This window comes from Fundulus heteroclitus, chromosome 13 (genome assembly GCF_011125445.2).
Source record: "Fundulus heteroclitus isolate FHET01 chromosome 13, MU-UCD_Fhet_4.1, whole genome shotgun sequence".
NCBI lineage: Eukaryota > Metazoa > Chordata > Actinopteri > Cyprinodontiformes > Fundulidae > Fundulus > Fundulus heteroclitus.
This window is the reverse complement of record NC_046373.1, coordinates 1909649-2053827: the sequence shown is the minus strand read 5'-3', so window position 1 is coordinate 2053827 and position 144179 is coordinate 1909649. Positions and strand designations below refer to the sequence as shown.

The window sequence follows — 144179 nt, the reverse complement described above, 5'->3', positions numbered from 1 at the left end:
ATTAGGCAGGTTCTGGTACTCACAGGCAGACAGGGTCGGGAATATGGGCAGGCAGCACAGGTTGGCAGGTCCAAGGACAGATCATGTTTCCAGGTGGTCAGGCAGAATCAATGCAGGGTCAGGCAGGCTCGGTAACGATAAGGCAGAACAGGTTGGGTAACAGGTAACACCAGTGCCGAGGTCATCACATTAGGAAATAATGCAAAAAAGAATTGCAATTGATTTTTTTCTGTAAAAAGCCTTTCTTAAATCCTGACTGGTTTTGTTAATAAGTTCAAAAGATTAAATTGGAAATATGAAGGTTTTTCATATGAGTTCTTAACAGGAAGTTTCTATAAATTTTTTTTGCTTGTGAATAACAAAAGAAATTAAAAATCAAAACATTTGGGTCACTAACTGAAAGGTTATTTTGAACTTTTAGAACATAAGTGGATTCTACATCAAGGACTATTATACGTCTTGGCTGTAGCCAGTGAATTAATTTAATGCATCTTCTCCCTGTGCACGCATGATTGAATTACGAGATTTTGTTCCACCTGGATTGTATAGTATATTCACCAATTAAATTGTATATATTCACCAATTACATTGAATGCCATTCCAGCTGTCTCCCACAGTCCAAAGACATGACAGTGCGTATGGTTGTCTATGGTTTTGTGTCTCTATGCAGCCCTGTAGTAGGTTGGTCTTGCACATGCGCCATTATTCAAAAAGGGACTTGACCGTGTCTTACCTACATTTCTGGAAATATCTTCCACTATACCTTTTAGATAAATTAAAGAGCTCCTCTTCCCCTAAGTGGCTAAGAGGGAACAGGCTTCTTCTTTCCAACGGGACAAAGGGACAATCAAAAGCCTGGAAGTCGACAATGGAGTGGAGTTTCCACGTAGCTGTTTGTGCTCAACCTATCAGCTATGATCAGTCGAGCTATCACTACAGAGACATAGGAAATAGTAAGGACCTTCCTCAAGAAGGATTAGAGAATATCTCAGGTAAGTGATCAAAACATGTATAACGGTAAATATTTCCTTGCATTCGAGGAAAAGAACATGGTAGCGCCTCCCAACGCCCATCAGACCAGTCTATCCACACTTTGCACTTTCCACAAGTTTCCTTTTTGATCCTCAAATCACATTCAGTCTGAACGCAGCATAACATAAAGGCTCAATTGCACAGCAAAGGTAAGCACATCACAATGATTGGCATGTGGGACAACCAATAGACAAAGTGATCACCCCTGAACTCAAAGCTGAAAAACAAATGTCCACTATACCTTTAAGTTATAAGAATTAGATCGAGTTACATATACATTTTTGTTTTAAGTCTATATATAACTACTGTGAATTTTAATTCAGGCTTTTCACACTATAGGAATCTCATTCTGGCCAGGTCATTCTCAGTATTGAGTTACTTATGTGTAGGGCCTGGCCAGAATGAGAGCCTTTTTAAGGTGATTAGGCTCATGATATTAGTTCATGTTCCTGCAAAGGATCCATGGGAGTGAACCCTCCTCACCCCCGGCTTTTAATGAGAACCAAATTATGTCAGTAAATCATTTTGCTCCTGTTAATTGTTCCAGCAGGACACTATCAGAGGCTGTTTATGTGAACGAAATCCATAGTTGCCATTATAGATGTCGTAACCGTAAACACCTGAATGCAGAGACAAGCAAAAACCCCACAGAGATGTCTGTACTGTATCAGGCATGAGAAGGGTAAGCTTTAGGGGTAGCAATGTGATTCAGGGCTGAAAAGGTCGACCTTTTCACCAACACCTGAGTGTGTCTGAAGACCAAACGTCGCCTCCACAGGGCTCGTCGGCACAAATCTCTTGGTAGTAATCTTTGGAAAGTGTTAGCTCCAAGCATTGGTAAAGATTATAGCTCAAACTCTCCTTCATTCAGCCACTCACCATTTCTCTCCATCTTTTTTCTCTGTCTTAAGCTCATGTACTCTCGCACATACTACCCCTGCCCCTCCTTCACCCACTGCCCCGCTGTGTATGACGTTGAGAGTCCCTGACAGCCGTATAAATAATCAATAAGTCCAGACTCCCACTGATGTGCAATTTCCAATGAAGACTCCTTTAAACAACCTTAAGAGTGTCAAGCTCAAGCATGTTTACGTCACACCTGGACACATGTGTGCAGTCCCTCAGCTTGCAGATGACTTCTGATGAACATGAGGGAAAGTGAGGAAATCATGTCAGTGATGGAGGAGGAATAGATGTTTTTTTTTTTTTTTTTGGGGGGGGGGGTTCAGTGTACGTGGATACAACTAACTTCAATAGAAACACCTGAAAGCACTGTGGGGTTAGAAAGATTTGATTAAATTATGTAAATCAGAAATAGGTAAACCTTTATCTATCGGTTCTTTATTTGTCTGTCTTCTTTATTGTAATGGTTTTCGCATTTAGCAGCAACGAAACAAGGTTACAGTTTCTGCTATCGATCACTGCATGGCAGATCGATCCTCCTGTCAGTGCAAATGCTGTTTGCTGCTTACAGCAGTTTAGGTTTGTGCTAAGGAATGGGCTCTGAATCATTCTAGTCTCACTCATTCTCAAAATTTCTTTAAATTCTAGTGTTCCATCAGTGTTTACAGGGTATTCACAAAAAGGCCTTTCGTTGCCCCAGAATAATAAAATACATCAATAAATATGTTTTATGTAAATTAGTATAAGAGTTCTATGTGAAAGACCTGTGTTGTGTAAAAAAGTCAGCCAAGGTGTGTGTGGGGGGTGCGGGGTGGTGAGCTTTTCCGGTCAATGGCCATTTTCTCAAGTTGTTCAGTGTATTCTAGCTCGTCTGACACGGGGATACAAAACATTTCTGGGTTATTGTGTTTTGTTTTTTTAGGGCTGTTTAAATGAAAATGTTTTTCGTAGATTTGTTAGACATTTGTTAGACTTTAACAACAAGAAAGGATTTACTCATTAGGCTCAGGATCTTCTGGTGCTGAAATAAATCTTTCGACCAAGCCGCCTCTTTTTATGATGAGCAATATTTGTTTTTTTGGTTGGCATAGAGGACTAATTCGTCCCATCAAACTGAGTTGTGTTCATTTATTCCCAGCGCTTGTCTTCAGTTGTCTTTTGTGTTGGTGGGGCGTTTGTATTTGGCTTCAGGTATTGTGTAGAGAAGGTCACTGTTAATTGCAGAATGCTTCATTGTCAGGTTTGTAGTGTTTGGATTAGGACCGGGGAGCCACATAGTGTGAATGATGTTTTATTGAGCCCAGCTTAACAAACTTAAAGGTGATGCAGGTGAAGACAAGGGCTCCATCCAAATGCCTTTAATAATAGCTCCTAGCTCCTGTTCTATAAGCCTTCACAGGGTCAACAGTAACAACTCTATCGTGGGTAGGAAAGGAGCTTCGGACTGTTGTGCCGATTTCGCACAGCCTTTAACTCCGACGTCATGACGGATGATGTGAGTCAAATCCGGGCCTACAGCCTTCCAAAAAATTAACATTTTTGTTGATTTCCATGAGGGGGCTGTGCTTATGTCATGTAACGCAAAGAATTGTGGGACTGACTTCTTGTCAGTCCCTGAAATCTGAGGTGGATGGGTTCCGGGGTGATGCTTGTATTTTTCACAACATAATCAGTCTTCAATCCTGTTGTCACCCATAATGCTGTACGTCTATTTGTGAATATGTTCCTTTGCTGTTTTAAAACATAAAATTAAGATAATTTTTGGATCAACTTGGACTGTACTTATGATAGTAGTTAGCACCAAAACAAACATCACTGTTTTCCTGTTAGGTTTAATATACTCTTTTCTTCTTTCCTTCTGACAGTTTTACAAATGTAACATCCTGTTTAACAAACAGAACAAGTAGCTACTTATCTGAAACTCCCGATTGTTTATTTCTTTAGAAACTCTGAAAGTTACCCACTCCAATTAGTTAGCTACATTTTCCTTTATTAAAATCTAGGGATGTCCTCATGCTTCTGATAAAGCCGTTTTCCATGGACTAAGCTTTTGTAACTTGTTGTTGGTGTGCTTTTTATTTGTTAGCTGCACTCATAGTGCTAGCCATCATACTTCATGGACAACTTTTAAATAATTTCCCGTCCTTGGCATGACCAAAAAATCTGTTGAATATGCAGGTGAATTTATTTTACTGACCTATTGAGTCAAATTTGTTGTCACTACCCGATCTGTACCGGAAGCACGATCCTTACCGTTGGCTCTTTTGCACATGTGCAAACAGGATTACTTTTTTTTTACTTTTTTCTTCTTTTATCTTATTTTCGGTGGGATGCTTCTTGTTATATTTCACTGTAATTGGGTTAATATTGTGTGATTTAAAGGGAATAAAAAAATACTGAAAAAAATTGTTAAATCGCATTTCAATGGACGCTTTGACTGCCCTGAGCATGCGCAATGATTGCATCACACAGAGCAAAAATTTTATTTATTTGAATATTTTATTTTCTCTGAACTCAACTGTGCACTTAACACTGTTGATCAGAGAATGGATCTGTTTGCAGTCCTTCATCACCTGCAGTTATGTTTTTGCTAGAAATAAATGATGTGGCTGCTACATAGTTTATTTCACATCGTTATTAAATTGAAACGTGTTAAACTTAAAAGCCTGAGAAAAGAAAGCCTGTAGCTTTGAATCTTGGGGCTTGCAATGGAAAAGGGGCTATAGACAGATTGATGGATGGATGCAGTTATTGTAAAAAGTGACAAAGAGAGAGGTTGAAGACTTCTGAAAGTCAACAAACCCTGTTCTGTAAAATTCCAAAGTATTTTACCTTCCTGCGCCAACATAGTTACATGATATTGAAGTACTAAGCTGCTGGTTTGAAAGACATTAAAAGTAATTACATTTGGATCTGCAGGGTTGGATAAACCACTGCATTAAAGCCACAACATTCCAGTTTCCATCAAATCAACAACAATCAAAATCATCTTCCTTATCCTAATTAAAATTGTATACGTCTATTTATTGTAATAGAAAAATGTTTCTTATCATGTTAAAATTAGCTATTTGATGAAATTAATTCGCATATATTATTGCACAGCACCTAATTAAGGGGATACTTTTTTTTTTTACTTCGCATCCCACCACTATTATTTATTTATCTATCCACTCTCTTGCTTCAAAAAAGGATATACCATTTATATATCACTCTGGACTTTATAAATACCCATAAGAGAACTCCTAATAAAGTCAGAAAGTCATAAACCTCTGCTAAATTGGAAAGTTAATCCCCCAAAATCCCAACCCATTTAGATACTAAAGGTCTTTCCTTAAAAACTTTTTTCCCCGAATCTAACCTTTGCTGGCACCTTTACATTGGACAAGTGGATTAATTGAGAGAGCGTAATTGAGCTTCCTTATTCAATTCTAATGTTTTCCTCTTCTGAGATACTCTGATTGTACAAGAAGCTATTTGCGGAGTGAGAATCTGGCCTGCGCTGTTGGAAAGGGGCTGCTATGTGACCCTTTTAATTTCAGCAGCTTGAAAAGGCAGCACCATACTTGTGCTTTTTGGTGTGTAAAATACGTGATCAGGCTAAGACAAGAAACCAACTTCCACAGATGAAGACAAAGATGGGATGAAAAAAACCCATGAATGACAGGTCGAATAAAAGTAGACTGCTCTGATTTCAATAAAAGACAGAAAAGATGGAGAGTTGAGACACTTGGAAGACAGAAGTGGAGAAGGGGGCCCAGCGAGATAGAGTGGCTCTCCACTCAAGCAAGCGATCCATCGTTGCTATGGCAGCACCGTCTCTCCCGTCTCCGTGGGAACGACTGAATCCTGTTGCAGCTTGACTATGCCTCTAGGCAAAGGGGGAGAGAGAGAATGAGAGGAAGGGAAAAAAAGGGAAGTAGAAAACAGTAACAGCACGGCAAATTTTAGCCTGTGGCGTTTAATCTGACCTGGAAAAATGTTGGACTTGTGCTTATTCTCGCTCTGTCCTGCTCCAGCACAGTTTTTATCCCCCCCTGTACGCCTTTCTCCGTTCACCTTTTTTTCAGTAAATCCTCAGCAATTTTATAAAATATTTTTAAGGTTATGTGCTTTTTATTGTGCCATTGCATGTCCAAGAACATGCATACTATCCTGCAGCGCATGACCATAGCAGCGCACTTGTTTGCCTGCTTGTGTGTTTATTAGTCCATTTGTTTGTGACCTGGCTCTGGCCCATTCACGCAGCATAAGTAGCCCTATTAGTGGGCCAACTAGCCAAGAAAACAGATGATCCCCTCCGACAGAGGTCCTATTGTTATGATCAGCTGCGAACAATGCGGCCCTGTCTCCTCACCACAGTGGTCGATTCACCCCAGCATTCAGCCGCTGGTCACTACTCCATCATCCACAGGCACGGGTGAGCCGGAGGACGCTCAGAAGCTTTATTGTAGGATATGTGGGACTCAGTTTATTTATGAGAATGTTATTGCGTTGAGTTATGACATGTTCAAAGGCTGGCTTTCCTGGTAATTTATTTGTATATTTATTTTAATTGCGATAGTCTAATTGCTTTATCACAATGAGTGCTCTTTGTTCAGTAATCTAAGGACTACAAAATTAAAAAGAGACACGTATTTGTTTTTTTTTCTAATAAATTTTAATGGATGTTTATTCAGTTCTAACCAGAAGAAAGAAGCAGGCAGTTGTGACAGTACTTTCCTGAAAATGTGCCTAATTTAAATGCACCAAAATGCACTGCATGTGTTGCTTCAGTACGTTTTTTAGAAAGGAGAGAAAAACTGGTCAGAGTCACTAGAACAATGCATGGCAAACCTTAAAAGTGCATAACCACGTTATTTGATTTTTTTGTAATTATTAATTATATATCAATAGCTCAATACGGTTGCATACAAAGTTCTTATGAAAGATTAGATGGGACCGCAGAGTTGACTGATGTGAGTAAATGTTCTGATATGAGGCTGTAATAGTTTATGTAGAATGGTTTATTTAATTAACAACGAGTGGTCTTCAATTATGCCAGGCTGCCGCTTTATTGCGAGGCATTGCAGAGGGTCAGGCTCGGTCCGGCATCATTTAAAAGTGATTTATAAATTAGGCAAACCGGCATTATGATAGTTGTGCGATACCGCTACTAGATGTCAGCATGTCTGTTTATAGTTGTTAATTGCGCCAGAGAGCGAATTATTTTTCGGCTCAAAAAGTACTATCAAAACACTATCAAGTTGGAGGATTGGTGTATATAACCTTATTTATCATGATCAAACAGTTTTTGGTCTTTTTTTTTAATAAGTGTATTACATGGTTATGTACCATCCATCCATCCATTTTTTTAACACGTCTATCCCTTGTGGGGTCACGAAGGGTGCTGGTGCCTATCTCCAGCTGTAAATGGGTGAGAGGCGGGGTGCACCCTGGACAGGGCGCCAGTCCATCACAGGGCTGGCTATGGCTAAGTCTGCAATTAACTGGAGACTAGAGCAAAGGTTCACCTTCTTCAGTGTTTTGTCATGTTTCTGGGATTTATGCATTTGTTGCATTCTCTGCTGCTCCTCTCTCTTCATGCTGTTGCTTTCCCACTAAGGCCGCAGTTTATCTGCTGTGCCAGTGGCCAACCTAACTTCAATAATCTCATCAAGGCTTGAGCTTAAAGGGATGTGTGAGATGGTATTTCCTTGCCTGATTGTCGATGACATAATGACAGCAGTGGTAATCATGCTCTATCTCTGTTATTCCTGCTTGTCCCTGCATTTCCGGAATACATAAGTGAGCCTGACCTCAAGCCCTTCATGAAGAAATGCTTAAACATAAAGCAGTACTATCCCAGAAAAGCTTCTCTTCTTCTATCACAAACAGAAGCCAAAGTTTCTCTGCTTTGGTCAGTCACCACAAAGCTCACTTGCCTTGTCTGCCTTTGTCTTCGGACTCGGCATGGATAACTGACTTCTGCTACCAAAGTAAAAAATTATTTCGTAGAACAAAGTTTAAACTCAAAATATACACATTACATTATACTTTATAGGAAGAGCCAAAAACTGCCTGATTAGTTTAAACTGCTTGCTAGGAAAAACTTCAGTTTATTGTCTTATTCTGTACTGAATATGATATACTATGCTATAGCATACAACAAACAAACACTTGACTGGGATCCATAACAGTGCTAATATCATTAAATAGGTGATAAGGGAAAAAATATATTAAAAACACAAAACAGATGATTCATAAAACAAATGCAATACCTTGAAGTACATAATGTTAACAGCTTACGGAAGAAAGTTGGTTCTGGTTTTTGATGTTGTGCTGTTTTGCCTGATGACAGCAGCTCAAAATGTTTATGGAGAACCTGGGAGGAGTCCTTGTCAGAATCTTGTTCCTGCAACAGTTCTGAAAAATATCATAAGGTGAAAGTAAGGGCATCCCAATGATCTAAGCTCCCTTCACTTTCCTCTGCAGGTTCCCTTTGTCTGCATAGATTTACTTATACACGTGTCAGAAGTTGTCTGTTTATACAAAAAGAAAACTTACAGCTTGGCAAAGACATGGATGTGGACAGGCTAACATAGCTAACAAATGTGGACCTGGTAGTTGTGGCTTGGCAACAGTATAAACCTACAGACGATAGAGAGCTTTGTAGACTGCTGCCAACGGAGCCACCTTATGCTCAACGCAGGGGGAAAAGGAGCTGGTGTTGGGCTTTCAGAGGCACAGACACACCTCACTGACCCAGGCGAACATCTAGGGAACTGATGTTGAGATAATAGACTCCTATAGGTACCTGGGTGTTCATTTTAGTAATAAAATCGATTGGAGTCACAACGCTGATGCTCTTTACAGGAAGGTCAGAGCAAACTCTACCTGCTTAGGACACTGAGTGCAAGGGGCGTTCCTGAAGACCTTTGACTTCGTGGTGGCATCAGCCATCTTAAGCGGTGTGGTCTGTTTGAGCAGCAGATTATCTGTAGCTGAGAGGAAATGGCTAGATAAGCTCTTTAGGAGGGCTAACTCTGTCCTGGGATGTCCCCTGGACCCACCCAATAACAATTGATGAACAATGTCTCTCTCCTCATGGATGGAGCTGTTGCAGAGCTGAAGAGGTTTTTTTTTTAGTGATAGACTACTGCAACCCAGATGCTCTAAAGAGCGCTTCCACAGGTCATTCCTCCCAGATGCTGTCAGACTATAATCTCTGCTGTTCTCAACAGACTCAATAAGTGTTTACAAAATGCTACTGGTTGCACAGGATCTGATCATGAATTGTTTGCAGTCTTTCAGATCCTAAGGTACAAGTCTTAGCTACCTCGACATGCTGCTGTACTATCATGCATATTGCATAATAATTCATTGGATATTCAATTGTTCTATAAATAGGCTGGTGTTTCTTCCACTGTTAGCTTCAATATTTAGGCTTTTTTTAGCTGACTATATCATCTTATCAATAACTGTGCATTATTTACTCTGGCATTTATTTTTATTTTCGCCATTTCTGATTAAGCTCACCCTCTGCAGCTTTAAAATTGACTTTAGATTAGATTAATTTGGAGTTAGCTAAACTTAACCCCTTTTTCAAACTGACTAGTTTGTCCATGACTTATAGGCTTGAGATTTTATTTGTTGCAAATCAGTAAAAGTTAATTTAAAGTTTAAGAAATAAACATAATCCCAAATGAACTGAATATATAAAAACTCAGGACAAATCTTGTAGAAATGCTAAAACAATCATGTATGAAAGCCTACATGTTAATGCAACCAATCAACGTAAATTAACAAATCAATAAATATGCATGTGTCCATTCTAGAGAATTAAACAGCAGCAAACCTCATTGGTAATGGTTTGACTTGTGATATGCTCTGCAGCCTCAGCAGATTAGGAAAAAAAAATATTGGGCCTCATCTTCAAGAGCATTTGCCCAAAAGGACATTTATAAACCTTTATGATAAAATTCGGAATACAATCCCACCTGAATGCCAGGAGAAGACAATTGTAAACAGTGGGAGAACATGCAAACCCCACATAAAAAAGCCCCATAATTAAAAGGCAATTTTCATCTTAATTGTGCTAATTCCAGCTGGAACCGTTGATGCACAGCTCTACTTGTAAACCAATCAATATGACAGAACCATTCTATACTCCTTTAATTAATGAGTTTAATTATCACTGAAGTACTTGCAGCCAGTAGCTTGTATCCGGCCACAATAACAACACCAAAACTTTCTTGGCCAAGCTCAGCCGGCCCACTCCACATTAATCAGGAACTAATAATACCAACTTTGGGCATCTTAAAGCATTTCTTGTTTGTAAAAAAGTACTGCATAAAAAAAAGAGTGCCCATTTCTTCAGGCACAAACTTCTCATGGAGTGATGCTTCCTTTGTCAGTTGATCAAAACAGCACATTGATTTGGAGAGTTATTTTTTAGCTTCAGATTCATGTCGGTTCCCATTAGTAAAATGTTCAAGTCCAATAAATCAAGGGCCCAGATTTCACAAGTGCGATTCAACATGTTATTCATTAATTAATCTTTACAGAAGATATTGTTCAATGTGGTTAGATGGGCAGAGGTTAGAGCGAGGCAAAATTCTGACTTTGACAAAAAAATAATTGCAATTGAACTTTTGGTTTTACACTCAGATCATTACCAAACATGAGATATTACGACAAAACATTTACTAAATGTATAAAAATACAAAAGCTACAGAGTTATGCAAACGTTTAAAAATAAAATCTACCACAGACCAGCTATGTTCTGGTCTTGACTCGGTCTTGGTAAAGGGGGTCCAGACCATTGGATAGTTTTACAACATCACATCAATCAGATATTGAAAACGTGAAGGATACGGTAAAAAAAAATCCATCCATCAGTTCTTTGTCTTCTCCTTGTCTTGAATTGGTTGCAGTGGTAACCCATTGAATGAAAGAGCTCTTCAGCTTATATCTCACCAAATGGAGAAATGCCATTTCACTTTCCAATGGCTGGTACACACTGTGCAATTTTGGGAGAAATCTTGGGTCATGGCTCTAAGTCTGAAGTTCTATGTTGTGAGACAGGTTGAAGGATGGCCACTGTTAGCGTCTTGCGACTAAAGATTACCTGAGCAAAATTATTTGGGAGTGTCAGATGTTTAAAATGACTATCTCACAATGTGACAGCTGGTACGACCCAAGTCTAATCAGATCCGTCACAATACAGGAGGCTCCACGGGTTCTGAATGGAGCCGCCCCCATGGGGGACAATAAAGTAATTCAATTCAGTTTGATTCAATACAGGGGGGGAAAGGAATTACTTTTGGATCTCTGAATCAATTCTTCTCAGGTCTGTCCGGTTTGCTCCGATCGGACAAACTTGTGCAGTCGAAGCAAACAAACCGCCACATGGAGCATTGACCAAGACTGCGGATAGGTGCATCTTTATCAGCTCTGTGCACGCCAGTCACAAACCTGTGTGAGCTCTTTAATTTATTACTGGACTATTTTTAATAAACTTATTACCTTGTGTTACTTATTGCCTTACATACTAACCGATTTAGTAGCAAAACAAGATCGTACAATGTGTACACATCAAACTTGATCTCTACTAAAGTTTAAATTAGACCTAGGTTCAATAGTGTGTAATGGAGTAGTCCGAAAAGACTGCTAAAATTGCTCAGTGTATACCGGCCATAACATATATTTGTGATACTAGGCTTTCATCCATAATATTTGCGAAAATGACAACCTAATGAGAGATTTTAATTACTTTGCCTTCTTTGCTATTTGTAGAATGTTGGGATCAAGATCTGAGTCCAAACTAAACTCCCAGTAGTATGGACCCAGCAAGCCATGCAGCTGTAGTTTCTGCTGTCATCTAAAAGAAATTGTAATAAACATGAGGAAAAACTGTTTTGTAGAAAACAAAAGTCCTTTACAATGATGTGGACACTGAAAGAAAGCTTGGGTATGGCACTCAACCCAAGTTGGCAGTGCATTGCTTTATGAGTGCATTTCCAAGTGTAGCTGGGTGAATGTGGCTTTAGTGTAGTGTTAGTGTGTGTAAGAGACAGAGTTCTAAAAGAACCAAGAAGTTTCTCAACCTCAGCCAAGTTCTATGTTGGTAAGAATACCAGATCCAGATTACAAAAAACACCCACATAACCACCCTCTGTTTTACAGTCCACTTTTGCCTTGACTATAGCTTTTGACTGAAGTGTTTATTTGTATGGTTGCGGTTATGTATGACAGCATGTGTAATGTGTACACATAATCATGGTAATGTGTGTGCTGTTCTGGTTTATGCACATATATCGTCTGTGCTCTCACTGGGAAGTCACATGCAGGAGTTCAGTCTGTTGTTGGATGGCCTGAGATCGTCTTTTCCTGATGCCTCTCTGTGCAACTACACATCACATCAACTATTCATCCCCTATTTTACACCTGTCTGATACGAATATTGAGGTCGATCTTCAGTCCCAGGAATCCAAGGCTATTTTCTGGATCAAGGGATGTCACAGTATAGCATTCTGTCAGTAGCCAAACAGCATTAGCCTGCTTATAGATTACTGAGTTCCCCTACAGCACTGTTTTTCCCTTGGAGATGTCTCTTGTGTTTTGCTTTTTTATTGTCAAATGTGAATGTTTCAGTTTGTTAAACTAATTCTTATTTCAGGCATGAAATACGCGGATGTTTTAGGAGCAATTGTGATTTCACCCTTTCAAGCCCCATTGCAGTAGAAAAGGTTAATAAAGGTTGATGGATATGGACAAATTCGAATTAACTCAGTTTTGCAAAAAAAAAAAAAAAAAAAAAAAAAAAAAAAGCTTTTTACACTTGATTAAGATGGTTTTTGACTTTTTCCAAAAAAAAAATAAAAATAAAAAAGAGTAAATGTGTTACAGACGAGATGGAAACACATTTGTCAAATAGGCTATGACGTAGCAAACATTTACCTCACGTGACTCATCTGCTGTTTCTGCTGACGCTGTCTTCCCAGATGTTCCCAAAATGCTCAAAAACATGGCTGGAAGCAACAACAGGTACATGTGGACTGATGAAGAGAAGCAAGCATTTGTTGATCTCATCCATAGAAGAAGAAAAAATCAACATTGATAGCTGTTGAATTTATTTCTCATTTTGTCACATTGCAACTCCAAACTTCAACATGTTTGTCACATGCTTGTCAAACTGCAGTCAAAAGAACAAAGCAATGTGACATCTTTGGAAGCTTCTTCTTTTTTTTTGTAGCCAGCAGTGTAATCAAACAGAACCACGAACACCCAACAATGAACAACAAATAACAAACAGCTTAAATACAAATGAACCTAAATTGGGAAAAACTATTATTAGGGTTGCACTATTTACACAAAACAAAGCGCAAACAAAACAATACATTTATACACTAATACGCTCTGGCCGCTCTTTAATCTGCGCCTTAGTTGGAGCCATACCCAGAACCAATAAATTGTGCGCCAATCCCTGGGGACTGTTTTGTCTGCGCACCTGAGAGTGAAATGTCAGGATGAGGTCCTGCCCATAGATATCCATAATAAAGGCTAGATGTCTTACGGCGGAGTCTCAAACGTCATCACCGGCGGCCATCTTGCCTCAGGCAAGCTTTCTGGCGTGCTCTGTGGTACCTAATGTAAGGTGAGTGATCAGCACGAACACAAATGCTCTTATCTCATTGAATTCTTGACGGATTTACAAACAGTTTGGTTTCTTATAAACGTTATGAACGTGGCTATAATTCTTGATGCATGAACATGTCAAAATTGCAGATTTTCTTGTTGAAAAATTACTTAATCATGCAGCATAGTTGTGCATCACGGCTACTTGCGCAAGTTATCAAGGCTGAGACCACTGGTCAATTATATAGGTTTTACTGACACCAATAACGATTGTATGACAATTAATCTTTGGCGTAAATTTGAGGGAAATCAATCTCACAATGGTCCAAAAAGATAAATGTTCCCCTAATTTCCCCATGGTTATTATAAATTATTTTAATATACCAACTCTTATTTCAGGATTTGTTGAGCGACGGGCTCTGAAGAAGCTGTCCTGTGATGTCTGCCGTGCCAGCTTGGTAACAGATGCTGCATCTGCCATCAAGGACCAGAGCTACCACCTGCTGAAGTTAAAAAACAATGGAGGTCTGGTGATTCCATCAGAAGGCACAGTGATGGTAGTCAGGACAGCAGAGTGGGTCATTCGTCAGACCTCATGTACCAGACGATCACAGCCCATCAAAGTGCTAGAGGTCGTGTACATTGTACAGAAGAGGATGGGGTCAGAGAATGTGTTTGTGCTCAGAGAGCACATCGGAGAAACACAGTATGGCATAGACAGCCACCACCATACGCTGTTAACGTTGGTTGTGTCCTTGTTTTCTAAGTTAAGGCTGCACCACATTGCCAAAATAACTAACCTTAGCTTACAGAGCAACAACATGCAACAGAAGCTCAATAAAACCGTTCTTTTCAAAGGGCATTAGCCAAGCTATGTTTTTTGGGTCATTTTTTAAATCTCTGTCTTCCATGTGTATACCATCACAGTAGTGTAGGTGGGGATTTCAACATGCTACATCTATATATACTTGTGAATGGGACTATTGTACCAATTTTAATAGCATATAAATGTCACTTTTATAATGGTTTAAAAATAGGAACTTTTGTGTAATTACTCCTGATATATAATCCGAATAGTCTACATGAAACTTCAAAGTGTTACCTTTAATTTGAAACCTGGATTATGCTTCTACACCAAGAGGTTGCCACACAATAAGCCTTTTTGTCAGTATTTCATATTTTATTATAACAGTAATATTCATATTATAAAAGTATGTATGTAAATATAAATAAATTAGAACTGTGAAATAATTAATCACACCCAAATAAAAGTGTTTATATAAAAGTGTTTATATATATATATATATATATATATATATATATATATATATATATATATATATATATATATATATATATATATATATATATGTGTGTATATATATATATATATGTGTGTATATATATGTGTATATATATATATATATATATATATATATATATATATATATATATATACACATCATGTTGCCATTGAGTTTTAATAGCATATATTGGTTTAACATAAATACCTAGTGCATGTGTATATTTATTGCACCTGCATGTTCTATTCAATGTTCTTTTCATATGAAATTCCATGGTTATAATTATTCATAAGTGTGCAGTGTCATAACTACATGTCTGACTTTTGTTTAACAAATCAAACACTTTGAGAATCGTTAGACAATTGAGGAAGTTATGGTTATTTAAGTACATGCGCCATTGAAACACAATGTTACGAATGAGCGAGCTGCCTGTGGCAAGATGGCCGCCACGTGCGGACGTCGACCCCCATTGGCCAGCAGCGCGGACGAGACATCTAGCCTTTATTATGGATATCTATGGTCCTGCCACTGCAGGTGTAGTAGACACGCCCAGAAAGCAAACACGAATTCCAACCACACAAAATAAACAAAAAGGAAAAAACAATTGATGTTGTTTAACTGTTTTCAATTAATGCATTTTTAAAACAATAATATGCAACCTGAAATCTAACGTTGGCTCATTGTTACAATGTTTTATTGGGATTTTGTATCATAAACCAACAAAAAATAGTGCATAATTGGGAAATAGAAGTAAAGGATTGACAGTGTTCATAACATTTTACAAATAAAAATCTAAAAAGTGCAGCATAGATTTGTATTCATCCCTACTAGGCCATACCTAAACATGGATATTCTGTAATCTGAATCATTCTGCTGCATTTCTAGCTGTATGCTTAGGGTTGTAGTTCTGCCCCAGTCTGAAGTCTTTTGCAGCCTCCTACAGGATTTCTGCAAGGATTGCCTCATATTTAGCGCCAATGAATCTACTTAACTCTAAAAAATGTCCCTGCATCACCATAGCATGATGCTGCCAACACAAAATTGGCATGGTAAGAAGCCCTGCCATCACCTGACCAGGGCACATTCTTACACATTTTACTTTGTTCTCTACATGGATTGGGACACACTGCCATCAAGTCTACTTATGACTTTAAATCAAGATGTTTGCTCCTCACCATACTGTAAAGGCCAGAGATATGGAGAGGTCTGGTCTTATCTCCCAGCCCAGTCTAACATTTCAGGTGAGCGGTCATGCCTCGGTAGGTCTGCAGTTGCTTCATAGTCTTTCAGTGTTCAGATGATGGATTGAACGGTGCTCTGTGAGATGTTCTAAACTTGGAATATTGTTCTATAACCTAACTCTAATTAATTAAAAAAATTCAACAACTTCATTTCTGACTGGTGGAATTCAAATCAATTCAAAATCAAAAATACTTTATGAATCCCAAAAGGAGGTTACATTTTCTTTTTACTCAAAGTTTCTTCAAGAGTTGTTGTAGCTGCTGATAACAACGGGCAGTGAGGATCTCCTGTCTGTCTGACAGCGGATTTGAAAAAGCCACTGACTAAAAACACTTTGTTATTGTATGTGCATCTCATGAAGAGGATGCTCTGAGTTGTCTGTGATGTTCTTAATTTTGTGAAACACTCTTGCACAATTACCCCCAGAGGATCCACAACAGCTCCTTGAACAACGCCAGCCTTCCTTATCAGCTTGTTAATGTTTTTAAGTCACTGTCTTTGATGCTGGTACCCCAACAGATTATGGCAAAAGAGGTCACACTCTCCACAACAGGCTTACAGAATATGTGTAGCATCTTGCTGTAAATACTAAAGGACCTAAGCTTCCTCAAGACGTCCAGTTTGCTCTGGTTGGTTAAAACAAACTGAATTCCATTAAACACTTGTCCACTGTCAGGAAACATGGATAATAGTATGCCAGAGAATTCCTTAACAATAAAGTGCTATCATTAAATAGCACTATTTATTCTGCACTGGCACATCCAAAAATAAAGCAATTTATCTGAGTATTTCACCCATTAAGAAAATTATTTAGGTTACCTTTTCTTGAAAATGAACCATCCCTGCAAATAAATGCCAATGACAAATGTTTACGTTCTATTGAATCCTTCCACCAGTGTATGTGCAGATAAAATAGAAAATCATAAGGCAAGTACATAGGCTACCATTTTTTATTACTGACAGCATCAAAATATAAGCTATTTACAGTAAGCAAAATAGAGCAGCCTGTCCTACATCCGAGAGCAATTAATTCAAAGTAAATACATTTATGCTCCTTAAATAAAAACGCTGAATATGACGGAAAAGGGCCAACAGAGTCTGTTAGGATGGTTAGGCAAATAAAAGAAAAACTGTAAATACGGGAACAAAGTCAAGAAATTACAGGCACAAAGCTTAACACTCCTCTCCTCCTCTGTGTTAATGTGGAAATTTTAACTCCCTCCCAATCTTGTAGCTCCTCTGGTGACAATTCCAGTGTCTCACTCTTCTGCACTCACGCATACTTTCTTATAACAGACGTCATCTAGAGAAAAAAAAAGCAAAGATGTTCCCTTCAAAAAGAAAAAATACTTGTCTCGATCACATGTGAAAAGACATAAAAGAGACCAAGTCCTCAGTTTGCCATCCAGACTAACAAAAACAAAAAAACGCGAAGCTTAGTGTATATTCAAGAGACCACTTCAGCTTCCATTTTCAGGGTTGAAAACTGAATGTTTAATCATTTCAAGCCCTATGCTGTGAACACACATGAATTTTTCACATCGTGCATACGGGAGGGTGATGGGATGCCTGAGCAAAACATTTTCTGTCCACATGCTATAAGCATGACATGAGGAAAATCAAAGAAATGGACTATGCTTATTGCTTTCATAGTCGATTTCTACTGAGAAAATTTTGATGTGTGCAAAAAGTGTACAGCTTTTATGATCTATCTAATTTTGCAATAAATATGGATTCACCGTCTGTTGCGATGTTGCTCTAACTAAAGATCTTATGGTTTCAGTAAAAGGTCTTGTTTTACTATCAATATTGAAATACTTTGAATAAGAAAAATGATGGCATACATGAAAAATGCATCTGACTGAGACATTGCTGTCTCATAGTCACAGAATCAACTTTATTGGCCACGTCTGTGCACACAGTTTCACTTAAGTTCTAGTTTGCTCTTAATGCACACACATTTTAGATATAAATATATTAAACTTTAGTGGGGACGATGTTTATTAGAATATGTATATATACAGTGCTTTTACAAATGAAGAGGACAAAGTTGAATCAGTGCAAATATCCATGTTATCGACCTGTTAAAACTGTCTCTGTGTGTTGTTTTTGCAAATGGGAAACAGTTTATGTCCAGGATGTTTGTGGCCCATTTCCTAAACTTACCCCTGTACAAAGACTGGATATGAGAAAAAGTCAACCCTGATAATCCTCTCTGCAGACTTCCTTTGGAAGGTTGTACTTGACGAATTGTTACAGGAAGTACAGTCTCTGCTGGACCTTCCTCCGAACAGCGTATATGTGTGAGAAACACCTCAGGTCCTGAGACTGTGGAGTTTCTAGGAACTGAAAGTGATCCTCGGTAGATACCATGTTGTTGAGGATGGTGGGGGCAGAGGGTGTCTTGGATGTTCTCTGGAAGTCCACCATCATCTCCACTGTATTGAGCAGGTTAAGCTCTATGTGGCTCTTATCGTACCAGTAGAGCTGATTACCCTGTTGTCTGTATGCAGACCCATCATTGTCAACTCCCATAAAATCATCCCAAGCATACAATAATACCTATTTATTTTGATGTTATACATGCACTTTGCCTCTGTCCTAGGTACTGGCTTGCAGGAGATTCTCATGGTGGATAACTTAGAGTATATTACTACTTAATGGTATATGAACAAAATATTACCAATTGCTTATAATTAAAACCAAAAAGCAGTAATAATTCCTACTGACACAATATATAACCTAGCAATTGATGCAGTTACATTAATGTTCTGTGCAATACTTATTTGTGATTGTTTACAGAAATGTAAAATGTGGTTGTAGTTTATGTACATATGAAGGAAAATATCTGTTTTTCTTCTAATAAGCTAACATTAACTGGTTAAATTGTCATGCTATCTGCTCAGGAGCAGCTTGACAGACATGCTGTCTTGAACTTGCTAATTGTAGCTTAAAACATCTTCACCCTAATAGGAATGGTGGGTGGACCTTTTTTTATTGTATCTCGGATCAGAATCAGAAATACTTTAATAATACCAGAGGGAATAGACACAGACAAGCATCAATATATCCGCTCTCGCATACGCATTGGCAGTTTCCATACTTTCAAACTGTTGTCCTATGAGAGATAATAGGCCTTATTGATAAACATTGCACTTGGATATTAGCCAAGAACAAATACACAAAGCCCTCCTATAAGCACATACAGATTTTGAGTGACCTTTGTACTAAACAACTCATTCATCTTTCCACTCTCCATTCAGTTGGCTACTTTCTTTCTGTCAAAATTTTTTGGATCACTCTTTGTTAAAAAATGCACCTAACTTCCAACAGTTTTGAGCTTGCTGCTACTAAAGGTAGCAACAAACTTCTAAAAGTAAGATGCTTTTATAACAAAATGTGTTTCCTTGGCTAATTGAAGATAAAGTTATCAAGCTTGACAGACTTAATTCTTGATTGACAGACTTATTTCCTGATTCATGTAGTACCCTAGTCCCTGGATGTCAACAAGGGCCGATACATAGCATGTATGCTTAGGCAAATTTAAGGCAGATGCATAGTGTTTTTTTTCCAATCTAAAGCATATTTTAGATTCTAATAAAGGGAACTGTGATAAGAGGCATACTAAATTTTAGGTTGACGTTTCAACAACTGGAGGATGTCATTATCCATTGATATAACAAGGTGAAATAAAGAACAACAATGTATAAACAACTGGGATGTCAAAGTATTTTTTTTTGTTTCGATCTTGATTCATGACATTTTAAAAAAGGTGGTTGCCCTTACCAAATCCCTGTGCCATGCTTTATCAAAATTAACGGCATGTATATTCCTGTAGACTTATGAGCTTTTAGCTGCAGTAAAAAACACATTTAATCAGTCTAAATGGCCTTCATTTGTACGGTGATTGTTTCCAACTTAACACACTGAACAACAATGCTGCAGCATCTGCTTAATTTTGATTTTTATTTTATTTATTTTTTACCTGTAAGGAGGACATACAGGTCAGCCTTTTATTAAAGCTATGCGCTGCAGTGAAAAAGCATTGCCCCTCACCGCCTATAGTTCTTTTCTTTTTCTTGATATTGCCTTTTTTATTACATGTACATTTTGAAGATGTCCCAACAGATGACTAAATTTACAAGCAAGTAAACAAATTGAAATCAGACAAAGATAACATGAGTTAAATTTGTCACATTGAGTAAGGATTCTTTCCTTTATTTCCTTTATTAGTGGGAAAAAAAGAACTTGGGCCTATGTGTAAAAGTAATTGATACCTTGTTTGAGCTGATATTATTTGTTCACCTTCACCAGCCGTATAACTGTGTGACCTTAATGATCAAGGTAAGAGCCATTTCTAAAGCTTTGTGATATCAGGAAACCACAGTGACAGCCACTATCCACAGAGAGAAAAGACACGTAACTTCTAATGTCTGGTAGAGAGAAACAGATAGAGAGAGAGAGATAGAGACACTAATGTTGGTCAGTGTTCATGATTCAACGATCAAAAAGAGAGCAAGGATGGCCCAGCAAGAGATTCAAAGTCAAAACCACTTCTGACTAGATAAGAAAAAACAGATTTCTCAAAGACACCTTGATGTTTACCATGTCGTGACCTAAAAGTTTGTGACTGGACAGAAGTACAAATAAGCAGGCAAGCAACTTGGTGAATAGAATTATTTAATAAAAAAAGATAGCAAAACTACAATGAGAACCAAGTGGAGCATGGGGCATTGAGCAAGGTCAGGCACATAAACTTGTTCAGGCAAGGCATGAACAGAAACAGACAAACAAGGACTAACCCCTCATTCACACATGGGCCTTCATCCGTGCGTTCTCTGTTATGTCACACATAAAAGCCATTCAAGTCAATGGGGGCAGTTCCTAGCAGCACGGTGGTCCTACGGTATGACAGAGAACCCTCCTCCGTTGTCCATCAAGAAATACGGATCGAGTCGGCAGTTTTTAAAAAGAGGATAAGCCAGACAGGAAGTCAGACGCAAGAAGTGTAAAGCAGATCCGGTAATATTTTGAAATGAAGGAGGGAGGGGGGGTCGGGGCTGTCTGGATGCATGAACGAATCCGGTTTGGATTGTTGCGCGACACGTTTTGCAATGAACGGACAAAGTGCACAAAGAATGCAGTCAGTGTGAAGCAGGAGCTTAAATAAAGGGGATAACAGGTGAGTGTTATAGGGCTAAATGAAGAGATGCAGGTGAGCAGGATCTGCCTAATTATCTGTTGGCTCTGGCTGAAGGAGAATAATGAACTGGGCAGACGGGGAGGAAACACAGGGAACAAATTTAACCGAATATATGAGCTAAGAATAAAGCACACAAAGGAAGTAACTAATGAGGCAACAACTAACAAATAGGAAAATAAGGAAACACAGAAAGGAAATGAGACACCTATAACACCCAAAGATCACGACACCCCAAGTCTTTCGGGGAAACATTTTATGTACTGATGAGGCAAACACAGATCTTTATTAAGGTCTGTATGCCAACACGTAGCATGAAAGTGACACATTATTTCAGACAGGAAACATCATACCGACAGTAATGTGATGGTGTGGTGCTGCTGTGCTGATTAAGGAACTGAAAAACGTGTAATGATTGATTGGACCATGAATTCTGCTCTCCACTGGAGAATCCTGATGGAAAATGTCTGGCCATCAGTTCTTTGCCTAAATGTCAGGCACATGTTGGTTATGCTGTAGATTAATGATCTGAAGTACACCAGCAAGTCCACCCCTAAATGGCCCAGGAAATTCAAACTAGAGGCTTTGGAGTGCCCAGTCAAAGATTGACTGCCCATTTTTGCAAATGTTTGATGGTTTTTGCACAATTCCTGCCAAGGGTTGCAATTACTTTTTCACACAGATAGATGTGTGTGGATTGGTGTTTTTCTCTTTGTGAATAAAATCATCAGTAAAATAATTTGTCTGATTTGTTTACTATTGTTTAACACAGAAACATTTAATTGTAACAACAAAATAACAGAAACAGAAGAACCTTCTCATGGGGCAAATACATTTTTTCACAGCACCGCACATGACTCAAGACATACAGCAACTATATGTGTAGCCTTGAGTTCTATTATCCCAAAATGCTGTATTTGCTAAATATGCTGTTCCAACACAGGGCTAGGTTGAGTAAGGCATACGTTAACATGTTCAACCTATTCTGTTCTTTTTAGGTCAATGTGGTTGCAGTTAATCGAGTTTAGTGAACCCTTACAGAATAGGTTCTACATAAACTTAGCTTGGTAAACACAAAGATGCAATTCTAAAGAAATGCCTCAATTGGGACCCCCAGCTGAACAGATCATACATGATGTTCAGACACAAACGGTTGAAGCCATGAGGTGCAGCATCAACGAGGGGACACATCCACCCAAGTCCTTAAAACATGTTTCCTTTTCCAGTGTCAAAAACTTATTTAGAAACTCCAAGTTTGACCTTTTGGTTAATTCCTTTTTGAATTACTCTTTTGAACTATTTTAAAACATAGATCAGATTCTTATAGGTCCAGTGTAATTCACAAATGTCAAAATATGGATGATAGAAACATAGACTTTTGTTGCCCCATCAAAAGTAAAAAGACAAAAGAACTTTGCTGAGTTAACTATGAGTTATACACACTGATGCCTGAGCCACAGTTTCCTCTTAGATTTGGATGTTAATTAGTGACAAGCGCAAGTATCACTGCAATCACACTCCTGCTGAGTGAGAACTCCATTACTGAAAATTGTGAAACATCTGCAATGTAATAACACCAGGTAGTCATGAGAGGGAAAGAAAAAGTGTCTATTTGTAACTTTTAATGTGTCAGACAACATTTTAACAAGGAAGCCTACAGAGATCTTTTTGTTTATGTTTCACCTCCTGATTTAACATGTTAAATGAGATGTTAAGTAAAGTGAAATGTATCATCAGCTAGCATTTGGGTGCCATTAGGTGGTGTGTTTTGATAAAATCATCAGCTTTGTGAAACCTTGACACCTAAGCATCTTAAGGCATCTGACCTAATCTGTTGGACTCCTTGGTCAATGGTGCCACTCCAAAATATTCCGTCAAATCTCTAAGTGGTGACCAACCGCTATACTGGAAAAAACAATTGTGGAAATCCCCAACACTTTCATTACCACATGGGGTTTTAGCTTTATGGATCTGCCATGAACCACATGATCTATGTTACACTTATGTTGTTCAGAATTAAATAGGTCCTTTCCCATACTTGTACTGTTGCACCGTCATTGTTCGCTTTCAGAACATAACAACCAGAAAATATATCAGTTGACAGGAGTCTGAGACATATTTGTCATGAAAGCCCTAAAATAGGATGCCAGAATTACATATTGCTTACCTTTTAGACTAACAAGTGCAAATATTTTATTCATATTGAGCACAGAATCTTGAACAATATGGACTCCCACATCTTGAAGTAGTACTTTGAATTGTCTTGTTACTGAAATGTGCAACACAAAAATGTGCCTTGCCTTTTAATTCAAGAATTAGACTAAACTTCCTGTGAGTAAAATTGTATCCCATGTATACAGTCATTTCCAATAAATTAGTATATGAGTTCCAATAAGGCTCATTTGTCAGATTAAAAGTACCTTTTGAAAATAACGTTTAAACAAGTATTAAACATACTATTCATTAAGCCCACATTTCTGTTTTAAAAAGTTATTTTGTATCGGTTTGATGTAATATTCCAAGCATAAAAGTTGTGTTGTCATTATATGTAAACAAAAAAATCATTAACATAAATAAGAGCTTTAAATTTCAGTCTGAGTAATTGATCTATACAATGTGTTTACCTTAGTTAATTAGGTTACTAAAAACAAATTGACTTTTTGATATAATTCAAATTTGTTGAATAGACTGTATTTGTCACTAATTAATTATTTAGGTAACTAGCAAAACTCCATCTTATCTATATGTAGTAAATTGATATATACCACCCATTCACACACACACACATTCACACCCTGACGGTGGTGAGCTATGTTAGTAGCCACAGCTGCCCTGGGGCAGACTGACAGAGGCGAAGCTGCCATGCACCGGCGCCACCGGGCCCTCTGATCACCATCAGCAGGCAATGCGGGTGAAGTGTCTTGCCCAAGGACACAACAACAGAGACAGTCAGTGCAGGGGATCGAACCGGCAACCCGCCAATTGCAAGACAAACTCCCTAACCTCTGTGCCACGTCGCCCAGTAGTTGTTATTAAACCTTTACTTAAAAAACCATCTCTTGACCAAGGTGACTTAAATTTCAGACCTATAGCTAATCTTCATTTCTTATTTATAATTCTTGAGAAAATAGTTGCTAATCAAGTCTATGAGCATTTACACAATCACCTGTTTGAAGAGTTTCAGTCAGGCTTCAGGGCTCATCATAGATCTGAAACAGCTCTGGTGAAGGTCACTAATGATATTACCATGGCCTCAGACAATGGACTTGTGTCTGTACTTTTCCTGTTAGATCTCAGTGCTGCTTTGATATAGTTGATTACAATATTCTCTGAGAAAGACTTGAACGTGCTGTAAGTCAAGTCAAGTTTATTTGCATAGCACATTTCAGCAGCAAGGTGGTTCAAAGTACTTTACATCATGAAAACATAAAAAACATTATAAACACTTGTGGAGTACTGCAGTGCTTGGGCCAATTAATTTTACTATATATATATATATGCTTCCAATTGGAAAAATTATCAGACGACATGGGATTATTTTTCCACTGTTATGCTGCTGATACTTGGCAATATTTATCCATAAATCCTGATGAATCCAATCATTTACCTAGACAACAGGTATGTGTTGACATGAAAACCTGGATGACTTTAAATTTTCTGATTTTATATTCAGACGAGACAGAAGTATTAATCTTTGGGCCTGATTATTTAAAAAAATAAACTTCTTAGTCAATCACTTAATATGGATAGCATCAAATTGGCCTCTGATAATGAAGTAACATTTTCTTTTACCATGACATGTAATTTTAATCCCAATTTAAACAGGTTTAAATGGTTTTCTTTTTTCACCTCTGGAATATTGCCAAAACTAGAAATATAGTGTCCAGGACTGACACTGAAAAACAAGTCCATGCATTTATTACTTCAAGGCTGGACTACTGTAATTTTTTACTATCAGAAAGTTCATAAAATGTAGTTCTAAGACTTCAGTGGATCAAAACACTGCAGCAAGAGTTCTGATTAAAATTAAAAAGAGAGATCATGTTTCTCATATTTTAGCTTCTCTTCACTGGCTTCTTGTTAAATTAAGAATCAAATTTAAAATTTTACTTCTCATTTATAAAGTCCTTAATAATCATGCTCCATTATATATGAGAGATCTGATTGATCCACATGTTCCTAACAGAGCACTTTGCCCTTATACGGTTGTTCCCGTATTCACAAAGAATCCTAACACTAAAAGCAGCTCTTTGTGAGGAAAAATCTTAGAATTTCCAGAATTCTAAAATTTTTCTAAGAATTTTACCTTGGTAAGATAAAGGTTATTCACAAAGCATCTTAAGCCTTAAGGGATCTCCTAAAGTTGAAAAGGATTTTGGAGTACTGAAGAGGACTTTTAGTGAGCCTAAGAGTGCCTTAAACAGAGAAGATGGTGCAAACAGAGAGAGCTGATTGGCTGATCCACCCCCTAAACAGTGGAGGAAATGAGCACATAAACTTCTTGAACAATTATTGATTTGTAGATAAACATTTTCAACCCCATAGAGGGAAATTAATTAGTTTCAGCGGCCTGATAGGTTAAAGTAACATGATTTTTTTTTAGGATAAATAAATAATACACTGTGAAAACTATTTGCTGACCGAACTTGACGCAGACAAGTTTACCTGTTAACTGAGTTAAATTAATTATACCTGTGAAGTTCATAACAATTGATATTTGATAGGTATAGTTGATTTAACTCAACTCAGTCAAAGCAACAGTTAAACTTGACTAAGTGAAGTTCAGTCAGCAAATAGTTTTCACAGTGTGGAAAAGTACTGAATAATCATGAATAAAAATGGGGTAAAGTTACAAACAACATAATGCAGTGAGAAAGTATTTTCTCTATTGCATGATAATGTCAGTAGACTAAACGGTCATCTAGAAGCACGCTTGTGTGATGCCATCTCCTCACTTTTGATTGCTGCACAGATTGATTGCATTAGCTCTAGTTTGATTGCATTTAGTTTCTTCAGGTGCAGCTTTACAAACCTGAATCATGCCACCATATTATTTTTACATTAGCAGCATACATTTTCAGTGTTTGTCTAACTGACCTGTTGTGAACTTACATTTTTAACATACTGTCTAAGGTTTGCAGTGCTTAGGATAAAGCTCTTGGGTGTTGCACACAGTCTGACCTAGAATATTAACTTGCTGGGACATCCCCCTTTTATTCTATACACTACTTTTAAAGAGCTTCACAATTCCTCTTATATTGATGGAAAGGAAAAACCACTTAACACAGAGAAGGAATTTCCAAAAACATTTTATAAAAATAGGTAACTGAGCCATAGGCATTGCAGTTGAAGTTCTACAGGCAACTTTTTGCAAGTGAATTTTTGCAGGAATATTTCTGCAGCTGAATTTATATATATAATATATTAGAAATTCAATGTCTAAAAAATGTATAATTCTAATATTTCTTCCATATAAAAGCAGCCTGTCTGCAATGAGAAACTATTCCATAAAGTGCACTATGCACTGTTTTTGAGCTAATCTAAAATTATCAACAAGTTTGGAGACCTGTTGCAGAAAACTTGTGCCTCAGCATCTGCTGACACCATTTAATTGTTTTTGATTCTAATAATTTCTGTGTTGTCATGATAGCACTCAGTGTTGACGTTGGAATTTTTAATAGCGCTAAACTTTATCAACTGGACACGCATAGGCTTCCACCTATGTGCGTGGAATTCACCAATCCTTCTGGTAGCAACCCATTTTTTCACTGTTCAATATTTGTAGAAGCTGTCTGCAAATCTTGGTGTTTCATTTTACACCCCTTTTGCCATGGTGAGAGTGAATACTTTTGACAGTATGATTGATGCCTATAAAATACAATTTGCTTGAATAATTAGCTTTTTCAAACTAGCACGTAGTAGTGTGTTTCTGTTTTACCTTTGTAATGCTCTCCAGAGCTCCCAACTTCCTCCCCAATTCATACAGCATCTACACAACCATTTATGCTTTATCTAACACTTCAGTAAACAATGTCAGAGAGAGAAAATTGGTACTGCAAATTAATTTGGTCGCATCTTGTTGACTTCTGCCCTTTACCCTGGCCTCCTTCCTCCCTCTGTCTCTGTCACTCCGTACTTTCCTTTTCTAATCTTGGTGGGAAGCCCTGGAATTAACCGCCACATTCAATCAAGTCCAGCTAGATTCTCACTCTGCTGTGGCCAGTGACCTGTATATCACACACACACACACACACACACACACACACACACACACACACACACACACACACACACACACACACACACACACACACACATCCTTGTTTTAAATACATAGTGAGGAGAGTGCCTTGACTTCCATTCATTTTCAACCCTTTCCATGGCCTTACCTGAACACTAACCCTGACCTTATTCTAACCGAGACCTTAGTCCTAAACCAACCCCAAATCCAGAAAAACGTGAGGACCAATAAAAGATCCTCACTTTACTAGTAAAATGTGCAATAAATGTTCTTACTCAGCTGCAAGTACAAGCATACACACACACAGCAGTCCTCACTGTTGCTTAGTCAGAGAAGTGGACATCACTGTGTGACATTACCCATATCACACAGTCCTCTGCAACTAATGATGGGAGCAATTAGATTTTAATCCAGCATCTGTACATCTGCATGCACTCGTGTGCGTGCTAGCACACATAAAATGTGTGTTTGTTTGCTTACTGTGTTGGACATGTAGCGAAATCCATGACTATCTTTTTCGCCTGGAGATCAATTAAATGATAGACATGTTTGCCTTCAATCTTTTTTCAGCAGACAGAGAGATTTATATCCCAAACAGCTAAAAGGCAGATCAGATATATAATCTTAGCCCTTCTGATTATTATATATCATAAATCTTTATATTAACATTTTCTCAATTATTTCTCAGAAATTGCTTTTAGACGTTTGACTCACCACTTTTTTCCCCAGGAAAAGTCAAATGGATTCCAGACATAAATGTTTGACCATGCCTGCTGGTATGTTGTCCTGCAAGAGCATTGATTTAAAAAAAAAAAAAAAAAAGCAGAACTGTCAAGATTGATTCTACAGAAACTCTAATACTCTGCCTTTCAGAGTCCCATGTTTGATTAGCTTCAAATCCCACAAGCTATGCAGACAGTCTAGGGAAAATCAGCAGTTTCATTTGTCAATATATTCATGACAAAATTAAGCATAATCCATGATTGGGTAGCTTGTGGAGCTGTTTTATAAGCATTTACTTAAGCAGTAATTTATTAATAACTTTAGGCCTCTCCTATATTGTTATTTGGGATTTTGGCCCTCTCCTCATTCCAAAAGCACATTATTTTATTGAATTTGTCTACATTAAATGCTGTATTTGGGATCATTGACCTGTTGCTTGACCCAATTTCAGTTGCCTAACAGATGGCCTCACATTTGACCCCTGAATATTGAGGTATACAGAGGAGGTCATGGTCGTCTCGAAGGCTGTGTAGTACCCAGTTCTACACAACCCCAAATCATCACCATTCTACTTTGCTTGCTTGGTAGAATATGTCTCTGATGATACCTTACATTTGTTTTTTGCCTAACATGATGCTGTACATTTTGATCAAACAGCTCTAGTTTGATTGCATTTAGTTTCTTCAGGGGCTACACAGTGGCGCAGTGGGTAGCGCTGTTGCCTTGCAGCAAGAAGGTCCTGGGTTCGAGTACACCCCTGGGTCTTTCTGCATGGAGTTTGCATGTTCTCCCTGTGCATGCGTGGGTTCTCTCCGGGTACTCCGGCTTCCTCCCACAGACCAAAAACATGACTGTCACACCTAAATTGTCCTTAGGTGTGAGTGTGTGCGTGAATGGTTGTTTGTCTCTGTGTTGCCCTGCGACAGACTGGCGACCTGTCCAGGGTGTACCCCGCCTCTCGCCCAGTGAACGCTGGAGATAGGCACCAGCAACCCCCGTGACCCCATGAGGGATAAAGCGGTTCGGAAAATGGATGGATGGATAGTTTCTTCAGGTGCAGCTTTACAAACCTGAATCGTGCCACTATATTCTTTTTACATTAGCAGCATACATTTTCAGTGTTTGTCTAACTGACCTGTTGTGAACTTACATTTTTAACATACTGTCTAAGGTTTGCAGTGCTTAAAGGTATACTATGCAACCGGGGTTGATTTTCCAGCGAGGCTCCCCCAAGAGGGCGAAAGTAAAAGTGCACTGTCATAAAGATGCTCAGCTGTTCTGGTTTCTCCATCAAGCCAGGCGCGGTTGTTTTGAGCTTAGCAGACAGGCGAACGCAACGAAAAGTCGAAAAAACGGCAGTACAAACAATGACTAACACAGTGAAGGTATGAACATCAAGCTTCCCGCAGCGCTATCTTATAATAATAATAAATAATAAAACTAATAATAATAAAACTGGCGAGGCGGCCGCCGCCGCCTCGCCAGTTTTATTATTATTATTTTTTATTTATTTTTTATGTTGGCAAGACGCTACCGCCACCGCCTCGCCAAGCCGCCGCCTCGCCAGTTTTATTATTATTATTATTATTATTATTTATTTTTTATTTTTTTATGTTGGCGAGACGCTACCGCCACCGCCTCACCAAGCCGCAGCCGCCGCCTCGCCGCGGCCGCCGCGGTACCGTCTCGCCAACATAAAAAAAACAAATAATATTAATAATAATAATAATAAAACTCGATATGCTTGCATGTTTATTTGACGTTAACACGCGGTTCTTTGTTGTTGCTTTCGCGCGTGCATATAGTGAATGGCAGGGCAAAAACACATGGAGTTCTCGCCGTAAAGCGAGACTTCTGTGGGTGCGGGCCGAGAGCTCTTGCAATTGCAAGTGCGGTATTTCCCCCACAGACCCCCAGGGCGGCCGAGAAAACCTTTGTTCGACCTGAAATGACTCATTTAATCATCCAAAACGGTATGGAACACATTAATTAACTGAAAAATGTTGCATAGTATGCCTTTAAGATAAAGCTCTTGGGTGTTGCACACAGTCTGACCTAGAGTATTAATTTGCTGGGACATCCCCCTTTTATTCTGTACACTACTTTTTAAAGAGCTTCACAATTCGTCTTATATTGATGGAAAGGAAAAACCACTTAACACAGAGAAGCAATCTCCAAAAACATTTTATAAAAAGAGGTAACTGAGCGATAGACAGGACATGCCCTGAACATTTTGCCATTCCATTACAGGGCAACAGAGACAGATGACCATGTTTGCATACACTTTGACATTAAGGCAACTTAGGGAGCCCAGTTGACCTAACAGTGATGTTTCTGGACTTTCAGAGGAAGCCGGAGTGCCTGGAGAGAAACCCAAACATGCCCAAGAAGAACATACAACCTCCATGCAGAACGACCACTGGCTGGAGTTTGAACCCAGGAACTTCTTGCAGCAAGGCAGCAGCAATAACATCTGCAACACCATACAGCCTGTTTACTTGTACTAATGTCAATGTGCTGACATAAATACAGTCCTATTCAATTTACTTCTGCCCTACCTTATGTCCCCCCTTCCCTCCATGTTTCCTTCTTATTTAATTTCTTGTGTCCTCAGTTTCTTCAGTGTGTCCTCCTTCGTTCCTTGTTTCTCACGTCCTTTCCTTTGTTCCTTCCTTCCTTTGACTTGTTGTTTTCTCCTTGGTTTTTCTGGTGTTTTTTTTTTTCTTTTTGTTTTGCAGATTTGTGATTCCAAGGTCACCGGTTCAAAACTTGGTTTGTCACTCTGGGTCCCTGAGCAAGAACCTTGAACACAAATTGTTCCCTGGGTGCCACTCAGTGTTGGCAGCATACTGGTCCCTAATGGATGGGTTAAACACAGAGACAACTTTCCCCTCTATGTGATTATAAAGGGATCTTTCCTTTCCATATTTCAAGGTTGCCCACTGTAGAAGTATTTTACAAATTACCATAAATGAGGGAGCATTGAAAAGTATGGAAACATTTTATGAAAAAGGTGTTGGAATCCTGAATTCTGGATCACATTTGATAATTTCTGTATGTCTTAAATGCAGTATTTCTATCTAATTCTCTGTATATATCTATATACTGTATATAGTTAACCTATTTAGTATCTATGGCAAACCAATTAATTTTTGTTCTTAATATTGTTGACAAGCAACTTGAAAAAACACAGTTCCACTTCCAATGAATATAACCATTCTTTTATTAAAAACAGTGTTTCTGTTATGAACCCATAAACAGAGTTAATGCATGACCACATCTAACTCAAGCTTGTCACACACATTTAATTGTAGATTAGATAACCATAATTATGCCCTCAGGTTTTTTCTTTTATGACTTCACCTGTATTCACTATTGTACAGTGCACTTCCATGGCAGAAAAAGGCCTTAAAATGATCCAAAATGTTTTGGTCAAGATATATTTACCATGGCTGTTATAAAAAAAAGGAGGCATGCCTGTGACATCCTGGATCAAAGCTTATTTCATTATTCCCTGCTATGTGAATTGATCTAAAGTCCTAAAAGCAAACAATAAACGTTCCACGTTGGCAATAACAATGTATTTTGTCATCCACCCAGGACACTACATAATGTTTCTTGCTTATCCTGATGATTATGCTGAGATGAGGAGGTGATAGCTCTGTCAACATGATGGTTACCATGGAGATGGTAGGGTTTCCATAGCCATGCTTTCTATCCCAGTGACCCACTTTCATCATTGTGGCATTGAAGCCCTCCACACGCACTTAAATTGTCTGCTTTTTTAAAACTCAGCCACTGAATCAGGTTGATTAATGTATGACTTAAATAAGAACCCTGAGCAAACAATGAAGCCAAGGAGCTTTGCAAAGAAAACAAAGATGTTCTGACAACCTTGTGTGATTGGGTGCATTTGTGCTCTTTCCTCTTAACTGGGAAACTGTGATTCAAGGCACTAACTGATAGTGGAGTCAATAATCACAATAGTAATCAGTGCATAAATAACTCTAAAAACATGGGTGTAAACATATTCTGAGCTACCATCACCATTGAAGAAAACTCCCTTATTTGAAATATTTCTCAGATTTAACAACAGTTTCCCTGTTAATGAAATGTGTCCTGATGGTGATGTTCAAGCTTTAGCGATGCTTAACTTTAATGATTCCTGCCTGTTCCTGCCTGAAAAGCTGACATGTGCAGTCCCATGACATCCTTCCCTGCTCTCCATGCTGCTCCGGCAATCGTGTCTGAGCAGTTACACCTGAAGGGGCTCCAATTACTGGGAGTTGCTGCACCTTTGAGGAGCACTATATATCCCTGGCTCTCCCAGTGGGTAACCGCCAGATTCTTGAAAGCCATCGTGTGAGAAGACCACCCAGCACTCCTTGTTTTGATGTTCTGATCTCGTTACTGTGTTTTCTCCTGTCTGCCTTGTCCTTATGGGATTCCCCAGTCTCGTTCGGCTGCGTCAGCACGATCCCACCGTGTGGATCAGTGCGGTCAGGTTGGCACGGGCAGTGGAATAAGCAGTGTTGGTACCGACAAATAAAAGGTCAAGCAGCTTTTAGGTCCTCAGTTTCCATGTCGTTTATTTTCAACTGAAAAATCCAAAATGTGCAAGTGCAGTCAAAAAGTGCATGGAGGTTAAGCAGTCAAGGTTTTACCTAGTAGCAGAACAGAGCAGCAGGTGATACTCCAAGCTCAACTCCAACTTCTATTCAATTCAATCCTCGTAAAATTGTTCTCTCCCCTCTGAATGAACAAGTCGGCTTTTTAAAGGGGTCACACCCAACTAGGTAAAACTATTTTAAAACTACTAGGTGTTATGATATTTGTCTAGGATGAACCCGGACACAGCACGCACACACAGAGCTAGTTCTTAGGAGTGAGTTTTATTGAATGGTGTGGAAGATGAATGATGATGGAACCAGAGTCTTTCAACAGACGGAGGTGCAGGGTGCAGAAGCTGGCCAGCAGGAGGCGTGTGGAGAGACTGACCGGGAGGAACTCTGGAGCCGAAGACTCGAGACCAGAACGGAGCATCTGAGCTGAGGACTTGGAGACCAGAAGATCAGAGCCGTGGACTGGAGACCAGAAGATCAGAGCTGTGGACTGGAGACCAGAACTTCTGAGCCAAGGACTGGAGACCGGAACAGCTCACCAGGAGATGAGAACAGGAGTGGGAACAGGAGTGGGAACAGAGCTGAGCTGGATCTAGGCAGAGACTGGAACAAAACAAAGCTGAAGAAAAGTCTATTGGCTGACTGGAACAAAAAACAAAGTCGAAGGAAGTCTTCTGGCTGACTGAAACAAAAAACTGAGCTGACAAGGATTCTGGCAGAGACTGAGCGGGAGTGAACGCTATGGACCGGCGACAAGAACAGAATGAGGTGAGTCTTATAAAGAGGTGAACACAGGTGGCAACAGATCAGGGGTAATTGCAGCCTGACAGGTGACGGGAATGAAAACTAATTAGTGTCCAGAGGAGTGACTAAAGCTGAGCAAGGGAGAGCTAAGTGAACTACAAAATAACAAAGAAGCCAGACAAAACTTAAACCATGACACTAGGGGTGTACCAAACATTAGCTCTTTAAAACCAATATGAAATTCCTCCATAAAAAAACCCACCGATAAACTCTGTTAATATAACCCATCAATTAAAGAGCAAAATTCTAAACAAACACAATTACAATAAATAATTCTCCAAACTATTCTAAAACCATTAACCATTACTAAAAATCACATGTATAATTCTTATATCTACAGGCTGGAGCCCCGATAATGTGCAAATTAGTAATTACTTAGTAGTGCCGTGTGCTGTCAAAGTGCTATGTGCATGTTCCAGCGTTTTAGGTAAGGTCTTATGTCTACTTATCCGGTAACGAACCGGGTCTTCGTTACAGGCTGAATTATTGGGTCTCCAGATTCTGTCAGGGCATTACACTTAACTATTCGGCGTGTGATGTCAGTCCCACTCCCCCAATAAAGCCAATTCTGCAAAACCACTTTCTTCATGTAACTTATGACAAATTAAAAACATTTGACAAATACTGATGTCAAAATAATTAATTTAGTGTGACAAGTAGTTTCATAGTACAGTGCCAAAACCCCATTAAAAATGTGTGTTTTATTTGTGTTTCTGTGCATTAGAAAGTAAAACAAATGTCATGAGCTCTTACACTGCGTTTGACATGACCTCTGTTCTGTGGAGAAGATTCCTACTGATGTCTGACCGGTCTAAATATGTACGATTTTAAAGTAGATGATGGGAACACCTGGTTACAAAGGAAAGGGAATGCAAGCTGCCTAGAGGACAGATATGGCTGACCACAAGGTCACAGTGATTTTTTTTAGTTGTGAGTCAGAAAAACAACCGCTTTTTTTTATGCATTCATATGTTCTACCAACCTTTTCACAAAGGTTCTAACAGTACTACGTGTCTGATGGAAATAATAAAAGAAATGCAAATAAACCTGGTATTATTGCAGTTACCATATGGCTGCCTTGTTTTGAGAATGGAGCTTCAGAGAAAACAGTTTACGTCACCCTTAATGATTCAAACTTGGAACAGGTAAATGGACCCCAGCATACACTATGTAGTAAAAATGTGTCTCTTCAGTCTAATGCTGGGAATTCAGGTGTGTTAACAGCTTCTATGCCACCCCCTCATAGAACAAAAAAAAAAAGTTATATGGATTTCATCACTACCACAAAAGAACAAGCTACTGCCAACACAATTCTTTACTGAATTGCAAACTAATATAAAGCACCTGGCTCCACATGCTTGACTCATCCCACATCTTAAGTTGAAATACACATTTCAGTCACGCAGAGTCAAAGGTCCAAGTCCTTGGTGACTTCTCCATCACAGGAAAGCCGTTTGCCTTGATATGTTTGTTTAACACCGGGTCAGCTCAGGTAGCTGAGATTTTGTTCGAAATAAGCTCTGCTCCATAAAATTCATGATAGCTTTCCTCACCACTTTCTCTTTTCAATGTTTATTCGTGTCAAGGATCATCTCACCCTCTTCCCCTCATTGAATATTAGCCAAGTTAATCATGTTTTTACCAGAATTACTACTTTATACCTAATTACACAGCAAGTGAAGAGATTTCATTTTTAACTCACCTATTTGCTTAACCTCCTTTTAAAAGCAATGGGGAAAGATCTCGTGCTGAAGCCACATTATATTTCCTCATATTTTTGTTGCTTAATGCTGTTGATTCACAGAGGAGCTTCCAGACATCTTAGTGTCTTCCAAAAGTGTTCATACCCCTTAAACTTTTTAACATTCTATCACACTAGAAACATCAACCTTTGCAGTGTGATGTAAAAGGAGAAAGACACATGGGGAAATTGTGACCAGCTTCTGTGTCCCTGTAAGTCTCCCCATAGCACGATACTGTCTGCACCTTGTTTCACCGTGAGGATGGCATGTTCAGGTGAAGTGCAGTGTTCTCCATACATGTTTCACATATTGGCCAAAAAGTTAATCTATGGTCTAATCTAATCTGATCAGACCTTCTTCCACATACCAATAACAAACAGAAAACTTGTCATGGCTTTCTTTCAGCAATAGTTTTCTTCTTATCGTTTTTCTATAAAGACTGGATTTTTTTGAGTGCATCACTAACAGATAATAAATCTACAGAGTCTCTTACCTGAGTTGTGGATCCTTGCAGCTTCCCCGAGAAACCATGTGGTATAGGAGGCAGTGTCCCAGACAGCTAAAACCTACAGTTTACGTACACAATATAAAAAGAGAAGATTATTTTTCTCACCACACTGTCAAAGATGAAATCTGAATAAACTTTTTCTGTCTTAGGTCCGTTCAGATTATCAAAATAGTTTCTATTTTCTAAATGCCAGAATAATGATAGCGATCATCTTTTAGACATTGCTTTTTTTTTCGGTCTTGAAGGTTAGAAGTCTACATGGATTTTTGTTCAAATTTGGTACCCTTGCTTTTAAACTGTACGACTTTGGTCATTTCGTCTTTCCACAAACTTCTCACAAAAATGTACAGCAACTTTGGTCTATTGTTCCTGACAGAACTGGTGTAACTGAGCCGGGTTTGTATGCTGTCTTGCTCGGACACACCTTTTCAGCTCAGGCCATGCGTTTTAAAAAGGATTGAGATCAGGGCTTTGTGATGGCCTCTCCAAAACATTGACTTTGTTATCCTTAAGCCACTTTGTAACTAGTTTGGCTGTATGCTTTGGGTCATTGTCCATTTGGAAGACCCAATAGAACCCAAGCTTCAACTTTCTAGCTGATGTCTGAGTTATTGCTTCAGAATTTCCACATAATGTTCTTCACTCATGATGCCATCTATTTTGTGAAGTGCACCAGTTCCTCCGCAGCAAAACAACCCAACAGCATGATGCTGCCACCCCTTTATTTCACAGTTAGGATGGTGTTCTCAGGATTGAAAGATTCCCTCTTCTTCCTCCAAATTTAATGATGGTCATTATTAACCTGACTCTAGCCATATGGATTTCGCTCCGTCTAGCTCCACTCACATCCATCTGGGACCTCTCCATAGGAATTGCCTTTTTTGAAGGCTGGGCCTTATCAAAAATCCTTGCATATGATTGGATAAGCCACTTGTCTGTCATCTTTATCGACGTGCTATTTCAACCACTCACACCAAAGCTAACCCGTGACGCTGTGAGAGCGACGCAGGAAAAAAAACTTTTTTTAATGTGTTTTTGGCTCTAGTGGCACGAGTTTTATTGACAGTGAGCTGACAGGAAGAGGGGGAAGACAGGCGGCAAAGCGCCGCGGGTCGAAATTGATCCCGGGCCGACCGCGTTGAGGACTAAAGGCCTCCTAATATGGTTTGCGCTAACCTCTCCGGGGCGCGTCCGCAGCGGACGCGGATGCGCCCCGGAAAACAAAACTTGCCAAATCCGGTCGGGAGAAGGGCGGAAACATTGTTTCCACCAACAAAAGCCTTCAGAGTCGTTCTCTGATGTCCTTTTAATGAAACAACATGGAAGAATTAGCATCATCAGTGTTAACGCTTGCTTCCCCGATGCGAGCCGCCATTGCTATCAAAACAGTCTCACGTCACGGTTGCTTCTCCACTACGTCACATCTATGTAACTCCAGCCCTGCGTCCTGATTGGCTAGACAATAAAATTGGTTGGAGAAATCACTCTTATGGGAGAGGTCCCAGATGTATGTGAGTGAAGCTAGGAGGAGCGACATGCATCTGGCGAGAGTCAGGTTAGGTCATTATGGCCAGACCATAGGAAATATGTCCAAAAATATATTTCCTTGTCACTGTGTGCGTGTGCAAACAGTAATCTGGCTTTTATGCGTTCTTTTGGAGTAATAGAGTAACTCTTCCTGGCAGAGTAGCCTTTCAGCCTAAGTCAGTTCAGTCCGTGTTTCACTGTGGATAGTAACATACTCTTATCTGCTTCAGCCAGCATCTTCACAAGGTTATTTGCTTTTGACCTACCCACATTCATCTCTGGGACACAAAACCCGTCTCCTTCCTGAGCAGTATGATGGCTGGACAGTCCACTGCTGTTTGTAAGCTACTTGCCTATGATTATTTGAACAGATCAACATGGCACCATCAGGAATTTAGAAATTGCACCCAAGGATGAACCAGACTTGTGGTGCACACCTTTTAGACTTTTATTTGCAAAGAATTTTTGGAAATGTTTTTTTTTTTTTCACTTCTCAAATACTCACTGTTGGTCTATCAGACAAAATCCCAATACAATATGAGGTTTGGGGTTGTAACGTGACAAAATGTGTCTCTCTTTCATAAAGACGTTACATTGCAGGTGTTCTTTTGGCAAATAAACGATGCAGTAGCATTTTCTTTGTCCAAACAATGTAACAATTCATTCTTTCACCGAGCTATTATCAGTGAATAACAACCCTCTGTGATCTGACATGTCATGCTTCTTTTTCTTCTGGTGTTTAAGGAGAATTCTTGACATTTTTCTCTAATGGTCAGCTTCACCCAACAGCGGACAGTGGTTGCTATAAAAATGCAGAGTTACCAAAATCGCATTCTTCCCCGTATCTTGTCTGGCCCTCCCTGGAACCTTGACACACACACACACACACACACACACAGATCGCTGTCTGGGCTGCAGCAGTAGCGCTGTGGCTGCAGGTTTTGGCAGCACAAACCACTGGACAGACTCTGTTTTTGTTTGTTTTTATACAACATCCCTACGGTGCATGTGTGCATGTGCACGTGCGCTCGTGTGTGTGTGTGTGTGTGTGTGTGTGTGTGCGTGTGTGTGTGTGTGTGTGTGTGTGTGTGTGTGTGTGTGTGTGTGTGTGTGTGTGTGTGTGTGTGTGTGTGTGTGGCCTTCTCCTGAAAGGAAGTGGTGGGCGTAGGACGAAAAAAAAAAAAAAACAGCATAATTGAGATTCTTGCTCACTGGAAATCTTCATAGTAGGGAGCATATTGGGTTTTTGTGTAGCTGTGATCTGCATGGGAATGGGATCACAGTCGGATACTGAATGAGGACACTCAGCTGCCACTCAGCTTCTCACGTCTGCGTAGAAATACTATTACTGCTGTAATTGCGGCTTGCTTTTGCTAGTTGTGACATTTACACATACTCACTGCTGTCCTTTTACTGCTATTTGCATCACTGTGACTGTCAGCACAATATTAGGAGAGCTGTGAGTATGCAAATAGGTAACACGCAGATCTATCCTTTTAGAGTTAAACCTGGTCTTGGGGAAAAAAGGGAAATTTTCACTTTAAACATCTTTGACAAAGACAAAAGACCAACATTTTGATAGAATCACAAAACTGACGCAAACTCCTCAGGCATCTTTCCTTTCACAGATGGTGCACACAACCGGCAGCTATTATTTGCTTCAGGGGCTTTCCACTGTCATCTGCCCTCTTCCTCCTCATTCCTACTCTGAAGGCATTTTAAAATAACTTCTGATCACAATAAATGTGACTGTGATTCAAATATGAACTCCGCTCACCAGTGCAGGCTCGACAGGCCTTTTTTTTTTAGCATCCGTCCGTGCAAATAGTTGGGACTCTGCCAAGACACAGAACCTTGTATTAAAGTTTGGTTAAAATTGATGATGTAATGTTAAAACAATATATAAATTGTCTAAAACAATCACTATACGTGCAGAGAGAGAAATGGATGAAACATTGAGTTAATGGAATTGCAGTCTGCAGAGCTTTTACATACATATATCAACTATCATTACCAGGGAATTCAAGCCAAAGCAATATGGAGCCATGCAGATTTGTCCATATTTACTATTCCTAGCAACTTATAGAAACATCTTCCTATTTTTAAATTACATAAAAAAATTCTTGGTTATTTTGAGGAGGATGCAATGATATATAAATTTTTCTCACTTCTGTCTCAAAGTGAAGTCCTCAAATCTGTCCAGCTTGACTAAGAAAAAAGGGACCTGATCAAAAAAATTCCTCAGTTTTCATTCTTTGATAAATAATGAGAGTCAGTTGAAAGTCTCCCTTCCTCACTTTTGTTCTGGCTGCACATCTTCAAGACCTTTCCACTGATATTATCAGCCGCGTCACAAACGTGAGGAGAAAAACAGCTTGATCACTGAAGCACATCCAAAAATTAGGATAAGAACTTGGGGCAATTAGTTTTTTGTTTTTTAAGTCTGGAAGTCAGGTGTTCTTATCATATTGTGGATAAATTACCACTTTTTTTAATGAAAGCTGAGAAACAAATTTTATCTGTCCTCTTACCAGCAAGCGCTTTTTAAAAAAATAATTTCCGTCGAGATATGAGTATAGAAAGAAAGGGGAAGACCAAAGGTCCAAACGTCAGGGACAGGAACCCTGCCCAAATGTGCTGAGGGAGCAGCTTCCATATATTGGACGCCCAATCTACCGCTATGCCACACACTGTCCCTGCAAGCTCACTTTTTAACTCAACTTTGACATTACGTTGGCGGGGTAACAATCGGCCGCTTTGTGTTCAGTTTTAGTTGTAGTCAACATTTTGCTCTTACCTGAAATCTTTTTGATCACACAGCATGCAAAGGCAGAAAAGAGCTGGGCCTTCCTGTGCCTGTGTTTATGTGTCACGGTGAAAAGTCTTTGATGGAACATGCAACAATGCTTTCAGCTCAGACTCAAAAACCCTAGCAGTATATTTATAAGGCAAACCTTAATAGAAAATGGAGGGAACTACAAGAAAAAAAGGACAATCTGAATAAAGGCCTGGTAGAAACAAACACACACAAGGCAACAGCGTGTAGTCTGTGGTTTGTGACCATCACAGTGAAAAAACTTTCATGGAATTTATTTATTTTTTTATCCTGGATTTAGTTGGTTTTATTTGATTTTATTTGGTTATTCAATTTTTCTCAGTCAAAGATGTGAAGAAATGGTCAAAATTAGGGATGCAATGTAATGAAAATTTCAGCTGTATCCTATATTAACGCCGCTGTTAGGGGTGGTTCACAGATTACTGAAAAGGGACAGTTTTCATTGTTTTTCACTTGACCAATATGCAAGTACTTAAACAGACTGGTGCGATGCGCTGAATATGACAGCCTTTCTTTTGTGTGACACCGTTCCCAGCCTGCTGCTGTCTGGGTGGTTCTTCTCTTCTTTATAGAAGGAGCAGGAGGGCAGCGCTGGTACCGCTGCGGCTGCTGTTTACAACCAGTCCCAGATGTAAAGCTCAAGTGTAGCTGTAATAAGGAACAGCAAAATAAATTTCCTTCATTACATCCCAGGCGGGATAAATGGGGCGGCGCAATGCACTGTGGGCAATGCTGACATATGTGTTTCTGTGTATGGCAAAGGTGCCATAGATCTTGTTGGTCACATGGACAATGTGGCCAAAAGAAACGTATAAAAAGGCTGTGTGAGTTGACTGAGCTTGCTGTTACACTGGAAAAAGGGTTAGGGGGCCCCAGAAGTGGACCAGAAGGAGTGGAATATTTTAAAGGGGCCATGGCGTCACTGTATAAACTATTTCATGTAGTTGATATTGCTTCAAATGTAAATTCTCCAAAGGATTTAATTTAAAAAAAACATCACCTTTTTGTTGGGGGCTGTTTTGGCAGGGCTGATTTCCCAGTAATAGGGTTGGACACGGTTATATGTGGCTCTACCAAGTTGACTTAACGCTAATTGGCTACAAGCATATTTGGAAAACTGGTCAAACACGCCCCCTCAGGCCCCCGCCCCCTCCATCCACACCTCTCTGCTCAGTGCAACACTCCATCACAAATCCATACTATGGTATTATGACAGGCAAGGCCAAGCTGACCAAAGGCTTTAACCTGGCGGAGCGATTCATTATTATCCACGGTCCAGGGCAGCTCTATGCTGCAACCGCAGTGGCTGCTTCAGACAGTGCTCATGCGTTTATCAGATGAGACAGCATTTAGAACTTAAACTTACAGATAATGACAGCGTTGCATTCACCAGCCCCAGTGTTAGTAAAGAGGTTTTGTTTTTCTGTTTTTTTTTTCTAAATAAGCTTGAAAAAGCTTCAGGAAGCTTCAGGAAACAGCTTCAGTAAAATGTGCTGAACATATGAACATAACATATTCTCGTCTTGGACAAGACGGTTAAGTTGTTTTTACATAGAAAAGACATGAATATAATACTTGTTTTCTCAGATTATTAATTCTGATTTTTTTATATTTGTCCACAATGATTCAAAAAGGGAGCTATTATTGTTACAGGTTAATTTAATACAGAAGAGTCCTTATTAAATCATTATTTCATTTGATCATCATTAAATTCTAGAGATTTTTTAAAGCCGCTTTTGAACTTGTTGACTTCTGAAAGCTGATCTGAAGTTTACGATTTAATTACTCTTTCTAACAACACAGAGAAGGCATACTTTATATATGTTTAAAACCATAAGCCTTGTTTAAGTAAACATCCATAAAGTGTTTCACGACTGGGTCAAGTTCCTCTTTTTTGCAAACTAAAATATGGTCACCCTGTGTCAGCATCACCTTTACTGTCCTATTGGACGAGCTAAAAAAATGTATCCATTGTTTTTGGTGAAAGCAGGTTGGAAAGGAGCAACAGATTTAGTCAGTGCGGAAACAATTACCATAATCCAAATTTCATGGCAAATACACAAAGCTAAGATTATCCCAATTTTACCCAACTAATCAGATGATAATTTTGCAGATCCAATGCTATGGCTTTATTTTTTCCTCTGAAAGGTTGTTTTTGTCCCCTCAAAATAAAATGCCATCCCAGTATTCATTTATAGATTTTGCTCTATTTATTTTGTAAATCTAAGGAATGTGTATCCAGCCTGTGGCACCAGAGAAAAAGTGCCAATCCCCCTATTCACTGATCCCTGATCCTTGTTCTGACTCTCACCAGGCTCACTAAGACCAACTGCATAGAAAGCACAAACAATAGAGGCTTTTTGTGCTGTGCAGACCTTACTTGGCAGGAAGTGGCAAAAACAAGTAAAGAATGCCATAAACACATAGATATGCTACTGGCCTGCTGGTTTATCTGTGCCTCGCTGGCCACATGTGAATATTTACAGGTGCAAAGGTAAATCACATGAATTATGCATGACTATCTCCTTCCTACGTTCCTAAACAAGAACCATGTGCTTGCATTTAAAACTAATTTCATTATCTCATTGAGCTTTCTGACAGGCTGTCCTTCAGATTTGTAGATAGAGTGACTGTTTTAAATTAGATTTTTTTTTTCCTGTAGACTTTCATGGAACATTCTTAAAGTTTTTGTTTCCTTCCGTTTCTCCTACGTGAGCCTTGTGCGGACAGATTCCACGAATTCCACCTTCGCTGCCTTGAAAACCAAATAATTGTCTGTTTCCCGATGAGGTTTGTTGTCTTCTGCCCATGAATAGTAACACACTGGGCAGTCCATAAGAAGGAACAGGCGGGAAAAACACCAGTCAGCAAAACAACAGAAACACGAAAACAGTCCTGGTATAAATAAATGGTTCATGGCAAAAGGATAACAAGCCCTAGATTTTCCCATATTTTCTTACAACCACAAGCTTTGATGTATTTTGTTGGGATTTTAATGTGATAGATCACCACAAAATAGTGCTTAAGTCTGAGGTGGAATGAAAATGATGGAACGTTTGTTTTTCGTTTTTTAAACCCTATTGCAAATAATTTAAAAAATGGGGTTTGCGTCGGTAGTCAGTCCCATTTGATCCTTCAAAGGTAATCCAGAGAGATGAAGTTGCCTTATTAAAAAAATTCAATTTACCTGTATGGTTTGTAATCTCGGGTACACAAATTAAGGTGCGCTGGTCGGATGAGACCAAAACTGAACTTTCTGACCTTAATGTCAAATGCAGTGTGGGAAGGGAAACTAACAGCGCTGGACAAGAAAGCTGGTCAGAGTTGATGGGAAGGTGAAGAAAATATTTCAGAGGCTGCAACAGATGGAGGTGGAGGCTTGCCTTCCAGCAGAAAAGTGACTGTAAACGTCTAGCTAGTGCTACAATGGTTTGGTTAAGATCAAACCTTATTCATGTGTAAAATGACCTAGTCAAAGTCCAGACCAAAATCTAATTTGAAATATATGGCAGAACATAAATATTTCTCTTCAGAGATGCTTGTCATCCAGTCTGACTGAGCTGGGTCCATATAGAAAAAAAAAGAAGTGGGAAAATATTTCAGTGCAACGCTTTCAGAGGCAGTCCAACTTGGCTCGGCAATGGGCCGGTTCATTGTTCCTGAATTCACTTCAAACCCCGCTTTACACATTTTTACTGGGAAAAGGTGTTATTTTTAAAACATGTAATTGTTGTTGTATTATTGTATTGCATTATTGACAGACTGAGACTGCTTTGTCTCAGTCTGTCCTTTACAAATCTTAATAATACGCCTGTTTTTGTGTTGCAACAAAATATAAAACACACACAATAAAAAGAAAACAAGTAAATACACATGAAATGCAAAACACTACCTTGAGTCAAGCAAGGAATCCATGGTGTTTCTAGGCTCATGCTGGAAGAATACCTGACACAGGGGTGGAGGTTCCACTCTCAGCTGGACAAACTCAAAACATACAGCCAGAGCCTCAATAGGAAAGATTTTTATCAAAGCATATTTAAGTGATTAGGTTTAACCCACACTGACCGATTGAAACACATTAAAATATGTAATTTTTTATACTTTATTTGATCTGTTCTTTTGTGTGACACAGCTTTCTCATTACTGTGGCGTGACTCAGTATAAAGGGCACTGAGATGCTTGCTCTAAACACATTTTCATTTTCTACTGTAGCTCAGCGGGGAGCAGGGCTGTTCGCTACCAACGGAGAAAAGCAAGCAAGAAAAAAAGTCTCAGCTAAAAAAAAAAATCTATGGACCTGTGTGCATATAACACAGAGTTTTATCAGGTAGGTGAGAACAAGGAGTGCACTGATGAGCAGAGGTTCTTAGTACATGAAGCAGGGCCTTTATGTGTGTCTACATCAACAGCGTCTGTGCAACACGTCCAGTGAGAATTAATCAGTTATATCTGTTATATGAAAAAAAAAAAAAAACACCAACAAACCAACTCTAAACCTAGTATACTGTCACTGAGATAATAACCCCCACCATCGTTTATTCTTTTCAGAGACTGCTTTTGCTTCTCTTGCCCCATTATTGACTGTCAATATGGGCAGAATAAGGACAAAGCATTGACGGAGAGCACTATGTCTGAAATAACCATCAGTCGTCACCTTTATGCCATCCGTTTGCAAAACAGATAGGGGAGTACAGATTGAATAAGTATTGTGATCTTCCTGCTTGAAACAGTTTGGACGATTGTTGTTTACACTATTAATCTTACCACTGGATGGTTGCACTCCACAGTCAAGCCAGAAAAGCAGCTTACCCTTCAATAAGTTTGTTGATACAGCCCTGTCACTACCTTGCTTAGAGGGACAAAGGAGTTGATTTTACAGATACATGGCAAGAAGACAGTTCAGATCTTTACCAATACGACTGGTTGACCAGAATACGTTTTGCCCTTGGTGACTGAATGTGCTCGCTTCTCAACGAGGTGATGGCAGGCTTTTTTTAAACATTGGTTTCTTAATGTTTCTGTTTTCTCCTGTTTATATTCTCTGGTTGCTGCCATTTTAGTTGATACGTTTGTGGATCAGTTTCTTAATTCGTTCTTTGTACGTTTTCTGGATTTTTTTCTTAGATTCCTTTCATGGGTTTTTTCCTGCAGTTCTTGTTCTGTACACTCCAGACCTCAATTCTTCTGTCCTCATGAGTTTTAGCTGCTCCTCATTCCCACCTTGTAGCTCACACCTGTAGCCCATGTTATTCACTACATCTCCTCTCAATACCGTATTTTTCGGACTATAAATCCCTCTGGAATATAAATTGCATCAGTCAAAAAATGTGTCATAAAGAGGAAAAAAAACATAAGTCGCACCAGACTACAAGTCGCACTGGGCATTTATTTAAAAATGTATTTCCCTCAATACTAGACTAAAAACTGAAATTTAATTTAGTAAGTTGACGTGCTCAGTTACACTGCTGCACCGTCAACCGCTTGAATAATACGAAACATACCTAGGAGGTTGAATGGGGTAAATTGGCACAACAAGCCAGCAACTCCAACCGACAAGGTTCTTGCCAGTTCATTTTAGCGTAAGCTGGTGAAGATTCTGTCATCCAGGTCATGGTCATTCCAAAAAAAAAAGTAAAAAACAAAGCAACTGGACTTGTTTTCCGTAGTTGAAGACGTTTCGCTTCCTCTCCAGGAAGCTTTCTCAATTCAAAATGTCTAGAGTAATGATGAGTACCAGCTTTAACCGCCCATTACTAAGGGGTGGACCTGTTTCGGTTGAATTTGCATGTTGTCTATGTCATGAATCAGAAACAGAGGACCCTGAATACAGCCAGACAAGCAAAAGGTTGTAATAAAAAGGTGATTTATTAACAGAGCAAAAACAGGCAGAAAACCAAAAAGGGCACCAAGCCAAAAAGCTAGGAGGCAGTGACCAAAAAACTCAAACAGTCCACAGCCAACAACCTAAAATAAACTGGTCAGAAGTCAGGCTGGTCTAATAAAACAAAGTGAGCAGAACAGGTCAAATAATTAAGGCAAAAACTAACAGGATCAGGTTGGGTAAAGGCAAACAGGCAAAACAGGATCAGACTTACCCCTGGCAGGAAAAAACACACACAATGATCGGGCAGAGTGCAAGGGACAGAGGCAGGATTAAGTCGGGGAGTGAGCAGGTGAAAGGAATGAAACTAATTAGACTAGGAGGAGCTGATCAGGGAAGTGGCTGGAGGTGGAACTGAACTACTGACATGTGAAAACAGGTTAAACTAAAAAACAGTTCAAGAACCAATCTAGAACACACAATAAATGATAAGGCCCAACCTAAGATGGAACCAAGACTGAAACAGGACACAAACTAAAATAGAAAAGAACCCAAAAACAGAAACTAAACTAAGGCAGGAACTCAAACTATGACAGTCTAAGCCATTACAAGGCCTTTGTTTTGGGTCTGCATAATCATGGCAGCTTAGAAGAATGCACAAGCAGCTGCTGTTGTACTCCTGGAAAGGAAAAAATTAAATACAATTTTAAAAAACGGTCTCATAATTTTTTTGTTTTTCATTTTGACCTATGTGGCAAAAGGTTTGGACAACACTGGCCTAAACACACCATCTGCACAGTGAAACTCAATGGTGTCAACATCATGCTGGGTAGATGTTTTTCTTCAGCTCGGGACGCTGGTCAGATCCTGATGGAATGATGGATGGAGCTAAATAAAGGGAAATCCTGAGGGGGAAAAAAGTTGTTAGAGGCTGCAAAGACTTGAGAGACAGGGGGCCAGATGTTAACCTTAAACATACAGCCACAGCAAGCAATGAGTAGTTTAGATCAAAGCATAGTCATGTGTGGGGATGGCCGAGTCAAAGCCCAGACCTAAATGTAATTGAGAATTGAAAATTGCTGTCTACAGACACTCTCCATCTGATCTAAGCTTGAGCTAATTTGCAAAAATGCATGGCCAAAGATTTCAGTCTCTAGATGTGCAAAGCTGGTGAAGACCCAAATAGACTTTTAGCTGTGAATGCTGTGAAAGATGATCCTGGAGAGCGGAAAACAGTTCCACGCTATTTTTTTTTTTTTTTGTGTGTTTTTTTTTTTTTTTTTTTTCCATCAAGGGGTATGAATACTTTTGCAAGGTACTGTAAGCACAGAGAATTAAATATCTTGTGTTGCTGGATGTAACAACTCAAAGTCAAACAAGATAATTTGGGAACCTGGCTCAAAATCTTTCAAAATAATAATTTCCTGTTTTTTTTCCTGCCAAATCAATTTTACGGTTTCCTAATGGCTTACATAACAATGGTGAGAACAGAGAAGTATATATTTAGAATGCAGGGCCTCCAACCTTCAAACTGTATCCCTTAATTCCTTGAGCACCCGATGTTGCTAAACAGCGTGTGAATTTGTGTGGGCGGGTGTTTGTGTACAACTCTGAGGGAGCCTGTGAAAACAGCCATGTATGACTCTCTTGAATGTGGATGGAAGGATCTTGAATGTATATAAGAGAAAGAGATACTGTGTGCATGTTTGTTTGAGTTATTGTATGCTAATCATCCTCGGCTCTATGCGTCGACCTTTCTGGTAAGAGCGTGTTTACAGTAGTTGGCGGTGCTGGTCCAAGGACAGATTTCAGTAAAGCAGTGTGGCTGCCACATGGTCTAAGCTGCTCTTAACATGGTTGCTGTTAGTAGAGACTGTGCAGGTTAGTCCTGCCCTGCAGGGGTTTATACTGCCTGTGTTTCTGCTTAACTGCACTTCAGGTGGGATTTGCGTTTTTCCTTTTATCTGGTCTAAGTTTAGCTCTGTACCGTTGCTTGTAGCTTTAGCTACCTTGTGGTTGGTGGTGTAACTTTATCAACCTCCTCCTTTCTCTCCGATATATTTACAACTGCTTCCTTTGAAGGCACCTGATTAAGAACGAGACTTCAAGGTTAAAGGCGTCGGTACAACTCACTCTTGATGACTCATACAGAAAATTTACACCGTTACTTTAAATGTGTTATTTTCATTAAAATGTATTAATAAGGAAGCCTTCATACTAAAAATACAACTGAAACTAGATACTGTATTTGCATAGAATATATTGAAGATTATTTTAACATAAATATGGCTTCAAATAATTTGAAAAGTGTTGATTTTTGTGGCTTTTATGGCACCATACATGGTAGAACTGCCACTGAATATACAAGACAGCATTGCCGTCTGAGACTGAAAAGTGAAAGGTAAAAAATTGAGTGTCACACCACCAAATGGTACCCCAAATTGGTGTTAATCAGTTTACCCAAAAAGTATCTTACATATGTTTTTCCCTCCTTCTGCTGGAACCTACACCTTTCAGCCATCCCTGCCATCATCTTAGTCTGACTATTTGGTGGCCGATAGACAACCTTGAGGGCTTGCCCACACTTTGCCAGGTGAGAGCGTATGCCCCTAATTGGTCAATTATCCCAAATGTCCAATGGAAGTTTCATGTGCAAAACCATCTTATAGTAAACAAAAACACAATACAAATACAACCATCCACAGTGTGACAGCTACCCATACAGAGGCATCTGTTGATGATTAAATGTGCTTGAAAGGTGGTTGTAGGTTGACCAAATTCTATCTGTGTTAAGTTTTCATTTTAAGACACCTGGCCTAAATAATGACAAAAAATAGCGTACCTTTAAAAGCCATGAAACAATTGTTTATTGATATCCAGTGTCCCAAGGGCAGAACTGAGTGACTGACATTTAGGTTAATAACAAGTTGGCTTCACCTTCCAAGACCAACATGCTCCATTAACCCAATAACGGTGAGTGCTCTCAAATGTGTTCTAAATCACACCATTACCTCTTCTTACTCTGACCAAACATACAGAACACCCTTCTTCATCCCTCTTCCGCACTCATCGTTGCTCTGAATTGTTGACCCTCATGAAAATCCTCCATCTTCTTTATCTCTGTTCCCTGCAACTGCACGGCTCAACTTGGGTCCATCCCATTTACACATACGTATTTTGTCTTGCTTCGACTAACCTTCCCTCCTCTCCTTTCCAGGACAGACCTCTATCTCTCTAGAGTTCCCTCCACCTGTTCCCTGCTCTAAACGCACACCACAATGTTATCTACAGACATTATAGTCCATGGGAGATTAGAAGATTCCTATCTAAGCTCATCTGGCAACCTGTCTATCACCACAGCAAACAAGAAAGGGGGTTCAGAACCAATTCTTGATGCAGCCCCGCTTCCACCTTGTGTTCCTCTGTCATCCCTACATCACACCTCACCACTGTCTTACAGCTTTACTTGCATGGTAGACAATGCAAAGGTGTTTATGCCACATGCACTTTCTGGCCCAGACCTCTGCATTTATTTGGGTTTGGGATCAGCACAAATAGGATAAAGAAAATTGTTCCCCATTGGAGGCTGCATTAGTAGAATTTCACAAGAATGTTAGAATAAAAGTAACAAAATCAAAGAAAAAATGTAATCTAAGCAGGTGTCACAAAAAAATCTATGGGGTTTAAAAGGGAAATTAAATAAAATCTGCAAATATTGATATTGCTGAGTTATCATTTAGTGAAACCCTTCCATAAAACATACCAGGGTCAGCTACAACTGAGCGGTGAAGAACCAAGAACGACATTTTCCATTATTTATTTTTTTTTTTAGTAATGGAAGAAGAAGCCTTTTTTATTAAGAAGATCTGGAAGATTTTGTGGAAATTCTGGAAATTTAACTATATCAGTATGCAGTGGTGGGCACAGCTAACCAAAAAGTTAGCATCACTAACTCATATTCTACAAACAAAAATATTACCTTCCCTACCAATACATCGATAATAACAAAATTAGAGGAAGCTAACACTAGCTGTTAACCGTTAACCAATGTCAGTCTGTGTCACATGTCTACCATGGGGCAACTGGGGCTAAGTGGGTAACGTAGTTGTCTTGCAGACAGAAGGTTGTGGGTTTGATTCAACCTTGCACTTAACCCTCAATAATTGGTATGTAGACATGCCTAGAAAAGCATTCTATACATTTAGCCCATTTGCTATTCTGACAAAAGATGCTGTACTTACAATATTCTATCGCTATGTGCCCAGGTAGCTACATTTTAGAAAAAAAAACAGTGTGATTGTGGGCTGGAAGTCTGTGTTGCGAGAGAAACAACCAACCAGCTCTATGAAAACAAACAAGCCTAACAGGAAACCCACTATATTGTAATAAAGAGGCCGCTGGTAAACAGTATAAATGAAGTCCTGGGTTTTTGTACGTAAGTACTGGAAAAATAAAAAAGTCCCACTGAGCTGCGCCGTGACCCAAAAGCCCAGATTTAAATCCAGTCTCCTTCCACCACATGCTGTCCCAGGAACAAACCCAGAAAGCTCAGTTACACTACTAATTAAATGCGACTGACCAAGACCCTAAAGTGACCTGCATGTGCATATAACATAAGACAATGTTACACAGCAGCTATGTTGTTGAGCAATGCGATCAGACAATACTAAGACCACATCATAACAAGAAGAAAGGTTTTTGTGGAACTGTGACTGCTACTGCTGTAGCAAAGTCTGTGTTGTGTAGTGAGAGCCAGGACAGTGACGTAAACAGCGGATTAATATCCTGTGAACGTCAAGTTAGTACAATTGGTTTTTTTGATTCACATTTATTACTATAAGTATAAATCATGATTTTACTTGTAAGTAATGTTAACTACAAAACACTTTTCATTTCGTCTTTAAACTAAATTGTGAACCTTGTAAACCTAAGTAAAAAAAAAATTAAAAATTAAACATTTTGGGCAGCGTGGCAGGAGACTAACCTTTTCATATCTAAAGGGTGTTATTTTTTCCTATGTTTTTTACTGGAAAAATATTTTGGTAAACACTGTTTCACTGCTAGAACTGGTGAACTGATTCAAATCTTTCCGGGATCCTAATGTTTGAGCTGGTACGCATTTTCTGTTTGGTTTCCTTCCACAGCCCAAAAACATGTAATGGTATTTTCTGGATTCTGTGTACAGAGTGTGTACACTAATTGCTGGCTGTCTTACTTATCTTTGTAGTAAACGTGGTAACCCCACATCTCTCCTCTTTAGCCACTGACTGAATTATGCTTCATAAAACTGCATAGCCACCATGCCCTTTTTTTTCCATCTAAAAACACTTTCTGCTACTGCTTTCAGGAAATTCCATCTCGTGCCAAATCTTCCACTGAGAAACATATCTCTGGGGTGCAGTTGGAAGGATCTGAGGGAGACTTTGACAACAAGGACGTCAGCAGAGCACATCAGATGGCAGAGCTTTTATCTGTATCAGTTGTAGCAACAGGAATGTAGGAGTGTAAACGGCGGCAACTCCTACGATGGAGAGAAACTGACAAATGCGAACAAAAAGATGGACACAGAGCTCTGCTTTGCAAGTTATCACAGTAAGATGTTGTGCAATCAATATGGCAGAGAAGATTTTTTTTTTTGTTTCTTGTGTTTATAAGGAGAGGGAGGGAAAAAGAGATGTGCCAGATATTGTATATTGATAAGGCTGTGTTTGTGGGAAAAGTGGGGAAAATGTTGCTTACGCTTACGTTTGTTGTAGTTTGCTGATGTTTGTGATGCTACAATTTTTGTTAGATGTTTAAGTTTATTACCTGCAGTTTAGAATATGTAATAACATGTGAAAAAAGATTATCCATATTGGACAATAAAGTCTGTCTGTCTAAAGAGAAACTTAATGATTTTCTATTTTAGGTTGTATGAACAAGTGGAATCCTGTTTACCCAGAAGGCTATTTTCTGTCAGCATTACTTTGGTTGAAGAAGCCATAAATAAGAAAGTTACTGTAAAATTAATCAAAATCATTCTCATTTGTCACCATGGATCATTCTTCATTAATAATGTCTTAGTGAAGTTTTTCTCCTTTGAAACCAAGAGGTACGGTGCGGAACTACTTCAGTGCAGCGTGTAGCCTGTGTTTACTTCCTGGTTCCTGAGCCAGTCATATGAGAGTTCCCAGGGTTGTCAAAACAGAGCGCAGCATTTGGTATTTTATGTTGGCAAAAGAGCAGCAGGATGCAAACATGGAAGCCAATACAAGAAGTAGATAAGAAATAGAAACAGAATACAACAGCATATAGCTGTCCTGTGTAAGTAAAAATTCAGTGGAGTCGGTGGGAAGTGTATTTGGCCATGTTTTAAAGCAGCAGCCATTGATCAAATGGCGTAGATTGTTGACAGTGGCAGACTGTTGGTCCTTTTTGGATCTCCACTTCTCTGTGGGCAAGCTCTTTATTCAACAAAAACAATTGACTTTGGCTGAATAGTAATATAGCTACGCAACATTCTTGTCTCTCTTGACTTGGCAACCTGTGCAACACTCTCTGAACGGGAGGGGTTGTTATGATTTGAAACATTAGGCGTCACTATTACTTATTGCTCCTATAAAGGTGCATGGCACAAGTTTTGAAGTTAAATATTATTTATTACAATTGCCCGACGTGTAAAATGGGTTTTCCTTTATTTACCACAGTTGCCTCTATAGCAGGGATCACCAACCTTTTTCAAACTTAGAGCTACTTCATCGGTACTGTGTCATACGAAGGGCTGTACTTACTTTTGAACTACAAGAGTCCAAACTCACCTAAACTTTATTTAATATAAATATGTTTTTAGCGTTTTTGTCATTTTAAAATCTACGTAAACACAAGCATGATGAAAAAGGATAAACAACTGAATAAAATAGCATTTTAAATGTTGCTCACTGGACGATTGTGCTTTTTTCTAACAGGCTTGAGGGCACCACATATGGCCCTTGCGGGCTACCTGGTGCCGTGGGCACCATGTTGGTGATCCCTGCTCTATAGGCTGGATATTCAGTTCATGTGAGTGATTAGGGCCATCGTGTGCGGGTGTGACGTGCTGTGCACTCTCATTCTCCTGGCTACTTTGTTGAGGCTCTGCCATAATCGATGCATTAGCGTAAGAACACGGGCTAACTTCAATATTTATTACTTTTTTACCACAAAAGATATAACGCCTCTAAACAAAAGACCTGTGCAGTTGCAGCAGCAGATGCTTCTCCTCTTCCCCCATTCACATGCACAAAACTGGTGTCATTACAACATGTGCAAAAACTCTGAAACTTCTGCAATGCACCTTTAAGTGTTAAGCCAGGCTCCCACTGAATATGGTGCAGATAAGGTCATGGAGCCCCGTGAACCAAAATCATTAAAAATCAGCGTGTCCACTCACATCAGCCATGTGCGGTTTTAGGTCTGGTTACAGAGGCCGTGCAAAAAAATAACAATAATAATAATGACTGTGAATAAACTAAAAAATAACACAAATCCCTGCATCTTACTTGAAGATTCTAAGGCAAAATATTCTCACGAGAAAAGCAGAACTTTTTGGAAGGTGTGTGTCCTGCTGCATCTTGGGTAAAACTATCAATTAATTTCAAATATGGTGGTGGTGTGATGGTCTCGATGGTCTGCTTCAGGATCTGAACAATTTGCCATAATTTATGGAACCATGAACTCTGCTCTCTATCCTGAAGGGGAATGTCCAGCTATCACTTTGTGAACTTCAGCTTAAGTGCATTTGGATTATGCACCATAACAATAATCCAAATGACAAAATCAAGTCCACCTCTTAATAGTTAAATGAACACGCACTGAAGGTTATGTCTGGACTTAAGTCTAATTGAGATGTTGTGGCATGACCACAATAATAAGATTCAGAGGGGAGTTAGTTTTTCACATAGGGCCAAGTGGTTTTGGGTATTTGTTTTCTAGCTTTGCCTGCAAGATTACTTCTTGTGTTTTTTGTGCGTTCGCAAACACACGAGAATGCATCTCGTGCAGGTCTGGCTTCAACCGTTTGTGTCTGAACCAAAAACGGTTCGGGCCAATCACGTTGTAGTATTGTGGTTTAAGATGGGACACACCGGTGCAACGAAAGCAAGAGTGGTTGAGACCACGGCCAAACCAAAATAAACATGGCAGCACTGTTTTGTAAGAATCTATGATTTCTACTTAGATAGTAGAAGAGCAAGAAATGCCTTGACTAGCTTACCTATTTGTGGATTCTCATAGTGCCTGCTGTTTGTGTTTTAATTCGATACAATGGCTGAAACCAACCTTTGGTAGGCAGGCACTGGGTTACGTTTACCCGTACTACCTTTGTCTGATATTTAAATATGTTTGATAATCTAAATAATTTAGGTGTAAAAAAAGCAAAACATTATAAATCTGTTAGGAGCAAAATGTATTGCTCTATGATACATGCTCAACATAACTTGGTAGGATGGCAACATTTGTATGTCACGTGCATGTGTGAAAAATGGCGGTCATATTGCCTTTGTAGGAGCACACAATGCAAACTATTGACATCTCTCTGATCTGATCATGCGTGGTTCTACAGACGGGTCCACAAACACAGATCCACGCTACCATTTACACAAAGTGTATTTTTATTTTTTTTTTAAAAAGGAGGAAGCGTGTTAATCTACACCAAACTCCCCTCGAGAGTTTCATTCTCTGGATACGTGAGCGCCATTTGAAGCGCTGCATCCACACAGGCTCACATCCGCCTGGCTACGTGAGCGCCATGTCGAATTCATGACGGTTGTCATGGCACCCACATAGCAACCGGCTATACATGTACCGACTGCTGCCTTCGGTCGACTCAGCAACAGAGGGGGAAGAAGAGAGAGAGAGAGAGTTGGCGGAAGAGGGGTGGAGGGACAAGAGAAGGATAGAGGGGCAGAGTAGATGTGGTGGGTGGGGGTGGGGGGAGGGGGGTAACCCTAGAGATGAGGGCCTCTGAGGCTCATCTTAAAAGTGTGTTTGTCCACATGTGTGTCGATGTGTGTTTTGCAAGTAAGTAAAGATGAGAGAATTAGAAAGAAGTGAAAAGAAGACAGAGATTGACAAAGAAAAGGGCATCAGCTGTTCCGTAAAGCTCTGAGAGACGAGGATAAGAAAGTCAAGAAGAGAGTGAACTTACAGTTGACAGCTTACTGTAAAACAAGGGGGCTTTTGGATGGGCCGCGGCAAAACAAGTCTTCACCGTGTTCATTTTTGTCAAAAGACAGAATAAATGTAGTTCTTTTTTACTTTTCAATGTGTCTCGTTCAGTGTGAGGTGACATAAAACAGCCAATTTCTTGAAGTTTAATCTTTCCAACTGGCTGATAATTGCAGGTTTAGGCTGAGTAAATATAAGACCATAAATGGACATTCTTTTGGCTGCAGAGCGCATCGTATATCATTATGGAAAATAGCAGGCATATTCTGCTAATTCCACCTTAGGTTGGCCACGAGAGCGTGTGCAGAGCTTTCATGGGTAATTGATGCACTGGGTCTTATTTTAAGGAGCTGAAGCAAACGACAGAGCTTTTACGCATCACCCCGCGTAAAAGGAAACACAGCACATGACCAGTTACTCACAGAGGCGCACAAACCGACGTATAGCTCCCAGAGCAGCACCGTTTGATGTTGCAGACATGAATGGACGCAAATACTGTACTCAAAACGCGGAGCGAGGAGCAGTACACGTGAAGCTGCTCACACACAGGGAAGCAGGCACATATACATAAATATTTCACTGGCTTCGAAAACGTGCAAACCAACCATGGCCCATCCCCCCTCCTGCGACCGACCAACCCCTCTCTGAAGCTTGAGCAGCATCTCAGGAAAAGGCCTCGGATAATGGAGGAAAAGAAAGTGGTTTGTGTTCTGCCCGTTGGGTCTGGCAGAATGAGGAGAGAATTGTGGAAGAGGGCATCAAGAAAAATGAAGACATCAGGAGGAGCGACACCCCCAAATATTGTTCTGAGAGCTGTGGAGAAACTAACACCTCCTGATTTATTTAACTTTTTTTGCTGCCTCTGTTGTTACACAATATAATCTTTCCAGCAAGTAAGCTAATCTTTAGAAATTTAACTTGATTTTGTTTCTACTTGGCAATGCCGGAATCCCATTTCCTCAAATCAGAGAAGGAGTTCCATACCCTCTTTAAGATGCTTCTGGTCATTCATAAATCACCTGTCTATCCGACCATGTACTGCACAGTTTGAGATTTCATAAATCAGGCAAGCTTTGTGGAACCGCAGGAGGTGTGAAGTGGCGCTCAACTGGGTCAATATGCATAAAAATCGTGTCAGACATCTTCCATTATAAAGGGTGAATTGCATTGAGGGCGTGGGACACATCAAAAAATGAGCTTCAGTTATTGCATCTGGCCACTAACCTATGCCATCATGGGTTATTTATCATCAGTTTTAATGGTATATTGTGCAGCCCTAGTTGGAGCATACGCCTTTTTACTAGAGAGCTTTGGTTTTAATTATTTATTTATTTTTATTTAAAAAAGGCTTTGTTTGTGCTGTTTTACTTAAAGGCACTTGCAGGTGATTTTGTTTTTATGTTACTCAAGTTTACTCATCAAGAAAACTAATTTTGTCTGACATCTCGGTTTATAAAGCAAAGTAAAAGGTTTACTGGTCATTTTGGCATTACTTAAAATTGTCTAAATCTAGCAAAGTTTTTCTCACGCACAAACATACTAAAAAGTAGTCCCACACCATCTAACATTTTCAGGGAACACATTTAAAAAGGAAAGCTTGATATGGATGACTGAACCTTGTTGAACTCCATAAATAACTAGTGTAACAGATGAGAATATGTCAAGTAAATCTAATTTAAACCAGTTTAGCTCCCTTCCATTCACGTTTTTTACAAAGGCTATTTAAAGTACACTTTGATTGACCATATCGAATGCAGCACTGAGATCTAACAGGACAAGAACAGACACAAGGTTATGATATATTCCATGAAACTACCATTAGTCAGTAGTGGTGGTGACACCGGCGTAGAACACATAACTCGTGTTCAGGAGGTCTCAGTCCTCAAAGCGGCCGTCCCGGGTTCAAGTCCTGACCCATGGATCACGTGTCTTCCCCCACTACCTCAACCCCATTTCCTAAAGCTTTCATAAAGGTCACTAGTGCCACACACACAAAAAAAGAAAATACCTTTAGGGACTTTCACATGTACTTTTAAGGTCTAAATCTTAATTGAAACTCCATGGGTTATTTTCTGCCTACACAGTTGATTATAAAATATTAAAGATTTCATGAATCACGGAGAGATTAGATGAAAATATATGTATGATCGTATAAAATTGGTGGAGGTATTTAAGGTTGTACGAATAAACCTTTACTTTAGAGACCTGTTGACCTCTTCCATCATTGTAAATTCCATGTTATTCAGGGCCAACAGCTACACAACATAAACATTCTCATTGTAACAGCAAAAAATATATATTTGTCAGAAAACAACAGGTAAAGGTGAGTAATGTGTCAGAGAACAAACATGAACAAATGGGAGACAATGTGGGACAATGTGGGACAATGTGGGACAATGTGGGACAATGTGAGACAACGTTCAACGTGTTCGCAGTTATGACCTCAGAAATGCTAAGTAAGCACTTGCCAGGCCAACTTTAGTTTAAACAGCAGCACTAAAGAGTAAACTCTTTCAGTCCTAAATTGAATGAGTCTACAACCATGCAGTAAGGGTATGGCATCTGAAACAACCCAGTAATGCCCAGCCTCTTTCACCTGGAATGAGTTTTGCCTTTAAATATGCAAAAGTGATGCAACAATGAGCTGTCAGAGGAGGTTTTCTACGGATTGTCATGGTTTTTAGGTGTTTAGCCCACCTGCAGAAGCACTCAGGGAAACAAGTCAAGGTTTAGCGGGTTTTATTAAATAAACAAAGTATAACTAGGGTACGTCGGAAGACGACGGGACGTCGGGACCTGAGGAGCGCAGGAAACGTAGTGACTGTGGGACGTCGGGTTCTAGAACAAGAGAAAAGGGTTAGTTGTGTGTGATGGATTCAGGAAGCGAATCGACCAGCACAAGCTTACCGAGGTAGGAAGGGGATTCGCCAGAGGGATGGCGGCTTTTGGGCTCTGTGGGACAGGGCAAACCTGGAGCACAAGAGATCAGAGTTAGCGAAGGGAGAAACGATCGTCGAACACCTGCTGCTCCACGTCTCCCCACTCATTAGCAAACACCTGCGGGAAGAGAGAGAGGAAAACGGCTGCACCCTGACTGGGCGCAGCACACAGAACCCTGACACAGATTCAGACCAATTAATTGTCTTGATCCTGTATGTGCTATATGTATTTTCTGTGTTTTCTCCTCCTCCTCTTTCTTATTTCCAGTTCCTGGCTGCTGAACTATTTGGGGTTGCTCTACTGTACTGCTGAAGCATCTGAGTCTAATCTTTCCATCAAGCATCTGCCTAAAAGTACCTCCAGGACTCTTACTCAATGTGTGATTGTCAACATAGGTTGTGTAATCAATACACGTCCTTGTGAAAAGCACTCAGGGCTTCCTCAACACTTACCGTGTGTCTCCTTGTGTTCCAGAACTATCTAGGTCTTAGCTCAAGCCTCCACTTTAAGATTTTTCAGATGCCATCAGCTCAGATTAACAAACCATATCTGAATAACTCACAATAATCCACCTTCTTTAATGTGGCAATCCATCCAACTCACTGTTCACTCTTCTCGTAATTTACCCACTTGTCTGCCATTCTTCATTCTCCATGGATATAAGCAAACACTCACTAGAATTTCAGGACACCTCTCACCAAAACCTACCTGTTTGATATTTATCCTAGTCACTTAGTTACCTTAACTCCTTCCCCCAACTAGAATCACCTCCATAAAATCAAGTAAGGCCAGATTAAAATACTTACCCTTCCTTCAGCTTACATCCAAACAGATCACTTCCACTGATTACTTCCTTCATCCACTGCCTTCTATTTTGCATCCAATAAATTGTTTTAAGCATATTCTCAGCATATTCCTGTATTCAGATCAAACTAGCGTTTAAAAATCAATTTTCTAAACCAGAAAGTGAATGAAAGGCTGAATTTCCTTTTCATCAAATGTTCTTGTATGTTCTCTGAGCAACAAGGTCTAAAGACTCTTAAAATCTTCTCACTTAATGGCTCAAAAACATTGATATTGCTGTATATTACTGCCAACATGACAGGCCACCGAGTTTGCGATAAAAGTGAACTTCTGGAAGGGTTTGGATGCTTGAGTGTGGACAGTAGGTTAAAACACATTAGGACACATTAATAAACACCTAATTTTATTTACCTAATCCTGTTGGTGCTACTTAAAGGAGATAGCTATAAGTAGATGGTGTACTTGGGCTTGCCCGCTCTCATTCTAACCTTTCAACTGTACTGTTTCTCAGCCGGCTGCCAGCATTAGCAAATGCAAGTAGCAAACGTAAGTCTCTTTTATGAATAACTGCACATGCGCAAGACTAACCTGCTCAGGTTACGCAATCCTCAGGTAGGATTGCGTGACGAAAATCTCCCAAATCCACTCTGGTCTTATTTCTTTCTACTGAGGCCTTCTTATTCTCATAAAGTTGTATGCGGTGTGCTTCTTGCAACCCGTGCCATTTACACAGTACACGGTGAGAGCAGCAGAGCTACAGTGAACAGCTAACACTGAAGCTACCGGACAAGAACACACAAGAAGAGCGCATGCGTGGCCAGCAAACAGAAACTAACAAGGAACGTTCACGCGCTTTGCCGTTACGTGAGCGTGTCAGAATGATTGGCATGTGGGACAACCAATAGATAAGGTGATACCCCCGGAACCTCAGGTACAGAGGGAGGTGAGAGTGGGACCAATCCACTGACCATTGCCTGTCAGGATGGAAGGACCATTTCACCTGATATAACAAAAAGTTGTTTTGAACAGGATTACCAGCTATAGCTTTAAATTGGCACCAACACTGAACAGCCTGACCGGTGTTCACCCTTGTTTTACTTCTATATTGGTCTGCTTGAATCTGAGAAATGTAACGGCGAGAAGTAGCCATTTCTCAGCGCTATCATGGAGCTGCCACGATCTGGCAACGCCTGAGCTCCGTCTCACGTGACTTCAACCTACTATTCCTATTGCTGTAGAATCATTTTGTGTCGATGTTTGCATTGTAACCAGAAGTAAATATGTACACATTTTGGACCCCTCAAAATGTATAAAACATTATTTAAATTGAAATATATTTATCTTTCAGTAAAATGAATACTTTTATTCTGCACATCTCTAGCCGTTCTTTGGATGTACTATTTTTTAAAATGTTATTGTTTTGATGAAAAAAAAATGGTAGCTATAACCTTTAAGTGTTGAGTGGCTTCACTTTCTTGCCTTTTTCTCTGCAAATTCTTTTAAAGCACTGACAGCTTTCTTCAAGACACAGCTCTGGCATGTGAGATGCTGCATTTGAAGAGGAGCGAGTGTGTAGGCCCAGAGTGTGTGGGTGTTTATGATGCAAGCTTGTGAAAGCATGTGGCTCTTTGGGCTAAATGTTAAAACTGAAGAGACTCTTCAACTGAAGCTGCTGTAGTGGCAATTAAATAGCAAAACTCCGAGTGAAATGGATCTCAGTGAGTTGGAGGCATGAATGGTAATCTTGCGATCGTATCACTAGATAGGGCTGAGATTCAGAGGGAGCAAAAAAGTATCCGTTGTGTGAGTTTAGAAAGCAGGACATGCAAGTACACACACACAAACACACAAACACACACATGCACGCACTCATCCGCTCCCTGAGGGGGTCAGCGTGTCTTCCTGTGGGACGCTCAGCAGGCAGAGGAGGTCAAAGGTCGAGGGGAAGGAGAGTTGCATACACAAACACAGTCCTACCCCTCTGCCTTTTTACAGTACAACTAGCAGGCACGGAACCACAACTCGCTCATCCACATGTGCCGATGAGCCTACACCTCATTCCCGGTCGCACGGTTGTTAATCTCTCGCTCCATTTGCACTCGTCAGGAGATAACAGCATCATTAGCACACATTAACATGTCTCTATTATCATTCCCAGAGTCCCTGTACTTATGCGAATGTGTGCATGTGCGTGTGGGAAAAGAAAAGAAAAGAAGGAGCTGTGAATGAGGACGGGGTGTGAATTTTGGGCTTTCAGTCGGCAACAGAAGTGCAAGTGTAAGCCAACACATACATTTACACATCAGCCAAGATACTTCAGCGCAAAGAAAAAAATTGCTGCTGATAATTCTAAATGTGATTGAGAATCTCTTTATGCCTATCTCACAATATTGTTGTTGACACACACACTAAAAAGTACTTTCCCAGTACTTAATATGTTACAGATTTCTACTGTTTTTGCTTTTTTTTGTCACACTCGTGTGACTCTGCGCAGACCACTCGCCTGTGCAGAATTGTATTAATTCAGCCACACTGAAGGGGTTTTGAGCATGACTAGACAGTTTTAGGTCAAGCTACTGCATCTCAATTTGATCTAAATCCAGACTTTGAACAGGCCATTCCAAAACCTTTATTGAGCCATAGCTACCCAAAGGCGTTCTTGATGTCACACCATCAAGACCGCCTTCGGGAGAATCAGTGTGGCGGGAGTCATTGTCCTGCTATATAACCTGAATGCACTTGAGTTTAAGTTAAAAAACTGAACAATCTCCCTTTGGGTTTTCTGGTTAAGAGCTGAATGTATGGTTCCGTCAACTATGGCAAGTCATAAGAGTCCTGATGAAGTGAAACAGCCAAGACCGTCACACCACATCCATGTTGTATGTTCGTTTTTTTAAAAAGCTGTGTTAGTTTATGCCACATGTAACCGGGAACACAAATTCCAAATAGTTTCACTTTGGTCTCATCAGTTCAAAGAACTTTTTTCCATAAGTCATGATGACATTTTGCGGTCTTTAGATGTTCTTTTTGCTCAGCAGCGGTTTTTGCCTTCTTTCCCAAGGATGCTGTTTTTGCCCAGTTTCTTTCTTATTATTGAATCATGAATGACTTGATGTGTAAATATCAAGAGTGGGTACCAAAGGACCCGCTCATGGGCGGTCAGCTGTTTTTTTTTTGTTGTTGCTCAAAAACGGTCAAATCAGAAAACAGTTTATCTTCCTACGTAGGTTATCTTTCTACATAATTCACTTTCTCTGATTATCACCACCATCAAGCAAACAGTTTCCCCTCTTCCCTTTTCCCTCCTGCCCCAGCTGATACACCTGCCAGCTAATTTAATGGCGAATTGTGCTAGCATGTCTGACTGCTCCACTCGGGCAGAGTATGGCTACTACAAAGTGGAGCTGTTATGACCGAGGCTATTCAAAAATAGATAGAAGTTTCCACTAACTCCCAAAGGATGGGACAATCAGTGTGGTGGGAGTTAATTTATGGGGAAGTACCACACAATTAAATCCCCAATTAGAACCACGTGAAATAAATTTTTTGGTTCCATATTAGATGTTTGTGCTCCGCGGTCTCAGCAGCATCTGCCTCCTGTTTGAGCGGATACAGGTCTGGGCTGCTGCTCTCTGTCTCCTTGACCACCGCTAAAGCTGAGGTTAGCGTGAATGTCCAATATCCAACCTAAAACTAACTTCACGCAATCCTACAAGAGACTGTGTTATGTTCATGTATTCAGCGCACAAGACTGTTTCCTCAACATGGATGAATTCAAGTCGGGTTTTCGAACAAACTGATTTTGAAAAATAACTTCAACTACAGCGCTGTCATAGGTTCATTTAATTTCGAAATGCTGTTTTGTCGGATAAACGTATGAGCACTGTCTGAAGCAGCAGTGCAGCGAGCTCTCCACTGCGACCGCAGCGGAGAGCTCGCCGCCGTGCTGCCGTGGACCATAGACTCTGTGGATGGTGTATTGTGTTGATGTAAGGTTAAAGCCTTTGGTCAGTTTGGTCTTGCCTGTCTGACATCCTGCAAAACAAATATTTCTTATAGCTGCAATGATTCTGTCTGATCTTGCCAAAAAGACCTTGTTTGTAGTCTCCATGACGTCACCCCTCACTCCTGCTCCCTGTGCTGCACAGCTAATCAAGGTCTGAGCAGTTCCACCTGAGGCGTCTCCAATTTAGTGGAATCACTGCACCTGGGAGGAGCACTATGTATTACAGGCTTTCCCAGTGGCTAACCGGCAGATTATTGAAAGCCATTGTGTGAGTAGACCATCCAATGTTCCATGAGTGCCTACCTGATCTTGACCTGTCTCGTTCCTGTGATTTCTCCTGCCTGTCTTGCTCCTGTCGGATTCTCCTATTGGCTTCTGTATTCTGGACATCAACCTCCTGCCTTGCCTCTTGACCAAGTCAGCCTGCCTCTGCCCTTGCCTTGATTCTCCTGCCCCTCATGAACGACCCTAGCCTGGACCTCAGACCTGCCTCCTGTCTCGTGTTTGGAAGCCTCTGCTTAAAGTGTGCCTTTCATTACCGATTCTCTTTCCTTGATCCCGGACTCGCCTCTTGCCTAGCACTTTTGGAAACTTCTGAACTTGGACTGTCTCATCGTGTATGATCCCAGAACTAATATTTTCTCCATTAGCATCTGCCCTGTAAACTAAGTAAGGTCGGGATTTTGATCAGTCAGTGATCCGGATCACCCAGACTGAGCCGTTGGGATCAGTCATCAGAGCCAGTGCCACTTGAAATAGTTTATACAATGATGTCACCACCACTTTAAAGTTGTTTTAGGATACTACAGTCAACAGTAAACTCATACATATCATCAGTATCCCTTAGACTTACTTTTTGATACCTCATCTTACTTTATTGATTCCTGAAAGCTCTTATAAAAACAGAGCTAAAAAGAAAAATCTGTCTGAAAATATCTGATTCAATTGTGTGCGTACAATATGATGTTTTTAGGGAAATCTGTGACTTTTATTAACAAGGCCAAAATGTGAAGTACATTGAAGCACTGGTACTGCGCTTATCAAATGTATACATTGTCTATCGAGAAGGGGAAGCCTTTTTTGACACACTGGCAGAACTAAAAACAAAGCAGGTTTAGGGTTTACAGATACATACACCCGACACAAAGGTGATAAGTCTTTTCAATACAGTTCTCACTTTCTACATCCACATACTTTTTGCTGGAGTGAAATTTAATGGGGAATTCTCTAAATATATGTCACAATATAATACTGAAAATGGCAACAACAAAAAAGCTATGTATTTTAACACTATACGGGTGACCTATTTTACTAAATTAAAACATTTAAAAAATGCAAATCTATCAATTAAAACATGCATATTTGCTTTCAAAGTGATATACTTTTATTGTTGTAAATGTATTTTGTTATATTGTGGTTTTTGTTGGTATTTCAGCATGTGTGACAATGTTAAGAATGCATGTGAAACATCAGACATTCCTTTAAGTAAACAGGGGCCTCTTGCTCTGTAACTACTGTGGCTCAGAAATCCCGCTGAAAGGCAGCAATGTCAACATTTCAGTGGTTGGGACCTTGTATTTTTTAAGATGCCTCAGAGGATACAAAGTCCACCCAGAACAAGGGCGGCAAAAACAAGGTGATGTGGGTTACATTCCATATAATCCTTTTGCTAAATGGTGTTTTCTTAGTCCCTCCACATATTTTCACTGTGTTATCCAGCCAAAGTATGGACTTTCCTGGAGTCTGGGTCACTGGCCTGTCTTGGATGTTGGGAATCACCATAAATAAGATCCATCTGGGTGCTTTGGGTATGGTATTTGTGTGCTGGCACTGGATTGTCTCCTCGGCGTTGGGATTCCAAATGAAACGAAAGCCACCTATATCAACACCTGTCATCCTGAGCGATAAAAGCGCTCACACAGAAAGATCAATAAACAGAGAAACAGAGGGGTTAAAATGTCAAAGGTTTTTCTTCAAGCAGTGCAAATGAAAAACAGATGCCTGGCTTTCATGTTGGTTTTAAATGTATTGGTTTCTTTAAATTTAAATATGTTGTTTAGACCAATCTGAATCTTATCTTTTAATGACGTATTTAAAGAATATGGTTAAATAGCCTTGTGCCTGAAAAGCAAGCCTCCTACTGGACAAGTCTAGAAGAATATGGGATTTGACTTGTAGGTCTGGATAACCTTCAATCAGTCAGACTAAGACCCATAACCCATTGAAAGTGAGATATCCTCTACAAGGGTGGCCGAGCTAAGAAGTCATTAGCACTTCAGGAATCGTACCATATACAAAGGAAATATTTCAAGCAATGCATTGAAATACGTAAAAGATCAGTCAAAAATGTGAGAAATTAGAGTATTAGAGTGGAATTATATTTCTGTCTAGACATTATTCCCAACATTGTCCAACGTGTGGTTTCCTTCTAGTGTTCTTTCGTCTTTCATTCCTACCTGCTTTGTGGACTTTCTTCTTTCGTTCTTTATCGCCTTCCTTTTTCCTTCCATCCTTCTGCCTTATTTGTCCTGTGTATTTTTCTCTTTCAGTCATTCCATTTTTCATCGTCTGATCCTATGTTCTGTCCTTTTCCTTCTTTTTTCTTTTAGCCCTCCATTGTGTCCTTCCTTTCTCCTTTATCACATTTCTTCTTATGTTCTATTGTGTCCTCCCTTTTTCTTTCTTTCTTCTTTCCTTCACTTATTTTGATTTTCCAGTTTCATACTTAAAAGTCTTCCCGCTTTAAAAATATCCATCTATCCATCCAACCTTACAAATCGTGGTCCCATGTGTATCGAACTGTTATTTAAGATCAAGAATCTTTTTGTCATTATGTATTACTGTCATGAAACTTTGATGAGACACCGGCCCAGGATACACATAGATTACACATAGATTATGTGTAATCTATGTGCTTTTTTTCTTTTTGTGTCCCATCTCTATAGAACAATCTCCCTCTAAATATTATGCAGCCTAATTTGATGGCTAAACTATGTTGTTTTATTATTGGTGTTTCCTTTTGTTTTTATATTTTTACTTGTTTTTATATCGTATTGTTTTACTATTCTGCAATAGACTGGTGACCTGTCCAGGGTGTACCCCACCTCTCATCCATTGACAGCTGGAGATAGGCACCAACACCCCTCACGACCCCACAAGGGATAGACGTGTTAGAAAATGGATGGATGGATGTTTTACTATTTTTATCACCTACTGTTCGGCACTTTGAAAGCGCTTTATCAATAAAGTAATGATTATTATTATTATTATTATTATTATTATTATTATTACACTGACAAAAATACATAATATTTTCACTTTTTTTGATTGTACCAATAACACTTTATGAGAAGCTTGCAAGGTGCAAATAGTCCTTAGCTTTCGACAAAAAGTTCAAGTCTAAAAGACAGACAGCAGTCCCTTTACAGACGATGTAGATTACCAGTTCCATGAGTGTATCAGACAAACGCTCACTGAAAAGTAAAAAAGTGTGCAAATAGTCATTATCAAAATTTTGAATGTTTAAGTGTAAAGACCAAAAAGACCAGTTGCAATCAGTTTACAAGATGATGTAAAATACTGTGCAATTAATTTAGATCTACAAGTTAAAGAACTGTGCAATTTTCCTGGATGTCCAAGCAAACATCCTGAGAAAGTAAGGTGTGTAAATTGACATTTAAGAGACATGTAAGACACATGAAAGACCGCGTGAATATTGTTCATTGGATCAAGAACGTGTGGAACCAGTAGTATGTTTGTAAACGTAACTAGGCTATGAACTGGACTAGTGGTTTATTTGATTCTCAGCAGGGGGCGATAGCCCTCACAGCTTTGGGAAAGAAGCTGTTTTTAAGTCTATCAGTTTTTGATTTAATGCTCCTGAGTCGTTTAAATGATGGAAGTGGGACACACGGTGCATAGCCAGGGTAAATGAAATCTGTGGTAATACATCCTGCTCTTTTCTGGACGGTTGTAGCATAAACCATGTCGAGATCTAGACAGCATCACACAATACCCTATGCTGTCCTCTCTACCTGTGCTAAATCCTTCCTCTACTATGCCATGCAGCTCCCATACCACAAGCTCAGACACAAGTTGCTTTCTATTGTAGCTCCATAAAAGTTTATTAGCAGCTGAGTAGAATCTCCAGACCATTTAAGTTTCCTGAGAAAGAAGAGCTGTTGTTATTTATTTAGAAGTTTGTTTTTATTTTTTTACTCAGAATCCCATTTAGGAGTGGTGAACTGTTGATGATTTTCTTTGAGAAAGACGTTCTGAAAATGGAACATGGTAGTTGTTTCCAGCCAAACATTTATCTGATCTAAAATATTGCTGTGTAAAAATCTCAAATGATCTTGTTGCGCAAGCGAACGCTGTTATCTTGCTCCTTACACTTTCATACTTTCTTTAGATGGGTTAATCTAGCTGGAAAGGTTTTGTTCAGTTTTTGGCATATTTTAAACTCAAGATCATTTTACATGTAACCACATGTAACCAATGTCCTAAAGCCTCAATAATGGCTGACTTCTGCGCAAATAACCATTTAAAGCAAATGGGATGATACTTCAACAGAACATGAAATGCTTTCCTGTCAACTCAGCTATTTAGTTGAAGTCAGTTAGTCAAAACTGATGCCTGAACTAACAGCTAGTCAGCCTCTGGAAAGTAATAATTTACATTTTTAAATAATTTAACTGATTCCCCACATTAAAAACCATCTACTTTCACTTTAAGTGAAGGGCTACGCTGAGAACACACTATTATAAGTCAGGGAGCTGGCCATACCACTGTAAGACACTTAGATAATTTCACGTTCCCTCTTCAAATCATTCGACCTCTGCAGCTGGATTTCCTTCCCATCTGGGAGAAAATATTGGTATTCTGAGGAAAGTATTACAAACAGATAAAAGGTTTCAGTGGAGCCATTAATGTTAACTTCTTAACATCTTATTTCCAACACCAATTGCAAGCAAAGACTTCAATGTATTTCAAGCTTTTCTGAAATGCAAATGTGTGATGAAACAAAACAAGTGCTTTAATTCTTACTCCCTTTTTCCACAAATCTGGAGTCTCAGACTTTAACAAATTAGCATGGCCGGCTTTTGTTTGACTCTCAAATGGCATTTATACTGCATGGTATAAATTATGAGAAATTTGTTTAAAAACCACTTACACAAGGGACGCAGGATTGTTTTGTGACGATGGATATAAACATTTATTTATATCCATCCTATGTCCTGGTTCCTCCCCCTTTTCCATTCCCCTTTAACATGCCTCAAAAACCTCTGGTTTTGCTTCTTGGTGCCCTTCCCAAGCCTACGGGAGCATAAATGTCCCAGCTAAAGCTCCCTCTCCCTGCCTGACCTCCCTCTCCCTGCCTGCTGGGCTGTCCAGGCCGTAATCCTGATCAAGCATGTCTAGACCTCTCATTACCAGCATGTAATCAGAAAGTTGTTCTGGGGGAAGAGGGACAGAGCCAGGGGACCGAAGGGAAGTTGGTCATGGGAAGAGCAAGGATGCAGAGAAAGTGACCCTGACAGTGACCCACACATTCATTTCACTGTTTACCTCCTCAGTAAACAAGACAACTTCACAACAAGTCAATACTTAGGATGGAAGAAGGATGGGGAATAGAATGAAAGGCAGGACAGAGAGTGGCAAGACATAAATAAACAGGGAATTGGACAGAAAAAAGAGAATTTTCAAAAGAAACTTATTGAAAGACTCAGAAGTTTAAACAACTTCTTTTCAGAAATATTCTACATTAAACTACTACTGTATGTCTTTAGGCAATTTAGGTAATCCCAAATGACATCACAGCTCTGTAAGCTTTTTTTAATTCTCAACATTTGAGATGACTGGAAACACCTTTTTAGGGCAACACTTGGAACTTATTTCTTGCTTGTGTGACATCATAGTAAAATAAAAAATAAACCAGATAACCCACCAGAAAGAGAACTGTGGACCTCCACGAATCTGGTACATCCTTGGATGCAATTTCCAGATCGCTGAAGATGCCACTTTGATCTATTCAAATGTTCTAGCAGTATGTTTCTCTTGTATGTATACATTTTGCAGTCATGTGGACCCCTTTGTTTCAGCTGTGGTTGTCCTGAAGCACTTTAAATAAAGTCTGTATATACATTGCAATGTATATCCTGCAATATTGGCTGAAAGACCACGCATCATAAAGAAGCTATCATCCTAAAAAGCCATGTTGCAGTTTACACATGCACTCAGGAAAAAAAAAGGACCTAATTACTAGAAACATGTCATGTGGTCTGAGAAAACTAAAATAGAAATTCTTTGGCCAGAATGACAATTGTTACATAGAGAGAGAGAAAAGTGGGAAGCCTGCCAGCCTGAAGTATGGGGGCATAAGTATTATGTTGTGGGAGCATTTTGCTGTAGCAGGGAGTGCCCCTCTTCATAAGATAGATGGCATCATAAGTAGGGTTGGGCATTGAGAGTCGAGAATCGATCGAAACCAGGACGAACATTCCCATTCTCCCGGGATCGTTCAGGTTTTTCGGTTTCTATAGTTTTTGATGCCCAGTCCGCTGACTGGCAGAAAAAGCCCCCAAACTCTAAGGAAGAAGAATCTGCAGGAAATGTGTGTGCAACCATGGGTATGTGAGGCGGCGATCAAGAGTGTGGTGTAACATTAACAAAAATAATCACCAGGCAACACTCACAATAAGATTATATCATGCAAAGGAGGGAGCACGGCCAACATGATTAAACATGACTCGTTTTAAAGAAATGGAGGGCCCTTCTTTGACACACTGCACCGGTGTTGTGCTAAGGTAGGTATCACTGACAGAATGTTTCCGGTGCACTGGGAAGAACTGATCCATTTATAACCATTTTTTTTCCTCCTTTAACATTGTTATATTTTGAGAGGTAGGCTACATGCCTCATTTCTTACCTACTTCTTGGTTGAAAGAAAATCACTCCTGGCCAGCAATATTCTGCACATTGTCAATCTGGGACTGCTCCCGTTGAATCCATTTGGGTAAAGGAGGGAATTTCAGTAGAACTCTGAGCTGATTGTGTGAAGCGACACGGTATCAAGTTAAAACGTAAGCAGCAGCCATCATCAGCAACCACTAGAAGGTAAGCTAGTCAAGGCATTTCTTGCTGTTCTTTTTTCAAAGAAATCATGGATTCTTACAAAACAGATGTTATAGCAGCAGCTAGGCGTGCATTCTCCTGCACTGCAATATTAATGTTGGTTCTGCTGTGGGCTCAGCCGCTCTAGCTTTCATTGCACCGGTATGTCCCGCTTTAAACCCCAATACTGCAACGTGATTGGCCCGAACCATTTTTGGTTCGGACACACATCGTGGAAGCTGGAGCGGCACAAGATGGATTCTCGTGCGTTTGTAAACGCACAAATACCACAAGAGTCCATCTTGCAGGCAAAGTTATTTAAAAGTATCAGAATCGAGAATGGACTGGAACTGGAATCGAAACGAGGACCCGAAATCATTCCTATTCAAACGATGCCCAACCCTAAATCGTGAGGAAACAACTTATGGAATCCTTCCGAGACATCAGCCAGGAAGTTAAAGCTTGAGAAAAAACGGATCTTGGGAAAGAACAGTGACAGTAAGACAAATTAGTTACAAAGTAGGTCAAGAAAAAAAAACATAGCTTTCTTCTTTCCAGTCTTCTCTTGAGGCCAGACTCATTGAGAGCACTCAAATAAACAGATGCTCCCTACTGAGTTATCAGTCTCTGGAGCGCCTCCTGATGTATTGTGGGTCTACTGGCCACTTCTCTGAGCTTTGCTCACCTTGCCTTCAGTTTCACTGGATGCCCATGTCTTCATAGACTTGATTTCTGCCCTACTCTTTCTATTTTTAGATGCTGGACTGAAAAGCAGTTTGCCATGTGCTTTAAAGTAGATAAGGATATTGTTTAATTTGCTAGGGTTAGGGCTTTTGGTTGCCGTTGATTTTATTTCGGTTATCTGAGTAAAGTGGGCTGAACACAAATAAATCTTAATTCGGGAAGGTTTTAACAACAATGCATCATTTTTCGATTCTGCACTGCTTTGTGAACCCGATTTTCTGCCGGACACAGAGTTACATTTAAAAGGTTTATTGTGAAGAGGATGAGTAGCGATGAGAGAGGCAGACAAACGTAACCAGACTAGGCAGATGAATCTTGGCAGACGGTAGAGGCAGGCAGGGATGAGCAGGGGACCAGAGGATGCAGGTAGAGACAGATCCAAACAGGCGATGTGAACCAGGGAACCACCAGAACGGGGAGAGCAAGCGGCTGGAACTCACAGAGAAACAGGCAGAACTGCAGCACGTAGACACAGGCGACCTGAGCAGAAGAGTCCAGCTGGCTGAGCGCACATGATCTGGTAGTGACAGTGCTCATCACACTGGATGAGAAGAGACGTTCTGGCAGAGATGAGTTGGCTGAAGCAGGTATAAGTAGGCAGGTGAACAGGTGAGCTGAGTTGACTAATTAGTAGCAACAGGTGGAGATGATCTAAAGTAGGGTGGTGGCTGGAGGGAGACTGAGCTGATTGGATGATGGCTGACAGGTGACAGGCTAATAAGAAAAGTCAAAATAAACAAAAACCCAAATCATGACGTCTGCAACATGAAATCCTAATAAAGTAGCTGGAAGTTTACAGCTGAAAAGTGTCAAATTGTGGAAAAATTCAATTGGTGTGAATCCTTCTGAAAACATTTCTAAGATGTTGGCGTCAAACTAGGCTGAAAATGTATTTTGGGTTTCATTCATGTCAATTTTTGACTTGTTCTCATATTTCATGCATTTAATCTGTCAGTCAGACTGATCTTTCAAGGAGAGTTCTTGATGTACAACTACATACTCAAATTCGGTAAATTTCCACAAGCTCAAAACTTTCCTGGCTCTAATTGGACCCCGTACCCTTGTCCTTTGATCTTGAGATTCTTGGGACATTGCCTCGCATTTACTGGAAAGGTAAAGGAGCAAGATTATTCCCAATTATCACAAGCAAACATGAATGATAAGGTCTTAATAGAATTACAAGGATATGTTTTGGCCTGAGTACAACTGGGCTGGCAGTTCTAAAGCCCTCTCTGCTGAGGGTACAGAGAGAGACACTTGAATGCACTCCTGCTCTCTTACGCGTTGATCATGTGTTTGTTAACATGGTTGTGAGCTCACAAACACCCCAAAGCCCACGCTTGCAGGGAGCCTGCATTTCACACTTCACACAGTAAATGAAACTCAGATCAACACTCATGCAGTTAAAACCTTTAAAAATAATAAGAATAATATGCCTGCCTTATCTGCAGACTGTACACATAGTTTTAATAGCCTAGTCTCTTTGCATTGTTTTTTTACAATGAAATTATCTACATGTTTATTACCTTGTCGGTTTCCATTATTTATATTTTAACATTAAAACTGTAAATTAATATATTTACTATACTGAAAAAAATATAAAATGAATCTTATCTAAATCTTTTCTAAATGACAGTATCTAATCTTTTCTAAATGACAGTAAAAAAAGTTTTTAAAAAAACACTGAAAGAGAATTATTATCTTTTTCATTGAAATAAAGTGGATTATGAAACATTGGCTCTAAATGGGTCATGAATAGCCAATAAAAAAGTAACAACAAAAAGAGAGCCCAAAAAATAAGAAATATTATTTTTGGTTAAAAGAAATTCAGAGTGTGCAAGCACTTAAGACCCTCAAAACAAGAGACAAAAAAGAATTGTAATGGGTTTATGAGACGAGCTGATATTTTTGTTCACAGGATTAAAGGGATATTCTTGGATAAACAGGAGATGTCCTGTATGAAGCTGCAAAGCAAATGACAATTTCAGGATCATTAGCAGCAAACCATCTTCAGGTTACAGTATTCTGACATTGCTTAAACATTTTTCAAACCGTTTTTTTTTTTTTTTTTTTTTTTTTTTTACAGATTACCAAAACGATCAAGACAGATTACTGAAAAAGGACTAAAAGAAAATTTACAAGAGCCTGGGGTTATTCTTTTGCATGTTTAGTGGAACACACATTGGTAGAGCAACGGTGTGTCCTGTACGTTTATCTGTGTTAACTGGCTCCTAATTGTTGTGTTAACACGCACTGGTGAAGTGCAACTTACGGAGAACATATTACAGGATTTCAACCATGGATAGTTTTAGTAGGAGAGCTGATGCTAGGGAATAGAACTCGTTTAAAAAGGATCGCTGGGTGCCATGTCTTGGAGCGCCAACCAAACTCCCCTAATTTGATTTCTTGAAATAAAACCATAGTCATGTCTAATGTGTGCTGTTCTTTAGTCTGCTTTGTCAAACCGACAGGGCGGCTCAAATACTACTTCCACATGCTGGCAGTAGCTGGAGAGTTGCTTTGGGAGAAGGACTTAAACAAGAAATATCACCACATTTTAACATTGCAGGATCTTGTAGCTCAGGATCTTGTTACACCTCCAAAAATCAGATGAGAGATCATGAACTTTACAGTATTTTCTGCTAAACTCTTCTCACAACATAGAGCATTTCCTGTGTTTTCAGCCATTTTGGGTAGGGGTATCCTCAAATAATCCCAAATACCACATGATCATTCGCCTTAATTAACCACTCTGTGACCTTGTCAACTCAAAGACGTGTTTTTCTAAAATGATCATTTAAAAAAAAAAAAAGGGTTCCTTGTTAACGTCCACACACTCAAATGTAGCATGGTAACCATACCGCCCCTGTTCGTGTGTCACAATCCTGAGCTGCTTGGGTTTTGATCAATTCCCTGCTGTTATGTTCCTTAGGTCTTGCCTTTTTAGTTCATGCTTTGTGTTCAGTTTCTTCATTTATTTAGTTTTTGTTCATTTTAGAATAATTTTATTTTATTTCTTTTTCCCTTGGTTGATCATTTATTTTGTTTTGTGCTCAGCTCAACCTGTGTTTATATCTCAGTCTTCCTCCTCAGATGCTTCATATATCCCCTGACGGACACAGCGGTCATTGAACGCACCTCGCCACAGCATAGAGGTTTTCTTAGTTGTTTGCTGGTTTCCCTCTGTTGACTTCATGTTCCCCATTGCTCCGTTTCCCTGCCCTTTTTCCATAGCAATATTGTAAGTTCAGTTCAGTTCATTGTTTTCTCAATAAAACCTGATCAATCTACAACTCCGCAAATGGGTCCTTCTTAAACTGAACGTAACCGTGTGGCGCTGTAGCACAGCCACAGAAATACACAGAAAACAGTGAAGAAGGCGTGAAGCCTGCCCATAAAAGTTGGACGGTGGAGCTATGACATAATATTTTCGAAAAGTCACATGAGAGCAAAAGCACAAGGGTAGTATTTAAAAATTTGCATTGTTTTCTAAAATTTGTCATTGACACGGGGACCAGACAGATGATGTACAGCCAACAGCAGGCAGCTTTGTACCATGCAAAACAGCCAATGAGCCACCTAGAAATACATTTTGAATTAGGTAATTTTTAGATTATATTGGTATAAAGGCCTGGACAGTATACAGTAGAAGAAATCAGCATGATATGGGCCACATCTCCTTAAAATGCATCATAAATTCAGCATTGTAAATGTGGCACCAAAGACACAACTCACAACTATAAGTGGGGGAATGAAAATAAGGGATGCTTGTGCTGGGATATCGTTATCCTATCATTATAAAATTTATCACTGAGGAACAGTGAGACCAGTTGTGATAAATTCCAAATGAAAAATATGTTTTGATCCACAACTTGACAAAACAACACATTGTAGTTGACCTGATACACTGGAGAAGAAAAGTGTTAATTTATAAATTGAACAATAGGGTGCATCTGACCCTAAAATGGAAATCATTTGACAAGGCCCCCATGAGCAAGGGCCCGTTTAGCCTGGCCAGCCGGACAGACTTACACGGGGCGCAAGTCAGTCTGATAAGACTCCATGCTCTCCAGCCTAAGACAGACTGGAACAATCACAGCGTCGGAGGGCAGAATTACCTTAATGCAGCAGCACTTTTTTATAGCTTCTGTATATATATATATATATATATATATATATATATATATATATATATATATATATATATATATATATATATATATCCATTTTATTTTATTGTATTTTTTTATTTTTTATTTATTTTTATAAGTCAAATTCCTTGTAATCCCAATTAATTAATTAATTCCAGTTTAATTGCGATTAAACTTGTTTCTGATTCTGATTATTTTCTGTAACCATAGGGTTAGTTAGTTAGGGTTGGTTTACTAAGGGAAAAAACATTATAGATTAACACAGACCGATGACGTTTTAAAGCTTTTATTTCTGTTAGTTATGATTGTCTTCCCACCTCCAGCAAATAAAAACACATTATTTAAGATTAAAATATTGCATCAAACCAACAAAAAAAGCAAAATGTTTCAAGTAAAAATGGGGGCTTAATGTAAAGTATGTTTAATACTGGTTTAGAAGTCGTTCTTTTCAAAAGTATTTCTAATTTGACTAACGAGCCTCTTCGAATTGCATATTTTCATTGTAGTAACCATGCAGAGGTGTTTATTTCAAGATTTCACCACTTACCTTAGATTTGTCCCCAAGTCCGGTCAAATAAATTCTTTTGTTTCAGTTTAATTCTCTCAACTTGCCCTTATTGCACCTTATAAGCAAGAGAGCAGCAAGTGATGCATATTGATATGTTTCCTGGAACCCAGATGGAATTTCCCTGTTTAAGCCAGAAAACTTTACTAAAACACCCCGTGAAATCTTCCTTAACCATAGAAATCCATTATGGCTGCCATGCATATAAAAACAACCAATAGTTGCAGGAAGGAAATGTTTATATGCAGATCTGATGGTTGACATTTTTAAAAATCAGTTTAATGCATTGTAACAAAACAAAACCCTGGTAGTGTTTAAATTGCATAACAACTTCTAAAAAAAAAACATGGCTTATACTGTTAGTTGTCAGCTTTGTCACTGAGCCCAGCACAAATGAAGTTACTGTTTTTAAAATTGCTTCAGATGTAGTTTCATTGTTGGATCTTGGTGCTTGTATTAGTATTTTGACAATGTGGTTAAGGAACTTAACATTGTGGTCACAGGATGTACCGCACTGATCGAAAACTAAAAGCTGGGAAATATCGTCAAAGCGCCTGGATTGACCATCATAAACTCCATCCCATTGTCCCGGGTCTTTGGTCTTATTGTAGGGCAAGGCTTTATTCAGGTGTGACGTGTTGAGATTCCTGAACATGAGTAGAAGTGATGAGGGGCTAAACCTCAAAAAACTAAAGTCATAATAGATGTGAGCAGCTGTGCACACATGGACCATGGTGGATGTTATCACATATTATCTGAAACATTGAATAAGCACATACTGGCGTGGAAGCTCCTTTTATAATCTGCCTCCTTCGCACACTCATACTTTACTTTTATCTCCCATAAACACCCAAACTACAGACACGTAGAGTATAATATATTCTCTTCACTTCTGCATCTTCTCAGCATTATGTGTCGACTTTTCTTTTTAGCCATCCTTAAAAGGCCCGAAGAGCTTCCCTGCGAACTCCCTCCCCGCTTAAGAATTGGGCTCTAATTGGCCGCCCTAGTCGGTATTCAGTGTGCTAATAGCTTACCAGGGACAGCGTGGAGGCATGGGGCGTAATCGTGGTATCAGATGTTGATCATTGCAGCTGTCAATTAGCGCTGTTCTTGATCTTGGGCTGAAAATATGACTTAAACAATCCCCGGTGATTCTCGTGTCCGTTCTAATATAACAGACCTCTTCTAGGATGACAGCACATCTAAACTGGCAAAGGTAAAAGCTTCACACGTGCATCTTCGGTGCGGCCCCCTCCTGTCGTCACTGTTGCCTTCTTCTCCGTAAAAAAACCCTGACCACGGTTCCAGGAATGTTGTTTCACAACAGCTGCTTTGTGTACGGTGTGATAATGGGGCGGAATCTTTTGCCGGGAGGCAAATTGTCCCGGTGAGCCGTTTGCCTTGCAGTCACTAGAAGAAGAAGAAGAAGACGAAAGAAAAAAGAAGCAAGCCATTAAAATTCCCCTCATTGTTGCGAGTCGCTTCTCAGACGCGGCGCTGCATCTCAATTGGCTTTTCATTTAGACAGTCAGGGAGTCAATTAGCTTATCTGGCTGTTGGCAATATCTGCCTCGACGCTGCCGTTGTTTTCCCCGCTCAAGGCAGGCAAAGGGGGTTGGTTCACACGGATTCCGACCGGTCGGTTCACAAAAAGTCAGGTAGTGGCACGTCACCAGCTGATACCAGCGTCTGAAGAGAAACCACACATAAATGCACTCTGTAGTCCCCCCCACCCCTCCTCCTCCACACTCCCTGCACAAATTCCCCTGGACTGCCACAGAGGCCTGGGAAGCCCCCAGCTAATAAACAAGACATATTGATTCAGTGTAATTTGACTCAGTGGCTGCTATAATGATATTCTAAGGACGGCAACAGCGCGAGTGGTTGTCTGTAACCATGCAAGTTTCTGCGCTTCCTATACCGAACCATGACACATTACTCAGCTGTGCCAGGGGACTTTTAGCTGATTGGAAAGCGAAACAAAACCAGGAGAGCCAAATTATATCATACGGAAAGCAAAAGAGAAAGAGAGCGCCCTTAAAGTGCCACGGCGAAGAATGGAGAGGGGGCAGTGTGTGTGTGTGTGTGTGTGTGTGTGTGTGCTCTGGATGGGGAGCCAGTCAGTGTGAAAGGAGGAGTAAACTGTGCAGCCCTTGTGTGTGTTTCTCCATGGGCACGCTGCCATAAAATCCTACCTCCCCGTGTAAAACTCCCAGGCGATCAATGAGCCATCGGAATAATGTTTTACTGGCTGATCAAAAGCGAGAACCGGGGAGAGAAAGAGAGGCTGCTGGATGCAGATAAAGTCTCGGGCATGAATTCCTGTCATTCCGGAGTTTGACTACAGATTTAGAAATGCTAATCAGCCATCTGTTGATCATCGGCAGCAGATCGTGGCCGCTCCCTCGCTTCTTCTGGTCGAAGCGCTTCCAAAATAGACGCTGGGCTGAATGAGGCGTTTGTTTGTTTTTAACTTTGATGCTTTGTGGCTTTAGGACAAGCTGATGTCATGGCCTGATAACGATATATATTTTATCGACCAATGAGGAGCAGATGGTTTTTACTGATAACTTTGCATCATATAACTTGGCATCTGTAAATCGGACTCTTCATCAGATTTGATACTAAGCAAAACAGAAAGCCCCACGTCAACGGCATGAAGATATTGACACCTCAATCCCATTATTTATGTTAGTACTAATCTAGGTAGAGCATTGACCAAAGCTGAAATCTTCTTAGCTTTTTTATTAGCAACACCCCCAAACCTTTTCACATTTTATTAGATTTCAACCACAAACCTCAATGCATTTTACCAGGTTTTTATGTGATATACCCCAACAAACTAAGACAAAATTATGAAGGAGAAGGAATGTGTCATGACATTTTCATAATTTTTATTATTTTTTTTTTACAAATAAAAATCTGAAGAATGTGGAGTGCATTTGTGATCTGTTTACTTTATACCTTGAAACGGAATCAAGGGCAACAACATTTTCTTTAGAAACTATATAATTATTAAATTATTAAATCCATTCACATTTGATGGCCACTACAAATATCCACAGTACATCTGGTGGTGGAAGCATCATGCTGTGGGGAGGCCTTTCTTCAGCAGGGACAAAGGACCTGGTCACAGTTGATGGGAAGATGAATGGAGATAAATACAGGAAAATTATGTCATGGGTTCAAAGCATTCTCGTGTATTGGAATGGCCTAGTCAAAGTCCAGATCCAAATCCAATTAACAGTTTGTGGAAACACTTTGCTATTGGCTATTGGCAGATGTTCTCCATCCAGTTAGACTGAGCAATTTTGTAAAGTAGAATAGAGAACAATTTCAGTCACTAGATCAGGGGTAACCAACACGGTGCCCACAGTCACCAGGGAGCCCCCAAGGGCCACATGCGGTGCCATCAAGGCTGTTCTAAATATGTTTACTGGTGAACTCTGACTCTTCTAGTTCAAAGGTCAGTACTAGTAGCCCTTCGTGTGACACAGTACCGATGAAGTAGCTCTCAGGGTCAACAAGGTTTGTGACCCCTGCACTAGATGTACCTGCTGGAGTTTCAGTCTCACCTGATTTACAGAGAAAGTTATTTCCGGTCAAGCTGGTGCTGAGTTCCGGGAGGATTTGCACTTTCAAAGATGCCAACCTGCGGCACCATCGGGGGAGTCATCAGGAGCTGAAAGAGCCGTCTTGAATGGGATTGAATTGTAATTTATTAGGGTGGATCACCGCCTTATCTCAGTGATGGTCCCTCCGTATTATAACATCAACAGGCTTGCCTTGTTAAGTCTGAAACATAAAAAAAGAGATAAGTATCTTATATCTCTTACTACCTCAAACGTTTAGACTATTTTACCAACCGACCAAGGTAGACATGCCAATGTGCCATTGGGTAAGGCACCTAACCTCAAGTTCCCGCCAATCTGAGGATCAATGTGTGAATGTGTGTGTTGTTAGCGCGGCTGGGTAAATGTGGTTCTAGTATAAAGATCACCTTGAGAGATCGTGAGACAAAGGACAAGATTTAGCGGGGGGAGTCTTACTATACCAATAATTAAATTAAACAACTTGATATCTCAGTTACTTTGTCATATTCTCTATGCTTTAAGGTGTAAATTGATGTGAAGTTTGAGGTGTTTTGGTACATTTCCAAACAACCTCAGTTGTTCTTACAAGTTCTAGGCCAAAGTCCAGAAGGAGTGGGGCTGACTCAGGCCATTTCAGATATAATGTGGTTTGTTTATGAGTAATCTGAGTTTTCTCCATGCTGTTTTTGGTGTGGTGAGAGCATTTCAAGGTGTAAGACTGAGAAAAACGTGTGGAATCTCATATTTGAAAGTATTCTAAAGACCCTGTTTCAGCTAGATTAAATATAAAAAGCATCAAAATCAGGCACAGGCTATTTACAGTTATACAGGTTAAAAAAAAGTTTATTTAAATTACCAAAATGTTCAATCTCTATGATTTCAGCTAATTTTCCTGAGATGCTAAAAAAAAAGGTGAATTTAAAGACATTTTTTCTGGCTTTAAGAAGCCTAAAATAAAACAACCCTGCTCACCTCACACCAGCTGACCAAGCCAGACTTCAGAAAACCAATCGAAGTAGAAAACAATATCATTTATTAAATCTTTTTTTTTATCACTTACTGCGACTCCCACGTGTCATATCGCTCTCCGACAACGTCCATGATAATTACACGCAGATGGTTAGTAATGCATATTAGGCAAAGATGTCATCTGACAACTTCTACTGACCTTTCAGCCAATAATTACTATCCTCGCTGAGGAGTTGGCAGCAGTGCATATGTATTAAGCAGCTGACTGCAGACTGGCTGCCAGCGCAGACAGCCTGATTACTGAACAAGCTAAAAGTAGCTTGTTGTGCTTATGTTGCTTTTTCAAAAAATTCTGTGCCAATGGCAACTGGTTGACTAAAACTAAACGCAGTGACTGTTTATGCTTTATTTTTCTTAAGTCTATGTTAAAGTAAAAACAATAGATATAGATAGAGATTGTTAACATCATGGCTCCAATAAACAACATTATCAGTCCAGACGAAATATTGTTTACTTGCATCTCTGTTTTCTAAGTGTAAGTAAGAATTTTTCACACTTTTTTATGTCTTAGTATATAGAGCAAAACTGTCGTATTTTTACCCAAGGTTATTATATTGTGGGAATCTCTTTGACTTGAAACTTTTCACCCTCTGCATGTGTGTGTGTGTGTTGTTTTCTTTTCTTCTCTCCTTCAAAAAAGATGTTGCTGTGAGGCCTGCTCCGCCCCATTTCGGTGGGAAAAAGGCAGTGAGGCATATCTCTGACGTTTCAACATCAAACCTCCAGCTCCATCCTGTTGTTTTCACACATGACACCGAGGCGTGACACCGAGGCGTGTCAGGCCCAGCTGAAGAAGTAACATGTGAGGAGGAGCCCTTTATGCATTATCTGAAAACTGTGGAAAATGCTAACTCCTCAGTTGCTACCTGTTCTGTAGGTTTAAGGTTTAGTTTTATTCTTTGAAGACAACTTGTAATTCTCAAGTATTACTCTGTAGGGTAACACTTTGTAGTTTCAGCTGTTTTGTGCCTAAACATCTAGAGAAAAACGGAGCCGTTGCATCAATTCGCACCTGCCAGGGCAATGTTTCACAGCAGCCTTCACAACCGACAATTTAAAGAAATTTTCTTTCAGGGTATTGTGAGAAAATGCGGCTTTATGCTTCCAATGAATAATACCTACCAGCTGTAATTTTTTCAGACGTTTGAGCAGGGCTCCTAATCTGTATTTATCTCTTCGGAAACATAATGTATTGGAAAAGGTGTAATGTGAGTAACGTTATAAAGTTATGATCAACATCTAAAGGTAAAAATACAATGTTCCAATTTTCTGATTCTTAATTGTAACCAATCAATGGGCTTCAAAATGAAAAACATTGAAGCAACAGGTGAGCACTTTACTGAAAAATTACATTTAAATGTATGAAAGTCTTTGTCAGATAAAGTCCATAGCACCAAAAGGAACCCTGGTGGAAGGCTAAAAGAGGATTGTAGCCCGTGTAGCGAGTGTTTTCATCATCTCTTCATGTGACCAAGACAGAGATGCTTCACAAAGAGCATCCAAGGTCTGGAATCAGGAACTGTTCCTGGTAACCTTTCTTCCCATCCATCTCTAAACGTTTTCTGGGGGATTTAGAACAGGGTGGTTCCAAAGAGGGGAATCAGACGGTTGTTTTGAATTCCTGGACCAGGGCCCTCCATTAACAGGCACTCAGCAACATCTCCACATAACTAGCTGTAATTGATGCTCCTGTGCAAGGAAATAGTTCCCCAAACTATGACAGAACCTCCTCCAATGTGGTGTGTAGAAAACATATCCAGAGGCATCTCCTCTTTTTGCCATTGACATTGAAAGCCATGCCATTTATGTCTTGTCAGAGGAGAAACCTTTCTTCCACCTTTTGTAGTCCCATCTTTGGTGCTATGTTGCAAACTCCAAGCTGGCAAGTCTGTTGTGAGAGGAGAAACCCTTTGAAGATGTTTTTTGTTCTTTGAGCGCTTCTCTCAGAGATTTTGTCTTTTGGTTTGAAGCTGCAGGCAGTAGGTCTACCAATTCAATGCTATTTCTCATAACCATTAGGATCTTTTAATGTAAAACAGCCATCATTGCCTCCAACCTAAACAGCGACGGCACCTTATAGAAAAAAACGTTTGTTCATTTCAATAATTCTTCAAATTTCAAAGCCTTATCCCTTTGCTATTGGGGGTTATGACAATATGAATGAAACACAGACATAACGACATAAAAGACAGATTAATGCGCGGAATTAGACTTTTAAAGTAATAGTTTTACACTTTTAATTATCTTATGATCAGCAAGTTTGAGTTTAAACATACTCTTCTGTCGTTTGCCTATTTTATTGTATTTTCTCTTGTTCCTTTTACTTCTTTTTGCATTTTGGAGCTCAACTTAAAATCTGGTTACGATCCACTTGCTTTATTTGTGAGTGCTTGTGATTTCTTCCCAAAATTTAAGATTGTTGCTAAGGAGCACCTTTTCGACGGTTATATTGAGATTTTAGCTTTTCTTACACTTCATATTCAGAATTCATGGAAATACCAAACGACAACGAAAAGCGATACACAGCGGTTAAGAAGTAGGAAAGGAATCAAGTAAAGCATGGGTACCAAAGGGAGGTACAAATTGATGAGGGAACAAATTAACCCAAGCCATTTCCACTTGTAGTGCTTTCATGTATATTCCATCTTAGAGATGTAGAGATGACCAAAACAGCCTCGGGAAAACGAGATGTTCATATGTTATAGGTGAATATCTTTCAGAGTTGCACTGGTTTTATCTGATCTTAATGTGTTGCTTTTCACTTTTCATTGGTTTTGGTTTTAAAGTTTTAATATTGTGTGAGAGATGTCAAGGTGTTTTGTCCGGGATAGGCTGTCTGGCCATTTTTTTTTTTTAATACAAGTCAGAAATGTCCAAAGACACAAAAAGAGACAGGTTCTGAGGTCAGAGACGTGTGTTCCGGTCAAAGTGAGAGGGTCTAACCCCCCCAGTGGAGTTTAAAGAGCTCCTCTGCTGTCATTTCACTTGCTCTGGCTTTGCTCCGCTCAACCTGGCAGGGTGAGACCGAGGTAATTGGTGCCACGTATGATTCTGTCAACTATGACAGCATGTAACAGGAGACAGAGAGGGGGACAAAAAGACTTGCAGACAGATATATATTGCACTGGCTTCTTTGAAACAGCGAGAAACCCGACTTCCAGTTGTCTGCTTCCGCGATAACGTAAAATGTATTTTCCGCCTGTATTAAAAAATTACTCTTGGTTTTCCAGTTTCAAGAATCTTCCTTGTTGTCTTCGCTATGCCCTCCAGCATCCAGTGTGCATTTATCCTACTGGGATCTCAACAACGCAACCTTTAATGTCCATCTTTTCTCACCGAGTGTGCAAATGTGTATCCAGTTTTTCCCTTTACTCAATGATGCGGGACTGCCTCTCCTCCCCCATCAAGCAGAGCTGCGCATACTAAGCAGCGTGAGTTCAAAAACACATAGATTGGGGATTATTATGTTATATTTGTACACCTGGGTAGATAACACGTCGGTTGTGTTTACTCTACAAGCCCATTTCAAGCCCAGTCTCAGGCATCACAGTTTATGGCACCAACAATTCTGTCTATAACACGAGCAGCCATTTGAGCAGAATTAGGTCAACACTTCTCCACACAGCACCCCTCCTTCTCGCGCGCTGTGTCTTTGCTGATTGCTAACTCATTTGCCTCTTCTTGAACAGCGTTATCAGCTCTGTTGCCTGTATCGTTTATATCGGGGTAAAGTGCAACGCCCACGCTGCGTGACGATCGCGTTCATCGGACAGATCAAATTGTCTTTTAAACTGAATTCCAGTAATAATCATTGAGGGGCTTTTTCCAGTGAATGGCTCTATCAGGAATCACTCAGTAATAGTTTTCATGAAATCAGAAATCAAAATCCCTGTGAGCTTTATGGCGGAGGTGTTATTTTTCCACGTCCTGATCCGCGTTGGAAGGTCTGGCTCGTATACAGTTAGTGAATGTAATAGGGAGGCAGAGTTGTGCAGCCATCTTACCATCCCTTGATCGCTCTGTTTTCAGTCTCATCCTTGGGCATACAGTCTCCCTCCCCCCACTGCTCCATGTGCCAGCCTGGAGGCTGTGCTGGCAGGGCAAAGCCTGAATGTGTGTGTGTGTGTGTGTGTGTGTGTGTGCATGTGTGTGTTGGTGCCAAAAGCTGTCCGACTACTGTAGCTCTTTAGGCTTTGCTGCATTATGTCAGAGCCGCTGACCTTTTCTTGTATCTGCCGACCCTTTATTGCTTTGAACTCACCATTACAGACACTGTAATAAACTGTTCTGCTAGAGGCGACAAGACACAAGCCATTGGTTCCACCAGACTAAGACGAAGACGATTTTAGCAAGAATCCCATGTTTCACTTTCCTAATTATGATAACAGGGTTTCAAAAATTACATTCTGTGTTTATCAGGGACCAGTAATCTGTGCACACAATATTTCAAGCTAAATATTCTGGTTTAATTTACCCATAAATTACTAATTTTCCTACTTTCTCATTTTAAGGTGGCCCTAATGGTCAAAAACTATTTTTGTTTTCACAACCTACATAAAGTTTTAATAAACCTAAAGCCAAGTTTAAAAAAAAAAAAAAACTACTTTCAGTGTAGAGCGCTGTTAGATTTTAAACTACAGATGATTAAACACAATATGTTCTCATGAAATCCTGTGAAACAGCCTTTTACCAAGGAATTCATAGGAACCTCCAACTTTAGCGTCTTTAGCATCTAATAATGAGCGCTGCCGTTCCGTTTTTCTGCCGAGTACCCAGACATTTTGTCACACAAGCCAATTTAAAAGGGGTCAAGTATTTTTCCATTCTTCAGTAATACTGTACTAGCCTGATGTGTGGTCATTACGAGCCGTCTCTATTGACGCAGCAACACAACCCAAGAGCTACTTCCTGCTCATTTAATAATAAGGGTCTAATCAACACAACAGGGTGTCAGGCACTCGTTACATCCGGGATTTCATACACTTGCTTCTCAGCTTGGAGTCAGAGGCTGACAGCAAAGTAGATGTTACTTCGTGAGACACACTTTTCCCAACACGTGGATTTCATGACACTGGCGTCCTTGACCGGATGAGGCTGGGCGTAGTATGTCTGTCACTTGCCGTATTGAATCTCAGAATTACACTTTTACATCATTTTATTCTCTGTTTAAAAGTGACTCTCGCTTTTCAACAGTTTTGTGTACTCTTAATCTCCCAGGAGTACAAATAATTTTGGTTTTAACTACACATTGACTTTGAAAAGATGCGAACGCGATTACGTTGCTATGTGAAAATGTGGTTGAGAGGTGAAAACAGAGACATCTTCTGATCTCTACATATATTTCAAAGATTGGCGGAGTTGATCGATTGGGTCAGCCAAGACAGGATACATGAGCTAAAAACTTTAATTTTCAGCATATTTTTATGGACTGAATAAAGGCAGGCACTGATTGTTCCGAAATATCCATGACATTATATGACTGAATGTCCAACGTTGAGAGGCTATGGTGTGGATTAGACCTTGCTTTATTTTTAATTCAGTTCTATTTGATGAATCCCCTATCGGCAGTGTTCACTTCACTATATGGTATTTGATAAGTGAAGCTGGGACCTTATCTTAGATAAAAGCAAAAACTATAATTTAAGGAATATTCGTTACAAAGGACCCCAGGCTGTAACGTATCATGCTGTGGGAAGGATCCATATCGTAAGGCCTACAGTGAAATGATACCCTTCTTTTCATACACACCCAATGCAATGAATAAATGTTGCCTCTAACAACCATAAAGAAACAAAAACCCTGCATTGACAGTTTGCCCAGCACTCTGTCTGGCCAATTTGTTTAAGGGAGATGGCGTCCCATGGGTGTCTCTAATGGTGATATTAAAGGCCCAGTGTTAAGCCACTCTGAATGAGTGCATATCCAGCCACATCCAGCCATCCTTTCCAGAAAGACCTGTCACTCACTCTCAGTTGGGTTACACATAACGCCGCTTTTGTCAGAAACGCTTGGCTTCACATTGCAACACACTGAGGACTGTTTGACACACACAAGTGAATAATGTCAAAGAGAGTATTTCAAGCCTTTTAGTTTCTAACGAAGCAGATTCTGAGTCCAAACCAACCCAGAGCCAGAATCAAACAGCACACAAAAATAGACTGTCTTGAGATTTAGTTGGTCAAACCTAGGTTGCTAGGGCTGAGAGAACTCATTTCTTTACAACCCATCCAGCCAACATGCTGCTTCATTCTTTAGACCAAATCTATACCTAAAAGAGATTGTCCTAAGAGAAAGATCATGGCAAAGATGCCATCAGCATCAACAAAAGTAAGTCATTTGGCGTCTTGGGATGACCATAAATGGCTACGTTAAATCTCATGTTAATACTGTAGATCTTTTATTTCCCTCTTCCTGGAGATACTGCTTTTCTAGGTTCTTTCATATTCTCTATGATTCATCTATCTATCTATTTGTTTATATGAGAAGGATTTAACTAGATACAAAGTGTCCGACTGATGCCCTGTTTACATGATTATGATCCACTAAAAACAAAACTAGTTTTGCTTCTGTTAAAACATTTACATAAAAAGCATTTTAATTACAATCTCCATTTACACAGTAGCAGTAGAAACTAAAAAAAAATGTGTAAATCCAATCCCCGCCACTAGGGGTGCTATGTTCTTTCAAACTCAATACAGAGTTTTCCAGTTGTATGATACATTTATTGTCGTGGGTTAGGGTTAAGGCAGGGCGGGGCGGGGGTGGGAGGAACTGGTCCTACCACTCTGCTGATGCAGAGTGGTAGGACCAGTAACTAAAGATGCAGCAACTAAGATGCAGCAACTAAAGATGTCCACCAAGCTCTCAAAAGGCCAGAACAGCTCCGTAGAGGCTCAGACTGAACTCTGAATGGATAACACAGTGAACGGATCACTCACAGGCCATTCAGTTTGGTCTTTGTTTTCAGTGTGAGGAATGTTGTGTGTGGCAGGAAAGTGAAGTCAGGAAAATATGTGTCTCAGTCATTGCCTGAGACTTGAGAGTAGTGCGCATGCGCACTGACAAAAAGGTGCCACAACTAATAAACCTGGCAGGTATTAGTTATTAGTTATTAAAACTGGCAGAGAGCAAAGATTTCCTATGGCCAGGCAATGAGGTTCAACTATTGCTTAGGGTAACGTTGAATGATTTAAAGCCCATCCCTGGGAAAATTCAGAAGACTCTGCTGCCAGAACAGTACTCTGTTTTCCGCTAATCTTTCTTCTTATGTGGTTTTTAAAATTTTTTGTTAGCTGTAACATTGTGCCTGTGCATTAATTTCTACCAATCTCCGTCATACTGCGCACGAGCCAGGATTTCTTTGGAAGAAAAAAACTGTCTTTTGCTGTTTGGATGACAACAGAGACCAGGACGTTTTCAAGCCTTTCACTCTGGAAGCATTTTCAAACTGTGCCGTTGAAAGGCAAAAAAATAAATAAATAAATAAATAAAAAATCAGCGTTGTCGTATAAATGAACAGCACATACGCAACCAAACTGTTCATTTTCACCCGAAGATGTTGTCATGTAAACAGGGCCTGAGTTAGTCATGCAAGATACTTTCATTACCGGATGGTAAAATGGATATTTTACATCCAGCCATTCGTTTTTTACATCTGCTTATATGACTGACCAGCAGTCATTGGCCCAGAAGTGAGTTGTACCCTGGAGAAGTAACAAACTCCATTACAAGGTAAACTATGAGACACACAGGATGGGCAAAACACACACACACACACACACACACACACACACACACACACACACACACACACACACACACACACACACACACACACACACACATATCAGTTCAATTTAGAGTGAACAGTTCATCAAATATGCATGTTTTTGGACTATTAGAGGAATCTGTAATACCTGGGATAAAAACATGCATTAATGTAAAAAGTAGGAGAGCCGCAGGAGAAAAGGTTAAGTTTACTGTTGCTCTCAATAAATTTTAAGTATATGCTATGGTGTAAAAAGCCCGCTATTGCCCACTCCGATCATCAAGGTTGTGTGTTGTGTAAAGATAACATTCATATTGATGTACAGGATGGGGCACAGGCTGTAAGGAAAATCTCTAAGCTAAGCTTTCCACTGCACATCAGAATCAAATGTGCCCACTGGAAGCTTTGAATGGGCATGATTTAAACGTACTGAGTCCAACGCTCATCGATGAAGGTATGGTTTAAAGCCATCCCTCCAAATACTTATTTTACTAACTATTTGTGTTTTACCAGTCCTTGTTTTTTTGTTAGCCTAGCAAAATGTGGAAAATTAAAAAAATTTTAGTCCCTGCATAAAAAATTGCCTAAACAAAAATGCTAAAAGTCAGGTTTGGTTAGTCTGATTAACCTTCAACAACGTTCAACCCCATTTAAACAGCAATGGACATATTTAGGTAGATATGTAGATGGTATATTGCTATCTCCCTTTCCCCTCATATTTCTCTTTCACTTTTTCTCCCTTTTAGCATTTTGTCTCATCTGTTTCTCTGCTTTTTTTCCTCTTTTACCTTTCTGTTTTAATGTTTATTGAACATGAAATAGTTGCAATAAGCTAATAAAGCTTATTGCATGTGTAAATTAAGTGGAGCACTATGGCGAAGACAGTAAGGCTCCACTTGTGAAAGTAAAATCTGTTGGGCTCCGTTTGGCATTAAGACAACAATTCTTAAGGCTACATTGCCACACAGGACACAAAAAAGATATGTAGATCCGGGTTCACCGTTCACTTTTCAAACTGATTTTGAAGTTGTTGAGATGGAAGGTAATGCCATCTTTGTCTTTTCACCGAAGTTTCACTAATGGAGTATGGTCTACCACTGGTGGTATCACTATTGATACTTGGGCTGTATTGCCATTATATTTAGGTATCATTTATTTCAAAACTAAATAGGAACAACAAAATGAGTGTGACAATAATAAGAAGCACCAGCAGCATCTCAGAAAAGACAACCAGCCGAGAAAATCTGCAGGATTCCCTGTACAAACCGAAAAGGACATCATGAAACAAGAAAGAAGTGCAGGTGGCTACTTAGTCTGTTTTTCAGGTCTCAGGGAATGAAACCCAGTGTTCCAAAAGTTTTGGGATTTGCCAATTGTTATGCGTAGTCACCAGACTAATCACTGTCAGCAATACAAACTAGTAACAATATATTACTTTTCAACACTGTAGTAACCTATCTACTAAAGGACATTGTATACTCTTGTATTTGTGAAAGAGTTGTGTTTTTTACTGTAGCTATCACAAAGTTTTCCGTATAAGGCAGCCATCTCGAATTTTAAATTTGTGGTTGCTCCGAAACATTCAGTCATGCGAGTCCTTTTGGCTCCTCATTCATTCAAAGGTCACTACTGCATGTCATTATTACTTGCACCAAGGCTTGGCAGAGTTTTTGTCCTAGGTGTACTTCCTGACACAACTGGGATTCAAACCCAGTCCCTCATATCAAAGGCTCTGACTTACCCCACTATGCAACAGAGTGACAATGGAGAAACCTTCCACTATTAGACTTAGAATTTAAGTTATTGTGTAGCTTTACAGACATGTTTTTACACAAGAACATCAGATTACAGAATTCTCATTTAAAGGCTTGAAACTACGGTGATAAAAAAAATATGTATGATTTTTAATCCATGGCTACACTTATTCACACTCTCAAACTCTGCCCTTTGGACTTTAACATGCCTCATTTTTAAACGTGTTGAAAATGTCAGATTATCGTCATTCCAAAAGCGAGGTTCCCCCATACCCTATGAGGTTATTTTCTATTGTGTGTCAAGCTTTCCAGTCCAAAAATATGTGCAACACCTAATTTATAAAGCAAGTGGGGGCAAAGGTTGTGAAACCTGGTATTTATGCTGTGGCATTACGTTACTTCCTCCATTGTTACGACCTTTACCAACAGGCAGGAAATCAGAATAAGAAGTGTGACAAATTGTGGTTTCCAGTCTCTTGTCGGTACATGCCCAACTGAGTAAGAAGGAGAATCATGTGATGTGTAAGTAACCCTTGCCTATACAGGGTATTTTTACATGATGTAAAGTAGAAATAAGTCCAGTGAGTAAAAGAAGGATGTAGTAATTTGCATGTGTCAGTGTGACTGTGTGTGTGTGTGTGTTTCAGCAGGCCAGTCAGAGCCACTGGCAGTACAGCTGCAACATTAGTGGGTCAGTGTGCCATCAACCCATTCATCAGCACTTCTCCCTCTCTTCTCTCTGCCTGAATCTCCCCTCTGACTCACCACACATCCATCCATCCTTCACTACCTACAACTCCCTCCCTCTGTTGCTCACTCGAGAGTCCAAAGTGTCCGCATGCAGAGTGTTTTTAAAGTTCTGAATGAATTCCTTCAAAACTGCTGATGCCAACTGAGCTGAGCTAATGTAGTATGAGAGCAAATGTTAACAGCCTCCCCAGGAGGGACTAATGATAAAACAGAAAACATACTGGATGCCACAAAGCCAAACATCACCCGAGACTTTAATTGCTTTAAAATGAAGGTGCACTATGTCCATCTGCCTTATGAATATTCTTGAAATGACTGCGCGTCCATCCACAGTAGCGTTTCCTGCTGCATAAAAGTGTGATGCACAACAATTTGGGGGTTTTTCTCAGCTTCTGTTTGTGATAAGCACGGCCTTCAATGATGTACGGTGCATAATGGATGGCATAAAGGATTGCATGGCCAGCCGGTGAGGGAGAGCTAGGCTGGCCGGGGAATAACGGTCGGAATACAGTGCGCTTGGAGATGGAAGCTGGGCAGCAGAGCAGAACAACTCCATCACTGCCTTGGCTTGCTCATTTTGGTCTCTCAGATAACACGGTGGATTAATTACCCCTGCATTTTCACGGGCACAGCTGTTTTGGTTTTTGATGTCTTTGAATCCAGGGGGACGTACTGGCGATGCTGGCAGCTAACAGCCTTCTTTCCAGCAGACTCACTCAATGCACTGGGCAAGTAATGAAAGTGAGCGGACCAACCGCCACCTTTGGCCAGAGCAGCAGTAGGTTACCATGGAGGCTGTGCACAGACTGGTGGATGGAAATTGCTGCTGGCCAAGGAGTTACATTGGCTTCTTGGGTAATGCCACCTGCTCCTTAAGTGTCAAGAGATGTAACAGGTGATGCTCCCCTCTTGTGGATATCCTTCATCTGAAGGAAAATTGTACTTCCTGAATATCCTGCAAATGAGTGAAATACAATTTATTAATCAGAATCAGAAATACTTGAATGATCCCAGAGGGAAATCAATAATCATAATTATGTATGACTACATAGAAAGATGGAGTGTAATGGTGCCTACACTGGTTGAAATACTCAAGGACTCCCAATACACTCTCACTTTCAAACACATATAAGTCAAGAAGTTATTCAGCCATGAGGAAAGATCAGTCCTTCTACCTCAATCGTACTTGCTCATATTCGCCATTCAATCCAGGGTTAATGTCCACCACCGTCCAGCAAAATGTATTAAACTAGCCTAATAATCTAAACATATTCTAGATAATCCGATGCTTTTCTAGCACCACTTGGACCATGCAGGCCATCCTCATGTTGCCCTGGGAGATGAGGGACGGGACTCCAGTTCTGTGACAATTTAGCTAGTAGCACACTGGTATGCTAGCATACATTTTGGCAGCACATGCTTGTAAGACATAGCACTTTTAATGTGTTAGAGGCTGCATGGCTACACAGTTGTTATTGTTGTTGCCTTACAACAAGAAAGTTCTGGGTTTGAATGCTGGCTTGGGCTCTTGGACTTTGCATGTTCTCCCTGTGTATGTGTGGTTTCTCTCCAGGTATTCTCTCTTCCTCGCACAGTCCAAAAAGATGCATGTTATGTTCATTGGTCTCCCTAAAGTACCCTCATGAGTGACTCTGACCATGCATGGTTGTTTGGAGATAGGCACCCCCTAGAGACAATTGTCTCTACCCCCTTATCCGTGCAGGGTCACAGGGGAGCTGGTGCCTATCTCCTGTGGTCATTGGTAGAAAGTATATGAAGGACAAACAACCAAGCACACACATTCATACCTAAGGGCAAATTAAAGGAACTAGTTAACAGTCATGTTTTTGCACTGTGGAAGGAAGCCAAAGCACCCAGAGAGAACCCACACATTCACAGGAAGAACATGCAAACTTCATGCAGAAAGACCCCAGGCCAGGATTTGAACTAAGGTCCTTCTCGCTGCAAGGAAACAGTGGTACTAACTGCACTGCCGTGCATCCCTGAATGGAAAATGCATTTTAAAATCATTTAAAGAGGACATTTTGTAAAGCAATGGTATCTAAAAGCTGGAATTCTCAGTTTACCAGCGCTGCCGTTCCTTTTGGGTTTTGTTTTGACGTTCTCCCTACTGTCTCCGTTAGGATGGGTGCAGGACTGTAAGGTGGAGGGGAGCAGGAAGAAGAGGGAAAAAAGGAGGGGGTGGAAATGTTGTTCAGCTCCACTGAATGCGCTCACATGTATGAAAGAAGAAGCATTTATTTTAAGACTTTCGCGTGGGTGTACACAGATTTGAAACACACTCGCACACACACACACACTCACACTGCAGAAGTGGGAGCTCACATGCCCAGAGATAGGTCTGACCTACCTTCATATCAATCTTGTTTTGAAAGCTGCTGGAATGGCGCTTTTCCTTCTAGCTCTAGGACCTTTTTTTTTTTTTTATATGTCAAACAAATGCATTACACATTTCCCAACACACACCAACACATGGAGATATAAGCAGATACAGAAAGAAAAGAAGAGAGACTAACCTCGAGAGACAGGAGCAGGAGTAGAAAAGCAAGCAAAAGGTAAGTTAAAAAAAAAAGTGAGACAATCACTTCTGAGCAACACATCACACAATAAAAGACCATGTTGTTGTGTCAGCAGCGCCACAGTTATTATCTGGTAGTAACCGTTGTCATGGTAATAAGGTCAATGCCATGCTCATATGTCAAAAAGGATTTATACTGGCTGACACCATTTCCAGTGCCGCATGTGCCAAGTGTGTGTGTGTGTGTGTGTGTGTGTGTGTGTGTGTGTGTGTGTGCGTGCGTGCGTGTGTGTGTTTGTGTGTGTGTGCGTGCGTGCGTGCGCTCGCGCCTGTTTGTTTGTATTTGTGACGTCGGTCAATGACAACCTGGGAGTTTGAAGGCGTTACCTACTTTCAATTTAATCTGAGTCACAACCGGACTCTAATTCTGCAATTAATACAAACTCGTCTAAAATTCCCCATGAAGCTCCGTTTCAAAACAAAAAAAAAAAACTGGGTTCTTTCACTATTTCACTTGTACTTTTTGTGTTATTTACACAGCAATGAATGCGTACTATCAGAAAATCCCCTCCTGACGGTAAGAGTGAGTGGACAGAAAGTGAAACTAAAAATTGCTGTGCCATGAGGAGTAATATTTGGATTGTAAACGGAAAGCCCCAAATACAACCCCTCTTTGATACACTAAACAACATGTAAATGTGACCTACTTACATTTATCGCAGCACAACACTCCACCTCCCTGTTTCCTTACGTCTTTGTTGTTTGCCCTACCATCCCCACCCCCCTTACATCTGACCCCTCTGACACCCGGTCACAGAGGAAGCTTAAAGCTACTCATGATTTTTTTTTTTTTTGACTCTTCTCTCTTCGCTCAGCTTTGACATCTGTCATCTTAAATGCTAAGCCATATGCTATCTATTGTCCGTAAATGAGTGCTTACGCGTCTGAGCAAGCACTTTGGGATTTTTATTTTATTTTATGTGAAAAGGTTGGCTGTGATTAAAAATAGCTCAAAAATAATCAAGAACAGCTTTGTGTTGTTTCTCTCTTTTCTAAAAATTCACAATTTTGGAAAGCAATGGTTGCAAAAAAAAGTTATTTGTGGAACGCTAACTCAGCTTCCGCCGACTAGCACCCCACCTCTCCGTCTTCTCCCTCCGCTGTCCTTACCCACTGAGCTCTGCTTCTTTTGCCCCTCCAGCCAGACTTGTGATGCTCACCCATAGGCAGGAAAAACAGAAAACAATGGAGGCTTTGACAGATGGAGCTCGGCCGCGGCTCGGCGTTCAACACCACATAAAGCTTCATTCACTGTGGTAAGACAAAAAGTGCAGTAGTGGTGAAATAAGGGGGGGGGGGGTCGATATCACGCATAGCTAAAGAGAATTAGCTGATCTGGGACTGAAGGAGTTGGTAACCTGGAGATCGCTGGATCAAAGGGTGTTAGTGGGTCAGGGCAAAGGCCAGGCAGGACCTGGAGGACCCCCAGAGGCAGAGATGTTTCTCTAGATGTGACTAGGAGAAAGATGTTATTGGAGACAGTAACTTCATTCACAAAACACTTTGAGCCAGGAGGTAGACCCCTTATGGACACTGTGGCTGGCAGATTTAAAGGAAAAAAAACACATCAAGACGGTCAGAGCGAAGTCTGTCTTTTGATGCTCAAGAATTCTTGCTAAAGGCATACATTGAAAGGGCGAGAGTAAAACAGAACAGATCCCTAATGGACAGTTTCCGTGGCAGGCGTGACGCGTGAAAACCCAAGACGGTACACCGCCCTTTAGAACAAGGTGACGTTCCAAATAATTTCATGCATCAGGTTCTTTATCAACTCTACTGAGTTCAGTTTCACTCCATGCCTTCTTTAGACCTATGATTCTGCTACATTTATAAATATCAGGCCAGCTAAACTGGTGTTCTATGAACAACTAGAGGCAGCTCAGGGAGCGCCTCACTATTTTTGGCTACATAAAGGAACTGGTTTGTGAAATGAGTTTCGGTCTTTTATGGGGAATCAAGTACTCTTTCATCGTAAACGCAAGCAGACTACTTTGTTACTCCAACATTTAATGGAACAGAAATTGTCGCTTCTTGGTCTTTGTTAATTACATATTCTTTTATGTGAACGAATACAGAAAATGGTTGAAAGAATGACATTTGAATGATTTTTTTTTTTTTTGCTGTTGTGGTGAATGTTTGACTGCAAAGTAAAACGTTATACTTTCAGTTCCTCCACCTGTGATGCATCACATCTCTGCCACCTGACTGGAAACTACCTATGTGACGTAGACTCATCAGTGCAATAAAAATAAAAATAAAAAAAACACAGGCAGGAGCAAGTTTGGTGATTTCCCCTAAGAAGCCATAGTTGTCCCTGAATGCTGGAATGACAGGTAAGAGTAAACAAAGTCCATTACCTGTGCAGTCAGAAAAAAAGCCCCTTTTTCTGTTTGTGTTCTGGTTTAGTTATTCTTTGTGAAGGCTGATTATATCTGTTGATTTTATATGTCAAAGGCCATCAAGTGAACAGAATAATATTCCCAAGTTCCAGAGATATTGTGACTTCTTGTGAAAAAAAAACAAGTTGGAAACAAGTATTTTTGACCTCAACTGGGATTGACTTAATTGCTGCCAAAGATTTTGGTTTTGGATTAATTTGCCATCTCACTTTTTTATACGACCATTGTATACATGATCCATGTTGTTCCACAAACAGACCATTTGTTTCATACACATGTATATAACCCATGTAATACCATAGCATGTAAGAATTTTTTTGGTAACTATAGTTATAATATGATGAATTATTTGGATAAACTACAATATAAATGCTCAAACCTCAACTACAGTTTACGTGAATTTTATGTTCAGAACACTTTATTCAACCTTCACTTAAATTGTACCATCTACCACAGGATGTTTTGCACTCACCATAGTTAAATCTTCTCCTGACATTTTGAAACAGCTGTGAAAACCAGTATGTATATATATATATCCCAAAAATCTGTTTCGTGTGTCTGGGGTCATAAAATGTGTTAATTCATAAAGGTCATCTGGCCCAAACAGGGATCAGCACCTCAATAAATGGAAAAATTGACATATAGTGGGAATTTTGACATGATAAAATGCTTTTTAATTAATGTATGTGTGATTTGAGCATTTTAAAGACTATTTGTCCTGATTAATGAAAATACTAAACTTCAAACAAAAAAGGATTAGTTCTAGGACCTCTTATACAGTGTTATAGGCAAGGCAAATTTATTTGTATAGTACATTTCAGTACAGAGACAATGCAAAGTGCTTTACATGATTAAAATGTAGGAAAATAAAACAGAATAAAAGCAAGCAGCAATAAGATGTAGAAACAAAATAGAACATGTGAGAATAGATACTAAAAGCAAACATTAAAAACATATTTTTATATAATAATAATAATTTATTATAATCCACTGGTGTTGGTGTTTTGCTTTTCATTTGTGTTTCTTGTGTTTTTCTGAATTCTATATTATTGTCATTTGGGTTTTTCCCCCCATCAGTTCATCCCCCTGTGTTCTCTATTATGGTTAGTTCATTTCATATAAATTCATTCTGTTATGTTTAGCTTCTTGCTTGTCCTGTAGTCCTGATTGTGCATTATGGCTTATTCTCTGGTGTCCGATTTGTTCTCCTTTTTGTTTAGTTTAACTCCATGTGTGTTTTTTTGTGTTCATTCGTCTCATTCCCCCAGTTCCCCTGATCAGCGCTCCTCTCCACAGCTGTTCCACATCCCCCCGATTAACTCACCTGTTTTTAATGTTATTCTCCACGCTCACGTCAGCATGTAAGATCGCAGGGTTTTCATTGTTCTTTGCTGGTTCCTCTCGTTACTCTGCTTAGCTCCATGTTCTGCTCATTCTGTGACTTCCCCTTTAAGTTGTCTTGTTGCCTATTTTTTTAAAAATCTCTGTTCTTGCCACTGTACGTCTCTGCACATGAGCTGTTTATTAAACCTCAAACACAACGCACAACGCTTCAGCTACATGAATAAGAAATGGTTTGTTGACGGGTATGAAAAGGAAGTAGCAAGGAGTGAAACGGCAATGCGTGGGTACTAAATGTGGGACTAAATTGGCACACGGGGCCCTTCTGAAGGCATTTAATCACATTTCCCTACAGCAGACCATGAGTAGATTATTGAGAATTACTTTAAACCACCGGTTGTCAAATCAGGTATGAAACCTCTGCAGAGCCTACGAATTAAGGTAAGGCTGGTATGAAAGTTCCCCTGAATAGCTTTCCTAAGTTAACAGGGACTCTATTCACAATTATAAAGCTTTCACACGCCATTCTTTGCCTGAAACATCCAAACAATCATGAAACTCCCTCTACCTCCCCGGCTCCCCTGTCCATCATCCATTCCGCTCCATCTAGGGGTTGCGGCTCCTTCGCAAAGATAGACCCCGCTCCTTTTCCTGCATTCCACCCCTCACCAGATCCATGAACTCTGCCACAGCTGACGCCCCTTAAGCTCTGTGTGTACTTGCGCCTTTGAATGATGTGTGATTACATGTAAAGGAGTGCTTCTTTGTGCCTGTCTCCTGCTTACGCTCGCCGGTCCCATGACAATGCTCCCCTTAAGCGCGCGGACACACATTACGCAGAAGAAAGTGCCAAGCGTGATGACAGGGGAAGAGAAGACGGGCGATCCAGAGGCTCATCGCTGTCCTCCGCACTGTCGTCATTAGCATCACACAGAGGCAGAAGTTTCAAGGAAGAAGAAGAAAGGCGCACTTGATCCGAGCGTAAAAAAAAGAAAAAAAGTTAACCCTGATGGCATCTCTCCAGCTGCTCCAAAACCCCCTCAGGTCTGAGTAACCTCGGGTGTTGTGAAGAAGCCCATTCACAGCAGAAGATGGCTCGGAGGAGACGGGAGGGCCTGCGTGCCAGGCATTCCTGAGCGCACAGAAGACACATTATTATGACATTTACATGGCCGGCCCGATAGATACAGCGTGATTTCCGAGTTTGCAGAGATGTGACTGCGGCGATGTGAGGCTAAACCGCAAGGAGTCAGAGAATGAAGAAATGAGGATTAAACAAAAAAACAGGATTCAAACGTTCTGCGTGTGCATCTGCACTTGTGCAGACGGAAAGTTTTTTTTTTTCCTTCTGCGAACCCTTATTTGCTTTACAGCTGCGTTATTGAAAATGAAGGATTAGCACACTTTGGTAATAACGTTATTCTTCTAGAATATTACATGAAAGCGTCTCCCAAAGTGATTCATTCCCCTCTTTTCTAACTGCTGTGTATTTCATTTGGATTTTATGTAACAGGAGAACACAAAATAGTGCAGAATTGTGATGTGGAAATGATGCATGATTCTTAACGTTTTTCAAAGAATAGAAATTTTAAAAAGTGTGCTGTGCATTTTTAATCACCCCCCACCCCCTATTTCAGTGTTCTACAGAACTACCTATTGCTGTTATTACAAGAGTTATTACCACTTTTGAGGTATTTAGTTTAAAAAAACCAGAGACCAGAATTGATTTATCCATTTTTCCTCAGGCTCAGTCAGACTGAGTGGAGAGCATCTGTTTGCATCAATTTTCAATCCACATTTTGTTATTTGTTCAGTTTTGTTCTCATTTGAACAGAGCATCTTCTCCACGTTTGCTATGTTCCCAACATAGTTTGTGTCAAACAGGAGGGGAGAATACTTATGGATTTTTTTCAGCCATGCTTTTCTTCTTGACAATCTTCCATTTATGCCAGAGTTTCGCAGCTAATTGTCTTCCTCTCAAACAGTTCTTCCACCTGAGCTACGGCTCTCTTCAGCTCCCCCAGAGTTACCGTTGGTTTCTCTGATAAATGCTCTCCTCGTCCGGACTGTCATCTGTATTTCTGCTGAGATTAAATTACACACAGGTGGCCTCTGTTTATAAAGTAGCTGGCTTCTCAGGGCAATTTGGTGCGCTTGACTTTATTTCAGGGTAGCAGAATAAAAGGTGTTGAATATGAATGTGTATCAAACCTTTTAGACAGACTATTCAAAGATTGGTAAAGCCACGTGTCAGTCACCTTCACAATTGTGCCAAATATTATGTGTTACACCTTATTTGCTGCCAAAGTTCCAGTGCACAGTATAGTTAAAATCTGAGTGAACAGGACAGTGCTGGAATGACAGCATATAGCAACAGCTGACACAGACAATGACTTCCCCTTGGAGTCCTGTCAACTTACTGACTGGAAGTCAGTAAGTGAACCCTACCTAATAGTTCCATCCATCCATCCATCCATCCATCCATCCATCCATCCATCCATTTTCTAACACGTCTATCCCTTATGGGGTCGCGAGGGGTGCTGGTGCCTATCTCCAGCTGTCAATGAGCGAGAGGCGGGGCACACCCTGGACAGGTCGCCAGTCTATCACAACCCAGTAGTTTCATTTAAAGCCTAATGATCCTTTGTGTTATTTACATACATCCCAGGGTTACGGGTTATTTAAGGTCGATTCTAGTTTGGCCTGACCAGCTGTGATTGCATTAACCAGTTTTGCAGCAACAGCTGCTAGAGATATATCATTTTATTTAGCATTACAGAGTGGGAAGACTTGCCTTTTGGCATTTGAGAGGAGAGTTTGATTCCAGCCCTCCCAGGGCCTCATGTCAAAGTGTTCACGGGCAAAACTCTGAATCCAACGTTACCTAGCGATCTACAAATTGGTATGGGAACGGGTGTGCGGCTGCGTGTCCCGTTGCAGAGCTGGTATGAGATCCGTTACAGTGAAAAACAGCTGCTTCTTTGAAGGGAAACTGAGCTGTGCCCACTTTGTCGGCCATCAGCTCAGCAGGGTCAATGATGATTAACGGTTTACGCCCAAGTGATCTGTTTGCTCATGAAGCCAAAGCCGGTAAATACCCAAACTTCTGTAAAGTCATCCGACAGGGGAACCACATGGTAGCTGTTAGCAGCCTTTAGCATTAGCATTGACGCACCTCTCAATGCCCATGAACGCTAGCTGCTTAGACCTAGTGGACAATCAGGGAAACCTATTCATACCAGTTTTAGCTCATCTGAGCGGTCATATTCCATTCAGCGATGGTTGATACTTTGTCCTCTGATAGGAGGAGAAGAAGAAAACAACTGAAAATAAAAAATTAATAGATGTCTTTAGACAATATTAGTACCCAAAGATATATGTTATCCATACTAAAACAAACGCATATCTACCCTTATTGTATTTTCTTAAGAGGGCGCATTGATGTTTTTTTCTTCTGATCACGATCTGAGCTGTCACTGTCTTTATCTGTTGTGTGTTTGGCGCCACCCACTTTGCGGGAGTACTAGCCTCTTGTCAGCTTGAACAGCCAATATGATAAATAGTAACAATAATAACTTTATTTATAAGGCACTTTCATACAAAGCGCTGAACAGTTACAAGGAGATAAAAGACAAATTAAAAGACAAAGATAAAAAAAACAGATAAAGCAACAGAAATGCAGAGACCATGGTAACCATGGCAAAACCAAGTGGACACCAGAGCTTATTAGAAGGTAAGGAAAAAGCACTAAAAAAGGCCAAATGTATCCCAACATACATTAATGAATAGCCTTTTTTTTAATTTGTAATGTATGGGTTATGTGTGTCCACATTGACCAGCAGAAAGGATTTTGCATTTACACCAAAAAGTGTTTTGGCAGAAACCAGTCTGTCACATGAACATTTGCAATAATTTTGTATGTTCAGCAAGACTGTCCTGCATACTTGACTTAACCACACTATAACTCACTTTTCTGCAAATTTCTTTTTTTAAACAAAGTTATCTTTGTCAGTAGTTTTTCTCACATCAAGCGTAGACGCCACCTGGAAGCGGAGCGTCAGGGCTAGCTGCTGACACGCATTTTACTCTTCCAAGGTCTCGCAAAATCAATTAAGCTGATTGGTTGCAGTGAAGATCAATTTGTAGCAGTGAACACTGAGGTCTTTTCCTCAGTTAACTGAGGACGCGTTTAGATGAAAATGATCAGATGGAATGTGCGTGATCATCACATTGACATTTTTTTTTTTTTTCTTTTTTGCTGCTGGTATGTTGTTGACAAGCAGAGACAAACAACAAATCCAGTCATAAAGACACGGGGAGACATCGTGACACACTCTCAGCCCCGATGCAGAGCCCGACCGTGTGTCAGACCGTCTCAGAAAAATATGTTCCCATATCCACAGTATGGACACAACACTGGACAATAGGTTAGGCTCTATTCAATGTATTGTTTGACAGATGCACTTCTGTTTCTCTGTTCATGGCATCCTGCTGGTGGGGACATGTGTAGCTAGTGCTTGGAGAGGACGCCCATCTCGTCCCATTGAACTTTTCATCCGAATCCTTGGTGAGGCCCTTGATCGTGTCCTCGGTCACACATTTTTTTTTTTTTTTTTATTATCTTGGGGTTAGCCTCATAGTGGATCTTGTTCAGTTATTTTTGAGGATTTTTTATGCCATGCAACCGTCTAAAGTGATTGCAAATGAATCTTGCTCATACACAATCCAACTCAATGTCACGCAAAGCCTGTGTTGGTTACGTTGAAACGTTGAGCTGTTGCTTAATGATCTTTCACTCTGAATCATGATTTTGAACATATCAGCGTGTGACTGCTTACGGAAAGGGTGTGCTTTGTGATTTTTACCGAAACCCTCACAATCTGCTGAGTTAGATTGAAATTAGAGACGTAAGCGCCTTTAGTGATACTGAAAGCAAAAGAGATAACTCAGGCCTGAGTGGGAGCAGCTGAGAGATGCTAAGAAAGGTTAACTTTTTTTACACTTGGATCAGGTGCTCCTTTCTTTCTTTCTTTTTTCCTGAAACAAAACAAAAAATGTCTTGCTTGCTTATGTGACAGTGAGAACAGAAACAGTTATATTATGCAATATATTTAAAAACAAACATACCTAACAAATTGAAAGGAAAGGGAAAATTTGTCTTTTAAGGGGTAATTGATGGATTTGGAATTTATCCACTTAGCTCTCTTTATAGTTGGTCTTGGAGAATTAAGCTATTTGGTACCCAGATTGGGAGAGGACAAAGAATATTTATTCCATCTTAAAACAATCCCATCTGCAAAAATGTTATAGTTCTCCATTCCAAAGCCATTTTAAGAACCTTTAAACCATTTTCACATTAGCAGTGGGTGTTTATATGGGAAATTGGGGTGGGAGGTGGTGCATCACAAATCATGTTCCTGCATGAAACATGCAACATGTCAAGTGTTTTAATTTAAAAAAAAACAATGTAAGAAAAAAATTAAGGTTGTGAAAAAACTAAGAAATAGCATCCACTGGGGCCAAACTACATTTTTTTTTTTTTTTTTGGTGGGTCAGAAACCTTTACGTATTCCTTTCTGAGTGCATGTTTCACACTGGATAATCACTGGTGCCGCAACACCTCCTACTCTATTTCTAATGTAAATAATAAATGGCATCTGTGTAACCATAACCACCATTTAAAGGTTCATGTCTGCATTAACCGCCTTGGCATTTTTAAGATTGGAGTTGTTAAAGATGGTAAAAGCCTCCTTTGGTCCTAGTTCTTCTCGGACTGTTAGCTTCAGCCTTTAGGACCAACAACTACATGAAGACATCAAAAGAGTTATCTACTGAGGATAATCACTGGAGTGATTAAGCTCTTTTAGATTTTTTTTTTTTTACGCCTGTATATATTTGTTTTATTTTATGCATTCATATATTATAGACATAAATAGTAAGCAAGCAAAAGTAAAGGTAAATCATGAAAGCAAAACCAAGTAGTGGACTTTCACTTGTTTCAAACCAATAAAACACAAGGTATGTTTTTTAGAAAAGAAAGAAACGTGAGCAAAATTACATGAAAAACAATGAATACTGTAAAAGAACAGACATACTTAAGATTCCTGTATGAAAAGGAAATATTATATATTATTTTAAAAAGAAACTGAAAGTATGGCATTCCTGATTTTTCCCTTTTTTTTCTTACATGTTGCTATTATTTTATTTTTATTTATTTTTTTATTGGATGTTTTTATGACTAATAATAATAAAAAAAATGTAATTGATTTCGCTGTTGGGGGTCCTATGGCGGGGTGGTAAAAAAAAAAATCTAAGCGGTCCTAACCGATTGGTCAAGTTCGCCAGACAGCCCTCCTTTCTAGAGCGGCGATTGGCTCAACTGGAGGCTATGGGCGGGGCCTTGAGCCAGTTGTATGTTGAAGCGACGCGTTCTGCGAGCCGTGAATTTAGAGGGTCTCTCTCCACCGGGGTGATAAGTCAGCACGCTGCTACGAAGGAAAGGACGTCGCCTGATATTAGAATAAAAAAAACATAAAGACAGAAGAAAATAACACTTCTCATCGTCTAACCGCTGGATACGTAATTTACCCTGGGACTGGATTGATATAAACCCAACTTTTTTAGTTTTTTCTTTTTAATTTGCTTTAGAAGACACCAGAGCTCTTCGAAGACAATGGGATCCCAGTCATCCAAGGGAGAGGTGGCCGCGGAGGCGAACGCCGCCGCCGCTGATGCCGCAGCTGTCAAAACCAACGGACAGGTAGCCGCTCACCGCTTACTACTGTTCACTTTTTCCCCTTTTTTCTCATCGGGAAAGACCCTTGGGTGCGGATAGAAGTTGCATTTCTCTCATAAAATCCCCCGTTCGTTCATTTTTTTTTTTTTTTTTGATTTTGAAGTTCCGTTGCTTGGGGGGAGGACAGGTGGGGGGTGGAAAAGAGGGGCTTTCTGCTGTCTGGCACCCCACAGACTAACACATTAGTCTGAAATGTTTAATTTTTTTTTATGGTAACGTTGACTTTTCGGGTTTGAAGTTGCTCAGTGTTTATTTGTAGATGAAGAGCAACGCATCCCCCCCTCTTCCTCTCCCCTAACGTGTTGGATACAGTCAGTCGGGCTTAAAGGGGGAGGGGGTGGGGGAGCCTGCTGGACGCACGTAGACAGTCTACCGCTCTTCCCTTGATTTGAATGGGACTTTCCTTCATATATTCTGTGTAGGAGTCAGATTTGCTTCTACCCTCTCACGCTTCACTATAGTTATGACTTTATTATGAATGCTAATGAGACAGGTTCACCAACTTAAATTTAAAGCACCGAAGTTTGGTCGTTTGTTCTATCGTTTTTTTCGTCGGTAATTTGTTTCCTTTTAGATAAGAAAAAAATGCATTTTGGATTTTGAATATATTTTTTAAAAAGCCAGTGCATGTGCGCTCATATATTTCTTTGAAGAGACGCAGCCTCGTCTTTGTTGAGTCTGACTGTCTGGTACGGTCGACGGTCTGGTCTGCGATGCGCTGCCGCCGCCTATCGTCAGGCTGGAGTACTGCAAGGCGTCGCCTCGCAGCCAGGCATGGTGGTTTATTAATGAGGGGGAAAAAAGCTGTTTTATTCCTGATTTTTTTTTTTTTTCACACACACACACACACACACATATATATATATATATATATATATATATATATATATATATTTCAAATTGAAGAGTTATCACCAGAAACAAATAAATGATCATTTTGTGATCTTGTCACCTTCAGGAGAACGGCCACGTGAAAACCAACGGCGATGTCTCCACAAAGCCTGACGGGGATGCCGCCGCCACCAACGGCTCCGCTGAGGCAGCCAAGGAGCCCGAAGCCGGCGCCGGAGGCGACGCCATCGAGCCCGCGCCCGCCGCCGATGGCGAGGCCGCCAAGCCTCAGGGCGAGGGCGCCGCCAAGGAGACCCCCAAGAAGAAGAAGAAGAAGTTCTCCCTCAAGAAGTCCTTCAACATCAAGCTGAACCTGAAGAAGAGCAAGAAGAGCGAGGCCGTGAAGGAGGAGGCCAGCGCCGCCGCTCCGGCCGCCACCTCCGAGGAGAAGCCGGCTGAAAACGGAGCCGCCGCTCCCGCCGAGGAGAAGAAGGAGGAGGTGAAGGAGGAGGCCCCCGCTGCAGCCGAGGCTCCGAAGGCGGAGGAGGGGGCGGCTAAGGAGGAGGCACCCAAGGAGGAGGCCAAGGAGGCGGCCCCCCCAGCCCCCGAGGCCACCAAACCAACAGAGGAGAGCAACTCGACCCCCGATCCCTCTGAAAAGAAAGAGTGATTGTACCTGGAGCTCGCGATGAACTGGGTGAACTGTTTTTCAAGAGAGAGAGAGAAAATTTAAGAGTATATATATATATATATTTATATATATGTGTATATGTATACATATGTATATGGATATATGTATATGTAAATATATACACATGTATGTGAAAGACTCCTTCGACGTGCCACTTTTCGTCATGATAAACAAAGACGACAGACTAGATTCACTAGATCACCTCCCTGGTTACAGCTTCAACATCTGGACGTGGACTGGGTTTTAGGCGGTGGGTTGGCCGCTGTGTGGAGAACTGGATTTAGCCGGCCTGAGCGTGAGGCTGAGCCGCCGACGAAGGACGGGACTGATGGACGGAGAGAGAGAGAGAGAGAGAGAGATGGATGGATGGATGGAGCCGAGGCGTCTTTTCCTCCGACGCCTTCCACACAGCTGGAAGATGCCTCCCCGCTGGAGGGAACCAAGCTCGATACGATACTAGGACGGCACCACCACTTGAAATGACTGTTAAATAGAAGAAGAATAGAAAAAAAAAAAAAGCAACGACAACAAAAAAAAACAACAACAACATGAAATCAGATAATTAAGAGACTCGTCAACTTTTTACATTCCTATATTTTAACCCAAATTTGAAGTATTTTGTGGTGTATTATAGAGAACCATCTTAAAGATTCAGAGGAGCTATGTCTCGTTTGTTTAAAAGAAAAGAAAAATAGACCGTTTTTTGATTTTTACCGTACTATGGAAGGAAGGAAAGAAAGAAAAAAAAAAAAAAAGAACACTTACGCTTGCTATGTTCACTGTTGCGGTTTGATATGATGCAGAGTTGTTTATCTGTCGTGTGTGAGCCTGAATCTGCTTTGTCTCTGTAAATACGTTGGACCGATTTTCTGTTCTTTATTTTGCTAATGTTGACAGATGTTACTGGTTTTATTGTAAAGTTGATAATGGTAAATAAATGTTGGGTACCTGCCTGTCCATGTGTCTGTACGCTTATTCCCATCCTTCGTTACGTTCGCAGGACCGAAGCAGCGCATCTGTCCGGCCCTTCGCCGTCGGTGGACATTGATCCAGAGGTGCGCCTCCCCAGGCTCAGTGTTGGCAGCTCTAAAGTTCCAACTTCTCCGCCATCCTGTTCTACAATGAAGTTGAGACCAAACAAACAGGGAAATAGTCATGTGTCAGCCCGTTTCCATGACCCTCGTCAAGCTGCTATCTACAAAAAATAGCCACGGCCTGGCTAAAGCTGACCTGGATTGCGTGCTTTGGCCAAAATGTCAAGGCATGCCAGCATTTAATATGCAGCGTGTATTAACTGGAACCTCTGGTAACCATGTGTTAAAAGTCTTAAAATAGATGTATCTGCATCTAAAGTATATGTAAATAAAACAAACCAGCCCTTATTTTGGTGACATTCCATCTCCCTTTAGGATGTTCTCAACAGGATCACCAGTGCCCAGGTTTAAACCGTGTCTGGTGAACCCAGTTCTGTTTTGTTTGTTGGCCGTATGTGTTAGATTCACATCCTGCTGAGAGACCAAGTAATGACCTATCTCAAGTTTTCTGCTTGAGAATATCTGTTTTTTCCTTTAAAAATCACCCAAGTTTTGAAATAATTAAGGATACCACGCACTCTAAGAAGGTCCCCAGAGCCTTGGGAAGAGAAGCCAGCCCACAGCATCATAGATCCTCCAATGTGCTTCAAGCTGGGCGTGAATTGCTTTTACACATTCAGTGTCCATCCTCAGGGTTAGTCTTAACGGACCAAAGCACGTGGTTCAAGTTAAAGGTCTCAGTAGAGTTTGGGCGAGCTGCGCGTTAGCTAGGACATGCTTCTTTTCACGTCTTCTGGTTCTTATGGAAAATCGGTCAGTTCTCTGACAGCGAGTTTAAAGAGATTGCTGCCTGGGGGTGCCAGCAGATGCGTCTGCATCTTCTGCGAGGTAGCCGACAGGATGACGGCCCAGTAGTGTTGTGGACCTGGACAAAACCTTGGGGATCCGGAATTCAGCAATTCAATATAGTCAATGTTGCAACAGGAGAAACGCCTGATTCTTCCCCTTTAGGTCGTTGCAATGCTTAGTTTTGAGAATTAGTGTAAAACACAAGAAACGAAGCGCATATTCAGACCCTTTCCAAACGAGTAGAGGTGACCACGAGCTTGTAAATTCTAACAACCAATGATCCCAGCCAAAGTGCGTTAAGGGTGTTTTGGTGGTGTCCACATGTTGGTCTGATAACGCTGCCAAATCATGCCAACCGTGTTATAGCCCTCTGAAAGTGTTGAGAAATCGTTTTCCAGGGGAACAAGCATTCATCCACCAGATCCATCTAGAAATAGGAAATGGGGAGTAACACTTTCACATAAGGGCAGGGCACTTTAGGGCAATGCTGAAGGCCAGTGCCAGCAATTTCAGTCCTGCTTTTCCTTTGCAGGTAAAATCTGGCACCAACACCGCAGGAACACCAGAACCACCTGTTTTGTTTGCCTGAGCTTCCAGGACAGAGCACACGCCTAGAAAGTAACCGTCTAGTTAGCAGGTCTGTAAATTCAACACAGTCCAATCCAGCAGCAGTTGTTTATTGGCGGTTTTGTATTCCGTATTATATACAATGTATTAGGAGGTGTTGATCCACTTTGGTGCAGCCAAAATAGGAATGGTCAGACTGAAAGAGGCACAGGATGGCACTGAGCATTCACTTTGTTTGAAAGCACTGTCCTGCATATACTGACAGCAGAAATCCTCTTTACCAGGAGACCTCCAGGAGAACCAGACATAGGGCGGTGGTCACCCGTCACAGCTGGTTGGGGTGGGGGGTGGGGCATGACAAGACACATGCAGCTCTTTTTGAGAGCTACTTTGAACTATTTTAACAATTAAAGCCAACCTCTGAACCTGTTAAAGTCTATTAGACATCAGATCTGAAGGATGAATAGTTTTCTCAAAGAGCAGCTTAATCACTCATTCAAAGAAGCGGGAAATTCTGGCTATTTGTCCAAAGTTAGAATTATTTAGCAGTAATCAGTGTACCTAAACCTATTCAGGGGTTAAATGGTAAACGGACTGAAGCTATACAGCGGTTTTCTAGTCAAAGCGCTTTCCACTAAAACCACACTCATCCCATTGCAGTCATGATAAAGCAGCGCGGCAGGCAACTTGGGGTTGAGTGCCTGGCCCGTGGGCACACACCGACATGTGACAGGGGGAAGCTGAAATCGAACATTTCGGATTGCAAGACAACTGCTCTTCCCACTGAGCCACAGTTGGTATATATTAATTTATAATTATTGTAAGGTTTATTTCCTAGGGATTTTAATTAAGTCCAAGAAAAGACAGCGACTTGACACATTATTGGAGTGAAAGGTGAAACTTTTGTCTGTACAAGAAACATTCAAAATATCGCCTAAGCTGATGTAAAGTGTAGCCTTTATCAAGTTTACCGGTCTGTTTCTGGAGTTTAAAGAATTTAAAGAATTTAAAGATTAACAGGGAAGAGTGCCTTGCTTTGGGTCAGAGCAGGCTCTTCAGTTTCTCTGAGCCACTTTTACCATCGCCTCTGTGCTAGCCCGGGGGATAATTGTGCTGCTCCAGCAGTATTCTGCCTCCCTGGCGGTCATTCAGAAAAAAACAAAAACAAGTCTGACTGGTTCTTCCCTTTGGATTCGAAACTTAATCATTTGTAGCCTAATATAAAACCAGTGGAGCCACAAACGTAGCAGCGCACATGTAGCCAGAAACACTTGTCAGGATTAAATCTTGACAGGGTGGCTGGTTTCCGGTTTCCAAGCAGGTGGGCAAAGCTTCTTGTGTTTCTGGTTCTTCTTGAGCCTGAATTCAACCGCTATAATCTTCCCGGGCAGGAGACGTCACCGGGACCAATCAACCAATCAGAGTGTCGCGTTAAACACCTGATGATGGAAACCTGTTAGCATTTATAGCACACTGTTTGATCTCAGAGAGGAAGCATGGGATGCAACCAACCCGTCCATGCAAACCAAACGATCTGCTAACGAGCTGCTAGCCGCTCCAAGGGGTTACGTTTCTGAGATTAACATGTATGTCACTTTATAAAGTTAGCCAAACATTGTTTTAAAAAAGCTTTTCTGAATTTCCAAAGCAAAGCGGGAACGTTCACAAACGGGCACAGGGTCAGCCTTTCTTGATCACGGCGGATTCTGAAGATTCAGGGACGAGGTAAAAGTGGGGCTAACGTTTAAGGCTCGGCGAGGATGTTTTGAAATCAGTTTCTTCTCATCCAGTTTCGGCATACTCAGTTCCTTCCGACTTGTAACGGCCCTCAGGTCTAAATACAGGCGTACTACAGATGATTCATCGTGCTGTTGGCTCAGTAATCTGTAACATGCTAAACCATTAGCTCTACTGACCCCTTGACCCCGTGTTTGCCCCCCCTCCACACACACACACACTCTGCGCGCCGCATCGTTATCCCCTTCACATCGATGCTCGTCCGCGCCGTCTGAAGGCGAGCAGCCTCCTGAAGATGGATAGCTGAGCAGAGCAGCCGGGCTCAGGCTGAACTGACCCATTTCACATGATGAGGATGTGCTGAGATCGCAGCTGCATTTAGATCCAGCCTCCCAAAATGACTGTGAATTATTGACGCCGGCGCTCCCTCTTGACCTCCCTTTGTTCCTTTCACTCACGTGGTAGGTTCAAAAATCTGTTTGTGTTTATTTATTTATTTTTTTTATTAAACTCTTCATCCGTCCAAACAGCCACAAGCCAGAAATCTGCTGAGGAAACCTTCTTTTTCCTCCGCGTGAGCGTGCCGGGGATCAGTGTGCAGTGAATAATTCATTGCCGCTACAATGGGAGCTCGTTTCCAGAGCGTTGTCTCTTCCACACATAACTGTTTCATTTGCAGAGTGTGATATATGTGAGACCATCACTGTCCCTCAGACAGCAGGCACGGTGTCTGGAAGTCGGCTCACACCTGCATGGACCTGTACTGCCACCTATCGGCTGTAATGTGTATCTGTCCCACGTTCTGCCACACAATTTGGATTTTTTTTTTTTTTTTTTTTTTTAAGAAATATACAAAAAATACCAGAAAGTCCACTCAACTGGATGGGAATAGGTCTTCCCTCGATGTTCACTGGTTACTTCCCTTCTTCTGGTCTTCTCTCGTGAAGCTGTTCCCTCCGATATGGTCACAGCAACCAGCTGCCGTTTTTTTAAAAAGCAAGCTCTGTACCGGTGGCAACATGATTCTGCAATATGCAAAACATACCTGCGCATAGGTTCTGAGACTTTGGCTCATATGTGTGGTGACACATTTAACAGTTCACCTGGGGTTTGTTAGCACCTTCTCTGCATCATTTGTAAAGTCTGGTCTCCTTCAGATATCCATCAGAAAGTGATACTTGTTTTTTTTTTTTTTTTAATACAGTTGGGATTCTTTACTGAGTAGGAAAAAGTGTGATTTTTTTAGAATTGTTTTCCATAGTTGTTCATAGATTTTTAAAATAATGTGTATTTGATCTGTTATTCTTTAATAGGAATGGAACTGAGAACAGATTTCTGCATATAATGAGATGTTTTGTACCCACAGCAGGTAACTCTGGGACTTGGGCTGCAGCTTGAAGTATTCCTTACGTTCATCTTTTCTTTAGACACATGGGAGGGACTCAAGTAGGCTGCAATAGTTTGTCTGTGTCTCTCTCGAATGTTTTCACATTTGTCTCATCGCAGCCATAACCTTCAGTGTCTTCTGTGCTGATTTTACATAGTGGGCCAACACAAACTGGTGCAAAATTGCAAATTGGACAATAAAGGATTCATGGTTTTTAAAACTTCTTAAAAATAAATTGGAAGTGAGTCAACACTTTATAGATCATCTCCCTACAAAATACAGCAATATGGAATATGTGCATGTAGAGGCCATTCTTCTTAGCATATAACTCAAGCTCAGGCAGTTTGGAGGCAAATCATCTGTGAGGATCACTTTGTACGTTTTTACTGCAGGTCCTCGATAGGTTTTAGTTCTGGAAATCGGAAAATTCAATTTATTTTGATCTAAACTATTCCACTGTGATTCTGGCTGTATGTTCACAGTCGCTGCCCTGGTGGAGAGCGACCCTCCGTCCCAGTCTTATTTCAGTGAAATGTCTGCATGACATGAAGGCATGGATGGCTTTAAACTTTTTAAGTTTTACGGGGGGGGGAAAAGACAGAGGTGATGGGTTTTTGGTGGCGCATAAGAGACTCTGCCTTCAGACCTGGATTATCTCGGCCCGTTTATAAAGCTGACGGCTAACCCTTCCACAGCCAATCAAATCTGTTGTCAAATCCAGCCGCTTTCAGCTTCAGTACTTGGCCAAAATGAAGTCCATGCTGAGCAAAATACACTTTGAGACAGTGATCCTTAGTGACCACTAGGCTGGATTACTGTAATGCACTTTATTTTGGTGTAAGTGGATCTTTAATAGCACGTCTGCAGATGGTGCACGACTTTTAACTATGATACATAAATTTGAGCATATTGCCCCCATATTAAGCTCACTTCACTGGTTGCTGGTTAATTTTCAGATTCATAAATTTAAAAAACAGTTTTTAAGTTTTTTGAATGGCCTTGCCCCCACCCTACATCTCTGAGCTCCTACGTCATTATGTACCGCACCGTCCTCTCGGGTCAGCTGACCTTTTACTCTTGTCGGTGCCATGAACCAGGCGTAAGCTCAGAGGAGACCGTGCTTTCTCTGTAGCCCGTCCCAAGCTCTGCAATGATTTGCTGCTGCATATCAGAAAGGCTTCCTCTTTGACTACTGTTAAATCTCTTCTAAAGACTCATCTTTTTACCTTGGTTTTTAACACTAAGGAGGATGTTGGTGTTTGTTGATTTCATGCCAGTTTTTTCTGTTTATTTTCCTATTGTTTTTATCGATATTATTGATTTTTATGCTGTTTATATTTGTGTTTTTTGTACAGCACTTTGGTCTCTGTGTGTTTAAAGTGCTTTATAAATATAGTTATAAATACAGTTGGATAAGAAGCCCAAGTGTGCAAAATAGTCTTAAGGGTCTGCTAAGAGTCATGATTTACTGCGATGCGGCATGGATTAATCACTTAGGGCTTCTTCGATGATACATTCATGCCTGCATTGAATTCTGGGCAATATTCGTAAGCCTTCATATGTAAAACTGTGCAATGAAACATTCTTGATAAGTTAAGACTGTGCAAATATGCATTCACAGTAGTGTTATTGTGACGTGGCCCGGGTGGGTGGGATCAGTGGCTGTACGTCTTGGCCTTCTCTGGACTCAAGGTCATATGCAGAGTTTGTTTCTTTCACACATGCTGTTTTGTACATAGGAGAAAAAATGTCTCTGCTCTGTAGTCATGTTTTTTTGTTTTTTTTTTTTGTCCTACCCTCAGTCGGAGAATGGCAGCTATAGCTGCAATTCACCTTAAACTGTTTTCTCCTTCGGCTGCTGCAGAAGCCGTAGTGCTGCCTGCTTCCTCCTGCAAATCGGTTCGGACATCCGATTATTTTATAGATCAGTTTGCTGACTAAGCAAGCCAAACTAGCCAGTTTTGGGCAGGATTCATTAGTGATAAAAACATATGTTGAGGCTCAATTGTGTTTCCTGAGGTGCCAACAAAGATGAAACATTTTAGGATCTACTCTGACAAAGTTGGACAAAAATCTAAAATTGTTGGAAAGGAAGGATATAGCGGCTTAGGGGTGTAACAGCCGTAAGATTTAAGCACTTAAGCACTTTGGATTAAAAGCACTGAGTTAGCTTAGTTTCTATTGTTACACGGAATGTGAAAACTCGGTTTATGAAACCAAAAATCATATTTTGAATTGACACAAAATGTTGGGGTGATTTAATGAAACAGTTGCGCACAAAGTAAAAGGATTGTACACGTTTATTTAATTCATAAATGTATATTGAAAAGCCTATGGCATGTTCTGTTATTGTAATAAGAAATCTATGGATTCCACTGTTTTGTGAAAAGGTTTCTGGGGAGGGCTAACTCTCGAGGGCTTCAAGATACTTCTGATAAATTTAAATACAGCCTTCCAGGTTTTTTTTTTTTCTTTCCACTCTCCCATAAAGGTCAGATGTGTGGAGTGCCTAATAATCCTCCCATCTGATCTCCTTCCTGGGCCTTTTTGCCATGTTCCTGCGTCTTCATGGTGCTGTTTGTTCACCGATGTTCTCTAACAAACCTCTGAGGCCTTCACAGAACAGCTGGTTTTATACTGAGATTAAATTATGCTCCGGTAGACGCCACTGATTTAAGAAGAAGAAAAAAAAACTGACCAATTTCATTTAGAAGTCAGGCGCTGGATAAAAACACACACCACAGATATTTATTCACCAAACATTTCATTACTTTGTGTTGATCTCTGTGAAATAAAAACCCATAAATTGCATGCACTGCAAAATCTGAGAAGGTCTAGGGGGTGTGCGGACTTATAGATTTAAAATAGAAACAGTAAAATGTTCGGGGGCGTCTTTTAAAAACATTATTCCAGCTCATTGACGTTGCAGCCCCATTCTTTAGTCACTTTTGAAACTGAAGCCTTGGTGGTCCTCGGTTTGTTTACCGGCTCCTCCCAGTGAGGCGGGGAGCTGCTGTGATTGGCGGAGAGGAGCTCAGCGCGACGCCCCCCCCCGCCCCCCTCTGTAACAGAGAACCCGGCAAGCGGACGAACCAGTGGGGTAACTGGTGGAAAATGGCGCTGTCTCAAGGAACAAAGAAAAAAGTTTGCTATTATTATGACGGTAAATGCTTCACTCTGACTTCCTGCACGCATTCACACCGAAATGCCCTTTGCGGCGCATGAGACTTTGGGCTTTTATCTTTCTATATCCGGGGTTTAAACGTAGCGGCGCGGTCAAGCCGGTTGTCGAGGAGCTAACGTTAGCATGCTAACTAGCTCGCTTCAGACAACAGCTAGCTGTTAGCCCGATGTGGGCACCCTGTACACGAGCGAGCCTTCGACTTAGTTTGAAGACAAGCGAGTTTCCCTAAATGAATAAAGCGTTCTCTGGGATTGTTTTCATGCATTCGAGCTGTTATTTAACAGCACGATGATGAAGCTAGCCGGTGATGATCACAGCGTTCCTCCAACTTGCTAACAACTTCCGAGAAGTGCGGAAGGATGCGCCGGTCTGGTCTGGTGCTTTAATACGCCTCCTCTTTCCAAAGGCTTTGGGTTCGAGCAGCGAATACGCCGTAGGGCTGTGTGCTTTTGCTTTGCAGGGGGATTAAAGTTTAAAGTGTCGTTTAAAACGCGGTACATCCTTGTGCTGCTACGTGTGCGATCTTTGACACCAAAGACGACCCCCCCCCCCCCCCCCGAGTGTTGTTTCCATCATGTGTTCCCTGTTAGAGCGATCCCTTAAAGCCGGCCGTGCTGGTGGGAAATCCGCTCGTACTGAAGCATCTGATCATGACTTCCGGTCTCCCATTGATTGAGTCGGACGTTCATGAATAATTAAAGACGGAGAAGCTCGGTTGGACAGTTTGACGTTCACTGTGCGTCTGAGATGCCGACTTCCTGCTTTCCCGCAAGTTCCTATTTTCTTTTTTTTACTTTTTTAGCACTATAACACGTTACAAACACCAGCACAGCCCTTAGATTTTCGCAAATGTTTGAAAAAAATGTATGTGGGACAACCCTGAACATATTTCAGTGCCTTGGAGTCTGGGTACAACTTGTATAACAGTGTAAAAGTGGTGTCCCCCTTGAAATAAGAACGACAGCCCGCATGGAAGGGGGGGGGGCGCACTGGTCCGCATGGCCGTGGTCCCAGAAAGAAGCCTGTTGTGAAGATGATGCACTACAAAGTTTGTTGAAGACAAGCAGGCTAAGGACGTGGATCACTGGAACCGTGTCCTGTGGTCTGATGGGACTAAGGTAAACTCATTTGGTTCAGTTGGTGTCCAGCATCTGAAGCAGAGCAGGATCCCTCCCCCCCCCCTCCCTTCAGAAAGTGGGTCGCAGGGCAGGCGGCGCTCCAACATGACGACAACCCCAAAAAAGTCGACCGCTGCCTCGCTATAGAAGCTGGGGGTAAAGGTGCTGGACCGGCTAAGCACGACTTCGGTAGAGCATCCTAACATCCAGCTGCTCGATGATGTCATCGGGGGGGGCGTGGCAGAGGCGTCCACCTGCGGCGCTCTGGTGAACTCCGCGATCAGGAAAGTTAAGGACGTAACGGTGGCCGCACAAAACGCGGACACTTTGGGCACAGTCTGGACACCTTCACCCATGATGCCTCACTTTAGTTGCCAGCGGTTCAGACAGGAATGGCTGGGCTGACTTATTTCAAAGAGACACCAAATTCACACCGTTACACAAATTGTACACTCTCTACAGTTTCTCAAAGTTTCATAACTACTGTGTTGTCCCATGAAAAGATATGTTTGTACAAATAAAGAGACTGGGGGGGGTAAAGAAGCATTCTCTCGGCCAACTCACAGAAAGTGACCAACAACGGGTGGGGGAGGGGCGTTGTTGCATAAAAACCGGCTCCTGTTTTCTGGATATGAAATGACCGACACCTTCTTTTCCCCCTACAGGTGACGTGGGGAACTATTACTACGGCCAAGGCCATCCCATGAAACCCCACCGCATCCGCATGACGCACAACCTCCTCCTCAACTACGGACTGTACAGGAAAATGGAGATCTACGTGAGTCTCACGCCACGCCGTAATGCTTTCACTGGTCGTTTGTGCCGTGCAGCTGAACTGGGGCTGGGGGGGGGCCGTCTTTGGACAAAACGTAACGTAGCTGGACGCAAGGAACGAAAAGACGTTTCAGCCGGGAAACAAAACGACTTTAAAGAAATGAGACGTTCAGGTTCTGAAGCAAGGAGGCCCGATATGCAGCCTCACCGCTGGCTGCATGTTGTAAATGAATCGTACCGTTTAGTTTTGTTTATTGTATTCATATGTAGTGCTAAATCTTGCCGTCGCTGTTTTTCTTTTTCTTTTTACACGCCTGTGCAGATTCTCTGTTATCCGGGACAGCTAACAGGGTTAAATCAGAGGCTAACGTAGTTAAAATATATTCTGGCCAACCTCGGATTTAATTTACGCCGATGCTAACGCTAAAGCAGATTTTGTGTAGATATGAAGTAGCAGAAAGTTTCTGGCACATGTTGTTCTGGGATGGCAGCGTGGACCTCTGCAGACAGACTAAAAGGACAAAATGTCTGTTTTGTGTGGCGCACCAAGTAGGTACCATGATCCAGTTGGACCTCTGAACCTGGATCAGCCAGCATGACCGGGTTGGACTGACCAAGTGACACAAACCGGTTCTGTCGCTGACCCGAGTGACGTAGCCCAGAATATTAAACGTGTTCTGGTTCCGTCTTAATAGATGGATTCTGTCGATTGTCCGGACGTCTAGAAACGTTTGTGTCTGCGTCATTTCAGAGACCGCATAAAGCCAGCGCTGAAGAGATGACCAAGTACCACAGTGACGACTACATCAAGTTCCTGAGGTCCATCCGCCCCGACAACATGTCTGAGTACAGCAAGCAAATGCAGAGATGTGCGTCCTGTCCCGCGCCGCTGTCTCCGCCCGCCTGCCTTCCCCTCAGGTCGAGTCACGCTGTTGATTTTCTCTTTCCTTGCAGTTAACGTCGGCGAGGACTGTCCCGTTTTTGATGGTCTGTTTGAGTTTTGCCAGCTCTCAACGGGCGGCTCGGTCGGTAAGTTACTCCTTCGTTTTTATATGATCCATCACTGCTCTGTCCCTAAGAAACAGTCAGGCTTGGAGCAAACAAGTCCTCTTAATTATTTTAGAGTGTTACTGAGATATAATGTATGGGGGGGCTTCAGCTCTGGTGTGACGTAACTAAATTGTTTCAGCTGGAGCGGTGAAGCTGAACAAGCAGCAGACAGACATTGCCATCAACTGGGCCGGTGGACTCCACCACGCCAAGAAGTCTGAGGCTTCGGGTTTCTGCTACGTCAACGACATCGTCCTGGCCATCCTGGAGCTGCTGAAGTAAGCTCCACACCAACACTCCGCTCAGTCCCAGTTGCTTTTGCTTTTCCTATATTCTTCTATCTTAAAATGACTTTATTAGACATCCAGGATGCAGGTTTTTATTTTTTTTTAGACAAATTAATTCCTAAAAACGGAGGTGTGCATTTTTATTTGAGTCCTCTTTAAATAAAATCCAGTGCAACCATTTAAATCACCTGCTTAGAGGTTGCAGTGAAACGCCACACCCGTTCTGTTTCTCTGATGGGCGGTGTGAAATTAGGAAGCATTGCTCCGTGCTGAGGAGAACCCGGTTTAGCAGCCGCTCTGAACCGGAGAGGAGGGTATCTGAGATCTGTCTGAGATCAGCTGTTTGGGCAGAAGCAAGGCTTTGAACGCTTTTGCAGATCGTTCTATTCTGGTGGTCAAGGCGGAGAAACCGATGATTTACTTGAATCCCGCCCGCCTTCCAGGTACCACCAGAGGGTGCTGTACATAGACATAGACATCCACCATGGCGATGGAGTAGAGGAGGCCTTCTACACCACAGACAGAGTCATGACGGTTTCCTTCCACAAATACGGGGAGTACTTCCCTGGCACCGGGGATTTGAGGGTGAGTAGCGCACTCTTCGTCCCGGAGAAACGTTTTCCTTTCACCGCGGACGCCATGTGACCAACGATCCGACCGTTCGCATGTGTGCAGGACATCGGGGCAGGAAAGGGCAAGTACTACGCGGTGAACTACCCGCTAAGAGACGGCATTGATGATGAATCGTACGAAGCCATCTTCAAACCTGTAAGTTGTCTAAAACGCTAACTTTTAAACCCTGGCATACCTAAAGTCCTCTCGCTTCCGATCGTTCTCAAATGCTCTTTTGCGCGTTAGATCATGGCTAAAGTCATGGAGATGTACCAGCCAAGCGCCGTGGTTCTGCAGTGTGGAGCCGACTCTCTGTCCGGGGACCGGCTGGGCTGCTTCAACCTCACCATCAAAGGTAAGAAAGCGCCTCCAGGGAACAAGAACCGCCTTTTAAAGTACTGAAAACCCAACTATATACGCGTGTCTTTACTCACCAAGGCCACGCCAAGTGCGTCGAGTACATCAAAAGCTTCAACCTACCTCTGCTGATGCTGGGCGGAGGCGGCTACACCATCCGCAACGTGGCGCGCTGCTGGACCTTCGAGACGGCCGTGGCGCTGGACTCCTCCATCCCCAACGAGCTGCCCTACAACGATTACTTCGAGTACTTCGGGCCCGATTTCAAGCTGCACATCAGCCCGTCCAACATGACCAACCAGAACACCAACGAGTACCTGGAGAAAATCAAGCAGCGCCTCTTCGAGAACCTCCGCATGCTGCCCCACGCCCCCGGCGTCCAGATGCAGGCCATCCCCGAGGACGCGCCTCACGCCGACAGCGGGGACGAGGACGAGGAAGACTCCGACAAGCGCGTCTCCAGTAAGAGCTTTCCCCCCTCAGCGGGCGCTCGATCCGGGCCGGGCTCGTCTTTTTAGGGGGTGCTGACCACTTCCTGTGCGTTTACAGTCCGCGCCCACGACAAGAGGATAGCCTGCGAGGAGGAGTTCTCGGACTCTGAGGACGAGGCCGAGGGGCAAGGAGGGGGCCGCAGGAACGCCGCCAACCACAAAAAGGCCAAACGAGTGAAGAAGGAGGAAGAGAAGGAAGGAGAGGAAAAGAAAGGTGAGGGCAATCACATCCACGGTGGTCTTTGAAGCTCCTGTGAATTTACAACATTGTTTGTTTCCTCTAGAAGTGAAAGAGGAAGAGAAAGAAGAGGAGAAGATGGACACATCCGGGTAAGAAGCAGAGTTGCAGCGCGTAGAAATGATCAGGGTTCCTCAAAGTTAAGGGAGCTATAAGTTAGATATTTACCCTAAAATCAACCTAAATTATTCTCATTTCTCACCCAGGATGGAAGTAACATTCCCTATAAACAATCGGTCCTCTCCATCAACAATGTCTCAGTTAATGTCACGGTCTGGAACTACAGCAGTTCAGAGTGTAGCCATGTCTACTTCCTGATTCCTGAGCCAATCATATGAGAGTTCCCAGGGTTCCCTGCACTGAGCGCAGCATTCGGTGTTTTATTTTGGCAAAAGATCAGCAGCCTGCTAACATAGAAGCCAGTAAGAGAAGCAGACCAGAACTACAACAGAATACAACATCATAGACGTGTCCTGTGGAAGTAAAGATTCACAGCAGCAGCACACCGTTCGAATACGGCATATTAGATTGTGATTGACAGGCTGTTGTACCGATTTGGGCCACAAGGTGTCAGTATCACTTATAGCTCCTTTAAAGCTTTTTCATGCAGGGATTTCTACACTTTTCTGGTGCTTTTTAAAGCACTCTGGACGTAAGTATAAACCATCACCTGGTTGAGTTGTATGTTTCACAAACCAAAAAAAAGTGTTATCTGGACCAACTTAAATTACCTGTGGTTTAAAATCTCAAACCAGGTTCTTAGTTTTCCTAAATGAAATAGTTGAGATGTTGTAGGCTGTCTAGAGTTTGAGACATCTAGGATCTATGGTCCACACTTCTGTACTAAAACAATTGATCATTCATTTTATTTTGAGAAAGATGCATTTTGTTTTTGATTAGCTGTAAGTCATAACCATAAAAAGAAAGAGTAAGTCCATCTGCGTGTAGTGAGTCGGTTCAGCCTGGTGGGAGTGTTTAGTAAATGTTATCTCCACCGCTTCTGTTTCAGACCAAAGGAGGAGATCAAGACAACTTGAAGTGACGCTGAAGGAGATATGGATGTCCTCCCCCCCACAGATTCCCGTTTTACCTCACGCAGCAAAGAGGATCTTTTTCTATCCCTGTTTAACTTTGTTCTTGCAGACAAGCCTGGTTTATATTGTTTACATGAGTCGAGCAGCAGGTGGCTGGGAGGTTGCATATAAGGCTGACCGTCAGCCCCGCCCACCTGTCACTAATGAGATGTTAAATCCCCCCAAACCCCTGTGAGCCGCCGGAGTCAGAGATGTAAAGGTCTCACCCGCAAAAAGACTCTCCTGGTAGTTTTTCTAACTATTTATGATGCATTAGTCCGGCGGCTCCACCGTACCGCTCCCTTCGTCAGTGAATGCATGCTCAGCATCATCTCACCGTCAGCATGTACATATTTTAGTCCCCCCCCACCCCCACCTATCTCTGCTCATTAAGTTATTTTAAATCATGTTTTCAGTCGGCTCATCTTCCCGCTCCGTGAACGTGTTTCCTTCCTGTGCCGTTTTTATGTCCGGGCGTGTGAAGCTCTCCAGAGGCTCGCGTCGCTGAGCAAATGACTTCTTTTAGAGATTTTGTATCGTTTTACAGAAAAAGTAGAGAAGGCCCGCCAGCGGCTTTCAGTGTGGCTGGAATTGTATCCTTGTGAAATGTGCATCATATCTTTGTCATAAAAAAATTAAAGAAAAAAAAAAAAACGATCCACCCGTGTTTGCATGTGATTAAATAGAGCAGCGATTGTTTAGGAATGTGAAGCTTTAACATCACAGGGTTCATTTAGTTTGTGCTGAACTGAAGCGCAGGGTTCTAGTGATCCGCATTAGGAGCAGACTAAGGGATCTACGCTGTCCTGGTTCTGCCGACGTTCTGCTCCTAGGCGTGTCCCACAGAAAACAACGTGGAGATCTCATTTGAGACGGGTCAGATGGTTTAGCAATTGTAAATAAGGAAAATAATGAGTTTACATATTTAACAAAAAAAAATGCTCTGAAATGTTTTATTGATGTAAGCACTTCTCTGTTTAAGGATCCAGTGATGACTCCTTTTTCTAGTGGAGTTTAATATTTTCTTTAAACTAGTATTTCATGAAGTCGATCACCTCAAGCATGCACAGATCCTCTGTACTCAGAGGGTGTTTTTTTTTTCTCTCCATATTTTCAAACCAAATCTCCATCTGACCCGAGCACCGGTCCAACTTCCAGTATCCGTTTAAACAAATAGTAACAACTGTTTCTGTTCCCAATGTCAATATACGCAGACTTGGCTTTAATTTAAGGGTACAACTTTCTTTGATTTACCTATACAATCAATGTGGTGAGAAGGAAAAGGGTAGCAAAAAATCAAATTATCACCTTTAAGTAAAATGGATGAATTGAAAACTTTCCACACAGACACGCCTATACGTTTTCTACTGGAGGTTACCAACCCCCACCATCTGTATTCATGTTAAAGAAACTAACCTGGCCAGCCAGATAATGAGTAGCACTCTAGTTCTACACCTCAGACTCAGCCATACTTTAATGATCCCAGAAGGAAATTACTTTTGTTACATGCTCCTGAAAAGTCTTTACACAGAGGTTCTGGTAAACGTGCTCTACACTGAAGGCACATAGGTGCAGAAACTGAAGTTAAAAAATAAAAGACGAGCCCATCGTTTCCTTGACCTTGTTTGTCCTTTATTGATGAAATTTGAAGTTTACAGGTTAAATGTAATCACTGCTGGACAGAGTTAAAAATGTTAACTTAGATGTAGGGTTCAGAACAAATGATAACCGGAGGAGTGAACTCAGTCTGGTTTTTCCTTCAAGGTATCTGGGGCCACTCTGATGTCGTCGGGCAGAACGGGCCGCTTGGTTACGCCTCCAGTTCAAAGTCAAAGTAGTGCGAGTCAAAGTAATGAATTCGTACGTATCCGTCTTCTCCTCCGCTGCTGTAACTGTAAGACAGTAACAACAGGACAGCCACATTAAGCACTTTCTATAACACACCCTCCAGTTTTTCAACAATTGTCCTACATCCATTTACTACATTGTGCTCCATCTGATTCCTTCACAAACTCGTTATGAACAAATAACCATTAGAGCAGCTACAGGAAAAGACCCGATGACGTCCCGTGTTCCTCCAATGGACTCGATTCCTTTCTGATCGCTAGATAAGAAATAATTTTATGTGCCCTTGGGCAAGGCAACTAACCCCAGGTTGGCAACCGTTCTGTGCATCAGTGAATGTAGCTCTGGTTTAAAGCCCGTTGACTGGACCTTGTGCCTAGAACAGCGCTGTGTGAACTCAGGATCAAACCATGTGTACCGCGCTGGGCTGGCCTTAGTTTCTCTACATTTCTGTTCCTAGACGATGTCAAAATACTCTGAGCAGAAACAAAAAGTAACAGGACTACAGTCAGGTCGTACCTCTTGCCGTCAGGATGGAACGCTACACAGTTGATGGGCCCAAAATGACCTTTGACCCTGCCAAACTCCTCCTCATAGGCAGCATGGAAGAACCTAGACGGCAAATTACACACATAACCAGCAGATCCTACAAATACTGATTTTTTTCTCTCCTTTAGCTGGTAGCTGGTATAATCTTTGGCAAAATTGCTTTTTACAAATAAAACCAAATTAAACTTTAATCGTGAAAACGACACAGAGCTGAAACTTCGCCTCACCTCGCCTCGAACTTGCCGATCCTGGTGGAGGTGGTGGTGACCTCCATGGCTTCCTGCCCGCCTCCCATCACCACCTAAACAAAACGCTTACAGTCAGAGAGAGGCATTCCCATGGCAACAAGAGTCAACGTGGTCCGGGCGGGCCGATCCTTACGTGGTCCATTGAAGGAGAGATGGCAGCGGAGTTCACGGGCCTCTCTGTCCTGAACGTCTTGATGTGATCCAGAGAATTGGAGTCAAAGAGCTAAGGGTGGCGCAGAGAGACGAGATGTTTAAACGCAGAAACATGAACCTGTTGTACTTAAGGCCTGAGGCGGGGCCTGCGTTTGGAGGGAGGAGAGGAGAGAAAGGACTCCTACTTTAGAGGTGTTGTCCTTGGAGGCAGTGATCACCATGGTGAGGTCCACGGATGTCTGGATGTCGTTGATCTGCCTCGTGTGCTCCTTGGCCTTCTTCAGAATTTCTCCAGCCTGGAATAAAGGTGTAATAACCACAGCCCAGTTAGGCACGCAGGCTGGTGTGAGCAGCCGCCAAGCAGCTTCCACATCAGGTTTCTGAGGCAGGGAGACGGCGTGTTAGCGGCTCACCTTAGCGCTGAACTGGTTGATCTCGCCGTTCTCGTGGCCCGCGATGACAAACTCCCCCAGGGGTCCCCACACGGCGCTGGTTATCTTGTTCTCGCTGCAGGGCACGGACAGGTAGGGGTTGTTGTCCTCTGCAGAGACACACATGGTCGCCCTATGAACAGCCTCGTCCGACAAACAGAAACAGACCGTGCTTCCTACTCCGTAGGTGCTGAGGACGAGTCGGAGCCTCGGCCGAATGATAGGTGATCGAATGATATTTGATCACATGCTGAGCTTTTCCATCGATGTGATCAAGTGTTTATAAAAAAAAAAAAAAAAAAAAAAAATCATACTAAAAATGTGTTCTATAGTCAGTCCATTAACAGGACTACGACCTGGAGAGTATTCATTTGGTGAGCCGTTAATAATCCGGCAGTTTAGCAATTGTGTAAATAATTAAAACAATAAGCAATTTGTATATTTAACAAAAAGCTGAACCGAGCATATTTTCACCAGTAAAAATTAAGATTTGTGTTTGTGGAAAAAAGTTATTCTCTTTTAGTATTTGAGGCAGCATCAGTTTGGGAGATTAGGGGAAGGACTCGGACCTCCTCTGCCGTGAGAGACGCAAAGACACGCATCACAAAGTGAGCTAATTGTTGCTAGCCACTTAAAACCGCTGAGTTGGCAACTATGGTTCAGCCTCCGAATGAAGCAGAAAATAACGTAAAAAAAAACTTAAACAGCTTTTTGCAGTCTATGTAGGTCACTTTATGGCTAGGACTGCTTGTCACAGCAATTATTGCCCCATTACCACAAATATTGTCCCTAAAAACATTTCCATCATTTAACATGAGAGCAAAATTCAAAACTGGCTTCATCAGGACACTAGCTACATAAACTAGTTTGATGTTCTTTACTAAACCACACAGTGACTGTAATTAGTTATATTTTTTAATTTATTGATGCTCTCCAGGAACCAAAAGCGGAGAAAATAGTAAAAAACTAAATAACATCCTGACAATACTGGCAATTTTTGGGGTTTTCAGACAATTAATTGGAATTTATCATCATGACAAAGCCAATTCTTATAATGATAGGAACCTCTTCCCGATAAAGATCTGATAAAAGGCCACCCCTAAAAGAAAAGTACAGTTAGTCTGATTTTTAGCTTTGATCTGTGGGCGCCCCAGCCTCCCCCCAGCCTCTCTGTTGCTCAGTGGCAAACGGACAGACGGGTCCGGCTTTGGTGCCGTCTCCTCTCTGAGGCCAGCGTGGCTGCTGAGGACCCGGTGCTGTGTGCATCGGTACCTATCTGCTGCGGGTCCCTCAGGTCGAAGAAGTTCAGGAAGCACTGGTAGCCCATCTGCTTGTCGGTGGAGAACATGATGATGTTGCCGCTGAAGTCGAAGCCGCACGTCCTGACCGCAGAGTTGGTGTTGAGCAGAGCCAGCTGTTTGCCTGAGAAGAAACAGCGAGGACCTTTACAGGACGCCCGTGACATCATCGTTACCCAGAGAGCCGGCTCGGGTCAGAACCGGGGCGTACACACGGTACGCATACACCTCCATCTTCTTCACTTTATTTTATTTTATTTTTTTTTTAAATATAGTTTTTATTTTAAAGTCTGTAGTCATTTAGAACATAAACATCACGTTTCACAAATTTTTTTTTTCCTGTTTTTGTTCTTTAGCATTTTACAACCCCATAAAAGGTTAAACAAGAGGAAGCATAATAAATTAAAATAATGTGAAAAGGAAAACCGACCAACAACATTTTGGTCCGTTTTTGTTTTATATGATCCACTTTTTTAACTTTTCTTCTGTCATGTCAAGCTTGTAAGCGAGCCTCGCCATTGTTAGGATAGTTTCTACAATCCCAGCCACTGACTGTATGTTGAAGTAGTTCTTAGATATCGTTTTCTTCGCAGCCACAATTTTTAAATATTGGTCCTTCCCATGCACATTTTCCTCTGGTTATCCCAGATAGAACACAAGACAACAACGGGGTATCTGACACCTCAATATCTCACAGACAGCCGAGCGAATAGTATCCCAGAACGGTTGTATTTTCTCACAACTCCAAAAAAAAAAATGTGTGTTTGGTCTGAATTCATGTTTTCAGAGTCTCCAACATGGTTGTTGGGTATGATCATCACTTAAGGAGAGCGTTCACCAGAGAACCGTACTTACTCTATGGGAACTGCGGAGATCTACAGCTCAGGTGGGAGGACGTGCAGACAGGACAAATATTAGTTCTGCACTCCGTAAGTCTAACAATTTAGAAAGAATGGCGCTTGTAAATGCACTGTTGCAAGAAAGCCATAAAAGAGTCCAATCAGCAGTTGGCAACAAGTTAATATGAAGAAACACGACAAAAAACATGTAAAAGACACTGATCTCGCTGGATGAGACAAAAAAATAAAAAATAAAAAAATAAAGACTCCATGGCTGCAGTAAAACACAGAGGGGAACGCATCATGTAGTGGGAACACGTTTCGGGGTCATTAATTAATCCAGGCCAATCCTGGAAAAGAGGCTGTAAAATACGGAGGACTGGGAGGAGGTTCATCGTCCAGCACAATAGCGGCCCTTACAACCAACGGGATGTTATAAATTTGCCGTTATAGATCGCATCGCAACAGCAAAGTGTTGCTTTAAAGCCGTGTTTGGTGGGCTGTTATACTTTAAGTGGCGTGGATTCAGCCTTTGCGCGATCCATCGAAGCACAAGGCCGCAAGACGTGCCGCTAGGAGACGTCTGGCTGCTCTCACCATGGTTTCGGTCCCAGAACCACGACCTGCAGCTACAACAACTACAGCAACGGGTTTTTTCCTTCAACACGTTGACTCAAGAGGCTGAATGACGCGTAGCCAAAACACGGCACACCGTGCAGGCTGATGATGGCCCACCTCCGGCAGGTTCCCTTCCTTCAAATGTTTATGACGTTTGTTTGTTTATGTTATGGCGATTGTACTGAAACAACCATTTCCCTCTGGGAGTATTAAAGTATTTCTGATTCTGATTCCAGGAGGAAAGCCACCCATACTCACCGGTCTCGCAGTCCCACAGTCGACAGCTGTTGTCCGCAGATCCTGTCAACACGTTCTTGGTGTCCCCTGAGGAGAAGCAGGTTAAGGAAACAACCCTGAACGTCACACACAGCATCCATGATCCACCATAGCCTCCTGAGAGCTGCAGGCGCGGCTCCAGCTTACGGAGGATGAAGGATACAGTCGCAGTCAACACACCACACGGCTCCCGTGTGTCCATTATAGGTGCCGAGCCTCTCTCCGTTCACAGAGTACCACACGTTGGTCACCTGAGGGGAAAGCGTCACACGTGAGACAAAGCGACAGCGGAGAGGTTCCGCGTGGGTTACACAGTGGGTCCGAGCTCACCGTGTCTTTGGCTACAGAGAAGAGCAGGTCTCCCTCTCTGTTGTACTTTATCTGGGTGATGGACCTCTCGTGGCCCTGCAGTAGGATGGGTTTCTGCGGACACAGGAGTCTGGGATTAGCGTCCATGCTAGCTGTTCACCGCTAGACGTGCTTAGTCTATTTATCCCGCCATGCTTATTACCCTAACTACAATTACCCACCCAACGCAGCTAGCGTCAAAGCTAAGCTAACCGCTAGCCGAACGGAAGCTAACACGCACGGAATGAAGATGAAGTAAGACAGTAAACAGCGGGACGTGTTCCTTGATGAATATACCCACCATATTGGCGGCTAGGCGCTGTCAGTCGGCTCTATTTCTTCGCTACGCCTCACGTCAACAGAGAAAAGATGAACACTCGTGTAAGAGGCGCCGGGGCCGCTGCGGAAAAGGAAGTTCTTCTTCTTCTTTTCCTTTATTGGCGGATCGCAAACAGCTTGAATGCGCATACCGCCACCTACTGTACAGGAGTATGTATCTTCACGGACTCAAATTGTATTTTTCAGTTTAGTATCGTGCTATTATATGGATAATGCTTTTCTAACATTCTAAATATCTTCTTTGTCCCCTTCTGTACCTAAGATTCCGTTCAAACTCCATTTGCGTCCTGCCTGGAGAAATGGTTCTGGCGTAAGTACCGACTCAGGATATCAGAATCGAGAATCTTCATTGTCACCATGCATTACCACACTTGCAATTTACAGTTTATATATATATATATATATATATATATATATATATATATATATATATATATATATATATATACATTAAAGGGGGAACAACGGCCTTAGGGTCTGATAAGATTTGCCAGGTCTGATACCATCATCCAGAGAAGACGGCTCACCCGCTACTACCATCTAATGTAGAACAGATTACTAGATCAATGTGTGCTTCTGTGCTTTTTTGTCTGTCTTGTTGTGTCTCTGCTCTGTCTTCTGTAACCCCAGTCGGTCGAGGCAGATGACCGTTCATACTGAGCCCGGTTCTGCCGGAGGTTTTTCTTCCCACTGTCGCTTCATGCTTGCTCAGTATGAGGGATTGCAGCAAAGCCATGTACAATGCAGACGACTCTCCCTGTGGCTCTACGGTTCCCCAGGAGTGAATGCTGCTTGTCGGGACTTTGATGCAATCAACTGGTTTCCTTATATAGGACATTTTTGACCAATCTGTATAATCTGACCCAAAGACGAAAGAAAAAGAGGGTGTTGGATTTCCATGGGCCCTTTATGATTGGTTGAAGTATTTGATCTGTTGTGTACTCAGAAGGTGAAATCTCCAAGTTGGACGTCCTTGAACTGAATTTGCAGTTAAGTGGCAAAGCTGGGGATCTCTCACCAACTGAGTCCAACAGGCATGCCTTGCACAGAAAACTTAGGGATAACTCAAAGAAGCTGCTTAATTTGTTGATCATTCACTGTTTCACGCAGTGCTCTACAACCACCTTTTGTACATCTTAGTGTTTGGACGCACACGATGCAGATACATACATTGTTTGCTTGAATTGCCTAATTAGCCTGAGGATTCTACACATTATTTGAACCATTGCCAGCAACCCATTTTCTAAGATGTAGTGCATTGCAGCAGCAGCAGCTTATGTACTGCTGAGTTAGATGAGCTCATCGGAAAGGCCACTGGTCTCCCAGCATGCGAGCCAGTGCAGGTGGTGGGAGGCAGAAGGCCTCTAGCAATAGCTAGAGGCCAACAGTGATGCTAGAAATAGCATCACTGTTGGAGGATGCCTGCCACCCCATGGATGAAGCTGCTACAGATCTGAAGAGCTCCTTCAGTGGCAGACTGCTGCAAGTAGCATCATCACAGATCCTTCCTCCCAGCAGTTGTTAGGCCACAACTCCCAACAGACTAGTGACCTGTTTCCATTTCCATAAAGTATTGTTGTGTTAGCACTTCCTAACCACTAGGAGTGATGGCCTGGTGGTTAGAGAGCACAGTGCTTGCTTCCTGGTTTAATTCCCACTCTGGTTCCTCTTAGTAAGACCCTTAACCCCAGAATCCTACCCAGGCTCTTATTTTGACAAACAGAATCCATATGCTTCTACTCACCAATCACTTTGCTGCTGGTACGCCCACATTTTGGATCTAGGTTATATAAAACCTTAGTAGTTGAAACAGCTTGGAAACATTTTGAAATTGAACAGTTTATAATCAACATTTACTTCTAGCAAGTTATATATTTTCTTTTAATCCATTAACTAACTAAAAACCCATTTACAATTCTGCCTCCCATCTTTTGAGCTCCACCCCCCAATCAAGCATCTTCTCATTTTGCAACCATCCAATTACAAAGTCACTCCAGCACTTCTCTCTGTCCTCTTCCCCTGCCTGCATCCTCTTCTTCACCTTCCTAGCAACGCTGACCAAGGCTTTGGATGGTTGGTTAAACTTGTTCACCCAAGTCTCTCTAGGTCTACCTTTATTAAACACATGCATGTTGTTCTGCTCAGCTTCACTGCTCTACTCTTTAGACCACACTTCCTACGTGCTCTTTTCTCGTCTTTCAGCTCAGAACGTCGTCTGCAAACGGCAACAGGTTTCCCGTCAATTTCCCCCGAGTAATATTTCATCTGTGGCACAAGTCAGTTTTAAACAACTCAGCATTAACTCAAACATACACAGCTCTTTTATTGAACAAGAAAAATATACAGGGTCAGATAAAAGTACTGCAAAAGACAAAAGGAAACATCTTTGGTTCCTTCTTAAGCCCAAATGAACTGGATAGTAATGAATGTGTCCCGCGGGACAATGGAAGTGTCCCCACTTTGCAGTAGCTACATATTCATAAACATTAGTCATTCAGATGAGAAGCCAACATTTTAGTGAGTGAAACATTTCAGGAAAAAAAAAATTGCTCCATTCTCCCCCTACTTGGCTCAGTCTCTGCATCTTTCAAAAGATGCGTCCTATAACGCCCAAAGAGCAGCTCTACGTTAAGGGCCCAAACTTTCCTCCTTTTTCCACAAGGCATTCTGCTGTCAGATGTTTAGTCTTGGTTTTTAAAGTGAATTTACATCCATAAATGAATATACATTCAAGCTAAGTGCTCATGAGTCAACACTTCGTTAAAGATGAAACTAAGACGCAAGCGTTGCATAGAGGTACTTGACATTCTCTTGATTAACACCTGATTACAAACTACAGCAATCCTCAGAACGTGGCGTAGACAAACAGAACACATGTCCCAGATGTAGAAATGGCAAATGTCGTTAACAAGGACTTTAAAGTGTTTTTTTTTTCTTCTCCATACTATAAGCAAACCTAAATAAAACTGACCAAGGCCACCTGAAATCTGGAGGTGGGACGCATCATTTTCCCAGCATCAAAGAAGACAATTTAAATAAGCTTAAACTAGCATCATATGGCCAGTGAGTAATCTGAACGTCAAATGTAAGAGGCAAGGAGGGGAGGGGGGGGGGAGGGGCTAAAGGAAATCCAACAGATATATAGTAACAGGAATAAGAAAAAAATGGGATCTATGAAGCCAGAAACAAAGTATGGATGTATGCGACCAGGATGAAAGAAACAGGAGTAAGGAGGAAAAAGAACAAAACACCCCCCCCCCAAAGGACCAAAAAAAGAAAAGTAGTATGTTACCAGTGAGAATAGTGAAAACCTAAACCAACTTATGGGCCCTGGAGGAAAAATAAGCCCAGAAAATTCCCTTGATAATTAATTAGTAGCTCCAGAATGTTCCAAGTTAGACGTTAGGAATGCACAAAGTAAGTCGATATGATGCTAAAAGTGTCTTTTAGAATGAAACACTGTTACGCTACCATTGACAAAGCCCTGAACACACACACATTCTGTTTATAGCCCGTGCCCACGTTTAGATCCTAAAGTATTAAATAAATCACAGGAGGTGCATTTCTGCAGCAAATCAAACTACATTAAATGCTTTACTGAATCCCTTGAGAGGGATTGCTGATTCACAGTCTCGCTGTGTATAAAGTCGACACATCACCCCCTGCTGTTAAAACCTAATCTCTCAGACCAGTGTTGCTCTTCCAGCGGGGGAGTGACGGCTTGCCGGCTGCTGGTTTGAACGTGGATGGGAGGGGGGGGGAGTGAGTGGTTCCGCTTCATTCCTGTGCAGGAACAGCCGGGGAGTTTGCTTCCTGCTGTAGGGCGTCTGTGTCCAGCTGTGGGCCGCAGTGGCAGGAGTGGGAGCAGGAGGTGGAGTCTGGGACAGGACAGCTGCTGGGCTCCAGCAGACAGTCTGTAGGAGGGGGGGAGGGAGAGTCAGTCCCAGGATCGGAGGCGGGGGCTCCTGTGGCACCGCCGGTATCCCCGTTCAGGTTCTGGACCTTCTTCTTCAGCTCGTTTCGCTCCACTTTTAGCGCCCGCCGCAACTTGTCGAGCCGCTGGACTTTACCCTGAAGGGCCTCGAAGTCCTGATCCCGCACAGCTTTCTGTAGACATGCAGAGGAAAGGATTGGTCAGCCTGTAAACAGCGGCGAGACACTTTACACAAAAAACACCAAATGGAAAATGGCCTGCACTTGGGTAACGCTTTATCAAGTCATTAAGCGATATACATCTGTGGCACAGGGCCTTCTGACCACCGCCAGCAAGCAAAGCTGGCGGTGGTCAGAAGGCTGAAGTGTCTTCTTGAAAGACATGGCGACTGAGACGGTTGGAGGAAGGGTGTGAACCGGTAATCCACCGGTTGCAGGACGAACGCCGTAGTATCTGTGCCACTGTGGCCCCTATAGCCGTGCCCTTTGAGTCTTGGCTTGTTAGCAGTACGACATGGGTGTTTGAGAGCTACATAAGGTCAGTACAGCTCCTGTATCTGCAACAGTGCAGCAACGATCCTCCGGGAACCATAGGCTGTTATTAGCGTGACGGACACGGACAGGCCAATGACCGACGGGTGCTGTTGGTCTGAGCTTCCCTTCGAGCTGCGCAGCGCTTCGCCACAAAAACGCTCTGGTCTGCTGCAGTACAGATCAACGCACAAAAACGTTTATCAGCTGGAGGCCTCGTGGAATAATGAAGAGTGAAGCAGCTAAATAACAAACCTACGCACAGGTCTCTCTGAGGAAAAGCATCCCCTCACCACGGTGCTACCACCACCTTAGACATGATTAGTGGGAGATTTGGTCTAAAGCACCTTCTTCCATGTTTGCTGTGTCCCTTACAAGGCTTGTTAGGCTAATTAGACTCTCTCTTTTATTCATTCCTCTCACTGATAGTGACTCGTCCTGTGGACACTTTCTGACCTGAGCGGTGGATCTTTGCAGCTTCTCTGACTAATGAACTCCTTGCTCACTCTGCTGGTTCAGGTGGACATTCACGTTTCGGCAGGTTTGAAGCCGTGCCATATTCGTTTCATTTTCAGAGGATAAATAGTACGGTGCTCTGTGCTATTAAATTACACCCAGGCGCAGTGTATTTACAGATTAGACAACCTCTCAAGCCCATTGGCTACTCTGGATTTTATTTAAGAGTATTTAAGCTAAATAGTGATGATGAATTGGAACCGACGGATATAACCCAACACCCAGAGATTTCAGCATCAAGGGCCCACAGCGTCACATTACCTACTTCCTCCAAGTAACGGCAGAAATTGTGCCAATGTCTCCAAGGCTCGCAATCTAAGGACAAGATTTAGAGATACTTGTGCCTGAGCATCAGAAAGTTGCAGAAGGTCCCACCTTATTCTAACTAAAGACTGAAACGCTGTTCTAAGCTTCCTTGCACAGCCTCAAACTTCTGGAGGGGAGCACTGCATGACGACACACTATTTTCCTCGGAGGAAAACTGGAGCAGTCATTTGAATTTGGGAAAATCCGTCTTCAGATGCGGTTCATATATTGAAGTTCCACAATATTCTTTTCATTCTACTTTGCAGCGATGTGCTAATTTATTTCTATCACAGAAAGCTTGAATAAAACACTCAAGCTTGCGTTTGCAATGTGACAATCTGTAAGAAGCGATTTCTTACAGGCAGTTTCCAGGGCATCCGACAGTCAGTCCTAACTGAGTGAAGCCCATCAGAAACACAGAGGATGCCTCAGACAGCAATTATTTCCAGTCCTCTTTGGAATAAGACAGGCACCTACCTCACTCTGAGGTTTCTTTCTACATTTTGGCGCAGCCTTGCATGCGACGCAACAAGAATAAAGCAGAAGGAGGCGAGCTTTACCTCCTCGGCCATCTCCAGCAGCGCCTTGTTGCTGCTCTCCCACCGCGAGCGGTACATCGCCGTCTCCTTCTCCAGCTTTTTGATCTTTTTAGTCATCTGTGAGCGGAAAGGCGAACAGCGGCACGTTAGGAAACGGTGGACAAAAGTCAAAACCACATCGCCGCTATTATCGCCCACCTTTTCCATCTCCTGTTTGAAGGTGGTGAACACCTCGTTGCTCTTGGACAACGTGGTCTGAAACTCCTCGAACTTTTCCGTGTACAGCGACAGCTGGGAAGACAACACGGCTCTGTTACACACGGCATTTCACTGCAAGCGGGCGAGTCTGAGCTGGAAGCGTGAGGGCCAACCTGCTGCTTGAGGTGGACCTCCTGCTGCTTCATCAACTCGCACATCCTCTGAGACTCCACGGCTTCCTTCAGCAGCTGCGGAGGGGACAGACAAACAAAGCAAAGGGGAGGAGGCATTTGTACAGCTGCGTGGACCACCTGGAGACACTCCGCCCACACGGGTCACTTTGATCTAAATGATGCTCACAAAGTCTTTCTCGCGGTCGTGCCGTTCCTCCGACTCCTTCAGAAGCTCCTGCGCCTGGTGCAGCTTTGCATCCACCAGCTGCTGCTGCAGGTCTTTGTGCTTCACCACTTTGTCTATGTGCTGTTTGGGGTTACACACAGTCACGCAGACGGAAAGAATGCAATAAAGCCCACTAAGCCAACGCAGAGACAGGAAGTTCTGTCTCACCTCTTCCCGCAGTTTGTACTGCTCGTAGAGTTTCTTGAGTTTCTCGGCCAGCTCGGCGTTCTCCTGTCGGAGGCTGGCGTTCCTCTCGTTGTGCTGCTCCATCTGAGCCTGGATGTCGTTCAGCGTCGCCTGGAAGTGAGACGTCACCTCCTTCCTCTTCTCCTCCTCCAGCCGCGTCCTCTGTATCCCTTCCTCCTGCAGGGAAGGAAGCGTTTCTCTTCAGCGGGAGCCGGTCTTGCCTGAAGAGGCGTGGCAGGCTGACCGTGCGCTGCGTACCTTGAGTGTGCGGTTGTGTCTCTGCAGCTCCCTGCAGAGGCTCTCCAGCTTGCCGCGCGCCAGGATGGCCTTGCTGTGTTCGCTCCTCAGGTTGTCCTTCTCCTGCACCAGCTGGCTCTGCTTCTTCTGCAGCGCCCTCATCTGTTTCTGAGAGGTGCGGTGCTCCTCCACCTGGAAGAGGGGAACGACAAAACGGGCAACGCGCTCAGAAGGGTTCAAGAACAAAGACGCATGTTGTTCTTTGGCCAGTTTGTTTACAGCCAAGTCTCTGTATTTGTCACAATACATAGTTTATTACTATTATTATTTTAAAAAAGTGTAATTCATTACACAAAAAAAAGTAGGGCTGAACAATTAATCGCATTTTTAATACAATCGCGATTTTAAAAAACGCAATTTCCAAATCGCAGAGGTCAGCAATTTTTTGGCTATGTAACAATTAGGGAATTAGACGCGTCCTTTAGGTGTTGGTAATATGTTTAAAGTGGGTTTGCCTCCACATGGAAGGGAAGACAGTTGCAGCAGTGACATATTCTAATTTTATTACTTGTTTTAGAGTTTGTATTATCATACATAGCATTAAGTACAGGTCAATCAGTTTAATACATAGACTTGTTTGTTGGTTGCAATTTATGTTCAACAAGGATTGATCAATTAAAAGCTGTTCTCTTGAATAATATTCTGATCAATAGAAATATTAAAAGTTATTGTCTTAAATAGTCCGTGTTTACAAACATCTTTATTTAGAGGCCATTTATGTTGCTTGTGGTTAATGCAGAGAAAAGTCAAATTTGGTTGAAATATATTGTAGGCAGAACGCAATCATTTCTGCTCCGAGTTTAGATGCTGTGGGTCTTTTAACAACTAATCCGCACGGCGAGGAAACAGATTGATTTGTTGTTTGTATATATTTAAAAAAAAAATTACATTAAATCGCAATTTTAAGAAAAGAAAAAAAATTGCAATTAGATTATTTTGCAAAATCGTTCAGCCCTAAAAAAACAAACAAACACATTACTGACAAGGACTTATTGAAAACTTGTAGGGTTAAAAAAAACAATAAAAAGTTACGTTACATAAAACAGCGGCATGTTCTCCTGATTGAAATAAAACTGGAGGAGCCCCCTTTACGACAACCACAGATTGATCAAGGTGCAGTACAAATTTAAAAAACGCAGAAAAAAATAAACCAAATAAGCTGTACTCCAGTTCACTTCTTGAAAAGGGTCATAACGCTCATGTGTCAAAGACCAAACTGAACGAATGTACCTGATAATGTAAGGAATGAATGCCTGCAGCGGTTTTGCTAACAGAGAACAACGCTGCACCTTCCTCCTGAGTTTAGTAGGACGTGGGGTGCAGAGCGTGAGAGAAAAATAGTCGCTCTCTCTGAGGACGGTCTGACCAAACGGTCGTGGAGCAGTTAGAGGAGCCGGTGTACCCATGACATTTCCTGCTGTCTTACTCAAAGCTTTTCATTTTAATGCGGAGCTACAAGACCAGCATGCAATGTCATTCCTTAATATTGAGTCAATTTGTAAAAGCAGCAAACAGCCTGAGTCTGCAGAGAAAGTGGAGATGCTGATGGATCATAACATGGCGACTCCTGGCAGCTTGAAGGAGTACACCAGCCGGGCGTCGTGCCTGTGCCCCCGGCCACCGGGCGGGACCCCGACTGACCCGGGATCCACCAGCATCTCCACCGTCTCATCCGGGTTAATATGGATTCGCTGAGCATCAGCTGGCACACTCATCCACTGCACACCTGTGGCCCTTTAACTTGGCATTTGTGGTTAGCAGGCTGACTCTAAGTGTCCAGCTTCACCTGCTGTGGCCTAAAAGACAGGACAGAACGACACAACTGAATTAAGAAATGGCTTCACATTCAGCTGGATCAGGCTTTTCTGAAGGATTTGTGGCTGAATTAAATCATAGGCAGAGCTGAAGGTCAATAAAAAAAACCTTGCGTGTGCAGATGTTTTAAAGCCAGTTGTTTCTAGGAGTGCTCAATAAAGCTTTGTTCAAAAACAAACAAACAAACAAAAATGCAACTAGATTCCGCCCTCTGCGTTTCTATAAAGAGACGACTAAAATCCATTCAGATTGCAGACGCTTTGAAAACTATGGGAAACTTATCTCATTTGGTACCACTTATAGAAGTTTTTTACAGTTTTCTGTTCTCTTTTGGACTTTCAGACAATGCATTGAACTCAAAGTATGGGACATTGTTTCCTAATCTAACCCAACTTTTAATAATACATTTTATTGCAAATGTACTACACATGTCACTATAAATCTCAAAGTGCTACAGGAGCAGATAAAACAGCATTAGCCCATATGTGCCTTTCTAAAAGGGAAGCTTTTTAGTGCCTGAGTTGGTCTGGAAGAGTGTTCCACAGGAGGGGAGCGGCGGCTTCAAAGCTGCTGTTGGCCTGACCCGGTCCAAGCTGAACAATTCAGTGAGGTTGGTGGGGGCCGCACCGTGCGGAGGGGGGTCTTAACCTTCCCCCCCGACCTGCCGGCTGGGATCCTTGTTCTCCACGATGCTGCTTGTTCTCTCAAGATCTCTAACAGCCAGATGTAGACCGTTGGGTGTAAAGCCTTTCATTTAAGGAGATCAAGCGGCTGAATACCAACGCTTTTCAGATTTTTAGAACCTTGTATGCTTATCTTTGCTCTTCACAATAACGCCCCACTTTCTCTTGGCCTGTCACTGGCGCAGGAAGAGAGGCGCTGCAATGTAAACTAACGGAGCATTAATCGTCGGTTTTGCGGACGATGCTGATTCTTGCCTCATGTAGGCACAATGTGGGGGACTATGAATCTGGGGGACACACGTCCATTTAGTTTCTTTGCTTTTTTTCTTGTGGTGCGCATTTGCGGCAGAGATCAAGTATTTGAAAAATGACCCGTTTTTTTTTTGAGGACCTACAACACGAGGCGAGCCCATGAGAATATGTATATATATGACATTTCTCTTTCCTTTTTTTTTTTTTTTTTACTTTTAATGTATTTACAAAAAACTAATAAAAACTTAACTAATGTCATCATTAAGGAGTGTTGTGTGTAAATCTTTTGAGGGGGAGAATTAATTTGATGTATGTTTGAGAAAGGTGTGGAAAAAAGCTGTGAATACTTTCTGGACACACCGCATTGATAGATTTCAGCAAACAGAACCGGATTTTAAGGGCACTGAAGTTCAGGGTTCATCGCCATCACTTCATCCTTTCTTTCAAGGGTCAAGAGTGCGTTCGCTGACCGGCTTTCTGGTTAAAGTAGGAAAAAAGTTCAGCGCCAAAATGACTCACCAGGTCGGCGTACTTCTTGCAGAGGCCTGCAAGCTTCTCCTCAGGGGTGCTCAGGGTGTTCAGAGTCTGCATGAGGAGAGTGATCTCCTTGCCTGCATAACACAAACGAATCAAACTGAAGACAGTCTCCGCTAAACGACGGAAAACACACCAGTCCTATTTCGTCCAGCAGAGCATAGAACTTTGATCAGCCGAAAACTGCATTTTATCTACAACGTCTGTCCATTTTTTTTACCCAGACCCTTGACTTTCTTCTTCTCCTGCGTCTTCTTCTGCTCCTTCTCTGCCCCGTGGTCACCGCCGTTGACTTTGCCCTCCTCCGCCTTGTCGTCTTCCTTCTCGCCGGTCAAACCGTTGAGCACCGGGCTGTGCGACTGGCCGTTGAGCAAGGCACCAGCGTCATCCTGGAGGCTCTCCCGGCAGTAGGTGCTGAGGATGTCCTCCAGCTGCCGGCTCAGCTCCTCCGCCATGTCGCGCTGAGCCTGGGCCGCTGGACACGGAGGGGAAGACAGTCGCAGGTTACGCTACACGGAAACCATGGCAACAGCAGTCTGACCGGGAGCTCGCCTACAACTACTGACGGCGCAGGAATTAATTCATGCTTTTACTGCAGTCCGATGCTCCCACAGAGAGAATTTTATGAAATCCTTTAATTTGAAAACACTTGTCGGGGAAAAAAAAATAAAATAAAAATCACGTTGAAGCCTTTTTGACAACATCTTCACTACTTAATCACAGTTTCTCTGAACTTTTATCCAGTAACTGGTGACTTGGCCACGTCTTTCAGCTTCTGGCCGCTTGGCAGGAATACGGATCACCTAAGAAAACGTACTAAAGAGGCAGAGAGGGGTGGGATTACTTCGCCGCAGTGAGGTCTACGATGACCTGGGAGTGATCTGCGGTTATTACGTCATAACTATTATTAATGCAAATTTGCATTAAGGGGGAAAAAAATGTGGCTTTTAGGGTAAAAAGCTTTGAGGGGTCCATATTATGAAAGCACAACAGGAATTCAGTCAATGTACCATTATGGCCACGTGGTCAAAGTGGCCGTCCGCTGCTCCTACTGGTCTGCCTGGTCACAGATTTGTCTATAGCCAGCTCCGCTTTTCATCTTCATAAACTCTTCACAGCGAACAATAAAAAAAATCACATCTACATGTCAACTCGTTCTTTGGGAGTGATGTCAGAAGAAAAGCCTTTTTCCAGTCCAACAACCACAAACACGTCTAAACTCCTCTGGGACTTGTTTAGCCACGACCGTGTGTTTCAGTCGGACCAGACTCAGATTTAAGAGTTTGGCAACAAACACCCCGTATGGGTTTGAGCGGGGGATCTGTGTGTGCAAAAGCGCACCAAGGTGAAGGACCTGTGATGCTGTGGGCTTGCGCTTTTCGGACATTTTGAAAACACCAATCAGGTGGTCTCAGCTTGAAGATGTGCCCAGAGCTAAACCCCATAGCGAGATGACGGAGGACTTAAAAGACAACCAAGGAGTCTGGACGATCAAGAGCGACTGAGCGAAGAGGAATGGACGAGATCCTCTCTGTGTTTCTGTATTGAGGGTAATCTCACTGAAAAACTGTCATTTTCCTAATGCGGGCTTTAGTTTTACTCCACTGAATGTTTTTAAAACTGAAATCAAGGGTTGTTGTTTTTTTCCCCAGACATTTTCAGTGTGAGACTAAATTACTGCCAGGCCAGATAAAGTTGTTATTTATTTATTTTACACATCCCGACCAGGATCCCGTCCTGGGTGCAGTTGACATTTTTAACGCCTTACCTTCGTCCCCCTCTTCCGTGGTTTGTGGGGGGCTTTCTGCCTGGGGGCTCCGGGCCTGGGCCTGTTTGGGGCTGCCGCTGTCCGAGCCGTCGTTGGCCGCTTCAGCCGCAGGTGGAGCGTCAGGTGGAGGGGACCCGGAGACCGAGGCCGTGGGTGGAGCATCCTCACTGCCAGGACTGCCGAGAGACTCCTCCGTGTCCTGCTTTTTCATGTCTGACACAAGAAGACGGGACTAAGAGGAGGCAGCTACGGGCAAACCCTTTAACGCCGGCGAGACAAGCCCGGTTCACCATCACACCGTTTCGCCTTTAACAGAAATAAAACTATCGGTTAAAAAAAACGTGACACCGAGTCAGTAGCGTCTAAAGAGAGCACACGTTTGTTATAGAATAAGCAAATGTCGAACTAGGGTTATTTCTGACTAATTCAAGGCACTAGTCAAGAGCTTTCAGTTTCCATTAGAGTACAGGCTAACCCTGCTTAGCAGCTAAAAGTGGCTCAGCCTGAACCCGGAGCAGCGTTAGCTCGGGACAGGAGCCACAGCCGACTCAACAAGCCCCCACCACCGCCAACATGTCGCCGTTCAAACACGTACACCCCGTCTGGGTCATTTCACACACACCTCCTTACCTGAAGAGCCCAGAGGGAAACTGCTAATGTACCTGTGAAGGAGCAGGGTTCGTTACCAGCGTGAGGTTGTGCTGGGGGAAAAAAAACAACTAACTTCCGGTAATAACTTTGGATTTGTCTTCCTCGTTCCAGGGTAAAAGCGCGCCTCAGGCGTCAGCAGGCTGCTTGGCGCCCTCTATCGGTTTCGTTGGGTTATGAACTGCTCTTCTTAATTGCATTATCTATTAAAGAAGGTAACGTGTACCTCTTAACTTGACAAGAAGATAAATCAGTCGTCGTGTTTAAAAATAAAGACACTCTTTCATGAACAGAAAAGGTTAGCAAAGGAGTGAAACTTAAGAAGGTTTTCATTCTTTTTCATTCTTCATTCCGCCCGTGAAACAGGACACTGTTTCTCTCCCTCGTTCAGGACTTACAAGCTTCTGCGTTACATTAACGCACAGTTTACTGAGTGTATATAGCTTCCGTATATATACATGCATTTTAATTTATTGTATTTCTGTTTTTTGTCTGCACCATCAACACCAAGTCAAATTCCTTGTAAGTGCAAACCTACTTGGCGATTAAACTTGATTCTGATTCATTAACAACGCCAAGGCTGGTCAGTCCTCAACTAAAGCAATGAAGCACAAGGCTAAAGGCCTGTTACACCCTGGACACGCCACTAAAACAATCCACAGTATTCTTAGAGTTTATATATATATATATATATATATATATATATATATATATATATATATATATATATATATCCGAGGTCCTTGCAGACAAAAGCTATGCCTTGCCAGTAATCGGATACCCTGCTGAAATTCAGATCACTGATGTTAAAATGTTAAAACATGACAACTACTCGCCACGCATGGTTGATTCCGCCCCAGATCCAGTATCCACGGGCTATACACTAAGCGCAAAGAAGGAGGCAGAGAACTACTGAGTATCAGAGGCACCATTAAAGATGAAACACCCAAGCTCCAGCTATATATCAGGAAGATGGCCTAGAGCACAGGTGTCAAACTCAAGGCCCGCGGGCCAAATCCGGCCCGTCAAGGTAAATAATCCGGCCCTCAAGAGCCAAAAATAATAAAGTAGAGGCATATATCCTTTGAAAGTGTATAAAATGGCTAAATCTGTGCCTCCTGTAAGTGTAACTCACCCCAATATCAACGTTTTTTGCAGATAAACTGTATAAACGGCCTAAGGTTGCTACTTTTATGTTACTGTGCATTTTTTATACTTCTATGTGAACTGGAATGAAATTATGAAGTGAAAATTATCGTCTACACACGTGCAACCGGCCCTTATAATGACTTCATGACGCCAAAGGGGCCCTATATAGAAATGAGTTTGACACCCCTGGCCTAGAGGGATGAAGCGCTCAGTGAATGTCTCAGACAATGGAAGCTGGAAAAGAGGGAACTGAACCATCATGGGAGGCTAGAGAGAACAGGACTGAAGGACAGCACAGGAACAGGCCTTGAGCACAAGAGGCCCAGATCTACCATACCAGGTAAGGTACCCGGTGCAGGCTAAGCAAAGAGACCCCAGAAACCATCCAGCCTCTCACAGCAGGGTGTAAGCAGGGAAGGAATACATGAAACGCCTTAACCAAGTGGCTGGTATAGTGTACAGAAACATCGGTTCAGAATACCAATGGGAGACCCCTGTGGTGGAGAAAGACAGAGCTAAGATCCTTTAGGACTTCCAGATACAGACAAAATGGTAATGGCCAACCACTGGACATTGTGATCATTGATAAGCAGCAGAGGACAGCCGTTGTGATTGATGTGGTCAACTCGAGTGATGGAAACATCATGAAAGAAAGAGAAACTGAAGAAATACCAAGGGCTCAGGGAAGAACTAGAAAGAGCCTGGAAGGTGAAGACAACAGTGGTGCCTGTGGTCATCAGAGCACTCGGAGCAGTAACCCCCACTCTGGAGAAGTGGCTCCAACAGATACCTGGAGAAACATCAGACATCTCAGTCCAGAAGAGAGAAATCTAAGGAACAACTAAGAAGTATCTTCAAGCTCCCAGACCTGAGCTTGAGAGATGAAGCCTGATCAGGAGTAAGAGGGGTGGTTGAGAGAGCAACATATATATCCATCCATCCATCCATCCATCCATCCATTTTCCGAACCGCTTTATCCCTCATGGGGTCGCGGGGGTTGCTGGTGCCTATCTCCAGCGTTCACTGGGCGAGAGGCAGGGTACACCCTGGACAGGTCGGCAGTCTGTCGCATATACCAATGTAGGCACCTGAGGCCACTAGTGGGACCTGAGATGGACGTAAACTGACTCATTGTTGTTCCACTACCTGCGACAAAGACCATAGAACCTACATGTGTATTTTGGATCAATCAGCAACTACTCGACTTGTCAAAGCTCAATCTAATGAAACATACATAAGGTCCTCTTTAAGGCAAATTAGGGCTGACATTTCATATGACAATATGGCTGATTTTGCATTCAAAAAACCAAGTGCACCCACAATTTGATCATTTATAAAAAAGATAAATGATGTGACTTTGCTGCAGTTAAGTTGTATTTTCTTCAGTTTTAAACTATATTTCAATCTATTTTTTTCTTAGGCTCATTTTCTTTCTCTAAAGGGTTTTATTTATTGCTCATTGCCTTTTGTAAATCTTTGTTAATTTTGTTAAGATTAAAAGAAAGATTTCATCTTTATTTTCTAACTTAAAATGTTTTTGTTTAAAGAAAATGTATCTGAGCAGTTTTTACCTTCTTCCCTTTTTTGTTTTTGTACAACCATGCATGTCAGTTTTTTTAAGGTCATTCTGTAAATTGACTGCTGCTTTCTATTTTAACTAGAACATTGCATTTTAACCTCAATCTACCTTGCTATCCATGAATAACTGCACAGTATTTTTCTCACTTTCTGTTAAGTTCTCTCTCTCTCACACACATCTATATCTATCTATATATATCTATATATATAAAGTTTAGTTTTTGCCACTGTTCCACCCAAAATTCAACATTGTGGGACAATGGAGGTACTTCTATTGTTTTTGAGATTTGAATGTGTGATGATTTTATTTTAGCATTCAAAGATTTTGCCTTTAATGGCTTGTTACCAATCATAATTTAGAGGCTTGGAGCCCTCTAGTGGTCAAATTGACTTCCCACCATTTAACAAGTTTTAAAACAACGCTATATAATAACACTTAGTAAAAAGACTGTACCTTTATAACTCCTTTCTAGCCAACCAGGCAACTCAAAGAGCTTTTCAACGACCTCTGCCCTCCTTTACTCACCAAACATGCACATACAGCATTTTCAGTCAGTTAGCAGTCAACTAAGATACACAATGGTCATAGAGGTCAAATGTTACGCATAAGGTACACTACCGGTCAGAAGTTTGGACTCCCCATCTCAGTGAAAGGTTTGTCTTTATTACTATTATCTGGGAACTCCTCCAAGAAGGTTGGAGAGCCATTTCAGATGACTAACCTCATGAAGCTCACGGAGAAGAGAGCAGTAATCAAAACAGAAAAGGGGTTTGAAAATGTAAAAAAATAAAAGATTTTTTTAATCGTTAGCTCACTTTTTTTGTGTTCGATACATAACTCTATATACTTTTCATCTCTTCACTGTGTGTCTGCAATGTAGAAAGTCATAAAAATAAGGAAAAGCCCTTGAATGACAAAGCTGAGTCCAAACGTTTGACTGGTAGTGTATATAATTACATTCATCTATAACTGTTTACCAATACGGTAAACACATTCTGCATGAGGCCGCCTTTAGTCCAGGTCCTGCTTTTAAACTGAACCACCTCTTCGTTGCATTCCTGGGTCTTCCAGATGACATCTGATCGCCACCGTTTCTAACCTGTGATGGTCGCGGAGCAGCTGAATTCATTCTGAGATGAAACTACACAGGTGGGTGAGAGGCGGTCACCCTGGCTTTTATTTAACGGTACCAGAGTATAGAGGGGCTCGACTCAAACCCATCAAACGGTTCAGCTTCGTCTTTGAAGAACCTTTAATACCCGGCCATTTGGATCAACGTTATTTTTTTTTTTGAAAACCAAATGAAGAATGAAGAAACCCAGGATTACCAGTTACGTATAGCGCCACGCTTCGGGCGCCGGTCCAGTTTCCCCTCCTTCACACAAGCGGCAAAAATGGAGAACAGCCATGAAAGGGTTGAAACATAACTTTATTCGTTTTGTACAGTATTTCCTCTGAACACGTTTAAATTCAATACAGTTTCTTTACATCTCTGATATTGTTGCAGCTTCCTGTATGCGGCTGTTGATTTTTTTTTTTTTTTTTTATCTCTCTGTCTCTCTCTCCTCCATGTTTGTTTGTGTGTCATGTTTCAGCTGAAAGTGTGTTAGTCTCTGGTCACGCATTCATACCGTCGGTAAAGTCCAGTCGAGTCACAGTATAGGCATGGTTACTCTGGAGCGAAGACGGGTCGACAGGGGAAAAGAGGAGAATAAATAGGAGCGAGAAATGAGAGGACCGGAGCAGAGGAGGCACCAGGACTGCTTGGTGAGGGGCCTACAGGCTTCCAAACGAAGGAGACGTGTAAACATTTGTAGCGTAGACGTCTTTTTGACTGAGCCGAGGCCGGCTGGAGATTCTCAGAAAGACACGGACAGCGTCCAGGACGGAAGACAAGTTGGATTTCAAACTTTATTTAAAGAGGCGTGTTGCTCACTCCCCTGTAAATAAGGAGGTTCCTGAT

At 41.4% G+C, this 144179-nt stretch overlaps 4 protein-coding genes and 2 long non-coding RNA genes across 8 annotated transcripts; 3 read left to right on the top strand and 3 right to left on the bottom strand.

Annotated features, from left to right (window-relative positions):
- Positions 1–92618: 92618 nt before the first annotated feature.
- LOC110369352 lies at positions 92619–93118 on the bottom strand. The gene is made up of 3 exons (XR_004932417.1): positions 93062–93118; positions 92896–92956; positions 92619–92681 (listed from the first exon to the last, which is right to left on the bottom strand). It is a non-coding gene; the product is annotated as an uncharacterized LOC110369352 (long non-coding RNA).
- Positions 92907–95369, top strand: LOC118565528. Its single transcript, XR_004932418.1, has 3 exons — positions 92907–93100; positions 94265–94379; positions 95291–95369. It is a non-coding gene; the product is annotated as an uncharacterized LOC118565528 (long non-coding RNA).
- A 7927-nt stretch (positions 95370–103296) lies between these two features.
- marcksl1b (MARCKS-like 1b) lies at positions 103297–106136 on the top strand. The gene is made up of 2 exons (XM_012875777.3): positions 103297–103623; positions 104618–106136. The coding sequence occupies exons 1-2, from the start codon at positions 103537–103539 to the stop codon at positions 105158–105160; spliced, it is 630 nt and encodes a 209-aa protein (XP_012731231.1). The 5' UTR covers positions 103297–103536; the 3' UTR covers positions 105161–106136.
- A 7676-nt stretch (positions 106137–113812) lies between these two features.
- Positions 113813–120591, top strand: hdac1 (histone deacetylase 1). Its single transcript, XM_012875769.3, has 12 exons — positions 113813–113918; positions 115723–115835; positions 116583–116700; positions 116786–116860; positions 117021–117159; positions 117612–117753; positions 117844–117936; positions 118027–118135; positions 118219–118599; positions 118687–118842; positions 118913–118958; positions 119876–120591. The coding sequence occupies exons 1-12, from the start codon at positions 113870–113872 to the stop codon at positions 119901–119903; spliced, it is 1449 nt and encodes a 482-aa protein (XP_012731223.1). The 5' UTR covers positions 113813–113869; the 3' UTR covers positions 119904–120591.
- A 958-nt stretch (positions 120592–121549) lies between these two features.
- Positions 121550–126990, bottom strand: eif3i (eukaryotic translation initiation factor 3, subunit I). Its single transcript, XM_012875770.3, has 11 exons — positions 126846–126990; positions 126527–126619; positions 126360–126447; positions 126179–126244; positions 124438–124587; positions 123148–123275; positions 122920–123030; positions 122715–122804; positions 122561–122634; positions 122304–122396; positions 121550–121831 (listed from the first exon to the last, which is right to left on the bottom strand). Exons 1-11 carry the CDS (start codon positions 126846–126848, stop codon positions 121750–121752), a joined length of 978 nt encoding a protein of 325 aa, XP_012731224.1. The 5' UTR covers positions 126849–126990; the 3' UTR covers positions 121550–121749.
- A 2191-nt stretch (positions 126991–129181) lies between these two features.
- On the bottom strand, positions 129182–139629 carry txlna (taxilin alpha). 3 transcript variants are annotated; one of them, XM_021323196.2, is made up of 11 exons: positions 139463–139629; positions 138841–139053; positions 137293–137547; positions 137058–137149; positions 133750–133920; positions 133474–133668; positions 133267–133386; positions 133080–133154; positions 132907–132999; positions 132730–132825; positions 129182–130990 (listed from the first exon to the last, which is right to left on the bottom strand). In XM_021323196.2, exons 2-11 carry the CDS (start codon positions 139049–139051, stop codon positions 130661–130663), a joined length of 1638 nt encoding a protein of 545 aa, XP_021178871.2. In that variant the 5' UTR covers positions 139052–139053; positions 139463–139629; the 3' UTR covers positions 129182–130660. The 3 variants fall into 3 exon arrangements, with proteins under 3 accessions (XP_021178871.2, XP_021178872.2, XP_012731218.2); XM_021323197.2 differs by having other exon boundaries at positions 139503–139629; XM_012875764.3 differs by having other exon boundaries at positions 139471–139627.
- Positions 139630–144179: the final 4550 nt, after the last annotated feature.

What these genes read in the sequence shown, in the direction of transcription:
- hdac1 (XM_012875769.3), top strand. Translation starts at nt 113,870, where the DNA reads ATGGCGCTGTCTCAAGGAACAAAGAAAAAAGTTTGCTATTATTATGAC. An exon ending in ACGAAGCCATCTTCAAACCT is followed by an intron (nt 117,937 to 118,026) that starts GTAAGTTGTCTA and finishes TTTGCGCGTTAG; the next exon opens with ATCATGGCTAAAGTCATGGA. An exon ending in CTCCGACAAGCGCGTCTCCA is followed by an intron (nt 118,600 to 118,686) that starts GTAAGAGCTTTC and finishes GTGCGTTTACAG; the next exon opens with TCCGCGCCCACGACAAGAGG.
- eif3i (XM_012875770.3), bottom strand. An exon ending in TCAACCAGTTCAGCGCTAAG is followed by an intron (nt 123,031 to 123,147) that starts GTGAGCCGCTAA and finishes CCTTTATTCCAG; the next exon opens with GCTGGAGAAATTCTGAAGAA. An exon ending in TCTCTCCTTCAATGGACCAC is followed by an intron (nt 122,635 to 122,714) that starts GTAAGGATCGGC and finishes CGTTTTGTTTAG; the next exon opens with GTGGTGATGGGAGGCGGGCA.
- txlna (XM_021323196.2), bottom strand. Translation starts at nt 139,051, where the DNA reads ATGAAAAAGCAGGACACGGAGGAGTCTCTCGGCAGTCCTGGCAGTGAG. An exon ending in GCAAGAAGTACGCCGACCTG is followed by an intron (nt 133,921 to 137,057) that starts GTGAGTCATTTT and finishes CCCCTCTTCCAG; the next exon opens with GTGGAGGAGCACCGCACCTC. An exon ending in AGGTCCACCTCAAGCAGCAG is followed by an intron (nt 133,000 to 133,079) that starts GTTGGCCCTCAC and finishes TTGTCTTCCCAG; the next exon opens with CTGTCGCTGTACACGGAAAA.
- marcksl1b (XM_012875777.3), top strand. Translation starts at nt 103,537, where the DNA reads ATGGGATCCCAGTCATCCAAGGGAGAGGTGGCCGCGGAGGCGAACGCC. An exon ending in CTGTCAAAACCAACGGACAG is followed by an intron (nt 103,624 to 104,617) that starts GTAGCCGCTCAC and finishes TGTCACCTTCAG; the next exon opens with GAGAACGGCCACGTGAAAAC.